This window comes from Cricetulus griseus, chromosome 2 (genome assembly GCF_003668045.3).
Source record: "Cricetulus griseus strain 17A/GY chromosome 2, alternate assembly CriGri-PICRH-1.0, whole genome shotgun sequence".
Lineage (NCBI taxonomy): Eukaryota > Metazoa > Chordata > Mammalia > Rodentia > Cricetidae > Cricetulus > Cricetulus griseus.
This window is the reverse complement of record NC_048595.1, coordinates 236,790,897-236,911,007: the sequence shown is the minus strand read 5'-3', so window position 1 is coordinate 236,911,007 and position 120,111 is coordinate 236,790,897. Positions and strand designations below refer to the sequence as shown.

At 38.5% G+C, this 120,111-nt stretch overlaps 1 long non-coding RNA gene across 1 annotated transcript; it reads right to left on the bottom strand.

Moving 5' to 3' along the window:
* Positions 1 to 26,878: 26,878 nt before the first annotated feature.
* LOC113834358 lies at positions 26,879 to 117,378 on the bottom strand. Its single transcript, XR_003482837.2, has 4 exons — positions 117,301 to 117,378; positions 32,746 to 32,831; positions 27,233 to 27,297; positions 26,879 to 26,962 (listed from the first exon to the last, which is right to left on the bottom strand). It is a non-coding gene; the product is annotated as an uncharacterized LOC113834358 (long non-coding RNA).
* Between the last annotated feature and the right edge of the window lie 2,733 nt (positions 117,379 to 120,111).

The following is a 120,111-nucleotide window of genomic DNA, read 5'->3' as shown; positions in this document are numbered from 1 at the left end:
ATATATGCCACTTGGAAGGGCTGATGAATGAAAATATTATGTCCCGACAATCTAATAGAATTCATACACATAGACATTACACTATTCACAAACTGCTATGTACACTTCACATGCATAATACACAAAATGGGTACTTTTCCTTACCTACCACATAAAGCTTCTTAAAGAAATACCAGTTCCCAAAACAACTAAAGAAGAGAGGGATATGTCTTGTAAACCTATTTCTTCTTCTTCTTCATGGTTTTGAACTAGTCCACTCATTTGGTTCAGGCATAAATTAGAGAAATGGTGCCGACCATGGTACATGAATGCATTTTCACCTGATATCCATTACAAGCAATCAGGAAGGAGTGATTTTCCACCTTACTTTTGAGTTAGACATGGACCAGGATTGCACTGACACAACAGTAAAGATTTTTCTAAGTCACAGCCTTGAAATGTTGGGAGACACATAAAAACCCGTAGTCTACTCAATTTTAAGTGGTTTAGTGAAGCAAAGGGTAAAACAGCATAGAATGATGCTAAATCTCAAAACAACTTTTAAGACTGAGAACATGTAAACAACATTTTGGGGGTTAGTGTTCAAAATATACAAATAAGAGTTTTAAACCAGTTCACCCAGACAAAATGCTGGTAAGTGCAAAGTAACTAAGGAAGATCTGTAAGCTACTGCAGGACAACAGGATACATATTTAAAAGTGTTTCAAAGTGCAGATATGATAGTGTGTTACCATGTGAAAAGCCTCATGAGAGAGTCTAAGATAAAACCTTAGGCAGATAGGCAAGTGGTTCAAGGGGAGCATGTGGAATTCACAGGGAAAATGTTGATTTTCTCTGCTGTCTGTGAACACAGAAAACAACTTGCTCATATGTCCATGTGGTACAGTGAAAAGTCCAGTGGACTAGTTGCTAAGATCTCTGGGTTTCTATTCTGTTCTTGCCTGTCACTTAATTTTGGGATCATAGATGTATCACTCATAGTCTCTGTGTCTTGGTTTTCTGGTCTTAAATGCAGCTCTTGTTCATGGTTCTGTGACTCATTGATGCAATGTAGATAAATTTGTAAACAGTTAAATCTCTGCTATGAGTTTTCAAGACTTAGTGGTTCTGGATTTTCCATACATTCAGAGGTCTAGATACTTTGTTACTTACACGATGGGTGGGCAGGAAGATTTACAGTCAACTCTGTCTTAGATGCAACCTAATGTAGATGGTAGAAATTTATGAGGGAGAAGAAAAATATAGTAAAATTTACTTAATGCACTATTCTCTAGTATTCAAAGAAAAATGACATGCTTGGTTAGAAAAGTTTCATAGATACTATTTTTTAGGATTCCCATGACTGTTACTTTTTGCCATATTTAAGGAGGAGAATGTACTGGAAGCACTTGACGATTATGAAAACATTACACGGCATTGGACACTCAGGGATTAGTGATGTAATTTCATCACTCAGTACAATCATTTGGTGACAGTCTGCATGACAACAAATTTAGAGTTGTTTGTAGAAGAGGCTACATAAAATTAACTTTGAGTAAAACAGAACAATATTATCAATGAAAGTGAACACAAGTGCAAGTCACTGAGAAAATAGCTTACGTACTTAAATGTACTTTCACAAATGTTCAAAGAACAATGAAAACTAAAATTTGAACTCCATAAGAAAAAATTCAGGAATTTTGAGAAAATAATTTCTGAGAAACACACAGGATAGATGATTTGGATAAAATTTCAACATGAGAAATGCTTTCAGAATGGTGATGGTTTTGCAGAATTCTGTAGATCAGATGCAAGTATTTGAGGAATATGTATTTTGGGCAGAAAAATCTATAGAAGTAGGTTCTATTGTTGGGGAGATATACATTAGTGTATTAGAGGTACCTTCTGTAAGAAATAGGAAAAAGAACCTAGGAATATGAACTGATGTTAAAGAGAGGATTGTTACTAAAGGAATGTCAGCAGAGTTCTTAATGTGGAGGATATAACTCATGCAAAAATAAATTGTGAACTCCACAGACAAAGCCTCATAAGGAGAAACAATGCTTCCCAGAATGCCAGAACTAAAAATGTTTAAAAGAAGTCATAATCTTCTAAATTATAGTTTGATTAACAATCTTGGTAGATTGACCCACTTAAAATACATTAGTCATTTATTTAATTAAACAAATGCCAATTTTGGAGTGGTAATTTTATAATATTGCATATAATGGCTCACAGACTCACAATATATATTGCTTACATTGTTTTGCAGCATGGCATGATTATTATAAATGACCCAAAATGAATTGACCTTTTACAACTAGGTGACTGCTTACTGTTTATATAGATGTATAAAATGTATTTGTAATCTACATTATTTTGTTCTGTACAGGAACATATTTTCTTATAAAGAATTATCATCTATATCTTAAAAGTATGGGATGTAAAACAAATACATTCCCAATAACTTAATCAATTAAAATTATACTAAAATTTGCTTTATTTTTAATTCTTGATTTTCCTATCTTTGCTAAAAATTTGAAAGCCCGAGAAGCATGTTTCCTTCTATCACTTTGGGAATTCATAAAATTGTTACATCCTAATTATATCACTGCAGCACGCACAGTTCATTAGTATCTACAAAGCCCCATTCTATCTGGAAATAGTAAGAATATCTCTGATGCCCATTTACTTCCTTTACTAAGATATAAGTTAAAACTGTAGATGACCAGTGAAATATATATTTCCCCAATCTTCCCTTATAAAAATTCTGTTAAAATTATTGTTGACAACATACAATTGATATATTCTTTTTGGATGTATTTTTTAAGGTCAGAGACAATGTAGATCAGACATTTATGTATGCTCTGGCCCCACAAATCTTTTGACATCACATGCAAAATCTAATGTGACAGCTTTTAAAACTGTACTTGCCTGTATAAGACACTATGTCAAAACTGATAGGATAATCAAAACCAGACAAGATGTGATAAACAATTTCTTCATTGGTTATACAGAAAGCAACTTATTATTTCCTGATTATAGTTTATAGGGCTAGAAAATTTCCAGCGAGGGCTATTCTTACTGTCTGCACCCTGCTTCCACATGCTGCATTTGAGCAGGGAATTTCACTTAAAATAAGCTTGAATGCGACCTCTTTAAAGGGATGATATGTTCTATTTCCATTTCTTTTTTAATGTGAACTTTAATTCTAATACAAGATTATTTGGAAAGTATGAATAGACATTTTAAAATAAGACGAAAGCGCCACCCCCCCAAGATCTAGATTGTGTAAGCGATAGTATAGCTGGAAACACTCTGAATACAGACTTGCTGTTTTATAATTCTCTCTCTTGTTTTGTATCTGTCTGTCTGTTTCTATCTATCAGAACCAGCTAATTATTAAGCTATTTGTATGATTTATTAGTGCTAGCAGTAATTGAGAGTGGTAGAGTGAAAACAGAGAAATGGACTGGGAATCACTTATCTTGCTTGGAATAGTGTAGCACAGACCTTGTTAAAAAATGAATGTCTGGATTTGGCTTCTTAGTTCACTCAAATGGTAGTTGTATACACATATCCAATTTTCTGAATGACTTGACAAAGAATGTAAGTCCTCCAATAAATAATTGAGCATTCATGTAAATGTCAGATTTTTGCGAGTAAGGATTTCACTGTAGGTAAAAGTCTGTTGGCTAGCTCTTACTGTGAAAAATATATGGTGGATAAGACATTCTAAATTTTAAGTGAGTGACAGAACATCTGTGGATACATGCAAATGTATCATAAATAGGAAATGTCCTTGGGGGAAAGTTTTGTGTGGTGCTTATTTGTTGTGCACAAAGGTTGTACGGGTAGTGCTTAAATTCAAAAGGTAAGATGACACTCAATTCTGTATACACACTTATTTGGCATTCCTTCTCTGAGATAGTGCAGGAAACACACACACACACACACACACACACACACACACACACACACACACTATATATATATATATACACTATGGCTTTTATAGTACTTTGAGAATTTATAAATGTGCTGTATCCAATGTGAATGTATGATGATTCATACAAGATATTCTAATTCATAATTTTAAACTAATCATTGTAGTTTTATTTACTGGGATTTGCGGTGCAAACTTTGCCTTCATAAACTACATAACAGGACTTTGTCTTAATCTGATAATCTTAGACACAGCTAATCACATTAAATTTCTACCTGATAATTATGATGCATTTACATTTTAAAAGAAATGAAATTGGCATGGATGAAGTTTTCCAATAACTGTAACTTCTTTTCAGAGGAATAGACTTCAAAAAAGAGAAAGAAACAAGAGGCACTTCAAGAAAGATAAAATATTTTATTCTTGGCTTTTGACTGACATGCTATAAAAAGGATTATATTTGTGAGAGAAGATACTGGTTCAAAATACCCTCTTGCAATGTATAGTTTTTAGTGATATTGTAGTATAAACTTGTAATTTGAACTTTTACTTTGGAATGTAAGGTAGAAAATAATAGCTATGTCAATGATATCTTTCAAAGTGTTCACATTTATAATTATTTATATTGTAAATAGCTTTCTGAAGTAAAATTGAGGTTAATGTCCATAAAATGTATTTATTATGTGAGAAATTTTTGGTTTTAAATATAGTTACCAACATGCAGTTTGAGTCTGAATTATTCATTGAAAGAATCTTTACAGGACAAAACAGATTTGCCAGCCAGATTGATACTCTACAGACAGCCATTTTAGCTCTTGATTTGGTTAGGTTGCTGAACTCTCTACAAACATACTCTGCACAGAGACTCAAAAGCAGAAGCTTGTGCACACACTGTAACTACTCCACAAGGTGTCTATTTTATTAGACACCATATTAGACCTCATGTGCTTTGAAAAAATATAAGTTCTTTAAATAATCATAAAATAGAATATTCCCTGCCCCTTCCTAGGGCCCAGATTGAAACCACCACCTGGCTTTGGTCATTATTTCCAGGGGAGAATTTCACCGAGGCAAGCTCTTGTGTATTCTAAGGGAGCATCTCCATACCCTTCCCAGCCCTCTGCATTCTCCCCAGAGGAAATGTTAGAGATGACTCTGTTTTCATTCCAAATAAAATTATCTTTAAAAAGAGCCATCAGGTGTCAGTCATAAACAAAACTCAGATCACTATAGAAGTCAGTGAGAAGATCACTTCCTACCAGAGAGGTAGATTGCAGCACTCTTCATTTCAGTGTTAAAGGACTGAGATTCAGAGTCACAGAGCTAGTATGTGATGGAGAATCTACCACATTTTACCAATCAACATTACCTTGATTTGTTCTTATTTCTTTGTGTAGTAATCATAATACTACATATAGGGAAGGGAAATCTTGTCTAAATGGCAGTTGCATAAAATGAATCAGTCAGTCCAGTGAAAGATGACTCTGGAAGCCCCTGTTCACTGTCTATGTGCTGGGGTTGCTGTTCTCCAGTTTCACTGATGCAAGAATCCCAGCCTTAAGAGAGCCAGGCCAACACTGTGGTACCCTTCAACACAATTCTGTGTTTCTGCTCTGATGTCTGGGGTTCAATATGCTTGTAGTCAAGTTGTTTTCACAGGCTTCCTATGATATTTGATTAAAAAAGTTATGATACTAGGTAGAGCTTTGTGTGTGCTCAAAAAGCACTATACCACTGTGGTCCCTGACATTTGCTTGTTTTCATAGAGTCATTTTCAATTAACAAAATTTAATTAATATTAATTAAAAATTATGCATTTCAGATTACGAACTCAAGCATAAATATTACCTTTTGTGATAACTACTAAAGAGTCTGTTTTGTTTACTGGAAAACATTTATTTTGGGAAAAAATCCAACTAGAGAGAGATGGCTTAGTGGTTAAATTGTCTCTCTTGCAGAAGATCTGAATTCAGGTCCTAGCACCTATATAGTACAGCTAACACCCGCTTGCAACTCCATCTCCAGGGTATCTAATGTCCCAGCAGGTCCAATGTCCTTAAGGTGCTTCTGCAGGCACCTGCACTCATGTATACAAACCTAAAACCAACACACATGCATAGGCATAATTGAAAATAATTTTTAAGAATATTTAAAAATCCAACCAAAGCTTACTTATTCAAGAACTAGGATAGGTCAATAATAAATGCATTGTTCATTGTTCTCCCTCTCCCTCTCTCTCTGTCTCTGTCTCTGTCTCTCTCTCTCTGTCTCTCTGTCTCTCTCTCTCTCTCTCTCTCTCTCTCTCTCTCTCTCTCTCTCTCCTGTCTGTCTGTCTGTCTCTCTCTGTGTATACATACACACTCATATGTGTCTGTGAGCACTTTTTTAGTCCAGAGAACAATGTTGGGTGTCATTCTTCAGGAGCCACCCACATCATCCTTGTCAAGGTCTCTTGGCCTTTAGCTTGCTCATTAGGCTGATTAGAGAGCTTCAGGGTTCCTCCTATCTCCAGCTTCCCAAATAAAGAACATACAAATGAACACCAGAATTCCTGGCTTTTTATGTGGCTGCTGAGGATTAAACTCAACTCCTGAAGCTTATATGACAAGTATTTTCCCAACTGCCTCATTCCCCCAGCATCCAAGCACTTGGCTTTAATGGTATTCTGTAGACAGATCTTAGGTGGCTGTTGCAGCTACAACATTGCTTGTGTTCATGGTAGGGACAGAAACTGCCTGCATGTTGCCCAGAGGAAGGCTGACCTACAAGCACAGATAGCTCCTATAGGGTGTTTTGAGCAGTGGTGAACATCTGTTGAGGCTGTGGTAATAATGCAACCAGCAGTACTAAGAACATAGACATTTTTCCAAGTCCATCTATCCTGCTATGGTCAACTTCTTTTTTGGCCTTTTTCATAATTATGCTTTATAAATTACATACTGTATTTCCAATATAATGTGTGTCAGGGTACAAGGGATGTAAAGCAATCCTGATCTGAGTGTTTGTAAATGATCTCTGCTTTCTTAGCTTTTCTCAGGTCAGATTCCTGAATAGGGAGTAATTACTGGAAATCTGACTTGAGTGCCATCTAAGTAAACCTTAAAGGGAATATTGGTACTATCTACAGAGCAATAATGATCTCATCTCAGTTTCTGGTGAGGACTATTCTGATAGTTTTGTTTGGTCTATATCCTTAAAAAATAATCCAAACTCTGTGAGTTCGAGGCCAGCCTGGTCTACAGAGTGATTTCCAGGGCAGGCTCCAAAACAATACAGAGAAACCCTGTCTTGAAAAACAAAAAACAAAACAAAACCAAAAACAAACAAACAAACAAACAAAAATCCAAAGAGTCTTATGGGTAAGGTCTCCAGAGTTCACATGGAAATGAGTAGTTAGGATCTGATGTGGGGAGAAATAACACAGACAGTAACCAGGCTCATTATTCTGTGCATTTCCATATCTCTAATTTCCAGTTTTTTGGACCTGTGTTAATCATATGCTCCATTAGTTAAGCTAGGCAGGGCTTGTTTTTGATGCTGTGCTAAAACTAGCTCTTTTAATTTAAAAGGTCAGAAGCACCATTTTTTCACACACATTTACAATTTTCTTATATAGTTATAGGTTGTCCATTACTAAGATATTATTTAGTGTGGGCAGGAAAAGAGATTTATTCCAGTAGGCTTATTTATATATTGCTTGCAGACATCTGCTAGTCATACCTGTTCCTTGTTTAAATGCTCACATTTGCTATGAAATTAACATTGATGGTTTTCCTACAAAAAAGTAAAATATATCAAAATTGTCTTCTTAAGATATTTTGTATTGTTTGTGTTTGTATGCTCCTACATGTGTGTGTGTGTGGGTTCATGTGTATATTTATGTGGAGTTCAAAAGTCGACACTAAATGTCTTGCTATCCTCTTTATTTAATTTATTTATTTTACATCTGGACAACAGTTTTCTCTCCCTCCACTCCTCCCAGTCTCTACCCCACTTCCTCTCTGCTGTACCCCCATCAACTCCTCTTCCATTTCTACTCATAAAAGGGCAAGTCTCCCAGGGATATCCATAAAACATAGCATAATCAAGGTATAGTAAGACTAAGCACCTAGCCATATATTAAGGCTGTACAAGGCTATAGTATAAGGATAGGGTCTCAAAAGCCAGTAAAGGAGTCAGAGACAGTCTGTGATCCCACTGTTAGGAGTCCCATAAGAAGACCAAGTTACACAACTGTCACAAATATGCAGAGGGCCTATGTCAGTCCCATGCAGGCTCCCTGGCTGTCAGTTCAGTCTCTATAAGCCCATATGAGCCCAGATTTGTTGATTCTGTTAGTTTTCTTGTGATGTCCTTGGCCCTTCTGTCTCCTACAATCCTTCCTTCCTCTCTTCAGCAGGATTCCCTGAGCTCAACTTAATGTTTATCTGTGGGTCTCTGCATCTGTTTCTGCCTATTTCTGGATGAAGCCTCTTGGATGACTACTGGGGTAGGCACTAATATATGACTATAACAGAATATCATTAGGCATCATTACATTGACGTTTTTTTCTCCAGTATTGTTTCTATCCTAGGTCTATGAGCCATCCAGCCTCTAGGTCCTGGCACTCCAGGCAGTGTTAGGAGTGGGCTCACTCTCTGGCATGGGTCTCTGGCTGAACCAATTATTGGTTGGTAGCTACCACAATCTCTGCACCACCCTTACCCTGGCAAATTTCATAGGCAGGAGAGACTGTAGGTCAAATGTTATGTGGCTGGGTTGGTGTCCCAATCCCTCCCCTGGAAGTCTTGCCTGGTTATAAGAGATGGCAAATTAAGACTACATATCCCCTGTTGTTAGGAGTTATAGCTGGGGTAGATACCTGGGAGTTTTCCTTGAACCAGGTTTCTCCCTGACCCCCAATGCTCCTACACCTTTCCAGTTGTGTCTTTCAATGGTCCCCCCACCCCACCCACCTGAACATTCATTTCCCATGCCTACCCACTCCCAGGCCACAGATGAAATCCATTCTATTTCCCCTTACCATTCAGAGCAGAGGATCCTCCTTGGGACCTCCCTGTTCCCCAGCCTCTCTGGGGCTGTGGATTGAAGCATAGTTATCCTTTACAGCTAAAATTCACTTATACATGAGTACATACTATGTTTGTCTTTCAGGGCCTGGGTTACCTCACTCAGGATGATATTTTTCTAGTTCCATTCATTTGCCTTCAGAATTCGTGATGTCATTGTTTTAAATAAGACTGAAAATATTCCATTATGTAAATGTACCACATTTTCTTTATCCTATCTTTGGTTAAGGGCATTTAGATAGTTTCCATGTTCTGGCTATGATGAATAAAGCTGAAATGAACATAGTTGGGCAAGTGTGCTTGTGGTATGATCAAGCATCTTTTGGGTATATATCCAACATTGCTATCCAACTATTTTAATTTTGTTTTTTGAGACTGCGTTTCTCACTAAACCTCAAGCTCACTAACTAGATAGACTGCATGGCCAGGGAACCCAGAGATTTTTCGGGCTCTGCCTTGCCAACTACTGGGGCCACAGGTGCTCTGTGCCACATCTAGCTTACAAAGTTTCTAGGGATCCATGAACTCCAGTCTTCTTGCTTTTTTAGCAACCACTTTATACTGACTTAGTTATGGCATCATCCCCAAAGATGTCTTTTAGTGTAAAACATAGACTTTACTTCTGGAATTTGTTTCCCTTGCATGGATAGTGCTAGTATACTGATAAATATTATCAAAATATAAGATGGCCTCAGAAAAAAGAAGAAAAATGTCATAAGAATTCTGTTATTCAATCAATAAACCCGCCCCCCAAAATAAACCCAACCCCACTTTAAATCAATCAATCTATCTATCTATCTATCTATCTATCTATCTATCTATCTATCATCGTGTGTGTGTGTGTGTGTGTGTGTGTGTGTGTGTGTGTGTGTCTGCCTGTCTGTCTGTCTGTCTGTCTGTTCATGTTTATGCACCATAGCACACATGTGGAGGTCAGAGGACAACTTTCAGAAGTCAGTTGTCTCCTTTCATTATGATTTCTGGACATTGAAATTAGGTCATCAGTCTTGGCAGCAACTATCTTTACATACTGGATAATTTTGCCACCCCTGTCATATTTCTTTAGCTAGCTTTCTGTCTATGTTTCCTTCTTTAGAGTCTTTTGTGTCCTGATTCATTGTTGCAATTTGTTATTTTTTCTATGTATGTACATACATATACATCACAATATCCTCACAGTGACCAAATTAAAAATAACTTGTGATCTAATTCATGACACTTCTTTGGTGTTTTCCCACAATATGAATTCTGCCTAATCTGATTTTCTGTTTGATTTATTTTTACTAGAGTGTATTTTAATTAAACAAAGTAATGGGTTTCAACATGACTTTTTCACACATGCATATATGTACTTTGATAATCCAGAGCCAGAGAAAAACACACTTGACTCTAAAACCACAGCCAAAAGAATACACATTGCCCTTAGAATCAGAACCTGTTAAAGAAATTTGCCCTGGCCCTAAAATTGGAGCCTAAATGATAAAAAGGACCAGAGAAAGAAACACAGTTTGGCTCTGAAATCAGAGCCATCTCCATTACTGACACAAAACCAACCAATCTCTGAACAGGCAAAACAAACCAATCCCTGAGCAGGGCAGTAGTAACCCCTAGTCTAGAGGCATGAACTTTTCCCGACCTCAGCGCAGGGAAGTAGTAACCACTAGCCTGGAGAAGTACCCTGACTTTTCTGGACTTTAGCCCAGAGGAGGTAGCCAATCCCAAACCTGTAGACTTGGAATTCCTCTCACCTCATGGCGGGTGTGGGCAGCCAATCACAAGCCAGAATGCTTGGAATCCCCCATGCCTTCCCCACTATAACTTTTCCTCCCTGAGCCACTCAGAGTCTCTCCTGCTCTGCTCTTCCTCCTGTTGCTGCTGCTGCTTTGGATGGATGGAGGGTCCTGAGTTAACTCCAAATAAAGTCTCCTTGGCTTTGTGTTGGATTCAGTCTCACGGTGGTATTTTGGGGATCCAGACTTTGGGCATGACAATCATGTGGGAGAAAACAAGATCTTGTAAATAATTTATTTCTCTTTATTGCTGAATAAAGCTCCACTGTGTGTCAATACCTGTGTAATACTATTCCTGAAGAGACCCAAACAAGCATTTACAGGCACAGAACTGGAAACGGTCCAAAATACCATTGGAGTCCAACTTGGTGAACCAATGAGTCTTACTGGGGTTACTTATAGGAGTAGAAATAACTCAGTGACAGATGTATCATCAATGCCCTCCCAAAACATGGGTGATAGTTTATAAAAGCTGGAAACCTGTGGCATACTGCACAGCCTTCAGGCAGTTCAGAAGGCTGTAGTCTCCTTTCCTGGTGGCTCAGTGGGCCTTAGCCTCTTCTAGTCAGCTTAACTAGTTTCTGAGTCTTTCATGCAGCTGGGATTATGTGGGTGTAACTTTTTGCAATCTTTATTGCTCATATACTCTTGGGGAAGAAGGAACCTAGTGAATCTGGTCAGTTTCAGGAACTTCCTGAAGCTATTTTGTTTCACCTCCCCTTAGAACACCATTTGTTTCACCTTCAGGTAAACATTGTGTCCTAAAATATCCTGTTGTGTCACTTCCCTTTTCCTATCATATGTCTTAAAGAGTTCTCTCCAAGATGGAAGTTTTTAACCTTGGAGGAAACTGCCATACAGCATCACATTTTATTCATTATTTATTCTTATGTTGGTGGATAAATTGTAAAGAGGGCATTCAGATCAAGCATGAAACATTCTCCTTATGGTATAAAATCCTCTCTTTGGACTCTTACTCAGTTTGTATGAGTGTGTGTGTGTTTGTGTGTGTGTGTGTGTGTGTGTGTGTGTGTGTGTGTGTGTGAGAGAGAGAGAGAGAGAGAGAGAGAGAGAGAGAGAGAGAGAGACAGACAGACAGACAGACAGACAGAGACAGACACACAGAGAGAAAGAGAGACAGAGACACAGAGAGAGACAGAGACAGAGACAGACAGACACAGAGAGAGAGACAGAGAGAGAAGTTAACCATGGATACTGTGCCTCCTTAGGAGCTCTCCACTTTGTTTTTTGAGGCAGGGTTTCAGAAAACATGAATCTGGAGTTCACTGATTTGGCTAGACTAGCCTGGCCAGGAATCCCCAGGGATTGATTGTCTTGTTTGTTCTTCCCAGAACTGGGATTATAGGCAAGTATATAGTGGCTCTAATGCAATTGACTCAGGTGTGTATTTTTATATGACAAGAACTTTTCTCATGTGAGTAATATCCTAGGCCCTCCTTGATGCTTTTCCTCTTTGTTGGCCATCTTAGTTCCTCTTCAGATTTCAAATATGCTAGTGTCCTTTTTAATACACATTTATACTTAATGGCCATATACACAGGATACACCTGGAACCTAGTCTCCAGTCACTGAAGCTAGTTGGTGAGCTTCTAAACTCAACTTTAGACCAGCCCCTTTAAATTCCAAGAGCTACATGAACTTTGGTCTTAGGATTCCCATGCTTTATAGATCTTATCTTCCTGAAATAATTTGACGTCTCAATATTTATTGAATTAAAAAATATCCAAATAGACTGGGTGTCATCTTTTATCTGTCTTCCTATTATCAAAAAATGTTTGTTTTAGTATGACACATTATATTGTCTACTTATGTTTTTATACATTCTCTTTATTTTATAAGCTACAATTTTTTAAAACATTCTTTTATTGGATATCTGCTTATATAAGTCAACAACTTTGCTGATAATAAGGCAAGTACAGAACAGCACTCAAACTACTTGTATTTAAATTTGTTTTTAAAATATTGTAATTCCAAATCATTTCAGGAAGACAAGAACTGTAAAACAACATTATGTCTTTATTTTATTTGTTTATTCTCTGTGTATGCATGCATACGTGCATGATTGAGAGAGCGAGACAGAGAGACAGACAGAAAGACAGAGAGAGAGAGAGAGAGAGAGAGAGAGAGAGAGAGAGCATGTGGGAGTTGTTTTCAACCTTGCAATTTAAGACTCAAATAGTACGTATTCTGTGACTAACCCTTGGTAATGATTTTCACCTACTGTTTCTATAATAAGGGGCATGATGCATGTGATGTCTTTGTAGTTCCTGACTTTTGGTGAAATGGAACATCTGTGTCCTATCTCTTCTCCCTCCTCAAATCCCTTTTCTGTAATTTTCCCCACAAACTTCAGAATTTCTGATATATAGTCTATATTTCTCTAAGTTGTATTATATGATAGAGCTTTAAAAATAATTTAAAAACAAATTTTCCCAAATCTTCTTCTAATTTCATGTGTTAAAACTACAAATTCAAATTCAACACCCTTTTCTTCTCCCTCTAATTTTTTTCATCAAATTTTTCTTCTCCAATTACCTTCTATACAGGCATCTCCAACACAATTAACAGGGTACTCTTTCTAAAGAATTTCTGCCTTTATTTTTCTTAGAATGCTATAAAGAAGATTTTTGTGACTTATGCTGATAGTCTCAGCACATAGAGAAGGAAGCACTGCTACTCTGAAATTGCCTCTACTTGTCTGTGTGGACACACTAGCCCTGTACTATGTGGAGGTTTCTGCTAGTTCTGTAATGTGCCAAACCTATGCCTGCACAGTCTATTCCCTGTTTGCAATGATTCATGGCCATTCTTTCAATGGAAAACTCTGATGTCTGCAAGGCATACAGTTCCCATAAAAATGTCTAAAGTTAAATCTGAGAAAATTTTCTATTTCCTTTTGGGCTGTCACACTATATGTTTCATATGAATATATGTATTATATATGTACACACATATGTATACTATGTGTGTGTATATATATATATTTCATACTTCTATGAAGATATTTGGCAAGCACGCTATGAATTTTGAAATTCGTAAAGCATTAGGTTACAGATACAGGGTGCACAGGGTGTTTGCCCAGTACGTGTAAGCCCTGGGTTTAGTCTTCAACAATGCAAAAACAAACAAGTTGTAAGAAAAATTTAAGAACTGGTATAATACACAAGTATTTGGTGAAATAAAAAGAAATGTATATAAAATTTGGGGCCCTTCTTATTTTTATTTAACATTATATCATGGGTTCCTTGTTTCCACATCTCTCCTTAATTTTCTTAAAGCTACTTGGTAAGGTAGAAGTGCAACAATTTACTTATTTATTAAGCACTTTTGTTTGAATAGCTGCTTTTTCCACTTTTATTATTTTTTATTTATTACAGGTGTGCAATAAATATCTCAGCAAATATATTGTTTTTCTTTTATGACAAATTCTTTTCTGATAGGTTGTCTTAATGTTATTATCTTTTTACTTTCTATGTTTTAAAAATATTTTTTGTTACCCTGCCTGGGGAGTGGAGGGGGGATGGCTAGGGGCAGGTGGGATGCTGGGGGGAGGGGAGGGAGAGGGAGAAGGGATTGACATGTGAAACAAGCTTGTTCCTAATTTGAACTAATAAAAGAATAAAAAATATTTTTTCTTTTTAAATTTATTAATAATTTGAGAATGTCAATGTATGATCATGTTTCCTTACTCCTCCGTCTAACAGCTTTCAGGTCTTCCTGAACTTTCATACCTCCTGTCACTTAATGTTTTCTTTAAAAAAAATCAAGACCAATTTGTGCCGTTCACATACTCTTGGATGTGGGACTTTTCCATTGTATAGTGATTGCGTATAGTATAAGGAACTACCTTTTCAAAGAAAACTCTCTCTCTCCCTCTCCCTCTCTCTCTCTCTCTCTCTCTCTCTCTGTCTGTCTCTCTCTCTCTCCAGGTGCCATCAATTGATTATAGCTCCCCAGCTAGAGTGGGAATTTGTGTCTACCTCCTCACTTCATGCTAAGATTGTGTCTGGCTTGAGCTTGCTCAGATCTTGTATGCAACTTCCCTGTTGCATCCAGAAAACATCATTTTGTCAGCCACAACATCTGACTTTTACTATCTTTCTGCCTGGTATTCCCTGACAATACCCCAAGATTTTGGAGTGAGAATCATACAGATATACTATTTAGGGGTGAGCACTCTGCAGTCTCTTGCTATCTGCATGTTGAACAAGTCTGGGTCTCTGTGTTAATTGGCATCTACTGCAAAGGAAGCTTCTCTGATGAGGACTGAAACGTGCCTATGGTTAAGGATAAGACATTAGGAGTTGGTTTAATACAATAACTATTTAGTTGAGTAGGTTCCCTTTTAGGCCTCTGATACAACTAACAATAGATTGTTGGATTGATAGCAATGCCAACTATGGCCTCCATCTTATGGAGAAAGAGTTAAATCCAATCAGAAAGTAGTTGGTACTCTTATAACATTAAGGCCACTGTTGTACCAGTTGGCATGTTTTGCCAGACTGGTCACTGAAGGAACTCACAGGGCTCACAACTGGGCAAGACAGATGATTATTTTCCTCTTCTAGTAGCATCTTCCAACACAACAAAATCTAGCAAACAGGGTTGAAGCTTTGAGGTCAGCTTCAACAAAATGTCTCCGTGCTTTATGATAAACATATATGGTGTTTTCAGCAACAGAGTTTTTTTTTCTTTTTTCTTTCTTTTTTTAATAAAACATATCAGAATTTTATTGCTTGGAGAATACAGCATATGAAATCACAAGAACATCAAAATGAAAAGTCACTAGGCTTCAAACACAGAATACATTACCAGATGCAGTATAATATTAATTAGCCTGAAGTCTACATCAGAAAGAAAAAGGTATGGAAAAATACCTAAATTGTTTACTTGAGAAACATACACTTAAAACAAAGCAAAAGGATGTTCCAGTACAAATTAAAAAAGCCAACAATGACTAACTTATTTTTTAAAGTATATATATATATATATATATATATATATATATATATATCAGCTTTTCCAGGTTCTGCAGTCATTTAAACAAAATTGTAGAGACATCTAGCACTCTCCATTAAAAAAAGTAAAAAACAAAATCCCAGAAAACCAGCACAGTTCTGTTACTCTTGTGGTACCTGGCACCATTTTTTTAAAAATTAGCTTCTCAATCATCATTTGGAAGGAAACCATTCTGAGCAACATCATTAAAAACAGCTGTGAAAAAAAATGGTCACTACTATGTATCATAAAGCAGGTCCACATATGAGTGAGTACATATCATGCTTGTCTTTTTGTGATTGGGTTACCTCACTCAGAATGGTTTCTTCGAGTTCTATCCATTTTCCTGCAAATTTCAAGATTCCATTGTTTTTTTTCTGCTGAGCAGTACTCCATTGTGTAAATGTACCACAATTTCTCTATCCATTCTTCAGTTGAGGGGCATCTAGACTGCTTCCAGTTTCTGGCTATTACAAATAGTGCTGCTATGAACATGGTTGAACAGATGTCCTTGCTATATGAATGTGCTTCTTTTGGGTATACGCCTAGGAGTGGAACTGCTGGATCTTGTGGTAGACTCATTCTCATTTTCTTGAGGAGTAGCCATACTGATTTCCAAAGTGGCTGTACAAGTTGGCACCACCACCAGCAGTGGAGGAGTGTTCCTCTTTCTCCGCATCCTCTCCAGCATAAACTGTCATTGGTATTTTTTATTTAGCCATTCTAACAGGAGTAAGATGGTATCTCAGAGTTGCTGTGATTTGCATTTCCCTGATGGCTAAGGATGTTGAACACTTTCTTATGTGTCTTTCAGCCATTTTAGATTCCTCTGTTGAGAATTGTCTATTTAGTTATGTACCCCACTTTTTAATTGGGTTGTTTGGTGTTTGGGGGACTAGCTTCCTGAGTTCTTTGTATATTTTGGAGATCAGCCCTCTGTCAGATATGGGGTTGGTGAATATCTTTTCCCAGTCTGTGGGCTGTCATTTTGTCTTGCTGACTGTGTCCTTTGCCTTACAGAAGCTTCTGAGTTTCAGGAGGTCCCATTTATTAATTGTTGATCTCAGTGTCTGTGCTACTGCTGTTATGTTCAGGAAGCAGTCTCCTGTACCAATTAATTCAAGGGTATTTCCCACTTTATCTTCTACTAGGTTCAGAGTGGCTGGGTTAATGTTGAGGTCTTTGATCCATTTTGACTTAAGTTTTGTGCAGGGCGAAAGGCTTGGGTCTATCTGTAGTCTTCTACATGTTTGCATCCAGTTATGCCAGCACCATTTGTTGAAGATGTTCTCTTTGTTCCAGCGTATATATTTGGATTGTTTGTCAAAAATCAGGTGTTCGTAGGTGTGTGGGTTATTTTCAGGGTTTTCAACTCTATTCCATTGGTCTACCTGTTTATTTTTGTGCCAATACCAAGCTATTTTCAGGACTATAGCTCTGTAATAGAGCTTAAAGTTAGGGATGGTGATGCCTCCAGAAGTTCCTCTATTGTACAGGTTTGTTTTGGCTATCCTGGGATTTGAAACCCATTTTAGCCAGTTGTGGTGGCACATGCAGGTAGGATTTACTGAAGGTGGTGGAGGCAGGAGGATCAGGAGTTAGAGGCCCGACTGGGCTACACATTCAAGCTGGCAGTGTTGGCACACACCTTTAATACCAGCACTAGGGAGGCAGAAGTAAGTGAATTTCTGGGTTCAAGGCCAGCCTGGTTTACAGAGTAAGTTCCTGAACAGTAAGGCTACATAAACAAACCTTGTCTTGAAAACAATAAAACAACAAACAAACAAAAACTAAAAAACAATAAAAAAAATCAGTTCCTTACTAACAAGCCATTTATTGTACCTGTTGTGTGTAAATTGTTACCTTTCCAAAGGCTACATAGCAGGATCAAAAGAAAAATATATACAGTATCTATTATGGGATTCATAGGACATAGAAAGCATTTATATTGGCTCCTTTCCTATAAATAGAAAAACAGTTTGAATTTTCTATTAACAGGAAATTATTGTTAGAAAAGCAATCCAAGAATTTTCATAAGTAAGACACTAGGTGACTTTTAACCTCTACAATCCCATAGTAAAATACGTGAGTGTACTTTGCATCACTGCCATCAAATGAAGTTTTGTTGGGTAGCTTACAACTTCAGATAAAAGTGTCGATATAATAATGACCAATAAGAAAAAAGTTACATTGCAATTATTATGTTTCTTACTTAACCCACATGGGCAGGAACAGAAAGACAGACAGACAGACAGACAGACAGACAGACAGACAGACAGACAGACAGACACACACACACACACACACACACACACACACACACACACACACACACATCTCTTTTTGCCTTTGTTCTTAAACATCATTTATCTGTCACAAAAAGATAAAACTGATATAGATTTGTCACCAGGTCAGCAGCAAGCTGAAAATTTTATTACTGTGGTCTAATTTTGACATTGTATTTTTGTAAAAGAAAAAAATGTTTCATATGTTAAATCTCAAACCTTCCCCCACTACAGTTAAATGTGAACATTTTCTCATATACAGGAGAATAAGTTCTATTATTCATGTATGATTCACACTCAATCAATGCCTTAGTAAAAGGCTCTGCTGTCATCTCACAAAATGGTTTCAAACAGGAATACAAAGCCCAGATGAATCGAAGATGAGATAGTAGAATTGTGACAGAGCTATTTTTGAAATGATGCTCTTAGGAAAAGCTGCTGATTGAAATCAATACCTCAAGACCTAGAATTTGAAAAGACCATTTCTGAGACCTGAGAGGGTCACTGACTAGAAGTATCAGTTGATGGTATTCAGACCATGCAATTGCTTTCACCAAGGTGCCCATGTGTTTACTTAAGTGACTTGCAGTAGCTGGTGGCTGAGCATACATTGAGAGAGTCTCTCTGGATTCAGGCTCCAGGGAGGAGGAGACTAGAGGGGACTTTATCTGCGGTTTAAATCAGCCAGTCCAAGTGAGCTATATTGGAGGAAATGAATTGAACTGGATTTTCTCTTTCATGTCTCTCTGATAAAATGTGATGAATATAAATCTTTTCAATATTAAAGAATTAGAGTATCCCAAACATTGTAATATTAATCTCAAACCAAATCCCATTTAGTAAATTATAATTGATCAGAAAAGCATCCATTTACACAGATCTGTGCTAATGTTTCCAGTTTCCTCCAAGGCACATGGAGTAATTTTCTTTTTGTTATATGTGAGATTTTGTTTGTGGTGATGTCCTGGTATGTGGGATAACACAAATGCTACTCATGTAATTTCAGGTTGCTTTATATAAAAGTTGCTAGATCACTTAATTATGTCAAGTAAGATTTAAGACTATTTTTGTGGGAATAAATGTAGTTTTTAGTGATGCTATTAGCATTTCATTTTTTTACAGCACCAGATTTAAAAATTTAGTTTATAGAGAAATGTGATTTGTCCCTTTTTGGTATATGATAAACAATGGTCACACCCTAACATATACAGTGTATCATAATTTCTACTGTGTTTAGGTTTACTTGAGTAAAATTGAATCTCTTATTGTGAGTGATGTGATACCAGTACTGACGTTCCTGTCAACTCACAGGACTATTCAGGTCTCATACAGGTGATTGTCCTGATTCCATGTGCTCCATAGACTACATATGTTCTTTAGAATTGTATACTCCACCAAACTGTATGTCAATTAAGTTTTGAAAGCTGCATTAAGGTTTTAAAATGCTAGAAGAACACTTTGGGCAGCAAAATGGCCCTTTGGTTGCTCTCATCAAGAAAGAAAGTCAGGGGGAGAATAGAGGAGAACAAGATATGAGATACCATAATAAAGGGAGCCATTATAGATTTAAAGAGAGATCTGGCACTAAGGAGATTTCCAGAGATCTACAAGGATGACACCAACTGGCAATCTAAGCAATCGTGGAAAGGCTACTACGTTAAATGACCCCCTTCCCCAATAATAAGATTGATGACTAACTTATATGTCATCCTAGAGCCTTCATCCAGTAGTTGATGGAAGCAGAGGCAGAAACCTACAGCTAAACACTGAACTGCACTCCTGGAACCGAGTGGCAGAGCCGGAGGAGTGATGAGCAGTGGGGTCAAGACTGGGCTGGTGAAACCCACAGAAACAGCTGACCTGAAAAAGGGGGAGCTTAAGGACCCAGACTCATGGCTGAGAGGCCAGCATGGGACTGATCCAGACCCCCTGAACTGTGTCAGTGAGGAGGCCTCAGCAATCTATGGGGCTTCAGATAGTAGATTAGTATTTATCCCTGGTGATCAGATGGACTTTGGGAGCCCATTCCACATGAAGGGATGCTCTCTCAGTCTGGAAACATGGGGGAGGGCCTAGGCCCTGCCTGGGATAATATGACAGACTTTGGAGATCTCCCATGGAGGGCCTCACTCTCCCTGGGGAGCAGAGGGGGGATGAGGTGGGGGTCTGGGGGGATTGGTAGGTGGCAGGGGAGGAGGGAAGGGAGAGGGAGCTGGGATTGATATGTGAAGCAAGCTTGTTACTAATTAAAGAAAAGACAAGTCAGTGGGTAGACAGGTTAGGAGCCTAACTGTGGAAACTCATCTATTTCAATTTTTGGAGCTTTTACTATCTGAGAAATTAGATGGTACACTTTAAATACATAGGATCTCAAGATCTTCTCATTTTACTTCGTAACACCAGTCCAGCAAAGTACTTAGAACTCTCAAAGCCAATATCTCCATTGTTTATATAAGGAATAGTATACCTACTTTGAAGAGCTGGTGAAGGATTACCTGAGAGATTATAAGTTCATCACTCAGTAAATAGCATCTATTTCAATTACTATTTTAATCATTAGAAATATCATTTGACATTTTTCTTTGGTCTAAATTCTGTAATGTAACACATTAGATAATTCTAGTGTTGCCCTGAAAGAACAGAAATTTGTGTGTTTGAAGTTTAAGAGGGTTTAGAGGACACTGCATTTTATTAAAACATTTTTTTAAAAAAGAAAAATGACATTGAAATGTATGTGATAGCTTTATATTTATTGCAGTTCTTTAGTAGGATTCCAGTATTATTCAGCATGTTTTATGCTTACAGAATTATTTAGGGTATAATCAAGAATGCCATAATACTGTCTTCATAAATGGGGACTGTTTTAAAAACTAGGTATAATTAGCAGGAAGATATTCATAGTGTAGGTCTGACATTATTATGGCTACAATATAAATTCCACGAGATGGAGAGGACACAGAGACAGAAGCCTACAGATTTATCATAGCATGATGGATTTGCAATATGATTGTACTTATCTTTTTATGTGCCACAGACAATGTAAATTAGCAACATCTGAAGAAGGATTCAAATAATTTAGCATCTGTGGCTCACTATAAAATATGCTTCTCTGGTGCCCAGAGAGGAGACAGAAATATATTGTTTTCCCAGAGGAAACCTCATACCCACACCCTCTGAAGGGAAATGGGGAAATGGCAGTGGATACAAGATTATTTCCTCCAGGCTTCAGTTCAAGAGTCCTCTGAAGGACACACTGTTGTTCTAGCTAAGATGGCACCAGAGAGTAAATCTTTTAGAGGGAGTGAAGTTTGAAGGGATGATTCTATTAAACTATTTTCCAACTTCAAGTGACTCCATCTCTCTTGCTGAAACCATGAACTTAAGAAAGATTAATTATCAGTTAAGTCCAAATAGGTAGCCAAGATTTGGTCAGTGTCTTTAACGGTACTGGACATTCTGGATAAATAAATTTACCAGCATATATGAACTCCACAGTGTTCAGAGTGTGGAGTTAGTGACCCTGGCAATGGACTAAGGCACAGGGGCCTGGGAGGCTTTTAGTGTTTATTTTCCCCCTACCTGTTATTATCCTCTTTGGACTGATGGGGGCACTGAAGCTTGAATACGTTTGAACTACTAACCTTTGCTATCTGCGTCATGAGTCAGACTTTTCATTGGGTAATAAAGATGTCAGGTAATTTGGGGTAAGGCTCTGGGCATAGTGGCAGGCTTCTGCCTAAATGCAGCAGTATTCTGTCTGTCACAGCAGATGTGGGCCAAGGAGCATATGTAAGGCATGAAACTACCATAAGGATAGTATCAGAACGGGAGCTGTTAGGGGGATAGCCAGAGAGTTTTCAGGGAGAGAATGGGGTAGGTGAGGTAACTTGAAAGCGAACATTTTGTTAAACTGGAGCCTGCTCAGTTTTAGCACCCAGTTTTTAGAGACGATGACCAACCAGGAAGCCCCATGGAAGCTGTGTGTGCATGTTTGAAGCCACCTTCCTTATCTTCTCATTACCCAGCACCCAGGAAAGTTTAAGTAAAGGCTGTAGACTCTCTAAGGCCTTTAGAGCATGCCACTATTTGTCTAATTGACAGTCTGACTGAAGCTTCCCCCCAACTCTCTGATAGTTCCACTGGGGCAGAAGGGCCTTTCCTTGCTGTACCCAATTAGCAACAAACACAGCTGGATAGTGTTGATGCAATTATAGCCACTAATTTGCAAGTGGCTCTAAGCAGACTCGAGGAAGCCCACAACTTTCTCCTAGCTCTGTCTCTCTCCCTCTCGCTCCTTTTCCCTCTCCTCCTCCTCCTCCTCCTCCTCCCTCCCTCCCTCCCTCCCTCCCTCCCTCCTCCCTCCCTCCCTCCCTCCCCCCTCTCTCTCTCTGTTAAGTTCAGAAAGTGGAAACATGACATCCCTCTGGCCTCCCAGGGTACCACGAGAGCCTCAGCTTAATGCGGAACTGATTTCTTTCTTTGAGCAATAATAACAAAGCAAGCACTTCAAAAAGACCAATCCATCTTCTCTCCATAAAACGTTAATACTCTTCAGTGGACTAAAAAAAGAACAAGTTTCTCACCCTTTGCCTGGCAAACACCAACCGAGAAAAGTAAAAAGAACCAATAACATTTGAATACCCTCTTTGCCATCCATCCGTTATTCATTTATCCTATACGGCAAGAAAGCACATCCTCTCAGCCGCTTGCTTGTGAGCCGGGAGTTTTGCTGACACAAAGGGCTCAGAGGGCAGAGCCCTCTGGAGCAGCCATGCAGCCTTCCCTGCTCCTGGTTGTTCATTACGTTCTCCACACCCCTGTGGCAAGTGGAGCCAGACCAGGCATTTGGGACTGGGATACTGTAATCAAGGTGTATGTGAGCATGAATTCTGAAGTGATGGCTACACTGCTATCCTGTCAGCTTAAGGTTACTTGCGTTCCTTTCTCTGTGGTCTTCCTAACCTGCTCTACAGTTCAGGGTTTGTCAGTGAGCGGGAGTGTCAAAAGAGAACTCATGAACACCTTTTTCACTCTTTTTTTTCCTTTCATGGTCTGACAGGATCAAGGACAATGCTGCTTGTTTTGCATAGCAGCTCAGCAAGGACAACAGTTGTAGCATCCAGAAGGTATTTGTCTGTCCTTTGGAGAGTAGCAGAAGGGTATTCTCATTGCATACTCTGGACAAAAATGTTTAAAATAATTTAGAGATTTTTAAATGTTTGAAATAGACATTAAGAAACAGAAATAATGGTGACATGCTAATTTGATCATAGACTACTAGTGGAGGGAGGCACTTGGGTATTTTGTTCTAACCCTCTGTGTAATAAAAATGATGAATAATTATCAGAGTGTGGAAAACCCTGTGGTGAGAACTTCATGTGCAGTGTTCTCAGATACTCACTATGGACCTGTGAATTAAGTTCCACTATTACTGGCATTGTGCAGACCAAATATACCAAGTATGTGAGGCTAGATTCTTGCTTTCCTTATCACAGTAGTCATGGATGTGGTTGAGATTCCAGAACCAACAATCTGAATGACTATTTTGAAGAAACCAAGGCCAGAAACTTCCTATATGCACATACCAATCTGTATAAAACTACTATTCTAAATTGCCTCCAATATGGCAATACTTCAGTATAGGAGAATTGCTAGAATTCAATGACATAAAATAATGTTAATGGTACATTCTACCAAAGAAAAACTAATTTGAATGGTTTGCTTTATTATGAGACTAAGCATTCTGTTTTGCCTGGCTTCCTGTTTTTAAATTTGTCTTGCTCTGAATGCTGGTGCATTCAGAGAGAGGCAAATACTGTGAGACCCTAAAGGTCTAAGGGCTGGGATATAGTTCACTGACAGAATAATTGCTTAGTATACAAAAACAAGAACAAAACAAAAACTGCAAGGTTTTATCCTTGGTGCTGGGAAGAAAAAGCCCAATTACATTTGTTTGGGAATTTATAATTAAAATTATTCATAGAGTGTATATGTGAACATAGCTGAGGGTTGGGCGGGAAAAGCCATGGCCTCCTTTTGGAGTGTATTGAGGAGGTCTGTGGAGTAAGAAAGCATGAGGCCGCTGCAAGGCTTCTGAAGGTCTAGGCAGACATTCTACCCTTCTTACTTTTACTGGGGCCTTAGTAACCATTGCAGCAGGAAATCACAGCCTCTCCAAGCATTAGTCCCTGAGGGAAAGCAAGTTCACACTTTGCTTTCCTTTCCATGGAATAGTTTGGTGTCCCTAGGAACTAAGAACATGTCCTAGAAATACCAAATGAAGAAAAAATGGTTGAGGGAAGTACTCATGTAGATCTGTTTGTGCTGGGGAATTTCTGAGTCCTGTTTTGATTTGAAAGGTCTGGAGTTGTGAAACTGAACCTCTTTCCAGAATCTGAACTAGTCGTTGGATTAGTTTTGCAACAATAGAAAAACTGTTTTCTCTTAATCTCACCTAATATATTGATATTTTAGGCTATATCCTTCCTTTTAACAACTGTGTGACCAGTTACTTTAAGATTACTAATAAAAGCCCTGAATGTCTCAACTTTGACAAGGTAGCAACATTTTCAAACTCTGAGTAGTGATCTGAGGCCTGATTGAATGTTATTACAAAATGGTGGTTTTTAAACTTCATTTAGTAGGCAGAATTAAATATGTGGATCTAACATCAAAATTCCCATCTACAAGTTCTCAAACAAATCACATTCTTCTGTGAAAGGGATTTTGTAGATGTAATTACAAGTCAATTGATGTTCACATGATGGACAGTTTATTGGTCTGGACACACTCAGACAACCCATTTAAAGTCAGGAGTTCTCTCTAACTGGTGCCAGAAAAGGAAGGCAGACATTCAAAGCACAAGTGAAGTTTTGTGTTCCATAGCTAGTTTGAAGGTGGACAGAACTGCATGACAAGGAATGAGAGCAGATTTTAGGAGTGAACAGAAAATGCACCGGAAATCAAAACAGGAACTTTAATCTTACAACCTCGAAGAACTGAGTTGGACCAATAATGACACTGGGTTCCAGAAGTAAATCATGGAATGCAGTAAACTTCTGTCACATCTTGGCTCAGCCATTTAAACAGTCTTGAGAGAGGTAGCTATAAGACAGTATAAATTTTATAACTGAAAATGTTTTAGATAATTTGGTAATTATTACATCACTGACAACAATGTAAATACACATCAGATGAAGCTATGGGGCCTGGGACACCTCAGCTGAGAAACAGCAGCTCAGGGTTACCTACTTGCTTTTTGATTTGTCTGGATTACCTTTTTTGTTATGCTGGTTCACCTTTCTTTCTGAATTCCAATTCTCAGAGGATATGGCCTTTCATATACAAGGATGTCAGTCATTATATTAGACATAGACTGTGTGAATCTGGATGAGCAGCAGAAATGCCAGATGAGGTATAACCATTCATAGACAAAACATACCCCTCTACATTGTTATTCAATAGGGATTTGTTCTTCACATTAATGTTTGCTAATTCTCCTGACAATCATTATTTATTTCCTAAGTAAAACTGTGCTTAACTGCACTGCCATTGATCTTAAGGAATTTTAAATATGACTGTTATATGGCCCATATGGAAAAAGGAGAAGGGGTTTTTATTTTATTTTATTTTTTTATTTAAGAAAAGCTAAGTTAGAAACAAAAACTATTTAAAAACCCTGGAACCTATTCTTGTAGAAATAGTTGGTCAGTACATATGTTTTTCTTTGTAACACAAATGTGTCAAAAGACCAAATATCTGCAAAAATCATCTACAAAGAAAACCATGTGAGTTAATGTATATCAAACAGTTCAGTCATGAGAAAAATTTGGAGAAACCAGTTGAGGGTCTGTCCAGAAACATTCTCAGCTGTGGTGATTAAATCCCAGATGCTGTGCCAGCATCCTGTGTAGGGTCCCCTGGATGCAGGCACTCCTGGGATGTGTGTGCATGGAGACTGGGGCAGGTCCAGTTAAGACTCATCATTTGAAAGTTTCACGCAGCCTGCTTGGAATGCTAATGGGTTATTAGATCCCCCCTTATTCCACAATGCTTAATACTCTATCAAATTCTGTTAGTTTCCTTTCTTGAGTAACTTTCACATTCTAACTTAGCAAATATATCCCCCAATCCATAGGAATATAAGAGACACATAATAAGGAGTGCTGGCCAAGTTTAACTTTTTAAAAACAACAAGATGACAAAGTGCTGAAGGGGAACTTAACCTGTTAGAACAAAGGGAGGGAGAAAGAGGAAGTGGAGCATTACCTGTGTCATCTATGTAGGTCTGCCACATGGAGCTCCTAACACACAATGGGCCTTTGCCTAATAATATGATAACAGCAATATTAGCTGTGGTTTAGACTTCTTTCCTAATATGTTAATTTATATAGAGAGCACATATTGCAAACAATAGAAGTTGGTTTTGCACATGACAGACTGTCAGAGGGAATTCTGTTAAGTAGCAATTTCACACATCTTCAACCAGTGATAAATGGTGCTAAATGATGTTGTGCCTGTCACAGAATGAGATCCTCAGGGGCCTCCCACACAAGTAACGGGAAGAAAAATGTACTTTGTTTAATGCACATAATGCATGCATGTGAAGAAGGTTTGAAACAGTTTCTGCCAACTCATGTTTAAGAAAGATATTCATTGATATATCTGAAAGCTTGTAACATAAAGCATATATAATATCCAGAGTGTTTTCTTTGCCAGGACTAATTTATCAGTTTTATTTCTAATAAGGCTATGAATAATTTTTATTCAATGAACCCTAGGTTTATGACTTACTCTCCTTCTCATCTCTAGGTAGAACTTTCTGGCAAAATTAGTTGTGATGTCTGAGGAGTATGTCAAGTCTCCTTTGCTTCCTTAAGAGAGAAAAAGCATAGTTTAGGGTTTCCCACTGTGCATTCTTCTCCCTCAAATTCCAGGCATCCTCTACCCTTAGGAAGCCCTATGACAGTCACATTCAGATTTTTCTTCTACCAAATGCTTCTGTTTAGCCCTACAGAGTTTCTCTTGAGTTTGTTTTCAGTTTCAGTTTATCCTAATTTATGATCTTTTCCCCCATCTGTTGACACTTTTGTGACCTTTGCAGTTTCATACAGAGTAGGCTCTACAGCTAAGAGAAGACTCACCTCTGGAAATTGCATGTGTTTTGAGATCATCTTGAGGTCCAACCCAAGTCATGGGGCAGTGTATCCTGAAATGACAGCAGTGACTTTGAGAGGCACAGGGTGACTCACCAATACCATCTTAGAACTATGCAAATCCCCAACAGCTAGCAGAAGTGCCAAAAGGCTGATGCCTATCAGAGCTGACCAGAATACATAACACTTCTCTAGCCATATAAACTTACTTTGGGAAATCTCTGGGTACTACACTTACATCAGACCTGGAACCAAGCCACTATCGCACAAGTGAAGCATTTTATTTTTCAAGACAATTTTATATCACTTCCAGACTTTAAAACTTTTTCCATTTTACTGAATTCTTGGTTTACTTGTTGGCAGATCAAACGCTGTTCTTAAGTGCACTTATTTTAAAATTAACTGTTCCCTAACTTCAGTGAACAAAACCTGGGTGGAAAGCTTTTCCTCTAACAAAAACTCCTTTAATTCTTACTCAGCTTACACAAGCCAAAGAAGAATTTAATTCCTAGGGCCTGTGTGTCCAGCTTGTCTCTCAGATGGTGTAAAGCACACGTGCTTGGCTGCCTTAAGGGGGCATAAGTTTTTGCATTGAATTGTTGAATTTTGTGTTTTGTAGCTTATGTTGACATATTGATTTAAGTTACAGTTTCTGTGTCTCTCTGTCTTTCCCTCTCTCCCACCCTCCCTCCCATCCTCAGTTTCTCCCTCCCTTCCTCCCTCTCTCCCTCCCTCCCTCCTTCTCTCCCTCTCTTCCTTCCCTCCCTCCTTCCCTCCCTCTCTCCCTCCCTCCCTCCTTCCCTCCCTCCCTCCATCCCTCTCTCCTCCTTCCCCTCTCTGCCTGTGTCTGTGTCTGTGTCTGTGTCCCCCCCTCTCTGTGTGTGTGTGTGTGTGTGTGTGTGTGTGTGTGTAGGCCAGAGAAAGATGTTGGATGTCTTCCTTAATTATTTTCTGCTATTTTGCCCAGATACAGGGTCTCTCACTGGAGCAAAGCTCAGTATTTCAGCTAGGTTTAGCTGGTCACTCAGCCTTAGGAATCTGCCTGTCTCCATCCCCCTAATGCTGTGGGCATAGGCACAGGGTGCTGGGGACTCAAATGTAGGTCTTCACTGTTAAAGAGAAAGAAGGCACTCTTGCTCACTGGATCATCTTTCCAGCCCCTTACTTTTCATTTTGAAAGTTTAACATACTTCCTGTATCTCACAAGGGAGGTAGAAATACAGGCCCCATTTGAATTTTTCAGCTAAATGTGAGTATCTGGCACCAGGCAGCACCAGCCTCTCTCTTTCCTGATTGCTAGTTTAGACAAACTGCGTACACTGTGCTTGCCAGTATGTTTCCTTTGATTGAAACCTGGTTTTGCCATTTTTATCTGTGTCATACTTGAAAACACTTTACTTCTCTAAGCCTCATTTGACATCATTTGTAACTTGAAAATGGGTACTGCATTCAGGTTTGCTGGATCCACCTACAAGTAAAAGCTTAAATTGTGTTACAAAGTATCTGGAAGATTCCTGAAAGTGAAAGGCTGTAACTGCCACCTCTGGGCAACACCTGAACATCCCCAAGACCACTGCAAATTGGCTACCAGTAAATTTGTGCTTAGGGTCTGGAGAGTTGGCCCAGAGATTAAAAGCACTGACTGCTCTTCCAGAGGACCCAGGTTCAATTCCCAGCACCCACATAGCAGCTCACAGTTGTCTGTAACTCCTGTTTCTTATATAGACATGTATGCAGGCAAAACACCAATGTACATAAAATAAAAATAAATAAATTATTAACAAAAATTTTGCTTAGAACGTTCCAATATTAGTGTTAGCAATAACATAGTTCAATCTCCCTATGTCATGGGATTTAACGCCTGCCATGTTTCCTAAAGAATAAAAATTTATGAATCACAGCCATTACACCTGCAGTGGACACCTCTGAAGAACCCCACCTTTCCATGTCTCTCTCTCACCAAAGCTTTTTGAACAACTGACTTAAAATGAAACAGTCATTTTTATTTTCCCAAACAATTTTGCATTGAGTCTGAGGTCTTGAGCTACTGCCTGAGGCTGTAACTGTATTTTGTAACCAGGGAAACCTGGGAGCCGTTAGGACACCATATTATACTACAGAGGGGGAAAAGTAGAGAAATCTTGTCTGCAAAGGAAGAAATGAATAGAGCAAGTGGCAGACAGAAACAAAATTACAATTTTGAGAGCTTTAAAGTGAGTAGACCTCCATGCTTCTTGACATGGCATTCCAGCAAATTCTTGCCCTTCAGTTTTACCAAGTATTCTCCAACTGTATAATTAACTTTCTTTGTATTTGATATTTCTAATAGCAACAAAAAACCCTATACTTCTGATTCTCATTAGTCAACATCAGAAATCAGGACACAAGTTCATCCACCCCTGAAGTGCATCTGTCTTTGTGTTGTTTGGTTTCTATACAGTCAAACTTGGTCTCCCTGTAATTTAAATAGTTAATTGTTTTAGCATCCAAAAGACAGAATATTTCTACTTTAGTTATACAAACCTAGAATTTGTCTAATTTTATAATTTTGTTTAAAGATTAAGAAATGGTAACTAATTAAATTCATCTATTCTTGATGTAGTTTTTTTTTTTTTTTGTGAGGATTGTTGCAGATTTCTTTGTTCTCAGAGACTTTGCCTTGTGGGCAAAGGCTGAGCCACAGGAACAGGAATTGATCAAGTAGTGAGGATGTTAATATGTGAAAGACCACAGAGAGAAAGCTCCCAGCTGATATAGAAAGGTCCCAAGAGAACTGCCTAGTTTCAAAATGGAGTTTCAAGGGTTGTATATATTTATAGGTAGAGAAACAGGCTGACTGTACCCTGGGAGACTATGGATAGGGTAAGAGTCTGGGTGATGTCCTTGCTATTTAGAAGCCACTGTGTAATACCTATTGTACATAGGAATGAAGAAGTTCAGTGTAAGGAAATAGTTATAAATAAACTTAAAATGGTCCAGATGGTAGAGAACATCTTCTAGGCGAGTGTCCCAAAGAAGACTGTGGTAAGGGTTGGTGTTTTCTGGTGCCCAACGTTTGTTCTGTTCTCATGTTATTTTTGTACAGCTCTTTCACTGGTATATGTTGTTGACATGACTTAGGAATATGTAGGTTTTTAAATGTTTTTATAGTTGTTTACGGCAGTGGAGTAATTGTACTGTTGTTGAAAAAAATCTTTTTTTGTTCACATCATTTCTGAAATAAAAATCTGTGTGGTTTTCTCACACTGAGCCATTCTCCAGTTCTCTGTGACAAAAACAGGATATTGTCCAGTTCAATTCAATGTTGATATGGTCTACCTAGAATTAGTATGAGATCACATAACTCAAAGTGTTCAATCTTAGAAGACTGCTACCACTTCTGCCACCAATCATAAGTGTTACACTGATAAAATTCTGACCACTTGTTTATTCTGAGTTTATTCTGATTGAAATTCTGTCAACTACGAGTGGCTCACAGAACTCAGCAAGATACTTTATTTACACTTACAGTTTACAACAGAGAGTACAAGTTAAGAAAAGCCAAATGGACAAAATGCATAGGGCAAAGAATAGGAGAAATCTTTTTTCCTTTCCCAGTGCTTGGAGTGTTTGCTCAGCAAATCTTACTCATGAACCAAGAGATTTTAGAGTTTGATCTCCAGTCCCCCTTCTGTCTGGAGTATGTTGAGGGAGTTTGAAATTTCCCATCCTCTATTGACTTGTTCTTCCTGGTGACCAGACAAATCTCTATCATAGCCCATCTAGGATTCATAGGAGTAATCTTATTAGCATAAACTCAGGCATGATCAAAAGGGCCTCAGAATGAATAACAAAAGCATTTCCATCATTCTGGAAATTCCAAGGCTTTTAGAAGCTTGTCTTAGGGTTTCTATTGCTATGAATAGACACTATGACTATGGCATCTTTTATAAAGGGAAATGTTTAATTGGGGTGGCTTACATTTTTAGAGGTTTAATTCATATTATTATCATGGTGCAATGTGGTGGTGTGCAGTCAGACAATGGTGCTGGAGAAGCAGCAGAGAGTCTTACATCCTGCACAGGCAACAGGATGTGCTCTGAGACACTGGACAGTATCTTGAGAATACATGAGACCTTAAAGCCTGCTTCCACATTGACACAGGTCCTCCAGCAAGGCCACACCTCTCCTAAGAGTGCCACTCTCTTTGGGGACTATTTTCTTTCAAACCACCACAAAGCAACATGCTAGACCTGGGAAGGAACTAGCCATATTCTTCTTTCACAACAAAAACACACATTGAGCCACATGGACAGCCCCTAATACAATTATAGGCTCCTTATAGTGTTTTATTTCTCTTTGGCCTTTGCTATGAGACAAGTTGCTATTAATTATATCAGTTAAACTGAATTACTGAAAAGTTAGAGTTACACATTTTTCATTCTTTAATAATTTTACATAGGAAGCTATATATTTCTTCTACCAACAATATACTCTTTTAAAACATTTATCTGAATATAATAAAGGTATTACTGAATTGTTGCCAAGTTAACATGAAAGTCACGATAAAGTGTACTCTGCTGCTAAACAGCTTTCTTTTACATTTAGTGAAACATTGCTCATACTTTTGCTCATGAGAAGGTACCAGATCATCATTGCCACAATTTAACATAATAATAGATGAATGTGATCCAGGAGAGGTCATTTTAAGAGCTTGCTATTCTTTCATCATTAATAGGATTGAGGCTGTCGGTATGAAAACAATCTGGGCAAAGTTAAGATGCTTTAGATTATGTGAGTTCTCGTACTTATAATGCATATAACATATGCATTGCATTTTAATTTATGGGCTTAAGGGAACAGTGATTAAGTAGGATGGAGAAGAGCTTTTTAAACACCTTCTGGGGAGTGATTTCTATTCTTTGCTGTCACATCTCAAATTATTCTTTCTCTTCAAATCCTTATTCTCTTTCTTTGAGTTTTCCTGGTGCAGGTGGCTGCCATTTGTAGAGCTATCAATCTTTCTGCTCCCTTTTAAGGCAGCTATTATTTATGCTAGTTCCTGCTTATTCTTCTTTTGATTCATTTAGAAAAGACCAGCTATGAAACATTTTAGACAGCTTGAGAAAAAGGTTATCTTTAGGAATCATGTGTTACCATGCATAGCCTCCAAGTTCATGCCTATTTGTCCAGCTCAGTTCTCAAGGATTGACTTTAAAACACTTTTAATTTGAACCACTTCTTCAGATGCCAGAAATGTGGGGATCTGTACCCTCGCAAGTACAGGCCAGCAAGGCTACCCTGTATGGTGGCCAGAAACACAAGCCCTGTCACCTTCAAATAACAATGTAAAACTCATGTTATTTAGGATTGTTGTTTTGCTTCTGCTCATCACTGTTAGTTATTTTACTCTTCCCAATCACTTGGTTTAAAGTCTGTATGTTAGAATTAATGGTAGGGTTTGCAGTCTGTTAAGTCATAAATTACCACTCCTTGTCTTGGTTCTGAAAGAGATTACTTACCCATTCACAAGTTTTCCACGGGATGTTCTCCAGATGTGTGCCCTCTGAGCCTCCTAACTTCCTTTTCCAGTAGATGAAGCTGACCCCTTGTTGAAGAAACAAAGAATGGAGAATATGTACATCAATGTTCAAGCATGCAGGTCCTTAGGAGATGTTAAGATGCCGTCACACTTTCTTAGAGTCCATTTGTGTTCACTAACAATGCCCCCACTGTGGTGAGTGAGTGTATGACTGGGCTAACCCTCCTTCATGTATAATTTTATGCTAATCCTTGAATTGTTCAAGAAGCTTTTAACAATTCGCTGTCTTTTTCTGTCTTTTGAGGCATCAAATAATGTTACAATTTGGAAATTCCATAGATTTGGGCAATTGTGTCTTTACACATTCTTGGGTTATTGGGTTTCTAATATGTTATATGTTAAGAATATGGTCCTTTCCAGTCCATTCTGGAATGCTGTAGGGATTCTAAGTTTCAAAGTGGTCCAAAGTAGATGACCATTAAGACAATGTTACCTCTAATCCAATTTCCCATAATCTCAAACTATGGAAAGGCAAATGTTTGAACCTGTGGCTGAACTCACTCCTTTGAATACCAAATGAAGACCCTTAATGTATTATCGTAACTATTTTAGCAGGAGACTGATTGTTTGCAAAATATCTTTGGGTTGCCATTAGTTTGGGTTTAATCCTTTAGAAATATTCAGCAACCAGATCTATTCAAGAGCTCAGAAAACTGGCTCATCATAGCAGCTCAGCTCAGCCTGAGAGATTGCTTGTGTACTTAGACTCCGTTTATTTTGTTCAGGTTCACGATCAGGCGAGACAGCACTGTCAATTCAAAAAGACATTCTTTTCAAACTATTGATCTCAATTGCTCTTGCAAATCCTTTAGTATTGGCTCTCAGGATTACTATAATGCTATAATCATTCTGTTAAGGATTCAGATTTGTGGTGAGCTAAAAGATGGGAACATCAAAGGATTGAAATGCCCTTGAAGCAATCAATTTTTGTTCATCAAATACAAATGCTGAGAAGCTGCTTTTGGCTAATAATTTATAACTGAATTAATGACACATGGTTTATTTTTTCTTGGATCATTTTCCTCCTCTTAAATGATCTGATTTTATATTCTGGGAAGTGAATTTAAATTGCATATTGTTTTAAACAAGAATGCTTTGGAGAGTGAAAAGCTTGTTTCACTTGCTTTCAAGTTATAAAGGCAATGGAAACATCTTTCTTTGGGCTCTAAAGGAAGTTAAATCCTAACATCATATCGCTCTGCTTTCCCTGGCAACTAAACGTTATTGCAGTCAGTATGTGCATTAACATACATGCAGAATTTTCTTCCAGCAAAAATTTCTGTTAAAATAATGAATGCCCTGGTGTGACTCAATTGCTTTCATGTAAAACGGTCCAACAAATAATAGTTTTCTAATAATACAGTAATAAAAGAATATTAAAGCCAGGCATATATTTTTCTGCTGCTAAAAATATGACTTAAGATTTTGTTAACATATCTATTAAAAGCACTGACCATATTAAAGACATAAAATCTTTTGAATTATTTTCATTTGCATTTTTTTCTCGAGCTCTTCCATTTTTTTGAGAATGTCAATATTTATACTCTGATCTATGAAGAAAATCTTCTATTTGTACTCCTAGGTATCTATATATTTCCATGTGCCCAGGCCACTTTATAGCTAATCATAAAGACTGCATATAAAAGCATTCTAGGGGGCTGGAGAGATGGCTTAGAGGTTAAGGGCACTGACTCTTCTTCCAGAGGTCCTGAGTTCAATTCCCAGCAACTATCCATTATGAGATCTGGTGCCCTCTTCTGGTGTGCAGATATACATGGAAGCAGAACATTGTATACATAATAAATAAATATTTTTTTAAAAAAAAACCTTTCTAGGTAAGATATAAGTATCTTTCAACAGCAGAGTGCAAAAATGTATTAGTTTGACCTACATTTATGTGAAGCATTTTTAAATAGAAAAACTGAATTAAACATTGGATCTTATTAAATTTTAAGATAACAAACATTGCTAGCATGACCATAATTATGTAAGAATAAGTTAGTTGAAAGGCAAGATTTTTAAAAGCATTTTAGCAGTCTTTATTTACAGGTAAAAATCAACTTCCTCAATAATATGTCAATATCTATTGAAATTTGCTTAAGTTTGCCAACAGTTTTGTTGAAAGATCAAAATTTGGTTTTGTTAGCATGGTCTGAACTACTATTTGATGATAATATAACTCTATTAAAAACACTCTTAGTGAAGGCTTTCTGCATCACAGCATCTCTTTGTGTTTGTGTTTCTATTGCCAAGGGCTAGTTTTGACATAGCAAGTTCTCAGAAAAATAATTGTTGGGATATTAAAAGTAGATCTTCTTTGGATATGCATCAAAACATGACAAGATAATGGTCAAAGTAGTATCTGAGATTTTCTGATCACATGGATTCAAGAAGAGAATTTTCCTTAGTTGGACTGAGTTGGTGTCAATTTCCTTTCAGGAGTGAAGATCATGGAGACACAGTTCCACCTTTTCTGTGACAGGAAGGGAAGTGCAGGCTATGGATTGTTCAGAAACCGTGAGTAGGGAATTCCAAATTGTGGTTTTGGATCATAAACTGATTTTACTTGAAAAGACTTCTTTTAGGTTTTGAAAGTCTATGGTTAGCATTCCCAAGTCTTATTCTTCCTACCCGAGTACCTGCAACAATCAGTTTTATGTCATTTTAAAGACTGGTCAGGTTTTAAATTTACATTTTCTGAAACAAAATCCATGTCTAGATAGGGTTGATTTAACACTGTTATGGATTCTTTAAGTATTTATTTAAGTATTTAAGTTATTTTAAAGTTTCATTTTGTTTTAAGAGTATTTTATTTCTTATGTGCCTGCTTTTTTATTTAATTTTTCACTACTGACTTTTGGGAAAGTGTTAGGGCCCAAGGTTTTCTTTTTTTTTTTTTTCTTGTTGAGTTTCTCAGTGTTATCTGCCTTAATCTTAGTAAACTCAGATTTATCTAAGACCCTGGCAGAATGTTGATTATCCTTTGTGTCATGTGGTGTTTATCTAGCTTCAACAGTTAATACTGTTAGTGTTAGTAAATAAGTACAAGGCCACTTACTTTGCAAATACTGCTGCCACTTTTATGCAGGTGTTGAGGGTAACAGAAGGCACTCTGTCTCAGGGTAACTCAGTTATCTTTCAAACAGAAACTGTCAGCATCTAATATACTCACAAACTTACAACATGCAGGTCTCTCTCTCTCTCTCTCTCTCTCTCTGTGTGTGTGTGTGTGTGTGTGTGTGTGTGTGTGTGTGTGTGAGAGAGAGAGAGAGAGAGAGAGAGAGAGAGAGAGAGAGAGAGAGAGAGAGTGTTACCTTACCTTTGCTTGTTTTATTGGACAAAACCTAAGTACCAGCATGTATAGATCATACATCAGAAATTGACTCCAGTATAAAGAGTGGTGTTTTCCTTCTTGTAAAGTAAGACCCATTGCTTGTTGATTAGTTTTTCATGTACTTCAAACATACATGCTACCCACTGGAACAGATGAAATCATACACATGAGTCACATACATTGTAGCTACAAGAAGCAGCTTAGTCTATTTGTCTTTTAACTTATATTGATTTTCCAACATCTAAGAGGAGAAACTTAATGAGAGGGATCTTAAACATGGTTTCACAGAAAGAGCTGACTTGCCTCCAGAAACAATTTCAGAGGTTAACATCACTGTAAAAGCAATGCTTGATGTGTAACTATTGGCCATCAAGCCTAATCTTCTCTGGTATCTGTTCCTAGGTCCCTGCATGTCACACACACACACCCTCTAATTCAGTGTTCTTGGTCGTGTGGTTGGTATGGTTTAAAGTAAAATCTAAAGTGACCTAAATAGAATTGAGAAATCTGTTATAAACATCTATGTATGTAATTTAGTGCAACAATCTTGTTGTAAGTCGTCCCTTTATGGCAAACATTGTGTCAGTCTTTTCTGAGAACATATTTAAGCAAAGTGAAGAAGAGAAAGAAAATGGGAAGTAACTTCTTTTCTTTCTGCTTTGAGATTGCTCTCCTTTTCCAGTATTTACTATTAGAGTCCTGTGTCTGAAATACATGGTATCTTCAGCAGTGGGGACTTACTTTCTATCTCTGTGGAGCAATCAAAAGCAATTATAGTATTCTATAATACTTTGGGAGTCTCTTGGATATCCCTGACCAAAAACTCAAAGGAGTGCCTCTCATGCCTGATATTGGTGTTTTTGTTGGATAGTCTTGCACTGTTGGAGGGAGCATTATCAGTCCAGATGGAAAATTTTCATTTTACCATACATGTATGTCTATATATCAACTAATGAGTATTATAGGTATTTTTAGGTAAAGAGTTAAGAGCATGATTTCTTATTTCTTTTTGAGATATACTTATTATCATTTTACCTTCCTATCTTCTGTGTTTATCTCTCTCCCAAACCCTAGAGTTTCCTCTTTTCCCATTTCCCTGCCAGATAACTTGTGCCCTGCTATTCCTCCTTTCCCCCCCCCCTATAATGTTAATTTTTTTTCATTTTGATTCCTAAAGGCATTCTAAATGTTTTCCCTTGTACCCAAAGATAAGTGTAGTCTCTACCAAGGAACTCCTACAGCTGATAAACACCTTCAGCAAAGTGGCAGGATACAAGAGTAACTCACAAAAAATCAGTAGCCCTGCTATATACAAACAATAAATGGGCTGAGAAAGAAATCAGAGAAACATCACCCTTTACAATTGCCACAAACAACATAAAATACCTTGGGGGTAATGCTGGTCAAACAAGTGAAAGACCTGTATTGTAAGCACTTTTAAAGAAAGAAAATAAAGAATCTGGAAAGAGCTCCCATGCTCTTGGATAGGTAGGATCAACATAGTAAAAATGGCAATCTTACCAAAAGCAATCTAGAGATTCAATGCAATCCCCATCCAAAATCCCAGCACTATTCTTCACAGACCTTGAAAGGAAAATTCTCAACTTTATATGGAAAAACAAAAGACCCAGGATAGCCAAAACAACCCTGTACAATAAAGGAACTTCTAGAGGCATCACAATCCCTGACTTCAACTCTATTATAGAGCTATAGTCCTGAAAACAGCTTGGTGTTAGTGCAAAAACAGACAAGTAGACCAATGGAATCAAATTGAAAACTCTGATATTAACCCACACATGTATGAACTTCTGATTTTTGACAAAGAAGCTAAAATTATACAATGGGAAAAAAGAAAGCATCTTCAGCAAATGGTGCTGGCATAACTGGATGCTGTCATGTAGAAGACTGCAGATAGATCCGTAACTATTGCCATGCGCAAAACTTAAGTCCAAATGGATCAAAGACCTCAACACAAATCCAGCTACACTAAACCTCTTAGAAGAGAAAATGGGTGGTACCTTTGAATGAATTGGTACAGGAGACTGCTTCCTGAACATAACACCAGTAGCACAAGACACTGAGATTGAAAATTAATAAATGTGACCTCCTGAAACTGAGAAGCTTTTATAAGGCAAAGGATGCAATCAACAACACAAAATGTCAGCCTAAGAATGGGAAAAGATATTCACCAACCCCACATCTGACAGAGGCCTGATTTCCAAAATACACAAAGAATTCAAGAATCCAGTCACTATAACACTAAATAATCCAATTAAAAGTGGGTTACAGATCTAAATAAATAATTCTCAATGGAGAAATCTAAAATGTCTGAAAGACACATAAGCAAGTGTTCAACATCCTTAGCCATCAGGGAAATGAAAATCAAAACAACTCTGAGATACCATCTTACTCCTGTCAAAATGGCTAAAATAAAAAACACCAATGATAGCTTAATCTGGAGAGGATGTGGAGAAAGGGGTACACTCATCCACTGCTAGTGGGAGTGCCAACTCATACAGCCACTTTGGAAATCAGTATGGGGTTTCCTCAAGAAAAGGGAATCAGTCTACCACAAGATCCAGCAGTTCCACTCTTAGGCATATACCTAAAAGATGCACATTCATACAAGGACATCTGTTCAACAGTGTTCATAGCAGCACTATTTGTAATAGCCAGAACCTGCAAGCAACCTAGATGCCGCTCAACTAAAAAATGGATGGACAAAATGTGGTACATTTACACAATATAGTAGTACCCAACTGGGGCGGGGGCAATGGAACCTTGAAATTTGTTGGTAAGTGGATGGAACTAGAAGAAACCATCCTGTGTGAGGTAACCCAGTCACAAAAAGACAAAAATGGTATGTACTCACTCATATATGGATTTTAGACATGGAGCAAAGGAGTACCAGCCTACAATCCACACCACCAGAGATACTAGGAAACAAGGAGGACCCTAAATAGTGACATACATGGTCCCCCAGAGAAGGGGAAAGGGACAAGATCTCCTGAACTAATTGGTAGCATGGGGTGAGGATAGAGGGAGCTAGAAGAATGAGAGGGGGAGAAGAGGAGGGGTGAGGAGGACTTGAGGGAGTAGGAATGTTGAGTCGGGGGAAGAATAGAGGACAGCAAGATATGAGATACTATAATCGAGGGAGCTATTATAGGTTTAAAGAGAAATCAGGCATTACAGAAATGTCCAGAGATTTACAAGGATGACCCCAACTAACAATCTAAGCAACAGAGAGGCTGCCTTAAATGCCCTCCCCTGATAATGAGATTGATGGCTGACTTATATGACATCCTATAGCCTTCATCCAGCAGCTGGTGGAAGTAGAAGCAGACACCCACAACTAATCACTGAACTGAACTGGAATCCAGTTGCAGAGAAAGAGGAGTGATGAGCAAAGGGGTCCATACCACAGAAACAGCTGACCTGAACAAGGGGGAGCTCTTGGTCCCCAGACTGATAGCTGGGAAACCAGCATGGGACTGATTCAGACCCCAGGAATCTGGGTGTCAGTGAGGAGGCCTTGGAAATTATGGGGCCTTCTGTAGTAGATCAGTACTTATCCCTAACATAGGTGTGGACTTTGGGAGCCCATTCCACATAGAGGGATACTCCCTGAGCCAAGACACATGGGGGTGGGCCTAGGCCCTATCCCAAAGGACATGACAGACTCTGAAGACCCCATTATGGAAGGCCTCACCAGGGGAGCAGAAAGGGTATGTGATAGGTAAGGTTCTAGTTGGGGGTGTGGTAGGGGAGGCGGGGAGGGAGAGGGAACTGGGATTGACATGTAAAACAATCTTGTTTCTAATTCCAATAAAAAATAGAATATATATATATATATATATATATTGAGGAACATTCAAATAAAATGCAGAGAACTGGAGAAAGTATTTGCAAGGGAACAACACTCCAATTGTTTAATACCAAATGATTAGCCCTCAACATATCTACAAATCACATTATAGAGACTGAACAGATTGTATTTTTGTTTTGAGGAATATATGCATATAACAACAATTAATGAAAAAAGGGCATGAATTTGAAAGAGAGCAAGAAGTGGTATATGGAAGTGTTTGAATGAAGGAAAGGGAAATGGTATAATTATAATCTCAAAAATAAAATAATTAATAAAAATTCTTTGGGGCATATTCACTGTACCAGTGGGTTATATCAGAGCATTTTAATAGGAGTATATAATTATTTTGTGATATTTCTCTTCACAGCTTTTTACTCTCCCCTTTCTTATTCCTCCCACTTCCACAGTCAATTTGTTTCTACTTTCATGTTAAATATACAAACATAAGGTTATTAGTCTACTTAAAATATAGGAAGTAAAATGAAGAGAAATCATGTATTTGACTTTCTGAGACTGCCTCAATTCACTTAATGTAATGAGCTCAAGTTGTGTCTATTTTTCTGCAAATGTCATAATATTATTCTTCTTTATGTTTGAAAAAATTTCAGTGGTTCTGTGATAAAACACTCTTGCCACAAACAACTTAGAGGGAAGAAAGGGTTTATTTTGGTTCACCACATGCATCATTGAGGACCATCAGAGCAGAAACTCAAGACAGCCACATGAGGCAGGAACCATGGAGGAATGCTGCTTCCTGGCTTGCTCTCTGGCTAGCTTTCCTTTCAAGCCAGTCACACCCATCTGGCTAGGGATGGTATTGTCCATACTAGGTTTGGCCCTTTCACAAGATAATTCGACTATGTATGAATATGATGGAGATAATTCTTCAATTGAGGTTTCTGCTTCCCAGGTTGTTTCAGATTATGTCCAGTTGGCAATAAAAATGAACCAGTACAATATTTTTTTAATATTTAAATTTTAATTATTAAGTTCTAAAATTTTATCATTATTTTTAAGTGTATGTGGTTTTTTGCCCATATATACATCTATGTACCATGTACATGTTTGGTACCTAGGAGGCCAGAAGATGATCCTCTAGTACTGGAGTTATAGACAGTTGTGTGCCTCCATGTAGGTGTTGGAAATTGAACACAAATCCTCTGTAAAAGCAACAAGTTCCTTTAATCACTGAGTTATCTCTCTAGCTCCTGTACAACTTTTCTTACCCATCCCTTGATATACACATAGGGTGGATTTTACCTTGGCTATTGTGGATAATGCTTCACTGAACACTGATATACAAATATCTCCATGGTGTGTTGGCCGCCCTTTGGGTGTTCTCAGTAGGTAATTGGCACATCAGTAGAATTTTTGACTTTGAAGAACCTTCATACTGATTTCTGCAGTGGCTAGAGTAGTTTACGTTCCTATCAGCAGTAGGTAAGTGTTTTCTTTTGTCAGTATTTTGCCCAGCATTTGTGTTTTAATTACTGCCATTCAATTGTCCATGTAGTTTGAATTTGCATTTTTCTGAATAGTTGTGACTGTGAACATTTTGGCAATTTGTTCTTCATACTTTGAAAGCTGTGAATTCTTTTCAGTTTTTTTCTTTGTTTCTTATTATTTTTTCAGTTCTTTGTATGTTATAGATATTAATTTCCTTTCAGAGAGCTAGGGAGGATCTTATCCTAGTCTGCAGGCTGTACCCTTGCTGGACTGTCTCCTCTGCCGTTCAACTGTTTCATTTCACTTGGTCCCATTAGTCAACTGTTGTCATGACTTTCGGTGCAGCTGTTGTCTTATTGAGAAAGTACTCTCCCATACCCACATCTTGAAGTGTTTTTTTCTTCTTTCTCCTCTAACAGTTTCAGGTTATTTATCTGCATACAGTAACCAAAGGCTCTGAAATCAGAGTAGCTGAGGCTGAATCTCCTTTGGGTTGTGTTGTAGCTGAAACCTAAGTCAAACCAGTTTATTAATGCCCATATGTTGTTTATATAAGGTGAATAAAATCTAAGCATTGCAGGTTCTATTCCACACAGTGTTCTTCCACAGACAGATTGGTTTGGTCAACTGTTATCAATTTGTTTCCAAAAGTGTGAAAATTAAGCACTAGCATTAGAGATATGAAATGTTTACTTATGCTTTCCAATGGGATTAAATAAAGGAGGATTGTCTTCTGAGGAATTTCTTCTTTTCATTTTTTCAGGTTCTTCTCATTGTATTAAAAGGAAATTTCCATCCTTATAAGTCAGATCAACTTTTACACTAAAACTGTTGACAGGTCCCTGCATCTAGTTAGAATTACCATCTTAAAAATGTGTTTATTTTAATGTCTACTCTCTGTTTGTGATGCTATTGTTTCCTTTTTGTAATGTTAAAGTATTTTCCTTGAGTACATGAATGTTTTCTTGGAAAGTGTATAATGTTTTCTGGAAAACTAGTTCATTCATGTGACTTTAAAAAATGAGTTTCGTTCTATAATGTACATTTATTATATACATTTTGTATTTGGGATTTTTGGGATTTTGGGAAAAGCTGAAGCTGAGCTTTGAGCCACAGGGCACAATGCAATGGGCTTATTTCCATAGAGTGTACACTTGTGGAAAGCAAGGAGCCCAGAGCATTGGTGGTGAGTTTCCTAGGTATGCCTCTGTTTCCACTCTGCACTACTACTTTCTGGCATTCCCAGCACTCCTTTGTTGGGGTTAGTGATGACATAGCTTTCTAACTTCTCCTTTCTATTATTTCTGTATCTATTTCCTTTTCCCTTTCTTATTGTCCACTGAGAATGAGACAAGGATCTTAGGTTCATAATATAAGGTGTAGCTGCACCCATCTGTAGGGCACTTATTTTATAATTCAGCCCGTGTTTGGCCTCAAATGAAGATGTAAACTGGAAGAAGTAAGGATAGCATTCCTCTTGAATGCAAAAGGGATTTGTTTTTCGAGAATGCTTTATGTTAAGCACAGGGATGCTATGGTTCTGGTTAGTTCTATGATGGATTGGATAACACTCTCCTTCTTTCAAAGATGTCTGTGTTTCATTTCCTAGGACTTAATGGAAAAAAGAACCTTATAATGAGAGCGAAGATGATCTGTAGTCTGTAAGGTTAAGATATCTTTATTCAGATAAACACCGGCTAAGCATAAGCCAGAGAGTGCCCAGAGGCAGCAGGCTAGGGAGGCCAGAGAGAGGGGCACCCACGTGTCTGCTGACCCTTCAGAACTCCCCACATGTCATCCTGAACCTCCCCTGACCACACCCTGACAGGAGTAGTCAAGCACACCTGTAGCTAGCTCCTAGGAAGCGGGGCTACAGTGTCTCCCTAGAGAACCCCACCCCAAATGTGAGATGGGAAGATTATCTTGGGTTATCTAAGTGGGTTCAATATATTCAAAATTTTTTGTAAGAAGGAGGTAGGGAAAAATTAGAAACACTATTATTTTATATTTTCTCTCATACATAGAACTTAGATTAAAATTCTACATATGCATATGTATTTTTGTATGTCCTAGAGTAGATCATAAAACCAGAAAGGGAATTTGGAAATCAGTATGGCAGTTTCTCAGGAAAATGGACATGAGTCTACCTCAACTCAGCAATTCCACTCTTGGGCATATACCCAAAGGAAGCACATTCATACTACAAGGACATCTGTTCAACTATATTCATAGCAGCATTATTTGTAATAACCAAAAACTGGAAGCAACCTAGATGCCCCTCAACTGAAGAATGGATAGAGAAAATGTGGTACATTTACGCAATTGAGCACTACTCAGCTGAAAGAAAAATGAAATCTTGAAATTCATGGGCAAATGGATGGAACTAGAAGAAACCATCCTGAGTGGGGTAACCCAGACACAGAAAGAAAGAACATGGTATGTACGCACTTATAAGTGGATATCAGACAAAGAGCAAAGGATAAACAGCCTACAATCTACAACCCCAGAGAAGTTAGGAAACAAGGAGGATGGTAAGACGATATAGAAAACGGTTACCAACCATCCATGCTGTACAGAAACTAGGTACAAATGATGGACCTTCAGAGGAGCCATAGGCCCTGCCATTGAAGTGGTTTACAGATGAACCAGTTTGGGAAGGACAATGGCCTATGACCTCTGAGAATCTAGAGGCTTTAGAAAAGTTAGTACAGGAACAGCTAGATGCTGGACATATAGAGGAATCTACCAGTCCTTGGAATTTTCCTGTATTTGTTATCAAAAAGAAGTCAGGAAAATGGAAAATGCTGACAGACCTGTCAGCCCAGACAGACCAGACAACCAATGGGCTCTCTGAAGCCTGGAATGCCATTCCTTTCCTTAATACCTAAAGGATGGCCTATCATAGTCATTGATCTAAAGACTGTTTTTTCACAATACCGTTATAGAAAAATGTTTGCATTTACTGTACCTACTCCCAGTTAGGAGATATCAATGAAGGGTTTTGCCACAAGGAATGCTAAATAGTCCTACTTTGTGTCACCACTTTGTACAGTAACCTTTGGAAATAATTTGTAAGAAATTTTCACGATCTCTTGTTTATCATTACATGGATGACATTCTTTTATCAGATTCCAATAAAGAAACTTTGGAACTTATGTTTGAAATGGTGAAGGAAGTTCTGCCTCATTGGGGATTGCAGATTGCCCCAGAAAAGATACAAAGAGGAGATTTTATTTACTATTTATGTTACAAGATAGACTTACAAAGAATCAGACCTCAAAAGGTACAAATTAGGAGAGATCGTTATCAAACTCTTAATTCTCTTCAGAAATTATTAGGGGAAATTTCTCAACTACAGATGATTATTGGTGTAGAAGGACATGACTTAAAGCATTTAAACATGGCCCTTAAAGGTGACAAGGACCTAAACAGTCCACGAATATTATCCACTGAGGTAGAAAAAGAGTTACAATGGGCAGAAAACAGAATACTGGATGTGCATGTAGATCGGATAAACCTTAATTTAGACTGTATTCTGGTTATCTTGCCATCCAGAGAATACACTTCTGGAATGCTGATGCAAAGGGAAGACACCATATTGGAGTGGATGTTTCTGCCACATAAACAGAATAAAAAGTTAAAGACATGTATAGAAAAGATTTCTGATTTAATTTTAAAGGGAAAATTAAGACTTCGTCAAATGACTGGAAAAGATCCAGCAGAAATTATGGTACCTTTAACTAATGAAGAAATTTTCTCCTTGTAGAAGGATAATGAATGTTGGCAAATAGCTCTTACTAACTTTTTTTGGAATAATTAGCAACAACTATCCCAAAACTGACAGAATTAAATTCTGGATTCTTTCACTTCCCATTTCTGGAGTTCTTACCTTCTACACTGATGGGAACGAATCAGGTAAGGCAGGTTATAAAGCAGGTGAGGTAAGAAAAGTAGTTCAAAGTCCATATACATCTGTACAGAAGGCAGAATTATATGTAATTCTCATGGTACTTATGGATTTTACAGAACCTCTTAATATAGTTACTGATTCTCAATATGCAGAGAGAGTCGTGTTACACATTGAGACTGCAGAATTTGTTCCTGATAATACAGAATTAACTTCTCTGTTTTACAATTACAGGAAACAATCAGAAACAGAAGTAATCCTATATACATTACACATATCAGATCCTATATGGGTCTGCCAGGCCCACTAGCACAAGGCAATGGTGAGATTGATCATTTATTAATTAGAAGTGTGCTAGAAGCCTCAGAATTTCATAAGAAACATCATGTAAATAGCAAAGGTTTGAAAAAGGACTTCTCCATCACTTGGCAACAAGCCAAGGAGATAGTGAGAAACTGTCCTATTTGTTCCTTTTATAATCAAACTCCATTGCCAGCAGGTTGTAATCCTAAGGGCATTCGGAGAAATGAGGTTTGGCAGATGGATGTCTTTCACTTTGCAGAATTTGGAAATTTGAAATATGTGCATCATACTATAGACACATTCTCAGGGTTCCAATGGGCTACTGCTCTTAACTCTGAAAAAGCTGATTCTGTTATTACACACCTTCTAGAGGTGATGGCAGTTATGGGTATACCTGCACAAATAAAAACTGACAATGCTCCAGCATATGTCTCCACAAAATTGGAACAGTTTTTCAAATATTATAACATAAAGCATGTTACCGGTATACCACACAATCCTACAGGACAAGCAGTGGTTGAGAGATCTAATAGAACACTTAAGGAGATGCTCAACAAACAATCTTGGAAGACTAAACCCCCCAAACACAGGTTGCATAATGCTTTATTGACACTAAAGTTTCTTAATGCCAATGAGAAAGGACAAACAACTGCAGAAAGACACTGGACTACAGAGAAAACTGCTGAACTGAATCAGCCGGTATACTTCAAAGATGTACTAACCTCTGTATGGAAACCAGGACATGTGTTACATTGGGGTAGGGGTTTTGCATTGGTTTCCACAGGAGGAAAAAAAACTTTGGATACCATCAAAGTTGATCAAGATTCGAGTTGAAAAAGACAAACCTCTCGACAAGGATGAGTGACAGGTATTCTACTAAGGTATATTTCATAAACTAAATAGTTATCTCCTAAAGGAAAGGGAAGTGTTTTGCTTTTATCTTCACAGGAAAACTCATTTCCAGAAGGCAAATGACACTGCATGAGTAGATACTTAAGAAGAGAAGGTAGCTATAATCATCAAACAAAAGGAACGTGCCATACGGTAAACTTTACAGCTGTCTCTCAGAGGACTCTATTTCTCTTTATTTCCTAGTCCCTATTCAAATAAACCAATGCTGGGTTTAGAGGTGGATTTGGCTTTCCTCCTCTAAAATCCAAGCACGTTGTTTAACTAAACTTTAGAGTTTATGTATTGTATTAAGAAGCCAATTGATGTAATACAGAGTAAGAGAAGAATTTGGGGACTGTCTTTGTCTTTTCTTGGCTCTTTCTTTCAAGGTGTACACCCTCTTGTAATCGTTATTCTCCCATGGTTGCCTTTCCCAGTAAGTGTATATCACAAGCAAACATTTCTCTGCTAACTGTTTATGTTTGGTCCCACACAGCCAATGAAGACCTGCCTGACAGCAATCCCTGGACACCCTGGAAAGAAAATGGGCCACACCTCCTCGACTGCAGTGGATTCAACTTGCCTCATTTCAACTGTCACTCTGACCAGAGCTTCAGGTACTGACTTAATCAAGTTGAGGATTTCAAGCGAATCCCATCTAACATGGACTGGATACAATCCATTCAAGACTTTTACTATACTAACATTTCCTTCCTACAGGACCCCACATGACTATCATCATCCCATTTCATCAGGAAGTAACTTGGAGAATGCTATGTCCCCTTTCCCCATTGTTGTCACTTAGGATAGTGTATATACCTAGTTAGGGATAGCTTCCTATTGTTTATGGTGGGATTGGAAGGAGGTGTTCAGGCTTGGACACCTCTTTCAGATGACTTTAGGGTTTAGTTAAAATAGACTAAATATGTTAAAATAGACATATTTAGTTAAAATATGTCACATAGTTAGGATGTGACATAATCAGATTGTTGTATCTTCTTATATTTCACCTTTATGATTATTAATTTTGGATACTTTACACTGTTAAGTTTTAATCCTCTTTTAGACTAAAAGGGGAATAGTAGCGGAACCTGTAGCCATGCCTTCAAGGGCATGGTCAGGGTGACGTAGAGTGAGAGGTTCAGGTGGCTGGGTTTCACTTTTTGTTTCACCTTTTCAGCTTGCTGTACAGACTGCTGCCACACCGGCTGGCTAGGTGGTTCTGTAAGTAAGGTTTTTTCCTTATCAAATACCCTTGTATCTCTATCTGGCTCCCTATTGGTAATTTCCCACTTTACACCCCTCACCCTTGTGATCTACCTTTACAACAAAAAGAAGAAAAAGAAAAACAAAGCAAAAAAAAAAAAACCAACCACAAGACCAATTTGTGTTGACCATATACACTCACTGGAGGATGGCTAAACCCCCAGTATCAGCCCCTTAAAGAAAACTGAGTCTTTCCCCATCCACACTTCCTTAAGAAGCCCTTAGCTGTGGAGAGATATACTTTACCATCCTTATTATAAATTTTCAGAGTTATTTCCTTTGGTTTCCTGTTTAGGCTGTTACTTTTTGGAGGTGGGAGATGGGGGCAAAAGGGCAGGAATTGTCACAGAAGCCTTCTGCATCCCTCTTTCTCAAAAGTGAGACTGCATTAATCAATTCCACTGCAAAAAAAAGCTTCCTTGCCATATATTTGTAGTTGGATGTTTCTCTCTGTCTCACTGATCCCCCTGCCAGGTCCCCACAGATGCTTATGAAATAATCACTCAGAGGCTAATATATTAAATTTAATTGTTCAACCAATGACTCAGTCTTCTTACTGGCTAGCTCTACTTATAAATTAACCCATTTCTGATATTCTATATTTTAACGATAAGATTTGTAGCTTGTTACCTCACATCTTGCTTTCCCAGCAGCTATATGGTATCTTCTTGACTCCACCTTTTTTCTTTCAGCATCTTTGTTTGGATTTCCTGCCTAGCTATAGTTTGCCTCTCCATTGGTCAAAACAGCTTTATTCATTAATCCATAAATAACACATATTCACAGCATACAGAAGGACATCCCATATATATATATATATATATATATATATATATATATATATTGAATAAACCTGAGGACTTGTGTTCAATATGCTGCTGTTGCCCAGAGTCACAGTCATCTTGCAGCTAAGCAGAACCTTTCAGAGCAGTTTCCATGTTTCAGGTACCTCCCTGCCCTTGGTGTAGGTCTCACTGTATCTTTCTGGCTCTTACTTTGTGCTTGTAGTCTTAAGGCAGCACCACTCCTCCTGCCACTGATCTCGCTGGTGGCTGTCTGGCAGACTTAGGACTGGCACGATTCAGTTCTACAGGATTGGCTCCACCACATGGTCCAGCAACTCATAGATGGACTGACTCTAAGCACTGTATCTGGGCCAGGATGGCAGCAGAGTTGGCCAGCCTGTACAGGGCTTCTGTGGCAATACAGGACATCTGCTGGCCACTGAGAGGAAGAAATCTTAAGAGAGGTGGGAAATTTTGATGATTATCAAACATAAGTAATAAGAAAGTAGATGTTTGGAGTTACCAGAGGAAGAAAGAAAAACAGAGGCCCCATGAAAGAGGGCAGTGGGACAGTGAGGGAAGACATCAAATGAGAAAAATGTATAATGACACATGTATGAGAATTGCATGATGAAACATATTACTATATATACAAATCTAAAAAGTTAATAATACACATACATGGGGTAGTAGATTAATGACAAAGGTGGCAAAATGAATGAAAAACTATAAGGCAAGGACTACAGGAAGTCTCCAGAAAAGCTAAGGTGTTAGATTCTCCATGGACTTGCTTTCTCATTTAGACTTATGATTTCCAGAGTTGTGGTGGTTTGAAAGAAAATGGCCCCAAAGGGAATGGCACTATTAGAAGGTGTGGCCTCTTGGAGTAGGTGTGGACTTGTTGGAGGAAGTGTGCCACTTTGGGAGTGGGTTTTGAGTTCTCCTATGCTCAAGCTACACCTAGGGAGGCAGTTCACTTCCTATTTCCTCTGGATCAAGATACAGAACTCTGAAACTCTTTCTCCAGAGCCATATCTGTCTACCTGCCACCATGTTCTACCATGATGTAATGGATTAAATCTCTGAAACTGTGAGCCATCCAATTAAGTGCCCAACTTGACTGGTTAGCTCAGTTGGTTAGAAACACCATGACCAAAGCTTTTTGTTTTTTGAAAGAAAGCATTTAAATAGGAACTTGTTTATAGTCTTAGCATGTTAGTTAAGATTACCAGGACTGCCTAGACACATAGGAGAAGGCCTAAGCCCTGTCCCAAAAGATATGACAGACTTTGCTGATGATCCCCCATGGAAAGCCTCACCCTCTGTGGGAGTGGTTGGGGGGGGTTGGTGGGGAACATGGGAGGATGGGAAGGTGAGGGAACTGGGATTGATATGTAAAACAGGATTGTTTCTAATTTAAATAAAAAAAGATTACCAGGGCTGGGGCAAACAGGCATGGTGTTAGAGCAGTAGCTGAGAGCTTTATGTACTGATCCACAGGCAATAGGCAGAAAGCAGGAGAGACACTTGGCCTGGAATGTGATTTTCAAACTTCAAAGCCAACCCCTAGTTGACTCACCTTCTACAGCAAGGTCACACTACCTAATCCTTCCCTGAAAATTCCACTAGCTACGGCCTAAGTATTCAGTCATGTGAAACTATCAGGTGGGGTTGAGGGGGTATTCTCATTTGAACCACAACAGGAAGTTTATCCCAGATACAGATAAGTACAGCCTGATTGCTAAGCAATTCATATGACATTTCCTGATGACTGTTTTTACTGGTAATCCTAGAAATCGAACAGGACTAAAGAAAAAAATCTATTATGTATATGGAAAAGGTATTTTCTGTCTCATGAAAAAGAAAGAACAATGTTATTATTGAAGCTGCCCTTTCATCATGAAACAGACTAATTTTAGAAGGAAACTGACAGCTGAGCAGATGGACAGAAAGAACCTCAGACTTGGATAATATAATTGACACACAACTGCTTGTTATACATGATAGTTGATTATTCTAAACCAGTTTGAAATCTGTTTACAGCCGGAATAATTCTGCTAAAATACCTTCTCATGTCTGACTATGGCAGACAACAGTATATGTGGCTTTAACTACAAGGAATTGCATCTGATTTTAAGCAGAGAATAATATCTTGTCAAGAAGCATGGCACTTACTGTTTGACATTGAGCTTCCCAACTTAAAGAGAAGATTCTAAGAATGCCCATATTGCATCATTACTGTGAGGACTGAGTTCATACCTAGAAAGTAACTTTGGAAATTCAGAGGTCCCTATAGTATAAAAGAGAAGAAAAGTGTATTCCTAGTACTACATCTTAAATTCTCTCTTAGTAACAAGAGACAGTATTATTTTCCTCATCTATTTTTGTCTGTCAAAGTCAGTTTGTGTACTAAATAATAGTAGTAAGTGTTCATTGGGATGAAAAATCATATGAGTCATAAATATTATTTTCTAGAATAAGTATATAAACCACTTGAAGTCATTTTCCACAGCTGATCTGATTGGTTTTGAGTGGTATTTTCTGAAAACATTAATTTGAGGTGATAAATAAGTTTCATTTTATATGGTGACTCTTACTGATTATTAAGGATTTCCAGAGTTGTATTTTACACAAAATGTTGTATGAACAAAATGAGAAGAATGCTGTATAATCTATTGGCAATGTCTCTGTCTGAGATGGAATAGGAGCTGGAGAAACTTCTGCAATTATCTCTTTTAAAAAAATTTTTTTTTATTAGTTTTTTTTATTAGTTCAAGTTAGGGAACAAGATTGTTTCACATGTAAGTCCCTTCTCCCTCTCCCTCCCTTCACTCCCATCTCTCCTCCCCCACCCCAAACCAACCTCCTATCCCATCCACCTCCCAAGGCAGGGTAGGGCCCTCAACGGGGGCTCTGCAAAGTCCACCAAATCTTCCTGTGCTGGGCCTGGGCCCTTCCCCATGTGTCCAGGGCCAGAGTGTAACCCTTCACTTGGGATGGGCTCTCAAAGTCCCTTCTTGCACCAGGGAAAAATACTAATCGACTACCAGAGGCTCCCTGGAGTGCAGAGGCCTCCTTATTGACATCCATGTTCAGGGGTGTGGATCAGTCTTGTACTGGCCTCCCCGACAGCATCTGGGGTCAATTTGCTTTCCCTTGTTCAGGCCAACTGTTTCTGTGGGTTTCTCCAACCTGGTACAGACCCCTTTGATCTTCATTACTCTCTCTCTCTAACTAAATTCCAGATTTCAGCTCAGTATATAACTGTGGAATCAGTCTCTGCTTCCATCAGCCACTGGATGAGAGCTCTAGGATGGCATAAAGAGTAGTCATCAATCTCATTTTAGGGGAAGGGCTTTTAGGTTATCCTCTCCACCATTGCCTGGATTGTCAGATTGTGTCATCCTTGTAGGTCTCTGGATTTCTCCCTAGTTCCAGATCTCTTCTCGGACCTATAGTGGCTCCCTCTGATATGGTATATCTCATCCTGCTCTCTCTCCTCTATTCTTCCCCCAACTCAATTTTCTGCACCTCCATTTCCTCTCCTCTACTCCTCTTCTCCTGCTCTTATTGTGGCAGCTCACTCTCCCCTACCCTCATGCTCCCAAATAGCTCAGGAGTTCATACCACTTCCTATTCCTGGGGATCATTGGTGAAGAGGATTATAGGCTGGTAAACATTTGCTCTATGTCTAAAATTCATATATGAGTGAGTACATACCATGATTGTCTTTTTGTTACTGGGTTACCTCACTCAGGATGGTTTCTTTTAGTTCCATCCATTTGCCTGCGAATTTCAAGATTCCATTGCTTTTTTCTGCTGAGTAGTACTCCATTGTATAAATGTACCACATTTTCTCAATCCATTCTTCAGTTGAGGGGCATCTAGGTTGCTTCCAGGTTCTGGCTATTACAAACAAGGCTGCTATGAACATGGTTGAACATATGTCCTTGTTGTATAAACATGCACTATTTGGGTATATACCCAAGAGAGGAATGGCTGGATCCTGAGGTAGACTGATTCCCATTTTTCTGAGCAACCATCATACTGATTTCCAGAGTGGTCTTACAAGTTTGCAGTCCCACCAGCAATGGAGGAGTGTTCCATTTTCTCCACATCCTCTCCAACATAGATTGTCATTGGTATTTTTGATTTTAGCCATTCTGACAGGTGTGAGGTGGTATCTCAGAGTTGTTTTGAGTTGCATTTCTCTGATGGCCAATGATTTTGAGCACTTTCTCAAGTTTCTTTCAGCCATTTCAGATTCCTCTGTTGAGAATTCTTTATTTAGTTCTGCATCACACTTTTTAATTTCATTGTTTGTTGTTTTGGTGGCTAGCTTCTGGAGCTCCTTAAATATTTTGGAAATCAGTCTTCTGTCAGATGTGGGATCGGTGAAGATCTTTTCCCATTCTGTGGGTGGTTGTTTTGTCCTACTGACTATGTCCTTTGCCTTTGAGAAGCTTCTCAGTTTCAGGAGATCTCATTTATTAATTACAGACCTCAATGTCTGTGCTACTGTAGTAATGTTCAGGAAGTGTTCTCCTGTGCCAATTTGTTCAAGGGTAATTCCCACTTTCTCTTCTAGAAGATTCAGTATGGCTGGATTTATGGTGAGATCTTTGATCCATTTGCACTTAAGTTTTGTGCATGGTGACAGGTATGGATCTATCTGCTATTATCTGCATGTCTGAATCCTATTGTACCAGCATATTTTGTTGAAGATGCTATCTTTTTTTCATTGCATAGATTTAGCACCTTTGCCAAAAATAAGGTATTCATAGGTGTGTGGGTCAATATCAGGGTTTTCAATTTGATTTCATTGGTCTATCTGTCTATTTTTGTGCCAATACCAAGCTGTTTTTGGCTCTATAGTAGAGCTTGAAGTCGGGGATGGTGATGATTCCAGAAGATCCTTTATTGTAAAGAGTTGTTTTGGCTATCCTGGGTTTTTTTTTAATTTTTCCCTATAAAGTTGAGTATTGTTCTTTCAATGTCTGTGAAAAACTTTGTTGGAATTTTGATGGGGATTGCATTGAATCTGTAGATTGCTTTTGGCAGGATTGCCATTTTTACTATGTTAATTCTACCTATCCATGAGCATGGGAGATCTTTCCATTTTCTTGTATCTTCTTTAATTTCTTTCTTTAATGTCTCAAAGTTCTTATTGTACAGGTTTTTCACTTTTTTGGTTAGTGTTACCCCAAGATATTTTATGTTGCTTGTGGAAATTGTGAAAGGTGATGTTTCCCTGATTTCTTTCTCATTGGATTTATCATCTGTATATAGTAGGGCTACTGATTTTTTTGAGTTAATTTTGTATCCTGCTACCTTGCTGAACGTGTTTATCAGCTGTAGGAGTTCCCTGGTAGAGTTTTTTGGGTCACTAATGTAGAGTATCATGCCATCTGCAAATAGTGATAGTTTGACTTCTTCCTTTCCAATTTGTATCCCTTTGATCCCCTTTTCTAGACTTATTGCTCTAGCCAGACCTTCAATTACAATATTGAAGAGATATGGAGAGAGTGGACAGCCTTGTCTTGTTCCTGATTTTATAGAAAATGCTTTGAGTTTCTCTCCATTTAGTTTGTTGTTGGCTATTGGCTTGGTTTATATTGCGTTTACCATGTTTAGATATGTTCCTGTTATTCCAGTTCTCTCCAAGATCTTTATCATGAAGTGATGTTGGATTTTGTCAAAGGCTTTTTTAGCATCTAGTGAGATGATCATGTGGTTTTTCTTTTTCAGTTTGTTCATATGGTGGATTACATTGATGGATTTTTGTATGTTGAACCATCCTTGCATCCCTGGGATGAAGCCTACTTGATCATGGTGGATAATTTTTCTGATATGTTCTTGGATTCGGTTGGCCAATATTTTATTGAGTATTTTAGCATTGATATTCATGAGGGATATTGGTCTGTAGTTCTCTTTCTTAGTCAGATCTTTGTGTGGCTTGGGTATCAAAGTGATTGTAGCCTCGTAGAAAGAGTTTGGCAATATCCCATCTGCTTCTATTGTGAAGAACAGTTTGAGGAGTACTGGAATTAGCTCTTGTTTGAATTTCTTGTAGAGTTCTGCAGTGAAGCCATCTGGCCCTGGGCTTTTTTGGTTGGGAGGCTTTTGATGACTGCTTCTATTTCATTAGAGGTTATAGGTCGATTTAAACTGCTTATCTGATCTTGGTTTAATTTTGGTAAGTGATATCTATTCAGAAAGCTGTCCATTTCCTTTAGATTTTCAAATTTTGTGGAGTACAGGTTTTCAAAGTATGACCTGAAGATTCTCTGGATTTCCTCAGTGTCCGTTGTTATATCCCCCTTTTCATTTCTGATTTTGTTAATTAGCATGCTCTCTCTCTCTGCCTTTTGGTTAGTTTGGCTAGAGGTTTGTCTATCTTATTGATCTTCTCAAAGAACCACCTCTTTTTTCATTGATTCTTTGTACTGTATTCCTAGTTTCTACTTTGTTGATTTCGGTTCTCCGGTTGATTATTTCTTGGTGTCTACGCCTCCTTGGTGTGTTTGATTCTTTTTGCTCTAAAGCTTTCAGTTGTTCTGTCAATTCTGCTTTTAGAGTGTCCCATATGTTTGGGTGTGTTGTGTCTACCTTCTCATTATATTCTAGGAAGTCTTTAATTTCTTTTTTTTTTATTTCTTCCTCTACACAGGAATGGTGCAATAGGGTGTTATTCATTTTCCACATGAATGTAGGTTTTCTGCAATTCGTATTGCTGTTGAATTCTAGCTTTAATGCATGGTGATCTGATAAGATGCAGGTGGTTATTTCAATTCTTTTGTAACTGTGGAGGTTTGCTTTCCTGCCAACTATGTGGTCAATTTTAGAGTAGCTTCCACGTGGCGCTGAGAAGGAGGTATATTTTTATGTGTTTGGATGGAATGTTCTATAGATATCTGTTAAATCCAGTTGGGTCATAACTTCTGTCAGATCCTTTGTTTTTTGTTAAGATTCTGTCTGCCGGTCCTGTCTAGTGGTGTAAGGGGGGTGTTGATGTTCCTACTATGTGTGTGTGGTTTTATGTGTGGTTTGAGCTTTAGTAATGTTTCTTTTACAAATGTGGGTGCCTTCCTATTTGGGGCATAGATGTTTGGACTGAGACTTCATCTTGATGGACTTTTCCTGTGATGAGTATGAAATCCCCTTCTTCATCTCTTTTGATTGATGTTAGTTTGAAGTCTAATTTGTTAGATATTAGGATTGCTACACCAACTGGTTTTTTAGGGTCATTTGATTTGAAAATCTTTTCCCAGCCTTTTACTCTGAGTTAATGCCTGTCTTTGAAGTTGAGGTGTGGTTCTTGTAAACAACAGAAGGATGGATTCTGTCTTTGTATCCATTCTGTTAGCCTATATCTTTTTATGGGTAAGTTACGACCATTGACATTTAGGGATATTATTGTCCATTGTTTGTTGGTTCTTGTTTTTTTTTTTTTTTTGATTTATTGTTGGTGGTGTCATTGTGTGTGAATTTTGCCCCCCTGTTTTTTTTTGTGTTTGGTAAAATTAGATTATCTATTGCCTAGGTTTTTGTGAGTGTAGTCATGTTTGTTGGGTTGGAGTTTTCCTTCCAGAACCTTCTGTAGTGCTGGATTTGTGGATATGTATTGTTTAAATCTCTTTTTGTCATGGAATATCTGGTTTTCTCCATCTATAGTGATTGAAAGTTTTTCTGGGTACAGAAGTCTGGGTTGACATCCATGCTCCCTTAGTGCTTGTATGGTATCTATCCAAGACCTTCTGGCTCTCAGAGTTTCCATTGAGAAGTCGGGTGTGATTCTGATTGTTTGCCTTTATATGTTACTTGTCCTTTTTCCTTTGCTGCTCTTAATATTTTCTCTTTATTCTGTAGATTTGGTGTTTTGATTATTATGTGTTGGGGGGACTTCTTTTTGTGGTCCAGTCTGTTTGGTGTTCTGTAAGCTTCTTGTAGTTTCATAGGCATATCCTTCCGTAGGTTGGGCAAATTTTCTTCTATGATTTTGTTGAATATGTTTTCTGTACCTTTGAGCAATGATTCTTCACCTTTTTCTATACCTTTTATTCTTAGGTTTGGTCTTTTCACAGTGTCCCATATTCCTGGATATTTTGTGTTATGGATTTGTTGGACTTGAGGTTTTCTTTGGTTGATGAATGTATATCCTCTAGCGAGTCTTCAATAGCCAAGATTCTCTCTTCCTTGTCTTGAATTCTATTAGTAATACTCACATCTTTAGTTCCTGATCGTTTATCCAGCCTTTCTATTTCCAGAATCACCTCATTCTGTGTTTTCTTTATTGTGTCTATTTCAGCTTTCATGCTTTGTACTGTTTCAAGAGCTTCCTTCACTTATTTTGGTTGTTTTTTCTTGGGTTTCTTTAGATTCTTTAAGAGATTTGTTTATTTCTTGAATTTTTTGGTTTGTCGTTTCCTCCATTTTGTGTAATTTTTTGCTTGTTTTTTCTTCTATTTCTTTAAGGGATTTTCTTGTTTCCTTTTAAAATGTCTCTATCACCTTTCTGAGATAATTTTTGAGGTCCATCTCTTCTGCATGCTCTGTGTTGGGGTTTTCAGATCTTGCTGGAGTGGAGTCCCTAGATTCTGGTGGTGTCATATTGGTCTTTCTGTTGTTGAGTGAGTTCTTATTCTGTCTTCTTCCCATATCTTCTTCCAGTGGGTTCAGGTGGGGTCTCTCGTCTTGTGACCCAGTGGTGTGGGGGGGCCAGGAATTCAATGTCCGAAGCTCTGGATGGTCTTGCTTCACTCTGAAGGAGTTTGGCCCCCATAGAGGTTAGGTCAGGGGAACGGAAAGGAAGACTGGGGTGTTTCCAGACTCAGGGAGTTACTTTCTGCCTGGGCAGGTCTACCCCAAGCATGAACAGGACCAAAGTGTTTGGGGTGAATGGGGCTTTCGTTATGATTCAGGTCGGCAGAAAAGGAAGGAAGAGTCCTGCTAATATCTCTTAATGAGCCTCATATTAATTGAAATTCATGACACTTGAATGAAGGGAATTCTAAGTTTTTGTGTGCTGGCTCTTGCATCTGTGAGTAGGAGTGGCTTTACTGGTAATATGTGATAGTCACACAAGGGCGATTTTTCCTGTCATTTATTATTTCTTTTTTATTGTGTTCCAGTTTTTTTTTTCAAGCAAAAGTTCCAGACTTTGTAGTTGACACATGTGGGATTACATTTAACCTCTGTTGGGACTGTCCTCTGCAGGGTCTTTGCCCAACCATGGAAGGCTGAGCTGCATCCCAGGTAGGATAAGTGCTCTGCTTGCCCATTCCCCAGCCTCTGGTCCTTCAGACAATCAGATGCAGCAGGGAGTCTAGTCAGCAGGAACTCATTTATTTCCCCACAGCAATGATCTTTTAAACAAAAAAATGCAGTGGGATAACAGCCAGCCAATGGTTTTAAAGGTCAGCCTATTATGTGCCTAGATGCCCTGTGCTTTACCTAGTGAACATGAGTTGTTCATGCAGTGACCTTATATGGTTTGATCTTGACAACAAATAACCTTTTTTTTTTTTTTTTTTGTAAAAATCTCAGGACTTACCCTCCTGATTTCCCCTCAGCACCATCTTTAACGTCTCATGTGCCCTTCAGTCCTCTTCTCTTTGTACCAAATATAATGTGTAAATAAAATCATATTTATTTATTTACAACAATAAAGTTGTTGAGGAAATATTACCTCTAGTAACTCTACTGATGGAGTTGTTACAAAGCAGGTGATCTTGTGTCAGCCTACTTTATTTAACTGTGTAAATGGCTTAGCAAGCAGATTTCTGAGAACCCAAGATTCCTGCCACTTGGCACATATATCTTATATAATTTCCTTTCTGTGGGTTCAGAAAGGACCTGTGGATATGATGTGATATTGTGATTCAAATTTGAAATATCCCCTATATGCTCATGTGTCTGAACATCTGGACCCCACCTGGCAGTGCTGTTTTGGAAGCTTATTCCGCTTTATGAGGTAGGACCTACCTATAAGAAGTAGGTCACCCAGCGAAGGTTGTTGAGGAAATATTACCTCTAGTAACTCTAGTGATGGAGTTGTTACAAAGCAGGTGATCTTGTGTGAGCCTACTTTATTTAACTGTGTAAATGGGTTGGATGTGAGACCCCTACCCTTCCTCTCTGTTCATGTGATTGAACATTTGTTCATATCTGCTGGTACTATTTTGGGAAACTATAGAACTTTGGGGACTGTAGCTTTATCAACATAAGATAATAGCCACTTCTGCCTCTAGTTCCAACTCTCTGTTTCCCAACTTAGCAAGATGCAACAAACTTTGTTGCATGAGTCCCATCCATTGATGGAACCATTCTCAGCAGGATGGACCAACTCTGCTTAAACCAAACTATTAGCTAAAATGATTCCTCCCTCCCTTAAGTTGTTGCTGACAGAAATTTTGTCACAGTGATGTAAAAGAAACTAATACAAAGTGAAAGTCCATATAAGAGACACTAGAAACTGGATCTTTCCTGAAGAAGCAGATAGGCTGCTAACATCAAGGAAGTCAGAACCATGTTTCAAGAGGGCTTGCAAGAGAGAGCTGTACTCCACTCATAGGCAGCTTTTAGGAGTTGAGAGCAACCCTAGGGATAGGCTGTGGGAAACCAGGCACCTCAATATGGATTTCAGACGTATGAAGGGGAAAGTGTGGCTTGCTTTCTCACTCAAGGCATGAAAGTGAACTCTACCAATAGATTCATAAACTTGCAACAGAGACCAAGTTCTAGAAAATGCCATAGTGCATTGCTCCTCTGTACCACTCACTAGGGCCTCAGCAATGCCATGTTTAGACTTCTAACTCATGGGGATGGGAAGATTTTTCTCTCAGCTTTTCACTTGTTCCCTCAGAGAAAACACACATAATTTCTAAGTAAATGACACAAGGGAGAATGGAAGAAACAGAAATACTACTTAGACTTTAGATTGATGAAGAAAAAACCATGGCTTATGTTCTTACTCACTGAGTGTGTACTAACCATATCCTAAATCCACCAACACATCCATCTGTTTTCTTGTGGTTGTGTGAGCATTATAGAGCCCATACAGTTCCTTATGATTTTTTGCTACAGCAAAGACCATGTAATATACTTTTGTTATTTCTTCTAAGAAAAACATGATAGGATATAACAGAAATAAACTTCCTACATTATTACTGCCTCTACAAATATAACAACTTTTAAAGTGTTCCTTTAACTATAGGAATATATGAACAAAATCTTTCAGATGTGTGTTACATAAAAATAAATCTATAAAATAACATTTTTACTAGTCTTCATAGTTGTTTCTAATCATTAAATAATTTTGTTAGTGAAATGACACATTGAGATTTCCATAGTAATTTTATATTATTGGGAATCACAGAGACAATTTATTTTAGGGATTTTCTTCTGCTACTCTAAATAACACTTATTTTGACATTGAAGTTCATACTTTTCTATAATGATTTTAAGATGTGTTTCTGATAATGGTACAACTAATGAAAAGGGCCTAACCCAACACCCCCGTTTTTTTTCTAATATTCAACTCTCCTGTAGTATGCACTGCTATTTATTTCTTAACTTTAATACCAACTTACCAGTCTTAGAAGTTTATTTGTAAATATATATCTATATTATTTTTTAAAAACTAGCTTTATTAAAGCATAATTCTTCAAATAAGATATACTGTGGGTCCCAGCTAGTTCACTCCTTACAGTTAGTTATGAGCAAGAGTCAGGGCCAGGTCTCCTGTTTCATACCCTCAGGGTTGGCTCTCCCACACTTGGACTGCCAGGGCCAGCTCTGCTGTGTTGCCCAGGCAAGGTGTAGGGGTCATACTCCTGAGTGCTGCAGCTGGTGAGGGATAGGTCTCCTGTTCTTATGACCTCAAGGTCATCTCTCTCATCCACCATAAGTGGTGAGGGGTGGTAGAAGGAGGTCATTTCTCCCCTGCCTATACCACAGTATGGCAAGTAAGGGGTGGGGACAGATCTCCCATGCTCATGTTCTAAGGGCAGTTCTCCCATACCCCTGTCAATAGGGTCAGCTCTGCTGTGTTGCCCAGGAAAGGTATAGGTGCCATTCTCCTGAGTGCTGCAGCTGGTAAGGGTAAGCATTAGCTCTCTTTCCCATAACAGGTGGCAGGGACAAGGAGAGCATCTTTTCCTCACCCTTACCACCATGTAGCTTGGGCAATACTGGAGAGCTCACCCTGTTGGTAAGGACAGGGAAGAACTGGCAGGCTTACCAACCCTGCAACTCCCGAGGCTCGAACCAAGGTTATGAGTTGACTCACTCAAACATCTATATCATCTATGATTTTCAGGAGCACATGAAGGGGCTGGTCCTGCAGACCCAAAGCTGCAGGATCTCCATGACACATGGCAACAACAGAATATCTATAAGGAGTCCCACTGAGCCACAGCAGAAGCCAGAGGCCTCCAACCAGGTCAATGATACATTGCACTAAACACTTTCAAGATATATGGACAAAAGTGTTTACTACATGACTCCCTGTGTTACACTACAGCTCTCATAATGAGAGTTTTTTCTTCTTAAATTTTATTTAATTTGGGAGAAGGTTGAAAAGACAGAGGGTAGACATGAAGGGATGAGGAAATGAATGGCATCAAGATGCATGTTGTGAAAGACACAAAGAATAAATAAAAAGAAAACTGAGAAAGAAAATATACAGAAAAACTACCTTGTACTGAAATAAGAAATATGTCCTATACATTTTAAAATAAAACTTTGCATGGAAATACCATAAAAAGATACACTGTGAGCAATTCAAGAAAGTTTGATAATTTTGTAAGCAGCCACTCAGGTATCACAATCAAATTATAAAGTCTTTTAATTGTTCCTCTTATTTTTTTATGTCCTTGCCCCATGAAAACACTAATCTGCTTTGTGTTCTACCAGAATGTCCTATAACTGAAACTATAGTCTATACCTGTTTATCTGTCTTATTAGTAAGTTTGCTCTTTATGAGCAAGAATAGGTAACCACAACTTATTCATTGTTTCTTCTGATATTGAACATGTGTGGTGATTCTGGGTCTTGGATACTATTAATAAAGCTTAGCTGAACATTTTTTGTGTGGTTGCATGTTTTCAGTTTTTGGGGGGTATTTACTTGAGAAGTGGATGGCTGAATAATATGAAAAGCATGTATTCAACTTTGTAGAAAAGAGCCAAACTATCAACCAAAGTAACTCAATTCATTCATAACATATAAGGCATGGATCAAAGTTCATTCTAGCCAATCCACAACTTTACCAACACTTGGTATTATCCACACTTTAACTATTCTAGTGGGTAAAAGTAATATCTCATGATTGTTGGTCATTTAATGTTGATATGAATTTTACAATGTTTTATGATATATTAGCTATACATTGTAATTTTTCCGTGCATGTTGTACACAATATATTTTGATCATACTCCTCTAGCTCTCTTTTGTCCTCCTTCCACTCCTGTTGCTACTCTTCCTTTCTCTTCTCTCCCCATGTCTTTGTGGCTCAATAAGTTTCATTAGGGCTTCATATAAAAGTGGTGTTTGCAGAGTCCATGTATTGTTCCAATTTTAGTATATGTGCTGCCAAAGTGAGCAGCATTATTTGAAATAGCCAAAACTTGGAAGCAACCAAGATGCCTCCCACTGAAGAATGGATGAAGAAAATATGGTACATTTATTTACACAATGGAGTACTACTCAGCGGAATAAAACAAAGTAATCTTGAAATTTTCAGACAAATGGATGCAACTAGAAGAAACCATCCTGAGTGAGGCAACCCAGTCACAAAAAGACAAGCATGGTATGTACTCACTCATAAATGGATTTTAGACAAAGAGCAAAAGATTGCATATAAGTTAGTCATCAATATCATTATCAGGGGAGGGCATTTAAGGTTGCTTAGATTGTTAGCTGGTGTCATTGTTGTAGATCTACAGACATTTCCCTAGTGCCTGATTTCTCTGTAAACCAATGTGTCGCTCTATTATGATATCTCCATTCTTGTTATCATCTACTCTTCCCCTGACTCAAACTTTCTGCTCCCTCATGTCCTCTGTATCCCTCCTCTCTCCCCTTCTCATTCTCCTAGCTCCCTCCCCCCTCTTCCCACTCTCCCAATTTGCTCAGCAGATCTTGACTCTTTCCCCTTCTCCAGGGGACCATGTATGTCTCTCTTAGGGTCCTCCTTGTTTACTAGCTTCTCTGGCAGTGTGGATTGTAGGCTGGTAATCCTCTACTCTATGTCTAAATTCCACATATGAGTCAGTACATACCATGTTTGTCTTTTTGCAATTGAGTTACCTTGCTCAGAATGGTTTTTTCTAGTTCCTTCCATTTTCCTGCAAATTTCAAGATTCCATTGTATTTTTTTTTTCCGCTTAGTACTCCATTGTATAAATGTACCACATTTAATCTATCCATTCTTCAGTTGAGGGGCATCTAGGCTCCTTCCAGTTTCTGACTATTATACATAGGTTTTTGTGAGGAAACCATGGAAATCTACAGGACCTCCTGTAGAAGTTCAGTACTTATCCCACGCATAGGTATGGATTTTGGAAGCCCATTCCATATAGAGGAATACTCCCTGAGCCAAGACACATGGGGGTGGGCCTAGGCCCTATCCCAAAGGATACAATAGACTCTGATGACACCCTATAGTAGGTCTCACCATCCAGAGGGAGCAGAAAGGATATGTGATAGATAGGGTTTTAGTTGGGGTAGTGGTGGTAGGGGAGGATGGGTGGGAGAAGGGAACTGGGACTGTCATTTAAATCAATCCTGCTTCTAATTCAAATAAAAAAAGTTGAAAAAAAAAACAGGTTTTGGGATGGACTTCTTCATGAGCACAAAATATGTCATGGAGATCCCAACTGAGCAATGAGTCCCTGCTGATCCTAAAGCATCAAATTATAAGGCAAAATGTGACATGAATTGTTATTTGTGGTTCCTTCCTCCTTACCATCTGCTCCAACTCAGCTCTGATCAGTCCTCAAACTGAACATATGTGATATCCACCACATCTTTAACACCTTTGTCTTAATTTCAAGCATTCCTTATTCCAAAGCCTACTTTCTGCCAAAACAAAGACTCTGCCAAAATAAAGATGACTCTCAACATCGTTACACAAAGATAATAAATATGCTGATGTACTGTGCTTTGAGGGTCTGCATGCCATCTGCTACCTGACAGAAAAGGACATTTAAAATGTATGTCATAGTCTGGGGTGAAGTCCCACTATTGTCCTGAACAAATTTAATATTTATTTTCTATCATGTATTTACTACTTATCCTCCCTGTTCTTTTTTTTTCAACTTTTTTATTTGAATTAGAAACAGGATTGTTTTACATGACAATCCCAGTTCCCTTCTCACACCCATCTTCCCCTACCCCCCCAAAACTAAATCCTTACCTGTCACATATCTTTTCTGCTCCCCCTGGATGGTGAGACCTTCCATAGGGTGTCATCAGAATTTTTCATATCCTTTGGGATAAGGCCTAGGCCCACCCTCATGTGTTTTGTCTCAGGGAGTATTCCTCCTCAGAGAGTATGGAATGGGCTCCCAAAGTCCTCACCTATGCTAGGGTTAAATACTGGGCTTCTACAGGAGGTCCCATAGAATTCTGAGGTTTCCTCACAGAAACCCGTGTTCCTGGGTTCTGTATCAGCCCCATGCTGGTATTCCATCTATCAGACTGTGGAGCATGAGTTCCCGGATATTCAGGTCAGCTGTTTCTGTGGGTTTCACTACCCTTGTCTGGCCCTTCTCTGCATCTGGGTTCCAGTTCACTTCGGTGATTAGTTATGTGTGTCTGCTTCTACTTCCACCAGATGCTGGATGTCATCAATCTGATAATCAGGGGAGGGCATTTAAGGTAGCCTCTCCTCTGTTGCTGAGATAGTTAGCTGGTGTCATCTTTGTAGATCTCCAGACATTTCCCTAGTGCCTGATTTCTCTGTAAACCTAAAATATCTCCCTCTATTATGATATCTCCATTCTTGTCATCGTGTATTCTTCACCTGACTCATATTTTCTGCTCCCTCATGTCCTCAGCATCCCTCTTCTTCTCTCCTCATTTTCATAGCTCCCTCCCCCCTCTTCCCACTCTCCCAATTTGCTCAGCAGATCTTGAGCCTCTCCCCTTCTCCAGGGGACCATGTATGTCTCTCTTAGGGACCTCCATGTTTATTAACTTCATTGGCAGTGTGGATTGTAGGCTGGTAATCTTACTCTATGTCTAAAATCCGCATATGAGTGAGTACATACCATGTTTGTCTTTTTGCGATTTACCTCACTCAGAATGGTTTCTTCTAGATCCATGCATTTTCCTGCAAATTTCAAGATTCCATTTTTTTTTCCGATGAGTAGTACTCCATTGTGTAAATGTACAACATTTTCTGTATCCATCATTCAGTTGAGGGGCATCTAGGCTGCTTCCAGTTTCTGGTTATTACAAATAGTGCTGCTATGAACATCATTGAACATATGTCTTTGTTTTATGAATGTGCATCTTTTAGGTATATGCCTAAGAGTGGAATTGCTGCATCTTGTGGTAGACTGATTCCCATTTTTTTCAGGAGTCTTCATACTGATTTCCAAAGTGGCTGTACAAGTTGGCACTCCAACCAGCAGTGGAAAAGTGTTCCCCTTTCTCCACAATTTCTCCAAAGAACTGTCACTGGTGTTTTTGATTTTGGCCATTCTGACAGGAGTAAGATGGTATCTCAGAGTTGTTTTGATTTGCATTTCCCTGATGGCTAAGGATGTTGAACACTTTCTGATGTATCTTTCAGCCATTTTAGATTCCTCTATTGAGAATTGTCTATTTAGTTCTGTACCCCACTTTTTAATTGGGTTGTTTGGTGTTTTGGAGATTAGCTTCTTGAGTTCTTTGTATATTTTGGAGATCAGCCCTCTGTCAGATGTGGGGTTGGTGAATATCTTTTCCCAGTCTGTCCGATGCCGTTTTGTCTTGCTGACTGTCTCCTTTGCTTTACAGAAGCTTCTGAGTTTCAGGAGGTCCCATTAATTAATTGTTGACCTCAGTGTCTGAGCTACTGGTGTTATGTTCAGGAATCAGTCTTCTGTACCAATTAATTCAAGGGTATTTCCCACTTTTTCTTCTAATATGTTCAGTGTAGCTGGATTTATGTTGAGATCTTTGATCTATTTTGACTTGTTTTGTGCAAGGCAAAAGGCTTGGGTCTAACTGCAGTCTTCTACATGTCTGCAACCAGATATGCCAGCACCATTTGTTGAAGATCTTTTTGTCCCATCTTATAAATTTGGATTTTTTGTCAAAAATCAGTTGTTCATAGGTGTGTGGGTTAATATCAGAGTTTTCAATTCTATTCTATTGGTCTATCTGTCTATTTTTGTGCCAATACCAAGCTGTTGTCAGGACTATAGCTCTGTAATAGACCTTGAAGTCAGGGATGGTAATGCCTCCAGAAGTTCCTTTATTATACAGGGATGTTTTGGCTATCCTGGGTCTTTTGTTTCTCCATATAAAGTTGAGAATTGTTCTTTCAAGGTCTGTGGAGAATTGTGTTGGGATTTTGATGGGGATTTCATTGAATCTCTAGATTGCTTTTGGAAACATTGCCATTTTTACTATGTTAATCCTGCCTATCCAAGAGCATGGGAGATCTTTCCATTTTCTGGTATCTTCTTTAATTTCTCTCTTTAGAGACTCAAAATTCTTATGGTACACATCTTTCCCTTTTTTGGTTAGTGTTACCCAAAGGTATTTTATGTTGTTTGTGGCAAAGGTAAAGGGTGATGTTTCTCTGATTTCTTTCTCCAGCAATGTATCATCAGTGTATAGTAGGGCTATGGATATTTTTGAGTTAATCTTGTATCCTGCCACTTTGCTGAAGGTGTTTATCAGCTGCAGGAGTTCCCTGGTAGAGTTTTTCTGGGTCACTTATGTAGACTATCATATTAGCTGCAAATATGAGAGTTTGACTTCTTCCTTTCCGATTTGTATTCCCTTAATGTCCTTTTGTTGTTTTGTTGCTCTAGCTGGGACTTCAAGGACAATATTGAAGAGGTATGGAGAGAGTGGACAGCCTTGTCTTGGCCCGGACTTTAGAAGAATTTGATTGAGTTTCTCTCCATTTAATTTGATGTTGGCTGTTGGCTTGCTGTATATACCTTTTATTATGTTGAGGTATACTCCTGTTATCCCTGATTTCTCCAAGACCTTTATCATGAAGGGGTGTTGGAATTTGCCAAAGGCTTTTTTGGCATCTAGTGAGATGATCATATGTTGTTTTTCCTCATTCTGTTTAAATGGTGGATTACATTGATGGATTTTCGTATGTTGAACCATCCTTGCATCCCTGGGATGAATCCTACTTGATCATGTAGATGATTTCTCTGATATGATCTTGTATTCGATTTGCCAGTATTTTATTGAGAATTTTTGCATCAATGTTCATGAGGGATATTGGTCTGTAGTTCTCTTCCTTAGTTGTGTCTTTGTGTGGCTTGGGTATCAAGGTTATTGTAGCCCCGTAAAAAGAGTTTGGCAATGTCCCTTCTGCTTCTATTGTGTGGAACAATTTGAGGAGAATTCCTATTAGCACTTCTTTGAATTTCTGTTAGAATACTGCAGTGAATCCATCTGGCCCTGGGCTTTTTATGGTTCAGAGACATTTGATGACTGCTTCTGTTTCCTTAGATATGATAGGTCTGTTTAAGTTGCTTATCTGTTGTTGATTCAATTTTGGTAAGTGAAAACTGTCCAGAAAATTGTCCATTTCCTTTAAATTTTCAAATTTTGTGGAGTACAGGTTTTCAAAGTATGACCTGAAGATTCTCTGGATTTCCTCAATGTCCGTTGTTACATCCCCCTTTTCATTTCTGATTTTGTTTATTTGCATGATCTTTCTGTGTCTCTTGATTAGTTTGAATAACATTTTGTCTATCTTGTTAATTTTCTCAAAGAACCAACTCTTTGTTTCATTGATTCTTTGAATTGTTTTCTTTGTTTCAACTTTATTGATTTCTGCCCTCAGTTTGATTATTTCCTGGCGTCTGCTCCTCCAGGGTGAATTTGCTTCCATTTTTTTCTAGAGATTTCAGCTGTGATGTCAGATCTCTGGTGTGGCTATTCTCTAGTTTCTTCATGTGAGCACTTAGAGCTATGAAATTTCCTCTTAGTACAGCTTTCAAAGTGTTTGGGTATGTTGTGTCAACATTTTCATTGAATTCTAGGAAGTCTTTAATTTCTTTCTTTATTTCTTCCTTGACCCAGGAATGTTACAAATGCATGTTGTTCAATTTCCATGAGTTGGTAGCTTTTTGCACTTTGATTTGTTTTTGATTTCTATCTTTAAAGCATGGTGGTCTGATAAGACACAGGGGATTATTCCAATTTTTTTGTACCTGTTGAGGTTTGCTATGTTGCTGAGAATGTGATCGATTTTTGAGAAGGTTCCATGTGATGCTGAAAAGAACATATATTCTTTTGTGTTTGGATAGAAAGTTCTATAAATTTCTCTTAATCGCAATTGGGTCATAACTTCTGTTAGTTCCTTTGTCTCTTTGTTAAGTTTCTGTCTCGTGGTCCTGTCCAGGGGTGAGAGTGGGGTGTTGAAGTCTCCCACTATAATTCTGTGAGGCCTTATTTGGATTTGAGTTTTAATAATGTTTCTTTTACGAATGTTGGTGCATTTGTATTTGGGACATAGATGTTTAGAATTGAGACTTCTTTCTGATGGATTTTTCCTGTGATGAAAATGAAATGACCTTCTTCATCTCTTTTGATTGATTTTAGTTTGAAGTCTATCTTGTTAGATGCAAGGATAGCTACCCTAGCTCATTTCTTGGGTCCATTTTATTGGAGTATCTTATCCCAACCCTTTACTCTGCGGTAATGTCTGTCTTTGAATCGAAGTGTGTTTCCTGTATGCAGCAGAAGGATGGATTCTGTCTTCATATCCAATCTCTTAGCCTGTGTCTTTTTATAGGCGAGTTAAGACCACTAATATTGAGGGAAATTAAGGTACACTGAGTGTTTATTCTTGTTTGTGTTTGGTTTGTTGTTGGCACTGGTATTGTATGTGATTTACCCTGCCTTTTACTTTGTGATTTTCTAGAGTGGGATTATCTATTGCCTATGTTTATACGAGTGTAGTTCATTTCCTTCAGTTTGAGTTTTCCTTCCAGTACTTTCTGTAGGGCTGGATTAGTGATTACATATTGTTTAAATCTGGTTTTGTCATGGAATATCTTGTTTTCTCCATTTATACTGATAAAAAGCTTTGCCGGGTATAGTAGTCTGGGCCGGCATCCATGTTCTCTCAGAGTTGGTAGAATCCAGATCCTTCCAGCTTTCAGAGTTTCCTTGGAGAAGTCTGGTGTAATTCTTATAGGTTTGCCTTTGTATGTTACTAGGCCTGTTTCCCTTGCTGCTCTTAATATTTTTTCTTTATTTTGTATGTTTCGTGTTTTAATTATTATGTGACAAGCGGACTTTCTTTTGTGGTCCACTCTATTTGGCATTCTGTAGGCCTTTTGTACTTTCATTGGCATGTCTTTCTTTAGGTTGGGAAAGTTTTCTTCTATGATTTTGTTGAATATGTTTTCTGCACCTTTGAGTTGGGTTTCTTCACCTACTTCTAGACCTGTTATCCTTAGGTTTAGTCTTTCCTTGTTGTCCCATATTTCCTCGATATTTTGTGTTATGAATTTATTTGACTTCATATTTTCTCTGCTTGACAAGTTTATTTCCTCTAGTTTGTCTTCAGCGTCTGAGATTCTGTCTTCCATCTCTTTTTTCTATTGGTTATGCTTGCATCTGTGGTTCCTGATTGTTTACTCAGTTTTTCCACTTCCAGCATTCCCTCAGTTTGTGTTTTCTTTATTGTCTCTAATTCAGTTTTCAGGTCCTGAACTTTTACCTTCAGCTCTTTAATTGTATTTTCTTGGCTTTTTTGGCTTTCCTTGATTTCTTGCATCTTTTGGTTTGTCTTTTCTTCCATTTCTCTGATGGATTTTTTGATTTCCTCTCTTAGGTTCTCTATCATCTGCATGAAGTTGTTTTTAAGGTTGCTCTCTTCTGCTTCTCCTGTGTTTGTATGTTCATGTCTTGCTGGTGTAGAGTCCCTAGACTCAGGTGGTGTCATATTGGTTTTACTGTTGTTGGATGTGTTCTTATATTGTCATCTTCCCATCTCTTGTTCCAGTGGGTACAGTTGGTGTTACTTCCTTTCTTGGTATGTATGTGTCTGGTGTTCTCTTCAGGTGTGTGCAATTGACTTTGATACTCTGATGAGTTTCAAGTTGGGTGCAGGCAGGTCTGAGGCACTCGCTCTCCAGATGGGTGAGAGCAGCACTGGTGCAGAGATGTCAACAGACTCTGGGTTGCTTGGTCCTCAGGGGTCGATTCGTCCTGTCAAAGATCCCAGGGCAGGGTTTTCCCGGGTGGGCAGATGGAAATTGGGCCCAAAGTAGGGACCAAATCAGCTCACCTCTGCACTCTCTTCATTCTGTGGGGGCCGGAATTGCCCAGCAATCGAAGCAGAGTTAGGATCCCAGAGTCCTCAGGGACCGATTCAGTCTGCCTGGAGATCCTGGGGTGGGATTTGCCAGGGTGGGCAGATGGAAGTTGGGCCCAAGCAGGGGCTGAAGCAGCTCACATCTGCACTCTCTGAACTCTCTCCTCCCTGTTCTTTTAGTGTTCTGGTCTATTCAATTCCTCTCTAGTTTATTTCTGATTTACAGATTTCTTCTTAATGCTTACTACAATTGATGTACCCTCAAATACTGATCATCATTCCACATTCTTTCTTACTTTCTTCTATTTCATTTTGACTACATTGAAATATCAAATACCCCAATCCTCGATTTACATTCAATCACCCTTATTCCTTTCATTTACTCCATTTTTAAACTTGCCACTCTATTGTTAGAGTTCTCAGTCATTCTAACAATAAAAACTTAACTATAGATTACTCCAGAATCTAATTTGCTTTTCCAGACACTATAATGATGAGTAAAACTCTCTGTCACTATCTCTATCTCTATCTCTATCTCTATCTCTATCTCTATCTCTATCTCTATCTCTATCTCTATCTCTCTCTCTCTCTCTCTCTCTCTCTCTCTCTCTCTCTCTCTCTCTCACACACACACACACACACACACACACAAAGTATGTTGTGGATCTATTATAAATTCTAATTTCCAGGCAAGGAACATAGCATTTTTTTTAAAAAAAATGCTGACAGCATATACATTCAAAATGGCAGAAATTGTATCATACAATAGAAGAACACTTGTGGACAGATACCTGTACAGAGGAAATAAGTGAAGCTCTGTTTTTTTCCCATTCATTTATTTAGCTCATAAATAAAGTCATACACAATTATGATACAGAATACAGTATGTTCAAAATGGCATGGCTAAATTAAACTAATTAACATGTTATATCACACATATTCATCATTTTTGTTTTGAGAACACTTAAAGTATACTCACAACTTTTAAAATATAACATATTGTTATCAACCATATTTATCGTGCTCTCAGTAGACCTCAAGACTTCACAGAGTCCATGCCTCTTGTCCAACTGCAGTTTTATATCCTTGAACCAATCATTTCCCCATTGTTAAAAGACCCACATTGAAGCCTAATAGCCACAATTCTACTCTCTGTACTCATAATTTCATCATTTCTAGGTTACACATAAAATTGAAATCGTATGACATTTGTCTCCCACTGTGTCACTTATTTTATTTTTTGGCAAGCATATAACTTTACTACTTACTAAAGATGAAATCAAATTTGCATGCAAAGGTGAGCACTAACTGAAACTCCTTGGATTCATCACATATTTGAGTTTCAGTTAGCATATATATATATATATATAATATATATATATATATATGAGAAAGAGAGAGAGAGAGAGAGAGAGAGAGAGAGAGAGAGAGAGAGAGAGAGAAAACAATGATGGCAATATGTTATGCATCAATAGCAACAGTTTTCCAGGTTCTGCAGTCATTTGTACAAAATTGTAGAGACATCCCGCACACTCCATTTAAAAAAACAAAAAACAAACAAACAACAAAGTAAAAAAGAATATCCTAGAAAGCAGCACAGTTCTACTTCTCTTGTGGTACTTTGGCACCATTTTTTTAAAATACCCTCTCAATCATCATCTGGGAGGAAACAATTCTGAGCAACATCATTTAAAACAGCTCTGATAAAGCATGGTCACTACTATGTATCATAAAGCAGGTCCACATATGAGTGAGTACATATCATGTTTGTCTTTTTGTGATTGGGTTACTTCGCTCAGAATGGTTTCTTCAAGTTCTATCCATTTTCCTGTAAATTTCAAGATTACATTGTTTTTTTCTGCTGAAAAGTGTGTAAATGTACCACAATTTCTCTAGCCATTCTTTGGATGAGGGGCATCTAGTTTGCTTCCAGTTTCTGGCTATTACAAATAATGCTGCTATGAACATGGTTGAACAGATGTCCTTGTTATATGAATGTGCTTCTTTTGGGCCTAGGAGTGGAATTGCTGGATCTTGTGGTACACTGGCTCCCATTTGCTTGAGGAGTCATCATACTGATTTCCAAAGTGGCTGTACAAGTTGGCACTACCACCAGCAATGAAGTGTTCCCCTATATCCACATCGTCTCCAGCATAAAGTGTCATTGGTATTTTTGATTTTGGCCATTCTGACAGGAGTAAGATGGTATCTCAGAGTTGTTTTGATTTGCATTTTCCTGATGGCTAAGGATGTTGTAAACTTTCTCATGTGTCTTTCAGCCATTTTAGATTCCTCTATTGAGAATTGTCTATTTAGTTCTGTACCCCATTTTTTAAAATTTATTTATTAGTTCTAGTTAGGGAAAAAGCTTGTTTCACATGTAAGTCTCTTCTCCCTCTCTCTCCCCTCACCCCATCCCTCCTCCCCCACACCCAGCCTACCCCCCACCCCATCCACCCACCACTCCCAGGGCAGGGTAGGGCCCTCAACAGGGGCTCTGCAAAGTCCACCAAATCTTCCTGTGATGGTCCTGGACCCTTCCACATGTGTCCAGGGCCAGAATGTAACCCTTCGTGTGGGATGGGCTCTCAAAGTCCCTTCTCCCACCAGAGAAAAATACTAATCCACCAACAGAGGCTCCCTGGAGTGCAGAGGCCTCCTTATTGACATCCATGTTCAGGGGTCTGGATCAGTCTTGTACTGGCCTCCCCGACAGCATCCGGGGTCGATGTGCTCTCCCTTGTTCAGGCCAACTGTTCCTGTCAGTTTCTCCAACCTGGTACAAACCCCCTCGTTCTTCATTCCTCCCTCACTTCAACTAAATTCCAGATTTCAGCTCAGTGTATATCTGTGGATGTCTGTCTCTGCTTCCATCAGCCACTGGATGAGGGCTCTAGGATGTCATAAAGAGAAGTCATCAATCTCATTTTAGGGGAAGGGCTTTTAGGTTATCCTCTCCATCATTGCCTGGATTGTCAGATCATGTCATCCTTGTAGGTCTCTGGAGAACTCCCTGGTTCCAGATCTCTTCTTGGACCTATAGTCACTCCCTCTGATATGGTATCTCTCATCCTGCTCTCTCTCCTCTATTCTTCCCCCAACTCAATATTTCAGCCCCTCCATTTCCTCTCCTCTAGTCCTCTTCTCTTACTCTTATTCTAGTAGCTCCCTCTCCCCTACCCTCATGGTCACAATTAGTTCAGGAGTTCATGCCACTTCCATTCCTGGGGACTATTTATCCCTTAGAGTCCTTCATGTTTCCTAGTTTCTTTGGCAAAGAGGATTATAGGCTGGTAATATTTTGCTCCATGTCTAAAATTCGTATATGAGTGAATACATACCATGTTTGTATTTTTGTGACTGGGTTACCTCACTCAGGATGATTTCTTCGAGTTCCATCTATTTGCCTGTGAATTTCAAGATTCCATTTATTTTTTCTGCTGAGTAGTACTCCATTGTATAAATGTACCACATTTTCTCAATCCATTCTTCAGTTTAGGGGCATCAAGGTTGCTTCCAGGTTCTGTCTATTAAATACAATGCTACTATGAACATGGTTGAATATATGTCCTTGTTGTATGAACATGCACTATTTGGGTATATACCCAAGAGAGGAATGGGAGGATCTTGAGGTAGACTGATTCCCATTTTTCTGAGCAACCACCATACTGATTTCCAAAGTGGTCTTACAACTTCCCACTCCCACCAGCAATGGAGGAGTGTTCCTTTATCCCCAATCCTCTCCAGCATAGATTGTCATTGGTATTTTTGATTTTAGCCATTCTGACAGGTGTGAGGTGGTATCTCAGAGTTGTTTTGAGTTGCATTTCTCTGATGGCCAATGATTTTGAGCACTTCTTAAGTGTCTTTCAGCCATTTCAGATTCCTCTGTTGAGAATTCTCTATTTAGTTCTGCACCACACTTTTTAATTTCATTGTTTGGTGTTTTGGTGGCTAGCTTCTTGAGCTCCTTATATATTTTGGAAATAAGTCCTCTGTCAGATGTGGGATCGGTGAAGATCTTTTCCCATTCTGTGGGTGGTCGTTTTGTCCTACTGACTGTTTCCTTTGCCATGCAGAAACTTCTCAGTTTCAGGAGGTCCCATTTATTAATTGCAGACCTCAATGTCTGTGCTACCGGAGTAATGTTCAGGAAGCGGTCTCCTGTGCCAATTTGTTCAAGGGTAATTCCCACTTTCTCTTCTAGAAGATTAAGTGTGGCTGAATTTATGGTGAGATCTTTGATCCATTTGCACTTAAGTTTTGTGCGTGTTGACAGGTATGGATCTATCTGCAATTTTCTGCATATCTGAACCCAATTGTACCAGCACCATTTGTTGAAGAGGCTATCTTTTTTCTATTGTATAGATTTAGCACCTTTGTCAAAAATAAGGTATTCTTAGGTGCATGGGTCAATATCAGGGTTTTCAATTTGATTCCATTGGTCTATCTGTCTATTTTTGTGCCAATACCAAGCTGTTTTCAGAACAATGGTTCTATAGTAGAGCTTGAAGTCGGGGATGGTGATGATTCCAGAAGATCCTTTATTGTAAAGAGTTGTTTTGGCTATCCTGGGTTTTTTATTTTTCCCTATAAAGTTGAGTATAGTTCTTTCAATGTTTGTGAAAAACTGTGTTGGGATTTTGATGGGGATTGCATTGAATCTGTAGATTGCTTTTGTCAGGATTGCCATTTGTACTATGTTAATTCTACCTACCAAAGAGCATGGGAGATCTTTCCATTTTCTTGTATCTTCTTTAATTTCTTTCTTTAAAGTCTCAAAGTTCTTACTGTACAGGTCTTTCACTTTTTTGGTTAGTGTTACCCCAAGATATTTTATGTTGCTTGTGGATATTGTGAAAGGTGATGTTTCCCTGATTTCTTTCTCATTGGATTTCTCATCTGTATATAGTAGGGCTACTGATTTTTTTTAGTTATTTTTGTATCCTGTTACCTTGCTGAAGGTGTTTATCAGCTGTAGGAGTTCCCTGGTAGAGTTTTTTGGGTGACTAATGTAGACTATCATGTCATCTGCAAATAGTGAAAGTTTGACTTCATCTTTTCCAATATGTATCCCTTTGATCCCCTTTTCTAGACTTATTGCTCTAGCCAGAGCTTCAAGTACAATATTGAAGAGACATGGAGAGAGTGGACAGCCTTGTCTTGTTCATGATTTTGAGAAAATACTTTGAGTTTCTCTCCATTTAGTTTGATGTTGGCTATTGGTTTGGTGTATATTGCATTTATCAAGTTTAGATATGTTCTTGTTATTCTTGTTCTCTCCAAGATCTTTATCATGAAGTGATGTTGGATTTTGTCAAAGGCTTTTTCAGCATCTAGTGAGATTATAATGTGCATTTTCTTTTTCAGTTTGTTTATATGGTGGATTACATTGATGGATTTTCATATGTTGAACCATCCTTGCATCCCTGGGATGAAGCCTACTTGATCATGGTGGATGATTTTTCTGATATGTCTTTGGATTCGGTTCACCGATATTTTATTGAGTATTTTAGCATCGATTTTCATGAGGGATATTGTTCTGTAGTTCTCTTTCTTAGTCATATCTTTGTGTGGCTTGGGTATCAAAGTGATTGTAGCCTCATAGAAAGAGTTTGGCAATATCCCATCTGCTTCTATTGTGCGGAACAGTTTGAGGAGTACTCGAATTAGCTCTAGTTTGAATTTCTGGTTGAATTCTGCAGTGAAGCCATCTGGCCCTGAGCTTTTTTTGGTTGGGAGGCTTTTGATGAGTGCTTCTATTTCATTAGGGGTTATAGGTCGATTTAAACTGTTTATCTGATCTTGATTTAATTTTGGTAAGTGATATTTATCCAGAAAGCTGTCCATTTCCTTCAAATTTTCAAATTTTGTGGAGTACAGGTTTTCAAAGTATGACCTGAAGATTTTCTGGATTTCCTCAGTGTCCGTTGTTATATCCCCCTTTTCATTTCTGATTTTGTTAATTAGCCTGCTCTCTCTCTCTGCCTTTTGGTTAGTTTGGCTAGAGGTTTGTCTATCTTATTCATCTTCTCAAAGAACCAACTCTTTTTTCATCGATTCTTTGTACCTTATTCCTAGTTTCTACTTCGTTGATTTCAGCTCTCAGGTTGATTATTTCTTGGTGTCTACGCCTCCTTGGTGTGTTTGATTCTTTTTGCTCTAAAGCTTTCAGTTGTTCTGTCAATTCTCTAATGTGACTTTCCTCCAGTTTCTTCATGTGGGCACTTAGTGCTATGAACTTCCCTCTTAGCATTGCTTTTAGAGTGTCCCATAAGTTTGGGTATGTTGTGTCTACATTCTCATTTAATTCTAGGAAGTGTTTAATTTCTGTTTTTGTTTCTTCCTCAACCCAGGAATGGTGCAGTTGGGTGTCATTCATTTTCCACTTAAAGGCAGGTTTTCTGTAATTCGCATTGCTGTTGAATTCTAGCTTTAATGCATGGTTATCTGATAAGATACAGGGGGTTATTTCAATTCTCTTGTAACTGTGAGGTTTGCTTTGCTGCCAACTATGTGCTCTGTTTTTGAGAAGGTTCCATGTGGTGCTGAGAAGAAGGTATATTCTTTTTTGTTTGGATGGAATATTCTATAGATATCTGTTAAATCCAGTTGTGTCATAACTTCTGTCATATCCTTTGTTTCTTTGTTAAGTTTCAGTCTGGTGGTCCTGTCTAGTGTTGTAAGGGGGGTGTTGAAGTCTCCTACTATGAGTGTGTGTGGTTTTATGTGTGCTTTGAACTTTAGTAATGTTTCTTTTACAAATGTGGGTGCTTTAGTATTTGGGGCATAGATGTTCAGGATTGAGACTTCATCTTGATGGACTTTTCCTGTGATGAGTATGAAATGCCCTTCTTCATCTCTTTTGATTAGTTTTAGTTTAAAGTCTAATTTGTTAGATATTAGGATTGCTACACCAGCTTGTTTCTTGAGCCCATTTGATTGGAAAATTTTTTCCCATCATTTACTCTGAGGTATCACCAGTCTTTGAAATTGAGGTGTGTTTCTTGTAAACAGCAGAAGTATGGATTCTGTCTTCATATCCATTCTGTTAGCCTATATCTTTTTTTTAATTTATTTATTAGTTCTAGTTAGGGAACAAGCTTGTTTCAAGTCCCTTCTCCCTCTCCCTCCCCTCACTCCCAACCCTCCTCCCCAACCCTCAGCCCACCCCCTACCCCATCCACCCACCAGTCCCCAGGCAGGGTAGGGCCCTCAACGGGGGCTCTGCGAAGTACACCAAATCTTCCTGTGATGGTCCTGGGCCCTTCCCCATGTGTCCAGGGCCACAGTGTAACCCTTCACGTGGGATGGACTCTCCAAGTCCCTTCTTGCACCAGGGAAAAATACTAATCCAACGCCAGAGTCTCCCTGGAGTGCAGAGGCCTCCTTATTGACATCCATTGTCAGGGGTCTGGATCAGTCTTGTGCTGGCCTCCCCGACAGCATCTGGGATCCATGTGCTCTCCCTTGTTCAGGCCAATTGTTCCTGTGGGTTTCTCCAGCCTGGTACAGACCCCTTCAATCTTCATTCCTCCCCCTGTAGAACTAAATTCCTGATTTCAGCTCAGTGTATATCTGTGGATGTCTATCTCTGCTTCCATCAGCCACTAGGTGAGGGCTCTCACTAGGATAGTTTCCTCTAGTTCCATCCATTTGCCTGCCAATTTCAAGATTCCATTGCTTTTTTCTGCTGAGTAGTATTCCATTGTATAAATGTACCACATTTTCTCTATCCATTCTTCAGTTGTGGGGCATCTAGTTTGCTTCCAGGTTCTGGCTATTACAAACAATGCTGCTAATAACATGGCTGAACATATGTCCTTGTTGTATAAACATGCACTATTTGGGTATATACCCAAGAGAAGAATGGCTGGATCTTGAGGTAGACTAATTTCCACAGTGGTCTTACAAGTTCACACTCCTATCAGCAATGGAGGAGTATTAAGTGCAAATGGATCAAAGATCTCAGCATAAATCCAGCCACACAGAATCTTCTAGAAGAGAAAGTGGGAATTACCCTTGAACAAATTGGCACCGGAGAAGACTTCCTGAACATTACGTCATTAGCACAGACATTGAGGTCTGCAATTAATAAATTGGACCTCCTAAAACTGAGAAGCTTCTACAAGGCAAAGGAAACAGTCAGTAGGACAAAATGACCACCCACAGAATGGGAAAAGATCTCCACTGATCCCACATCTGACAGAGGACTTATTTCCGTAATATATAAGGAGCTCAAGAAGCTAGCCACCAAAACACCAAACAATGAAATTAAAAAGTGTGGTGCAGAACTAAATAGAGTATTCTCAACAGAGGAATCTGAAATGCCTGAAAGACACTTAAGAAAGTGCTCAAAATTATTGGCCATCAGAGAAATGCAACTCAAAACAACTCTGAGATACCACCTCACACCTGTCAGAATGGCTAAAATAAAAAATACTAATGACAATCTATGCTGGAGAGGTTGTGGAGAAAAAGGAACACTCCTCCATTGCTGGTGGGAGTGGGAAGTTGTAAGACCACTCTGGAAATCAGTATGGCAAAATGGGAATCAGTCTACCTCAAGATCCACCAGTTCCTCTCTTGGGTATATACTCAAGTAGTGCATGTTCATACATCTAGGACATATGTTCAAACATGTTCATAGCAGCATTGTTTGTAATAGCCAGCCTATATCTTTTTATGGGTAAGTTAAGACCATTGACATTTAGGGATATTAATGTCCATTGTTCATTGGTTCTTCTTTGTTTTGGTTTTATTGTTGGTGGTGTCATTGCACGTGGATTTCACTCTCCTGTTTCTTTTTGTGTTTGGTAAAATTAGATTATCTATTGCCAGTGTTTTTGTGCATGTAGTCATGTTTGTTGGGTTGGAGTTTTCCTTCCAGAACCTTTTGTAGTGCTGGATTTGTGGATATGTATTGTTTAAATCTGTTTTGTCATGGAATATCTTGTTTTCTCCATCTATAGTGATTGAAAGTTTTGCTGGGTACAGTAGTCTGGGTTGACATCCATGCTCCCTTAGTGCTTGTAGGTTATCTATCCAAGACCTGGCTTTCAGAGTTTCCATTGAAAAGTTGGGTGTGATTCTGATTGTTTGCCTTTATATGTTACTTGGCCTTTTTCCTTTGCTGCTCTTAATATTTTCTCTTTATTCTGTAGATTTGGTGTTTTGATTATTATGTGTCGGGGGGGGGGGGACTTCTTTTTGTGGTCCAGTCTGTTTGGTGTCCTGTAAGCTTCTTGTACTTTCATAGGCATATCCTTCTGTAGGTTGTGGAAGTTTTCTTCTATGATTTTGTTGAATATGATTTCTGTACCTTTGAGCAGTGTTTCTTCACCTTTTCTACATCTATTATTCTTAGGTTTGGCCTTTTACGGTGTCCCAAATTTCCTGGATATTTTGTGTTAGGGATTTGTTGGACTTGAGGTTTTCTTTGGTTGATGAATGTATTTCCTCTAGCGAGTCTTCAATAGCTAAGATGCTCTCTTCCATCTCTTGAATTCTTTGGTTATACTCACATCTTTAGTTCCTGATCATTTATCCAGCCTTTCCATTTCCAGCATCACCTCATTCTGTGTTTTCTTTATTGTGTCTATTTCAGCTTTCATGCTTTGAACTGTTTCATGAACTTCCTTCACTTTTTGGATGTTTTTTCTGGATTTCTTTAGATTCTTTAACAGATTTGTTTATTTCTTGAATTTTTTGGTTTTCTTTTCCTCCATTTTGCATAATTTTTTGTTTGCCTTTTCTTCTATTTCTTTTAGGGATTTTCTTGTTTTCTCTTTAAATGTCTCTATCATCTTGTTGAGATAATTTTTGAGGTCCATCTCATCTTCATGCTCTCTGTTGAGCTTTTCAGATCTTGCTGGAGTGGAGTCCCTAGATTCTGGTGGTGTCCTATTGGTCTTTCTGTTGTTGAGTGAAATCTTATTCTGTCTTCTTCCCATATCTTCTTTTAGTGGGTGCAGGTGGGTCTCTCTATCTCCTCTTGTAACCCAGTGGTGTGTGGGGCCCAGAAATTCAATGTCCACAACTCTGGATGGTCTTGCCTCTCATGGTAGTCTCCTCACTCCTTGTGGATTGGTTGGCAGAAAGAGATGGAAGAGTGGGGTGTTTCCAGGTTCAGGGTCCTCCTCCTTGTCTGTGTGTGTCTACCCCAAACAGGTGGGCACAGGCCCAGGGTGGTCAGGGAGAGTGATGGTTTAGGTGGGGTTTGGGTAAGGGCAGAGGCTCACTCACCTCGTTCCTGGGTCGGTCGGCGGGAAGGGATGGAAGAGTGGGGTGCTACCAGGTTCAGGAAGCAGGGAGCTCCTTACTGCCTGGGTGTGTCTACCCCAAGCTGGCAGGTGCAGGCGGGAGGAGAATGGGTGGTAGGGGTGAGGGATGTTTGGGCAGGAGTTGGGTAAGTGCAGAGACTCACTACCTAGTTCCTGGGTCGGTTGGCGGAAAGGACTATACCCCATTTTTTAATTGGATTGTTTGGTGTTTTGAGAATAGCTTCTTGAGTTCTTCGTATATTTTGGAGATCAGCCCTCTGTCATATGTGGGGTTGGTGAACATCTTTTCCCAATCTGTGGGCTATCGTTTTGTCTTGCTAAATATGTCCTTTTCCTTACAGAAGCTTCTCAGTGTCAGGAGGTTCCATTTATGAATTGTTGATCTCAATGTCTGTGCTACTGGTGTTATGTTCATGAAGCTGTCTCCTGTACTGATTAATTCAAGGGTATTTCCCACTTTATCTTCTAGTAGGTTCAGTGTGGCTGGGTTTATGTTGAGGTCTTTGATCCATTTTGACTAAATTTTTGTGCAGGGCGAATGGCTTAGGTCTATCTGTAGTCTTCTTCAAGTTTGCATCCAGTTAGGCTAGCACCATTTGTTGAAGATGTTCTCTATGTTCCAGCATATAGTTTTGGATTGTTTGTCAAAAAATCAGGTGTTCATGGGTGTGTGGGTTAATATCATCATTTTCAATTCTATTCCATTGGTCTACCTGTCTATTTTTGTGCCAATACCAAGCTGTTTGCAGGACTATAGCTCTGTAATAGATCTTGAAGTCAGGGATGGTGATGCCTCCACAAGTTCCCTTATTGTACAGGGTTGTTTTGGCTATCCTGGGTCTTTTGTTTCTCCATATAAAGTTGAGAATTGTTTTTTCAAGGTCTGTGAAGAATTGTGTTGGGATTTTGATGGGGATTGCATTGAATCTGTAGATTGCTTTTGGCAAGATTGCCATTTTTACTATGTTGATCCTGCCTATCCAAGAGCATGGGAGATCTTTCCATTTTTGGGTATCTTCTTTAATTTCTTTCTTTAGAGACTCAAAATTCTTATAGTACAGGTCTTTCACTTTTTTGGTTAGTGTTACCCCAAGGTATTTTATGTTGTTTGTGGCAATTGTAAACGTTAATGCTTCTCTGATTTCTTTCTCCACCAATGTATCATCTGCATATATCAGGGCTACAGACTTTTTTGAGTTAATCTTGTATCCTGCCAATTTGCTGAAGGTGTTTATCAGCTGTAGGAGTTCCCTTGTTGAGTTTTTCTGGGTCACTTATGTAGACTATTATATCATCTGCAAATAGTGAGAGTTTGACTTCTTCCTTTCTGATTTGTAGTCCCTTAATCTCCTTTTGTTTTGTATTGCTCTAGCTAGAACTTCAAAGACAATATTGAAGAGGTATGGAGAGAGTGGACAGCCTTGCCTTGTAACTGATTTTAGAGGAATTGCGTTGAGTTTCTCACCATTTAATTTGATGTTGGCTGTTTGCTTGCTGTATATTGCTTTTATTATGTTGAGGTATGGTCCTTTTATCCCTGATTTCTCCAGGAACTTTATCATGAAGGGGTGTTGATTTTGTCAAAGGTGCATGGCATCTAGTAAGATGATCATGTGAGTTTTTTTTCCTCAATCTATATATATGGTGCATTACATTCGTGGATTTTTGTATGTTGAACCATCCGTGCATCCCTGGGATGAAGCCTACTTAATCGGGATGGATGATTTCTCTGATGTGGTCTTGGATTCGATTTGCCAATATTTTATTGAGAATTTTTGCACCAATGTTCATGAGGGACATTGGTGTGTTGTTCTCTTTCTTAGTTGTGTCTTTGTGTGGCTTGGGTATCAAAGTTATTGTGGCCTCATAAAAAGAGTTTGGTAATGAACCCTTCTGTTTCTATTGTGTGGAATACTTTGAGGAGAATTGGTATTAGCTGTACTTGGAATTTCTGGTAGAATTCTGTAATGAAGCCATCTGGCCCTGGGCTTTGTATGGTTGGGAGACTTCTAATGACTGCTTCAATTTCATTACAGGTTATAGGTATATTTAAATTGCTTATCTGTTCTTGATTTAATTTTGGAAAGTAAAATCTCCAGAAAATTGTCCATTTCCTTTAGATTTTCAAATTTTGAGGAATATATGTTTTCAGAGTATGACCTGATGATTCTCTGGATTTCCTCTGTGTCTGTTGTTATGTCCCCCTTTTCATTCCTGATTTTATTAATTTGCATGTTCACTCTCTACTGTATGGTAAGTTTGGATAAAGGTTTGTGTATCTTGTTGATGTTCTTGAAGAACCAACTCTTTGTTATATTGATTCTTTGCAATGTTCTCCTAGTTTCCATTATATTGATTTCAGCCCTCAATTTGATTATTTCCTAGCATCTGCTCCTCCAGGGTGTATTGGCTTCTTTGTTTTCTAAAGCTTTCAGTTGTGCTGTTAATTCTCTATTGTGATTATTCTCCTGTTTCTTCATGTGGGCATTTAGCGCTATGAACTTTCCTCCTAGCACTGCTTTCAAAGTATCCCATAGGTTTGGGTATATTGTGACCACATTCTCATTGAATTCTAGGAAATTTTTAATTTGTTTTTTTATTTCTTCCTGGACCCATGAATTGTGCAATTGGGTGTAACTTAATTTCCATGAGTATGTAGGTTTTCTGTAGTTCGTGTTTTTGGTGAATTCTAATTATAAAGCATGGTGGTCTGATAAGACACAGGGGGTTATTTAAAGTTTTTTGTACTTGTTGAGGTTTGCTATGTTGCCAAGTATGTGGTTGATTTTAGAGAAGGTTCCATGTGGTGCTGAGAAGAAAGTAAATTGTTTTGTATTTGGGTAGAATATTCTATAGATATCTGTTAAGTCTAATTGCGCCATAACTTCTATTAGATCTTTTGGTTCTTTGTTAAGTTTCTGTCTGGTGTTTCTGTCCAGGGGTGAGAGTGGGGTGTTGATATCTCCCACTATAAGCGTGTGCGGCTTTATGTGTGATATGAATTTTAGTAATGTTTCTTTTACAAATGTGGATGCCTTTGTATTTGGGCCATAAATGTTCAGAATTGAGACTTCATCCTGATGGATTTCTCCTGTGATGAGTAGGAAGTGACCTTCTTCATCTCTTTTGACTGATTTTAGTTTAATGTTCAATTTATTGGATATTAGGATTGCTACTCCTGCTTGTTTCTTGGGTCCATTTGATTGGAAGATCTTTCCCCAATCTTTATTTCTTAGGTACCATCTGTCTTTGAGGTTGAGGTGAGTTTCTTGTATGCAGCAGAAGGAAGGATTCTGTCTTCTTATCCATTCTGCTAATCTGTGTCTTTTTATAGGGGAGTTGAGACGATTAATGTTGATGGATATTAATGACCATTGATCATTGTTCATTCTTGTTTGTTTTTGATTTGGTGATGGTGGTGAGATTATGTGTGGGATTCTGTCCCTTTTTCCCTTTGGTTGTTGGTAAATTGGGATTATCTATTGCCTGTGTTTTTCTGCTTGTAGTTAACTTCCCTACGTTGGAGTTTTCCTTCCAATACTTTCTGTAGGGCTGGATGGGTGGATATGTATTGTTTGAATCTGCTTTTGTCATGGAATATCTTCTCCATCTATAATGATTGATAGATTTGCTGGGTATAGTAGTCTGGGCTGGCATCCATGGTCTCTTATTGTAGGTAGAATATCCAGGATCTTCTGGCTTTCAGAGTTTCCAAGGAAAAGTCAAGGTGATTCTGATAGGTTTTCCTATATATGTTACTTGACCTTTTTCCTTTGCTGTTCTTAATATTTTCTCTTTGTTGTGTATGTTTGGTGTTTTGATTATTATGTGGTGAGGTGACCTTTTTTTTTTTTGGTTCTGTCTATTTGGTGTTCTGTAGGCTTCTTGAATTTCCATTGGTATGTCTTTCTTTAGGTTGGGAAAGTTTTCTTCTCTGATTTTGTTGGATATGTTTTCTGTGCCTTTGAGTTGGATCTCTTCACCTTCTTCTATACCTATTATTCTTAGGTTTGGGCTTTTCACAGTATCCCATAGTTCCTGGATATTTTGTGATAGGGATTTGTTGGACTTGAGACTTTCTTTGGTTGATGAGTCTATCTCTGCTAGTGTGTCTTCAACCCCTGAGATTCTCTCTTCCATCTCTTGTATTCTGTTGGTTATGCTTACATCTGTAGTTCCTGATCGTTTTCCCAGCTTTTCTATTTCCAGAATTCCCTCAGATTGTGCTTTCTTAATTGTCTCTATTTCAGTTTTTAGTTCTTGAACTGTTTCCTTGAGAGATTGATATTGAGTGACTTGAAGATTGATATCTTGTATTTTTGGTTAGTTTTTTCTTCCATTTCTTTAAGGGATTTTCTCATGTCCTCTTTGAGATACTCTATCATTTTCCTGAGGATGTTTTTAAGGTCATTGTCTTCTGGTTCATCTGCTTTGTGATGTTGAGGTCTTACTGTTGTATGGTTCCTAGTCTCTGGTGGTGTCATACTGAGTTTTTTGTTGTTGATGTGTTTTTACCTTGTCCTCTTCTCATCCTTTCTTCTGGTGGGTGTAGCAAGAGTTTCTTGTTCTCCTGGTTTGTGTGGGACCAAGGTTCTCTTCTGGTAGATGCAAACAGATCCAATACTCTGGTGTCGGTCCTATTCTTGTGAATGGAGGTGTCATTGTTCCCTGGGTGTTGACAGTGTTCGGAACCCACCGCCGAACTGGTCCGGCATGCAGGTCACTTGCGTCAGCTGACTCTGAGTAGTGATGACACACTCAAAGCTCTGCTTTTAACAGCAAAAGTGTAGAACACAATTGCAATTTGATTCCATTGGTCAACCTATTTTTGTGCAAATACCAAAATGTTTTCAGGACTATAGCTCTATAATAGAGATTAAAGTCAGGGATGGTGATGCCTCCAGAAGTTCCTTTTTAGTACAGTAAAGCTGAATGCAATGTGGAGTCATAACTAGATAATAACAGGTAGTTTATTAAGTAATAGTACTCACACAAGGTATCTAGTGACCAGGTTAGAACAAGATGTCTCTTAGTCTGCTCAGCCAGGCGGGAGAGAGAAAAGAGACCCACATGCACACGTCCCTCTTACTTAAACCCTTGCTAAATCACTCTGATGATGCCCAAGCAGGTGTGGACAATGGTACCTGTGGCCAGCCTCAAGGGGGCATGGTCAGCAGTACCTATAGACTGGATTTCTTCCTACAGTATAAGGTTGTTTTGGCTATCCTGGGTGTTTTGTTTCTCCATATAAAGTTGAGTATTGTTCTTTCAATATCTGTGAAGAATTGTGCAGGTATTTTGATGGGGAATGCATTGAATCTGTAGATCGCTTTTGGCAAGATTGCCATTTTTACTATGTTGATCCTACCAATCCAAGAGTATGGGACATCTTTCCATTTTCTGGTATCTTCTTTAATTTCTTTTTTAATGGCTCAAAGTTCATGTTATACAGGTCTTTCACCTGTTTGGTTAGTGTTACCCCAACATATTTTATGTTGTTTGTGGCTGTTGTAAAGGGTGATGTTTCTCTGATTTCTTTCACAGCCAATTTATTCCTGTATATAGTAGGGCTACTGATATTTTTTTTTTAGTTAATTTTGTAGCCTGCCACTTTGCTGAAGGTGTTTATCACCTGTAGGAGCTCCCTGGTAGAGTTTTTCAGGTCACTTATATAAACTATCATATCATCTATCATTTCATTTAATTTCAACAGTGAAAGTTTGATTTCTTCCATTCCAAATTGTATCCCCTTGATCTCCTTTTGTTGTCTTATTACTCTAGCTAGAACTTTACAATATTAAAGAGATATGGAGATAGTGGACAGCCTTGTCTTGTTCCTGACTTTAGAGAAATCACATTGAGTTTCTCTCCATTTAGTTTTATGTTGGCTGTTGGTTTACTTTATATTATTTTTATTATGTTCATGTATGTTCACGGTATCCCTGATCACTCTATGACTTTATCATGAAGGGGTGTTGGATTATGTCAAAGGCTTTTTCAGCATATAGTGACATGATCAGATAGTTTTTCTTTTGCAGTTTGTTTATCTGTCGGATTACACTGATAGATTTTTGAATGTTGAACCAACCCTGCATCCAGGGAATGAAGCCTAACTGATCAGGGTAGATGGTTTTTCTGCTGTGTGCTTGGATTCAGTTTGCCAGTACATTATAGAGTATTTTTCATCAATGTTCATGAAGGATATTGTTCTGTAGTTCTCTTTCTTAGTTGTGTCTATGTGTGGCTTGGGTACCAAGGTAATTGTAGCCTCATAAAAAGAGTTTGACAATGAACCTTCTGCTTCTATTGTGTGGAACAATTTGAGGAGTATTGGTATTAGCTCTTCTTTGAATTTCTGGTAGAATTCTGCACTGAAGTCATCTGGCACTGGGCTCTTTTTGATTGGGAGAATGTTCTTGATTGCTACTATTTCATTAAGGGTTATAGGACTGTTTAACTTGCTAATCTGTTCTTGATTCAATTTTGGTAAGTAATATCTGCCCAGAAAACTGTTCGTTTTCATTAAATTTTTGAATTTTGTGGAGTGCAGGTTTTCAAAGTATGACCTGAAGATTCTCTGGATTTCTTCAGTGTTCGTTATGTCCCCCTCTTCATTTCTGATTTTGTTAATTTGAATGTTCTCTCTCTGCCATTTGGTGAATTTGTATAAAGATTTGTCTATCTTGTTGATTTTCTCAAAGAACCAACTCTTTGTTACATTTTTCTTTGAATTGTTTCTTTGTTTTGACTTTATTGATTTCTGCCCTGTTTATTTCCTGGCATCTACTCTTCCAGGGTCAATGTGCTTCTATTTGTTCTAGAGCTTTCAGTTGTGCTATCAATTCTCTGGTGTGATTATTCTCTAGTTTCTTCTTGTGAGTGCTCAGAGCTATGAACTTTCCTCTTACTACTGCTTTCAAAGTTTCCCATACGTTTGGGTATGTTTTGTCTTCATTTTCATTGAATTCTAAGGAGCCTTTAATTTCTTTCTTTATTGCTTCCTTGACTCAATTTACCCGAATTCCTCCAAAATTGGATTTTTGACAAAGAAGCTAAAGACATACAATGGAAAAAAGAAAGCATCTTTAACAAATGGTGCTGACATTCAGAAGACTGCAGACAGGTCCATGTGTATCACCATGCACAAAACTTAACTCCACATAGATAGAAGACCTCAACATAAATCTTGCCACACTGAACCTATTAGAAGAGAAAGTGGGAAGTGCCCTTGAATAAACTGGTACAGGAGACTACTTCCTGAACATAACACCAGTAGCACAGACACTAAGATGACAATTAATAAGTGGAACCTCCTGAAACTGAAAGGCTTCTGTAAGGCAAAGGACACAGTCAACAAAACAAAACAGCAGTCCACAGAATGGGAAAAGCTATTCACCAACCCCACATCTGACAGAGGGCTGATTTCCAAAGTATACAAGGAACTCAAGAAGCTAGGTTCCAAAACACCAAATAATCCAGTTAAAAAGTGGGGTACAGAACTAAATAGAGAATTCTCAAAACAGGGATCTAAAATGGCTGAAAGACACATAAGAAAGTGTTTAACCTCCTTAGCTATTAGGGAAATGCAAATCAAAACAACTCTGAGATACCATCTTACTCCTGTCAGAATAGCTAAAATAAAAAACACCCATGACAATTTATGCTGGAGAGGATGCAGAGAAAGAGGTACACTTCTCCACTCCTGGTGGGAGTGAAAACTCATACAGACACTTTGGAAATCTGTATGGCGATTCCTCAGGAAAATGGGAATCAGTCTACAAGATGCAGCAATCCCACTCCTAGGCATATACCCAAAAGATGCACATTCATGCAACAAGGACATCTGTTCAACTATGCTCACAGCAGGATTATTTGTAATAGCAAGAACCTGCAATTAACCTAGATGCCCCTCAACTGATGAATGGATAGAGAAAATGTGCTACATTTACACAATTTCTACTAAGCAGAAACAATGGAATCTTGGCATTTGCAAGCAAATGGATGGAACTAGAAGAAACCATTCTGAGTGAGGTAACCAGTAACAAAAAGACAAACATGGTATTTACTCACTCATATATGGATTTTAGAACAAAGGATTACTAGCCTACAATCTACACCACCAAAGAAGCTAGGAAACAAGGTCCCTAAGAGAGACACACATGGTCCTTCGAGTAGGGGAAAAGGATAAGATCAGCTGAGAAAATTGGGAGCATGCCAGAGGGGAGAGAGAACTAGGAGAATGAGAAGGGGGGAGAAGAGGGGTGAGGAGGAGGACATGAGGGAGTAGGAATGTTGAGTCGGAGAAAGGATAGAGGACAGCAAGATAAGAGATACCATAACTGAGGGAGCTATTATAGATTTAAAAAAGAAATCAGGCACTGGGGAAATATCCAGAGTTCTACAAGGATGACACTAATGAACAATCTAAGCAACAGAGAGGCTACCTTAAATGCCCTCCCCTAATAATGAGATTGATGGCTGACTTATATGTCATCCTAGAGCCTTCATCCAGCAGCTGGTGGAAGTAGAAGCAGACACCCATAGCTAAACACTGAACTGAACTGGAATCCAGTTACAGAGAAAGAGAAGTGATGAACAAAGTGGTCAAGACCAGACTGGTGAAACCCACAGAAACAGCTGACCTGAACAAGGGGGAGCTCATGGTCCCCAGACTGATAGCTGGGAAACCAGCACAGGACTGATCCAGACCCCATGAACATGGGTGTCAGTCAGAAGGCCTAGGAAATCTATGGGGCCTCTTGTAGTAGATCAGTACTTATCCCTAGTATAGGAATGGTCTTTGGGAGCCCATTCCACATAGGGGCATACTCCCTCAGCCTAGATACATCCAAAAGTGTTGTGACTAATTCACTTTCTATTCTAACTTGCATTACCAACTCAAAATTATCTTTTAATGTCTCCTGGCCTTTTACACTTCTCATCTCTTTAATGAGTTACTTTTTTTTGAGTCTGATAAACAAGGAAAATTCTAACTCTAACTCATCTTCAAGTCCCTCAGAGACAAGAGAAAGAAATAATAAGAACAGAGTAAACAGGAAGTGGAAGCAAGTGACTTCCAAAAACTGAGAAATGACAGAAACAGCTGGCTTCCTGGACAGTCACCAAAGGTTCCTCTGAAATATTGTGGCATCCATCTTCAGCCTACAGGCCTAGAATATTTGACAGACTTTTCTATAAAGCAGGATTTTTAAAGGACTGTCCCACATTGTCTTGAGAAGATTTGGCAGCCACTCTCTTTTTGTGTCCTTCTTGTACAATTTGTTCAGAAGGCTGTCAGCATCAAGACAAGGGCACTTTCTTGCCCAGTGGCTTACCTTTGCCACAAAGAAAGTCAACTCCATATGGAGATTATTTGATGCCCATTACATTCTCTGAAGTATATTGGTGCTGCCAGGAGCAGACATGTCTTATTGTCATAAAAAAAGAACCTATGTTATTAAAACATCTTAAATCCATATACTATAGATCTCTGAAGTGTTTGAAAATGACCTGTTTGAATCTATGCAGCCACTGGTAGTGGAACAGTATTTACCCCTAGACACACTGGGGAGTGTCTAGGCTCTGCTCCAAATCATATGACAGACTTTGAAGATCCCCCATGGAAGGCCTCACCCTCCCTAGGGAGCAGAAAGGGCTTGGGATAGGGGGTCAATGGGGAGGCAGTGGTGGAGGAGAAGAAGAGGGAACTGAGATTGACATATAAAAGAAACTTGTTTCTAATTTAAATTTAAGAAAGAAAATTACCTGTTTTAATATAAGAAAAGTACCACGAGAAAGAAGGACATCATGTGACAGGGTCCAAGCTGATTTTTTTTAATTAGGTAAAAAGATCATAAAAAGGAAAAAGAGAGGGGGAAAAGGGCCTCTGGAGAGAGGAAAGAGGGATAAGAAAGAAGAAAAGACAGAGGGAGAGAAGGAAAAAGGAGAGTAATGGGATGTTGTCATGGCTCATTTAAAAGAAAACATATTGAATAGGCACAGGTGGTACTTTAAGTGGCAGCACCTGAGGGCATATCTTGTCAAAACTCCCAAGGAAGGCTAGTACAAATGCCTAAATACTAACACTGTATATCTGAACTATTATCTATTTTGACCTTGAAAATATACCTCGTATGACTACAAATTTAATTGCAATAAGTGACCAATTGCTAACTTGCATTTCCTTAAGATCCTATATAGTTGGTAATAATAACTTTCAAGGACTAGACAATTGTATTATATTGTTAATTGAGCTAGCTGTATAGGTACTATACCTTGAACAAGTTTAGAAACATATGTACAGTATATTTGAACAACATTAATCTTAAAATTTTATCAATATACAAAATTCATAAAATCAAATCCAATGTAAAATATTTAAAACTAGTAGTTGCTATTTAACAGTAGATTTAAGAATTTACCTTTTATCATATCTATACCCTCCCTTTTTTCTTTTCAGAGTAGATTCAATAGTCTACCTTTTTATCCTATCAATCTATTTCCTCCTTCTTTCTTTTCAAAAACAAGAACCCTAATTCTGTTCTCTTTTGTTTAGTTTTCTTTCTGACCATTACCAATAACAATTTGAAACTAATCCCCCAAAACAATGACAAATATTCATAACCCCAAAGAGTGACCAAAAACCACCCACCCAACCTCTTGGCAATGTGGGCACTATGTTCTTAAATTTACTTCCTGCTCTCTGAGGATGATGGTATGTTTAGGGGATCCTTAAATGAAAAAATTGGGTAAATTGTCAAGTCCTGTAAGAGGTAGCTATACCATTTGTTGTCCAGTCTCTGCATAATGGGAAAGTTCATGACTTGCTTCAAGTCCCAACAAGAGTAGTTGTTACGATAAATCTTTCTGCCAAAAACTGCTGAGCCCCACCGCCAAGTGTGTGCTTTACACCAATGGCCCTCCTGATAGGACCCAAATGAATACACAGAAAGACTTGTATTAGGTACAATGCTGCTTGGCCAATGACTGGGATTCTCATCTGTTAGCTGAGACTTAATTATCATAAATCTATATATTTTATAAGACTTATCTTATCAGACGCCTTATTGGCATCCCTTCCTGCTAGTGGCTCACATCCTGCCTCTGGAGGAGGCGAAGGGGAAAGAGGTACACTTCCTGTTTCTCCTCCCTCAAATATGAGTTGCCTTGCTATGTCACTTCTGGCCTGGATCACCACTTCTCTACTACATTTCCCAGAATCCTCTTTGTCTCCTGGTCCTGTGTAACTTTCTGTTTCATTGGCCAAACAGAACTTTATTTAACAATCAATAAGATAAGCATGCACAGTACATTCCCCATCAAGTAGTCTGTGAGGATGGATCATCTCAGCTAGCCACCTGAAATTATTCTGAACATTTTGTTGTCTGAAGCCAATCTTTAGGTGGTATTTTTCAGTGTAGTGGTATTATCATAGCCCTGGTGGAATTGTCATCATGAGGCTCCATCTTCTTTTTGTAGACTTCACAGGTCACTGTTAGGCATGGTCATGGTTGACTGCAGAAACTGACAGAGACTCAAACCCAAAATCATATCAGGAAGGTAGTGAGCCCTTTTCTAAAATTACTTAGCATTCTATATGATCATTAATGTCATGACAAAAGTTTAAAAAATATATATTACTCATAAATTTTGGGATATTTATACCTTAAGAAAGCTGTCAAAGATTCAAAATAAAATCAAAATTTTATGAAATTAGTGGAAAATAACAGTCCCTTAATTTTGGTTTTCTTCTGTGCTACATCAGATGGCTTGTCTGATATGAGACAGAGATTTGGATTTTATTTTAACAAGCAGGCTTGGGATTAGAGAAGGAGAGAGCCACATTCCAACTCCAAAGCCAGCATTATTTTCTTAATTAGACTGGGACTGAAAGAAATTGTATTATATGTCTGTAGAGAACAGCAGAAAAACATTTGGGGAGATTTATGAAATTTTACCCTGTTGGAAATGTGATATATCAATAGGCCAATTTATTCTTTTTCTTGGGACAATTTTTCTGGATGATTTGTTCTTTATTTTTCAAATGTCTCATTTGTTCACTGGTCTTTGGATGTTTGATGCCTTTATTCTCCTGAAAAGACAAAAACAAAACCCTTCCCCAACTGTAATTTTTGAAAGGTTCTCTTTGGAAAGTTATATCAAATGAAAAGCCTCTGTTAGTTTTATAGGTTAGTTTATATTAAGCATCCATGTTGTTTGATTAGCTATCACCTCTTCTAACCAAGAGGTATCTTTTGTTTAAGTCTATCTTACTCAGTTTTGATGGTATCCACAGCATTTTTTCTCTTGTGAAAACAAAATCAAAATCCCTTCCCCAAGGTAACACATATCTGTAGACAGAAGTTTCTGTTCCACCTGGTCCGTTAGTCATTTAGTCCCAAATAAACACACAGTGACTTATGTTAAGTATAATCTGTTGGCTGATGGCTAGGGTTTCTTATTGGATAGCTCTGTCTTAATTATTAACCCATTTCTCTTAAACTATGTATTGTCAAGAGACTGTGGCTTACCAATAATCTGGCATGTTACTCCTTTGGCACCATGGTGTGTCTACACAGACTAACTTATTTTTCATTCATTGAATACCTTTTGGGTTATGTCCTCCAGGTAGTAGTGATTAGTTGTATAAAGAACAAGTAGGACATTTCTTTATAATTTCCTTGGCTTGTTGCCACATGATTGAAAAGGTTTTTTTAACTTTTCTGTTAACATGTTGTCTTTTATGAAATTCTGAGGCATAAAACATTTCTGATCAATAGTTGATCAATTTTTTCTATCTTGTGCTAGAGGGCCTGGCAGACACATATGGGATCAGATGTGATATATATATATATATATATATATATATATATATATATATCCAATTTCTGATTATTTCTTGTAATCAAATATATAGTAACATCAATTCTGTGTCATCTGGTATAAATTCAGCAGTTTAAATGAATAAAACAACTCTTTCTGCATAATGTGAATCAGTAACTATGTTGAAAAGATCCATAAATTCCAGTAATACCATAAGAATGACATATAATTATGATTTTTGGACAGAATCATACTGGTATAAACCCATTTCACTTAAATTTCCTGACTTGTAACCAGGATTTTCTGATTTATTTGCATCACATGGAATGTAGGGGCTCCATATATTGGTGTTTCCCATACAATGAGAGAAATGATACAGTTAGTTTGCTTTATAAGATGAATTTTCTTGACTTTTGGATATTTGTTGTTAATCTCTCAAAAAATGCTACAAGCCCTTTGCAAAGGATCAATTTCTGCACATAATTTGTCAATGTAATCCTTATTAAAAGGCACCATAATTTCTAATGGGTCTATCTACTCCTGCTAATTGATGAAGTCTCAGTTTTCCTTTTAGAATAAAGTCAGAGACATTTTCCATATAAGCTTTCAATTTTACTCAGTTTATATAGCAAAAAAGTTCCATTCAAAGGTAATTATCTTCCCACTGCATTATAATTCCTGTAGAGGGAGAAAGAGAGATCATGTCAGCAGCCAAGTGGGCATCCCAGAAACTAGGTGAGAGAGAGAGAGAGAGAGAGAGAGAGAGAGAGAGAGAGAGAGAGAGACAGAGAGAGAGAGAGACAGAGACAGAGAGAGAGACAGAGTCAGAGAAAGACCAAGTCAGCAACCAAGTAAGTGGCCTGGAACATGGAATAGAGAGATCATATCAGTGGCTAAACAGGCAGCCCAGATGTCAGGTGAGAGAGAAAGAGACCACATGATGACTAGTCAAGCAGGTGGTCCAGAAGTGGGGAGAGAGAGAGAGAGAGAGAGAGAGAGAGAGAGAGAGAGAGAGAGAGAGAGAGAGAGACAGAGAATCAAGTCAGTGGTTGAGCAGATGGCCCAGAAGCTGAGAAAGCATCCCAGAAGCATCAACAGCAGCAGTGGATTCCAGAAATAATCTTTTTGTGTGTGTGTTAGCAATTTCTTTTTTAATTAGAAAAATGCTTGTTTTACATGTCAATCCCACTTCCTTCTCCCTCCCCTGCATCCCACTGATCCCGTATCCCAAGCCCTTTCTGCTCTACAGGGAGGGTAGGGCTTCCATGGGGATCTTCAAAGTCTGTCATATCATTTGGAGCAGGGCCTAGACCCTCGCCCATGTGTCTAGACTGAGAGAGTACCCCTCTATGCGGAGTGGGCTCCCAAAGTGCACTAGGGATAAATATTGAACAGAAGCAAAATACATGGTTGAGACCTCCAAAATGACATCCAAATTCAGGGGGTCTGAAACAGTCCTATGCTAGTTTCCCAGATTTCAGTCTGGGGTCCATAAGCTCCCAGTTTTTCTGTGTATTTCTCTACCATGGTCTTGACCCCTTTGCTCATCACTCTTCCCTCTCTGCAAATGGATTCCAGAAGTTCAGTTCAGTTTTTAGCTATGAGTGTCTGGTTCTCTTTCTATAACCTACTGGAGGAAGGCTCTGGGATGGCATACAATTTACAAATCAAACCCATTATCAGGGAAGAACATTTAAGGTAGTCTCTCCGCTATTGCTGAGATTGTTAGTTGCGGTCAACCTTGTAGATCTCTGGACATTTCCCTAGTGCCTGATTTCACAGCAAACCTATAATGGCTCCCTCCATTATAGTATCTCTTTTCTTGCTCTCCTCTATTCTTCCCCTGATTCAATTCTCCTGCACCCTTATGTACCCCTCTCCATCTCTTCTTCGCCCCTTCTCTTTTACCTAAATCCCTGTCCCCTCTCCACCTGTCCCCAATAAGCTCAGGAGATCTCCTCCCTTTGACCTTCTCAGGGATCATGATGTCTCTCTTAGGGTCCTCCTGGTTGCCCAGCCACTCTGGCAGTATGAATTGTAGCCTGGATCCCCTGGTCCATGTCTAAAATCCATGAATGAGTACATACCATTTTTGTCTTTTTGTGACTGGGTTACTTTGCTCAGAATGGTTTCTTCTAGTTCCATCCATTTGCCTGCAACTGTCTAGATTCCATTGTTTTTGTTTTTGTTTTTGTTTTTGTTTTTGTTTTTCTGCTGAGTAGTACTTCGTTGTGTAAATGTACCACATTTTCTCTATCCATTCTTCAGTTGAGGGGCATCTAGGTTGCTTCCAGATTCTGGCTATTAAAAAATGCTGCTATGAACACAGTTGAACAGATGTCCTTGTTGTATGAATGTGCATCTTTTTGGTATATGCCTAGGAGTGGGATTGCAGGATCTTGTGGTAGATTGAATCCCATTTTCCTGAGGAGTCGCCATACTGATTTCCAAAGTGTCTGTATGAGTTTTCCTCTTTTTCCACATCTTCTCCAGCATAAACTGTCATGGATGTTTTTTATGTTAGCCATTCTGACAGGAGTAAGATGGTATCTCAGAGTTGTTTTGATTTGCATTTCCCTGATGGAAAAGAATGTTGATCATTTTCTTATGTGTCTTTCAGCAATTTTAGACTCCTCTATTGAGAATTCTCTATTTAGTCTGTACCCCACTTTCTAACTGGATTATTTTGTATTTTGGTGACTAGCTTTTATATTTTGTATATTTTGGAAACCAGCCCTCTGTCAGATGTGGGGTTGGTGAATATCTTTCCCCAGTCTGTGGGCTGCCGTTTTGTCTTGTAGACTGTGTCCTTTGCCTTACAGAAGCCTCTCAATTTCAGGAGGTCCCATTTATTAGTTGTTAATCTCAGTGTCTATGCTACTGGTGTTATGTTCAGGACGTGGTCTCCTGTAACAATTCCTCCGAGAGTACCTTCTACTGTCTATTCTGACATGTTCAATGTGGATGGATTTAAGTTGAGGTCTTTGATATGTTTGGACTTAAGTTTTGTGTGTGGAGATAGATATGAATCTATCAGCAATCTTCTACCTATCCTCATCCAGTTATATCAGCACCATTGGCTGAAGATGCTTTCTTTTTCCATTGCATAATTTTAGCTTCTTTATCAAAAATCAGGTGTTTGTAGGTGTGTGGGTCCATGTCAGGGTTTTTAATTCACTTCCATTGGTCTGCCTATCTGTTTTTGTACCAATATCAAGCTGTTATCAGGACTATAGCTCTATAATAGAGCTTGAAGTCAGGGATGGTGATGCCTCAGAAAGTTCCTTTATCATACAGGGTTGTTTTGGCTATCCTGGGTCTATTGTTTTTCCATATAAAGTGAAAATTGTTCTTTAAAGGTTTGTGAAGAACTGTGCTGGGGTTTTTTATGGGGATTGCATTGAATCTATAGATTGATTTTTGTCAAGATTGCCATTTTTACCACTTTGATCCTATCTATCCAAGAGTATGGGAGCTCTTTCCATATTCTGGTATCTTCTTTAATTTCTTTCTTAACGCCTCAAAGATCTTGCTATAGATCTTTGCTCTAGTCTTTCACTTGTTTGGTTAGTGTTACCCCAAGATATTTTATGTTGTTTGTGGCTATTATAAAGAGTGATGTTTCTCTGATTTCTTTCTTGGCCCTTTTATAGTCTTTATGTAGTAGGGCTACTGGTTTTATTCAGCTAATCTAGTATCCTGTCACTTTTCTGAAGGTGTTTATCAGCTGTAGGAGTTCCCTGGTAGTTTTTTGAGTCACTTATGTAAACTATCATATCATCTGCAAATAGTGAAAGTGTGATTTCTTCCTTTCCAATTTGTATCCCTTTGATCTCTAGGGAGAATATAAATTAAAATACTGAAGACATATGGAGAGAGTGGACAGCCTTGTTTTGTTCCTGATTCTAGAGGGTTCACATTGAGTTTCACTACACTTAGTTTGATGTTAGCTGTTAGTTCACTGTATATTACTTTTATTATGTTTAGGTTTGTTGCAGTTATGTCTGATCTCTATAAAACCTTTATCATGAATGGGTGTTGGATTTTGTCAAAGGCTTTTCCAGCATCTAGAGTGATATTCATGTGGTTTTTCTTTTGTAGTTTGTTTATATGGTGGATTACATTGATGCATTTTGTTATGTTGAACCATACCTGTATTCCTGGGATGAAGCCTACTTGATCATGGTGGATGATTTTTCTGATATGTTCTTGGATTTGATTTGCCAGTATTCCATATAGTATTTTTGCATCAAAGTTCATGAGGGATATTCGTCTGTAGTTACCTGTCTTAATGTGTCTTTGTGTGGCTTGGGTACCAAGGTAATTGTACCTCGTGAAAAAAATTAGCAATGAACATTCTACTTCTATTGTGTTGAACAATTTGAGGAGTATCGGTATTAGCTCTTGTTTGAATTTCTCGTAGAATTCTGCACTGAAACCATCTGGCCCTGGGCTTTTTTGTTGTTGTTGGGAGACTATTGATGACTGCTTCCTTTCCATGAGGGATTATAGATCTATTTAAATTGCTTAACTGTTCTTGATTTAATTTTGTAAGTGATACCTATTCAGAAAATTTTCCATTTCCTTTAGATTTTCAAAGTATGGAGTACAGAGTTTCAAACTATGACCTGAAGATTCTCTGGATTTCCTCGCTGTCTGTTGTTATGTCCCCCTTTTCATTTCTGATTTTACTAGTTTGCATGTTCACTCTCTGGCCCTTTGCTAAGTTTGAATAAAGGTTTGTCTATCTTGTTGATTTGCTGCAAGAACCAACTCTTCATTACATTAATACTTTGTATTGTTTTCCTAGACTCTACTTTATTAATTTCACCCCTCAATTTGATTATTTCCTGGCACCTACTCCTCCAGGGTGAGTTTACTTCTTGTTCTAGAGCTTTGAGGTGTGCTGTTAATTATCTGGATTCTTCATGTGGACACTTAGTGCTATGAACTTTCCTCTTAGCAATGCTTTCAAAGTGTCCCATAAATTTGGGTATGTTGTGTCTTCATTCTCATTGAATTCCAGAAAATCTTTTATTTCTTTTTATATTGCTTCTTTGACCCAGGAATCCTGCAATTGCACATTGTTCAATTTCCATGAATGTGTATGTTTTCTGGAATTTGTGTTGTTGTTGAATTCTAAATTTAAATAATGGTGGTCTAATAAGATACAGGGGATTATTCCATTTTTTTGTACCTGTTGTGGCTTGCTATGTTGCCCAGTATGTGGTTTATTTAGAGAAGGTTCCATGTGGTGCTGAGAAGAAGGTATATCTTTTGTGTTGGATGGAATGTTCTATAGATGTCTGTTAAACCAAACCGGGTCTTAACTTCTGTTAGTTTCTTTGTGTCTTTGTGAAGTTTCTCTCTGGTGGTGAGAATGGGCTATTTAAGTCTCCCACTTTAAGTGTGTGGGGTTTAATATGTGATTTGATTTTTTTTTTGTAATGTTTCTTTTACCAATGTGGATGTCTTTGTATTTGGGGCATAAATGTTCAGAAATGAGACTTCATCTTGATGGGTTTCTCCTGAGATGAATATTAAATAACCTCCTTCATCTCTTTTGATTGATTTTAAAGTCTAATTTGTTAGCTATTATGATTGCTATACCAGCTCGTTTCTTGGGTACATTTGATTGGAAAATCTTTTCACAACCCTTATCTCTGAGATACCATCTATCTTTGAACTTGAGTTGTTTTTCTTGTATGCAAAAGAAGGATGGATTCAGTCTTTTCATCCATTCTGTTAGCCTGTGTCTTTTTATGAGCAAGTTAAGACCATTAACATTGAGGAATATTAATGACCATTGGCTGTTCATTCTACTTTGTTTTGGATTTGTTGGTTGTGATGTTATTGTATGTGGATTTTCACACTTTTTTTTTCTTTTTGGCTTTTGGTAAAGTGGGATTATCTATTGCCTATATTTTGGTGAGTGTAGTCAACTTTCTTGATTTGGAGTTTCCCTTCCAATATTTTCTGTAGGACTGGATTAGTGGATATGTATTGTTTAAATCTGTTTTTGTCATGGAATATCTTGTTTACTCCATCTATAGTGATTGAAAGCTTTGCTGGGTATAGTAGTCTGGGCTGGTATCCATGTTGTCTTAGTGTTGGTAGAATATCTATCCTTGACCTTTTGGCTTTCATATATTCCATGGGGAAGTCAGGTATAATTCTGATAAGTTTGCCTTTATATGCTACTTGGTCTTTTTCCTTAGCTGCTCTTACTAATCTTTTTGTATTTTGTATGTTTCCTGTTTTGATTATTTTGGGTCAAGGGGATATTTTGTGTGTGGGTGTCTACTCAATGTGGTGTTCTGTAAGCTTCTTGTACTTTCATTGGCATGTCTTTTTTAGGTTGTGAATGTTTTCTTTTACGATTTTGTTGAAAATGTTTTCTGCAACATTAAGGTTGGTTTCTTCACCTACTTTTATACCTATTATTTTTAGGTTAGGCCTTTGCAAGTTGTCCCATATTTACTGGATATTTTGTGTTAAGGATTTGTTGGACTTGAGATTTTCTTTGGTCAATGAATTTGTTTCTCCTAGTGTATCTTCAATGCCTGAGACTTTCTTCCACCTCTTTTATTCTGTTGGTTATACTGTCATCTGTAGTCCCAGATCATTTACCTAGCTTTTCATTTTTTTCATTTTTTAATTTAAATTCTTTAATCACTACTCATATATACATATCATCCCCCCATTCCCTCAGACTCCCATCCTCCCATGTTCCCCACCAACCACCCAACCCATTCCCCCAACTCCTCCCCTGGGATAGTGGGGCCCTCCACCAGGGACATTGAAAATCTGTCATATCATTTGGGGGAGGGCCTAGGCCCTCCTTGCTGTATCTTGGCTGCAATAGTATCCCTCCATAGGGAATGCGCTCCCAAAGTCCACTTGTGCTCTAGGGTTAAAGATTAAAGGGCTTGGATTGGCCCAATGCTGTTTCCCCAGCTTTATGACTATTAGGGTCTCTATGCTCTCACTAGGTCAGATCAACTTTTTCTGTTGGTTTCTGCAGCACCGTCTTGGCTCCTCTGCTCATCCCTCGTCCCTCTCCACAACTGGATTCTAGGAGTTTGGATCAGTGCTTAGCTGTGGGTGCCTGTTTCTACTTTGAACAGCTACTAGATGAAGGCTCTAGGAATGGTAACCAAGGTAGACATCAATCTCTCCATAGGGGAAGGGCATCAATGGCATGCAACTTTCCCTCAGTTTGTGTTTTCTTTATTGACTCTATTTTTTGGTTTGTATTTTCTTCCATTTCATTGGTGTTGGGATGTTCATGGGATGTTCAGGTCTTTCTGGTGCAGAGTCCCTAGACTCTAGTGGAGACATTGTTTTTTCTGTTGTTGAATGTGTTTTTATATTTTCTTTTTCCCATACTTTCTTCCAGTGGGTAGAGTTACTTCCTCTCTTCATGGGTATAAGTACAAGGTTCCCTTCTAGTGGGTGCAAACAGGTCCAATACCCCAATGGCTCTCCTCTTCTCATGGGTGGAGGTGGGACTAGTACTGGGATTCCTTCCAGAAAATATGGTTTGGTCAAGAAAGACCCCCTGAAACAGTAGCCCAGATGTTCCAACATTGAAAACAGCCAAGACCATGCAGCCTCACATACTATGACAGACAGGATTTGTACAAGGTTCTGTGTTTTCTTGGGATATCCTTGGTATTAATAGCACATGCAAACAGCAGGAAGCAGTTTGAAGACAGCTACAACAACATTCCCAAATATTGTTTATAAATGTTTGTTTTAACTTACATGAGGTTTATTATAAATGGTTGATGAGTACAGACAATATCTTTCTAAGGAAAAATGTGAATATGATATAAAAATGAATACTTTGCATTGGTATGGATTTTGGTTTATATACTTCTATTCTTTTTTATTTGAATTAGAAACAAGATTGTTTCACACATCAATCCCAGGTCCCTCTCCCTCCCCTACTCCCCTACCACCCCCAAACTAAAACCACACCTATCACATACCTTTTCTGCTCTCCAGGGAGAATGAGGCCTTCCATAGGGGGTCATAAGAGTCTGTCTATCCTTTGGGATAGGGCCTAGGCCCACCCCCTTGTGTTTAGTCTCAGGTAGTATCCCTCCATGTGGGACAGGCTCCAAAAGTCCATTCTAGGGGTATGTACTGATCTATTACAAGAGGCCCCATAGATTTCCAAGGTCTCCTCACCCGGCACCCACATTCAGGGGGTCTGGATAAGTCCCATGCTAGTTTCCCAGCTATCAGTCTGGGGACCAAGAGATCCCCATTGTTCAGGTCAGCTGTTTCTGTGGGTTTAACCAGCCTGTTATGGACCCCTTTGCTCATCACTCCTCCTTCTCTGCAACTGAATTTCAGTTCAGTTCAGTGATTAGTTGTGGGTGTCTGCTTCTACTTCCACCAATTGCTGGATGAAGGCTATAGGATGGCATATAAGTCAGTCATCAATCTCATTATCAGGGGAGGGCATTTAAGGTAGCCACTCCTCTGTTGCTTATATTGTTATTTGGTGTCATCTTTGTAGATCCCAGACATTTCTCTAGTGCTTGATATCTCTTTAAAACTAAAATGTCTCCCTCTATTATGGTATCCCCTTTCTTGTTTTCTTCTATTCTTCTCCTGACTCAAACTTTCTGCTCCCTCATGTCCCCCTCACCCCTCCTCTTTGCCCCTTCTCTCTCCTAGCTCCCTCCTGCCTCCCCACCCCCATGTTCCCAATTTGTTCAGGAGATCTTGTCCCTTTCCCCTTCTCCAGGGGACCATGTATGTCTCTCTTAGGGTCCTTCTTTTTTACTGGCTTCTCTGACAGTGTGGATTGTAGGCTGGTAATCCTTTACTCTATGTCTAAAATCCACATATGAGTGAGTACATACCATGTGTGTCTTTTTGTGACTGGGTTACCTCATTCAGTGGTTTCTTCTAGTTCCATCCATTTGCCTGTGAATTTCAAGATTCCCTTGTTTTTTTCCGCTGAGTAGTACTCCGTTGTGTACATGTATGACATTTTCTCTATCCATTTTTCAGTTGAGGGTCATCTAGGATGTTTTCAGCTTCTGGCTATTACAAATAATGCTGCTATGAACATCATTGAACAGATGTCCTTGTTGTGTGAATGTGCTTCTTTTGGGTATAGGCCTAAGAGTGGAATTGCTGGATCTTGTGATAGACTCATTCCCATTTTTTCTGAGTCACCATACTGATTTCCAAAGTGGCTGTACAAGTTGGCACTCCCACCAACAGTGGAGGAGTGTTCCCTTTTCTCTGCATCCTCTCCAGCATAAATGGTCATTGGTGTTTTTTATTTTAGCCATTCTGACAGGAGTAAGATGGTATCTCAGAGTTGTTTTGATTTGCATTTCCTTGATGGCTAAGGTTGTTGAACACTTTCTCATGTGTCTTTCAGCCATTTTGATTCCTCTATTGAGAATTGTCTATTTAGTTCTATACCCCACTTTTTAATTAGATTGTTTGGTGTTTTGGAGACCAGCTTCTTGAGTTCTTTGTATATTTTGGAAATCAGCCATCTGTCAGATGTGGGGTTGGTGAATATCTTTCCCCAGTCTGTGGGATGCCATTTTGTCTTGCTGACAATGTCCTTTGCCTTACAGAAGCTTCTCAGTTTCAGGAGTTCCCATTTATCAATTGTTGATCTCAATGTCTGTTCTACTGGTTTAATGTTCAGGAAGCAGTTTATTGATACATTTAAGGTCAATTTTGTTATATGTATACTTCTACTTTTGCTTAGACATTGTATTTATACAGTTTATTTAAAGCGTATATGAATAAAAATACAGATTATAGATAGTTAAAACTTATATTAGCTTTTCTAGATATGCAGAGATATATTTCAAATGAATAGGTATTCTTCACAACCTTTCAGATGCCTTCAGAATATGGCATTTAAAATGTCTAATTAGTCCCTGGCCCATGGCCCCAATCCCATTGCACCACTGAATTCCCCAGAGAGAGCTGGAGGCAGACCAAATCATTCAGCATCTGCAGCCATTGGAGTCTTGGATCTGCACTCACAAGAAGAGGTGAGTGCCAGGCCTTATCCTGCCCACCTCCACCTTAGAATCCCCTGACCTTATAGGGGTCAACCTCACTAGGTTGATGTCTACCTTGGTTACCATTCCTAGAGCCTTCATCTAGTAGCTGTTTGAAGCAGAAACAGGCACCCACAGCTAAGCACTGAACCTAACTCCTAGAATCCTGTTGTGCAGAGGGAGGAGGGATGAGCAAAGGAGCTAAGATGGTGCTGCAGAAACCAACAGAAAAAGTTGACCTGACCTAGTGAGAGCATAGAGACCCTAATAGTCATAAAGCTGGGGAAACAGCATTGGGCCAATCCAAGCCCTCTGAATGTGAGTGCCAGCTAGGAGGCCAAGACAGTCTATGGGACCTCTAACAGTAGAGCCAATCTTTAACCCTAGAGAGACCTAGGGGCAGACCAAATGATCCAGAGTCTGCCATCATTGGAATTTCAGACCTGCACCCACCAGGAAAGGTAAGGAGAGAGTCTTTGAGTGGCATCCACCAGGAGAGGGAGAGATCTCACCTGCACCCACTGGAGGAATTGATTGGAAGATGGCAGTATGAGACCAAATTGAACAACAGTAAGACAAATATTATACCACCAAAGTCTAGGGATTCAACACCAGCAAGACCAGAACATCCTAACACCAATGAAGCAGAAGACAATGACCATAACTTTATGAAGATGATAGAGGCCCTCAAAAAGGGTATGAGAAAACCACTTAAAGAAATGGAAGAAAGGTCTGCCCTCTGCCCTCCGTCCTTTGACTGATGCCAGAGCCTGTGGTTACTCTGGGATTCTCTGCCCCCAAATTCCTCCATCAACCCCTGCTGGCTTCTCCCTGAGTCCCCCACCAACCCTGGAAAAGAGTGGACCTGCCCAGACCGGAAGGCACACACTGAGTCTGGACACACCTCACCCTTGTTTGCCCACCACCCTCTGCAATCCTGATGCTGCCTGAGTGAGTCTGGGAGCTGCTCTGCCCTAAACCTCCCCCATCACACCCTGCTAGCTTCTGCCTGAGCCCCCCCCCACCACAATAGTGGGCCTGCCCTGACTGGAAGGCCCACTCTATGTCTGGACACACCTCACCCTTGTCTGCCCACCACCCTCTGCAATCCTGCTGCTGCCTGAGCCTAAGCCTGCTGCCTTAGCCTTCAGCCTGCCACCTGAGAGGAGAGACCCCACCTGCATCCACTGGAAGAAGGGATGGGAAGAAGACAGAATAAGAACTCACTCAACAACAGAAAGACCAATATGACACCACCAAAATCTAGAGACACCACACCAGCAAGAACTGAAAAGCCTAACGCAGAGGATGAAGAAGAGATGGACCTTAAAAATTGTATGTTGAAGATAATAGAGACCATTAAAGAGGAAACAAGAAAGTCCCTTAAGGAAAATAGAAGAAAAAACAAGCAAAAAATTACATGAAATGGAGGAAAAGACAAACCAAAAAACTCAAGAAATAAACAAATCTCTTAAAAAATCTAAAGAAAACCAAAAAAAAAAAAAAAAAATCAACCAAACAAGTGAAGGTAACAATTCAAACAGTTCACAGTTTGAAAGCACAATTAGAAACAATAAAGAAAACTCAGAGTGAGGGGATGCTGGCTATAGAAAAGCTGGCTAAATGATCAGGAACCACTGATCATTTGCATAACCAGTAGAATATAAGAGTTGTAAGAAAGAATCTCAGGTGTTGAACACTCTCTAGTGGACATACAGTCATAGACCAAAGAAAATCTCAAGTCCAAAAAAACTCTAACACAAAATATCCAGGAAATATGGGACACCGTGAAAAGACCAAACCTAAGAATAATAGGTATAGAAGGCAAAGAAATTCAGCTAAAAGGTACAGAAAACTTATTCAACAAAATCATAGAAGAAAACTTCCCCAACCTACAGAAGGATATGCCTATGAAAGTACAAGAAGCTTACAGAACACCAAATAGATTGTACCAGAAAAAGAAGTCCCCTCACCACACAATAATCAAAGCACCAAACTTATAGAATAAATAAAAAATATTAAGAGCAGAAAAAGAAAAAGGCCAAGTAGCATACAAAGGCAAACCTATCCGAATTACACCTGACTTCACAATGGAAACTTTGAAAGCCAGAAGATCCTGGATAGATGTTCTACAAATGCTAAGAGAACATGGATGTCATCCCAGACTACTGTATTCAGCAAAGATTTTAATCACTTTAGATGGAGAAAACAAGATATTCCAGGACAAAACCAGATCTAAGCAATACATATTCACAAAAGGAAAACCCCAATGTAATGAGGATAACTACTCTCAAAAAAACCATAGGCAATATGGATTAAATCTCACTTTACCAAACACCAAAATAATAATAATAATAATAATAAATAAGTGGGGAAATCCACACACAATAATGCCACCAACAACAAATCCAAAACAAACAAGAATAAACAGTCAATGGTCATTAATATCCCTCAATATCAATGGTCTTAACTTGCCTAGAAAAAGATACAGGCTAAGAGAATGTATATGAAGACAGAATCCATCCTTCTGCTGCATACAAGAAACACATCTCAACTTCAAAGACAGGCGTTACCTCAGAGTAAAAGGATGGGAAAAGATTTTCCAATCAAATGGGCCCAAGAAACAAGCTGGTGTAACAATCCTAATATCTAACAAATTAGACTTCAAACTAACATCAATTAAAAGAGATGAAGAAGGGCATTTCATACTTATCACAGGAAAAGTCCATCAAGATGAAGTCTCAATCCTGAACATCTGTGCCCCAAATACTAAAGCACCCACATTTGTAAAAGAAACATTACTAAAGTTCAAAGCACACATAAAACCACACACACTCATAGTGGGAGACTTCAACACCCCCCTTACAACACTAGACAGGACCACCAGACTGAAACTTAACAAAGAAACAAAGGATCTGACAGAAGTTATGACACAACTGGGTATAACAGGTATCTATAGAACATTCCATCCAAACACAAAAGAATATACCTCTTCTCAGCGCCACATGGAATCTTCTCTAAAATTGACTACATACTAGCAACATAGTAAACCTACACAGACACACAAAAAAATGGAATAACCCCCTGTACCTTATCAGACCACCATACTTTAAAGTTAGAATTCAACAACAACACAAATTGCAGAAACCCTACAAACTCATGGAAATTAAATAATGTGAAATTGAACCATTCCTGGGTCAAGGAAGATATAAAAACAGAAATTAAAGACTTACTAGAATGAAGACACAACATACCCAAACCTTTTGAAAGCAGTGCTAAGAGGAAAGCTCATAGCTCTAAGTGTACACATGAAGAAACTAGAGAATAGTCACACCAGAGAGTTGACACCACAAATGAAAGCTCTGGAACAAGTGGAAACAAAATCACCCCAGAGGAGTAGATGCCAGGAAATAATCTAACTGAGGGCAGAAATCAACAAAACAGAAACTAGGAAAACACTACAAAGACTCAATGAAACAAAGAGTTGGTTGTCTGAGGAAAGTCAACAAGATAGACAGGCCTTTATCCAAACTAACCAAAAGGCAGAGAGAGAGAGCATACTAACAATATTAGAAATGAAAAGGGGGACATAACAATGCACACTGAAAAAATCCAGAGAACCATCATACTTTGAAAACCTGTACTCCACAAAATTCGAAAATCTAAAGGAAATGGACAAGTTTCTGGATAGACATCACTTACAAAATTAAATCAAGAACACATAAGTAAGTTAAATAGACCTATAATCCCTAATGAAATAGAAGCAGTCATCAAACATCTACCAACAAAAAATGCCCAGGGCCAGATGGTTTCAATGAAGAATTCTACCAGAAATTCAAAGGAAAGCTAATACCAGTACTCCTCAAATTGTTCCATACAATAGCAGCAGAAGCACTTTTAATGATGCTACAATTCCCTTGGTACCCAAGCCACACAAAGAAACAATGAAAAAAGAGAATTACAGATCAATATCCCTCATGAACATTAACGAAAAATATTCAACAAAATACTGGCAAATTGAATCCAAAAACACATCAGAGAAATCATCCACCATCATCAAGTTGGCTTTATCCTAGGAACGCAGGGATGGCTCAACATTTGAAAATCCATCAATGTAATCCACCATATTAACAAACTGAAAAAGAAAAAACCACATGATCATCTCGCTAGATGCTGAAAAAGCCTTTGTCAAAGTCCAACACCCCTTCATGATAAAGATCTTGGAGAGATCAGGAATAACAGGAACATACCTAAACATGATAAAAAGCAATATACAGTAAACCAACAGCCAACATCAAACTAAATGGAGAGAAACTAAAGGAGATTCCTCTAAAATCATGAACAAGACAAGGCTGTCTGCTCTCTCCATATCTCTTCAATATTGTACTTGAAATCCTAGATACAGCAATAAGACAACAAAAGGAGATCAAGGAGATACAAATTGGAAAGGAAGAAGTGAAACTTTCACTATTTGCAGATGATATGATAGTTTACATTAGTGACCCAAAAACCTCCATCAGGGAACTACTACAGCTGATAAACACCTTCAGCAAAGTGGAAAGATACAAGATTAATTCAAAAAAAAAAAATCAGTAGCCCTACTATACCCAGAAGATAAATGCACTGAGAAAGAAATCAGAGAAACATCATCCTTCACAATAGCAAATAACAACATAAAATATCTTGGGGTAACACTAACTAAAAGTGAGAAGACCTGTACAATAAGAACTTTGAGTCTTTAAAGAAAGAAATTAAAGAAGATACCAAAAAATGGAAAGATCTCCCATGCTCTTGGATAGGCAGGAGCAACACAGTAAAAATGGCAATCTTGCCAAAGTCAATCTACAGATTCAATGCAATCCCCATCAAAATCCCAACACAATTCTTCACAGACCTTGAAAGACCAATACCAAACTTCATATGGGAAAAAAAAAACCAGGGTAGCCAAAACAACCCTATACAATAGAGAAAGTTCCAGAGGCATCACCATCCATAACTTCAAGCTCTATAACAGAGCTATAGTCCTGAAAACAGCTTGGTATTGGCACAAAAATAGACAGGTTGACCAATGGAATCAAATTGAAAACCCTGATATTAACCCACACACCAATGAACTCCTAATTTTTGACAAAGAAGCTAAATTTATACAATGGAAAAAAGAAAGCATGTTCAACAAATGGTGCTCGCATAACTGGATTCTGACATGTAGAAGATTGCAAATTGATCCATATCTATCACCATGCACTAAAATTAAGTCCAAATGGATCAAAGACCTCAACATAAATTCAGCCACACTGAACATCCTAGAAGAGAAGGTAGGTGGCACCATTGAACATAACACCAGTAGCTCAAACATTGAGATCGACAATTAATCAATGGGACCTCCTGAAACTGAGATGCTTCTGTAAAGCAAAGGACACAGTCAGCAAGACAAAACGCCAGCCTGCAGAATGGGAAAAGATATTCATTAACTCCACATCTGACAGAGGGCTGATCACCAAAATATGCAACAAACTCAAGAAGCTAGCCACCAAAATACCAAACAATGCAATTAAAAGATGGAGTGCAGAACTAAACACAGAATTCTCAACAGAGGAATTCAAAATGGCTGAAAGACACTTGAGAAAGTGCTCAACATCCTTAGCCATCAGGGAAATGCAACTCAAAACCACACTGAGATACCATCTTACTCCTGTCAGAATGGCTAAAATCAATAACACCAATGACAATCCATGCTGGAGAGGATGTAAAGAAAGAGGAACTCTCCTCCATTGCTGGTGGGAGTGGACACTTTTACAACCACTTTGGAAAGCAGTATGATGGTTTCTCAGGAAAAAGGGAAACAGTCTACCTCAAATTACAGCAATTTCTCTCGTGGGCATATACTCAAAAAATGCACACTCATACAATAAGAACATCTGTCCAACGATGTTCATAGCAGCATTATTTGTGATAGCCAGAACTTGGAAACAACCTAGATGCCCCTCAATTAAAGAATGGATAGAGAAATTGTGGTATAAGTTTACACAATGGAGTACTACTCAGTGGAAAAAACAATGGAATCTTGAAATTGGCAGGCAAATGGATGGAACTAGAAGAAACCATCCTGAGTGAGGTAACCCAATCACAAAAAGATAAACATGGTATGTACTCACACATTTTTGAGTTTTAGACATAGATCCTTTAGACAAAGGATCAGTAGCCTACAATCCACACTGCCAGATGAGCTAGGAAACAAGGAGGACCCCAAGAGATGATTGCATAGTCCCTCGAAGAAGAGGATGGGGACAAGAACCCCTTACCAAATTGGAGTCCAGGGGCAGGGAGAGGAAGGAGAATCTTCATCCATTTGCTGTTCGAATCAGAAAATGACAGCATACTACTGGAATTCAGTTGTGGAGAAGGAGCAGGGTTGAGCAAAGGAGCCAAGACAGGGATGGAGAGACCTGCAGAAACAGTGGACCTGAACTACTGATAGAATGGAGACCCTATACATGAAGCTGGGGAAATAACATTGGACCAAACCAACCCCTCTGATTGTGGGTATCAACTAGGAGTCCAAGACAGTCTATGGGTCCTCTAACAGTGGAGCCAGTTTTTATCCCTAGAGCACAAATGGACTTTGGGAGACCACTCCCTATGGAGGGATACTATTACAGCCCAGAGACAGCAAGGTGGGTCTAGGCCCTCCTCCAAACAATATGACAGATTCTGAAGGTCCTTGGCAGAGGGCCTCACTATCTCTGAGGAGGAGTGAGGGGTGAGTTGGGTAGGGAACATGGGAGGATAGGAAGGTGAGGGAATGTGGGGAATGGATATGTAAATATGAGTAATTAGAAATAAAAAATACTAAAAAGAAGAAATGTAAGAAAAAAAAAGAAATGGAGTAAAAGACAACCCAAAAACTTCAAGAAATAAACAAACCTAATAAAGACAGCAAGGAAAGACAAGAAAAAGCAATCAAACAGGTGAAGGAAGCAATTCATACAGTTCATAACTTGAAAACTGAAATAGAGGAAATAAAGAAAACACAAACTTAGGGAAGGCTGGAAACAGATACTCTGGGAAAACGATCAGGAACTGCAGATGTAAGTATGACCAACACAACAAAACAGAAAGAAGAGAGAATCTCAGATGTTGAAGATACACTCGAAGAAATAGATTTGTCAACCAAAGAAAATCTTAAGTCACACAAACCCTTAACACAAGCTATCCAGGAAATATAGGAAATATCCATCCTTCTGCTGAATACAGGAAACACACCTCAACTTCAAAGACAGATGTTACCTCAGAGTACAGAGTTGGGAAAAGATTTCCAATCAAATGGACCCAAGAAACAAACCAGTGTACCTATCCTAATATCTAACAAATTAGACTTAAAACTAAAATTAATCAAAAGAAGGAAGAAGGTCATTTCATATTTAGCACAGGAAAAATCCATCATGATTCAGTGTCATTTCTGAACATCTATGCCCCCAATACAAAGATACCCACATTCACAAAAGAAACATTATTAAAACTCAAATTACACATAAAACCCCATACATACAGGGAGACTTCAACACCTCACTCTCACTACTAGACAGGACCGCCAGACAGAAACTTAGCAAAGAAACAAAGGAACTAACAGAATTTATAAACCAATTGGGCTTAACAGACATCTTTAGAACATTCCATCCAAACATGAAAGAATACACCTTCTTCTTAACACCACATGGCACCTTCTCTAAAATCAAGCACATACTGGGCAACAAAACAAGCTTCAACAGACACAAAAAAATTGGAATAACCCCTGTATCTTATCAGACCACTATGGTTTAAAGTTACAATTCAACAATAACACAAATAACAGAAACAGTACAAACTCTTGGAAATTGAACAATGCTCAATTATATCATTCCTGGGTCAAGGAAAGAAAGAAATTAAAGACTTTTAAGAATTCAATGATAATGGAGGCACAACATACACAAACTTATGGAACACTTTGAAAGCAATACTATGAACTTTGAAAGTTCATAGCACTAAGTGCCCACATGTGCCAGCATGAAAAAACTGGAGAATAGTCACACTAGAGAATTAACAGCACACCTTGAAGCTCTGGAACAAAAAGAAGCAAACTCACCCAGGAGGAGTAGATGCCAAGAAATAATCAAATTGGTTGCATAAGTCAATAACGTAGAAACTAAGAAAATAATACAAAAAAATATAAAACCAAGAGTTGGTCCTTTGAGAAAATCAGTAATATAGACAAACCTTTGTCCAAACTAACCAAAAGGCAGAGAGAGAAAATGCAAATTAACAAATCAGAAATGAAAAGGGAAACATAACAAGAGACACTGAGGAAATCCAAAGAATCTTCAGGTCATACTTTGAAAACCTGTACTCCACAAAATTGAAAAATTTAAAGGAAATGGACAATTTTCTAAACAGATAATACCAAAATTAAATCAAGAACAGGTAAGCAATGTAATAGACCTATAACCCCTAATGAAATAGAAGCAGTCATCAAAAGTCCCCCAATCCACAGGACAGAAGGCAGAGTGTGGACAAGGGTGAGGTGTGTCCAGTCTCAGGGTGGGCCTTCCTGTCTGGCCTAGTCCACTCTTGTGGGGGGAGGTTCAGGCAGAAAAAATCGGAGGTTGATGGGGGAGGTTGCAGAGCAAAACAGCGCCCAGACTCACCCATAGCTAGGCACTGAACCGTACTACTGGAATTCAATTGTGGAGAGGGAGGAGGGTTTAGCAAAGGAGCCAAGATGGGGATGGAGAGACCTGCAGAAACAGTGGACCAAAAAATCCAGCATAGCCAAAACAATCCTGTACAATAAAGGAACTTCTGGAGGCATTGCCATGCTTCACTTCAAACTCTACTAGAAAGCTACAGTAATGAAAACAGCTTGTCATTGGCATAAAACCAGACATGTAGACCAATGGAATTGAATCAAAGACCCTGATACCAATCCACACACCTATGAAATCTGGCTTTTGTCAAAGAAACAAAAACTATGAAATGGAAAAAAAATATCTTCAACTGGATGTTGACATGTAGAAGAATACAAACAGATACATATCTATTGCCATGCACAAAACTCAAGTCCAAATGGATCAAAGACCTCAACATAAAACCAACCACAATGAACCTCATAGAAGAGAAAGTGGGAAGAAGCTTTGAGCACATTGGCACAGGAGACCACTTCCTAAATATAACAGCAGTAGCACAGACACTGAGAGCAACAACAAACGAATAGGAACTCCTAGGCCCTATCCCAAAGGATATGACAGACTCTTAAGACCACCCCCCCATGGAAGGCCTCACCCTCCCTGGGGAGCAGAAAGTGTATGGGATAGGTAGGGTGTTAGTTCGGGGGCCAGGGGAGGAGGGAAGGGAGAGGGAACTGGGATTAACATGTCAAACCATCTTGTTTCTAATTCAAATAAAAAATGGAGAAAAAAATAATAAAACAGAGTTTCTTACACCCCTGCCAAAAGCATCCCCCAGCTGAGGTGGGATTGGAGTCAGTAAAAAATCACTTTGAATATTTGTACATGTAGTAGAATGTCAGTAATAAATTCTCTCCTATGGCCTGTGACATTTACCCTTACAGGTTTTGGGCCAGGTTGTCTGTGCTGTGCATATATTACCATCTGTGGAGCCTGGTTTAGATCAAACTAGAAGGCCTTCTGTTACCCACAAATACTCTTGCTACCATGACACCAATGAGCATTTCTTGCCAGGCAGGTTGGAATTATAGCACAAAGGATCCAAATCTGCCTATGGCCATTGATAACTCTGACCCCTTCCTCAGCCTGCATAGCAGTTTTTGACATTATGAATGCTACTACCAAGGAGTCCAAAGTACTTTTAACACTGTGAGTGGTCTACAGACAACTCAGCATCTTCTTGTTGATTTGTGAAAAAAAAAATGTTGATTATCATGGATATCTACCTTTTAATTGCAGAATTCTATTTCATATGTAAGGGATTCCCTTTCTTTAACATTTTCTGATCCCGTGAAATGTGTACCCACTGGTGTAATGTGGTAACTGTGAAGGACACCCTTCTTTGTCCTCATTAGAGCAAAATGATTCTAGCTGCTCCTTTGTATTGTCAGGTTTAGGATTGTGTCTCATTGTCTTTATTATGTCATTGTATATTCCTTTTTTTCTCACATCCTTCAAAGCTTTTATAATGAATAAATGTGATACTTAGCCATAAAGAAAACAAAATATTAGTGCAGGGTAGGACTATTTAACATTCCCTGTTGGAGAACCTTCCATTGGTATCTCTTAGCAAGCTGAGAATTATTATAAAGAGGTACTATGAAGATACTATTTTCCTCTATTTTTCTTGTAAAGGTAGAATGAAGAAATACTTAAATTAATAACTATAAGATACCATCCCTTAGGCAATAATCAAAGCAAAGGAATTTCAGACCATAGAGTGCCCATTGACTGAGTCACATTATTAACACCTCTTAGATCAGTTACCATTCTTCATTCCAGGTTTGTTTTTAACAACAAATACAGGAGAATTCCAAGGGCTGGCTGATTCTTCAATATGTTGAGCATTTAGTTGCTCTTATACCAGCTGTTCTAAAGCCTGTGGTTTCTCTATTGTTAAAAACCACTTTGCAACCCATACAGGTTTTTCTGTCAACCATTTTAAAGATAGGGCTGTTGGTTCCTTAGAAAGATCAGCAGTTGTTTTGCCCTGTTCTTGAACATTCTACATGGTCAATGACTTTTCTTTATAATACCTTATAATATGCTTCCCAGAAATATACATTAATTTATGGTTTGTTTCTAAGATTGGGGGAATGTTAATCTGAGCATTCCATTGTTGTAACAAATCCCTTCCCCACGAGTTCATTCTTATGTTAGCCACATATGGCTTTAATTTTCCTCCCTGTACTTCTGTCCTATTTAATTTTCCTCCCTGTCCTTCTGGTCCTATTCATTTGACCTACTTTGTGTTCTGTTTTTCCTGAGTAACATTCCAATCCCTAAAAGTTGAACATTTACCTGCTGAAGGGGTGAATTTGGATGCCAAAATTCTTGTGAAACTATCGTTACATTCACATCTGTATCTACCAGGCCTTCAATGATAACATTATTTATTTGTATTTTTAATTTTGGTCTGTGCTCATTTATAGAAATTTGCCAAAATACTCACTTTATGGATTTAACAAAAATTTTTGTTCTCTCTTGAATAGCTGCTCTGTCATCCAGAGCTTTATGGTTTCTTACAATCAGCATTAGTTTCTTTAATTTCTCTGGGAAGGAGTTTCCATGGTGACAATAAACAATTGAACTGAATTTGGCATAGGGACCTGAGAGAGGTCCCTCAAGGCCCCTTGAATATCCCTAGTTATTCGACATTTATTAGTCCAATGCCTGCCTTTGCCACACCTTCTTCATAATTCAGAAGGGAGGGGTGTTCTGTTTAGATAATGCTTATAAAAAACATTGTTTCATGGAATACCTTGTTTATAATTCCTTTTAAGGTAGCCATGTTTGTCACAATTGAAACACTTAACATTTTTATTTTTCTTCAAACCTCTGGACATTGCCTCTCCTCTCTGAGCATCATCCTGGTCATGAGACTCAATATTTACTAGATATCAGATCCATTCTTCCAAAGGTGCTGATCTTGCCTTCTAAGGCCTAATTATCCTTTTGCATTGAGAGTTAGTGTTTTTAAAAACCGGGGATTCAATTATTATTTGTCTAGCTTCTGAATTTGGTATCATGTTATTTACTGCTGATGTCAACCTTTGGACCCTGTATGACTTTAATAAATGACTTGCTCTTCTTTCCTACTTCCTCAAGTCTGTCCCAAGTATTCAAAGCTGCTGCATGGCATAAAGCTATAGTGTGGGGATTGCCTTTCTGCATTAGCATAAGATCCTTCTCCAAAAAGTTGATCATGGGAGAGTTCCATACCTCTAGCTCTACCCCATTTTTTGATGATCTTAGCCTCTTTTTTTTCACCAGGTCCTCCACTGTAATTGTGGACCAAGCTCTAAGACTGCTGAAACTATGTCTGTCCAGTCTTTAGGGATAATTCTATTACAAATTGACCATGAGTTTAATATATGCTTCACAAATGGTGAATGCATAACTTCCTTGAATCCCCTTAAACCTGTCATTGCCACATGAGTCCAATCAGTTCTTACAGAGTCTCCATCATTTGGCAATTCCAGTAAGATTACTGGATATATTAAGGTTGTTTGTTTGAAAACTTTAGGCTGTTTCACTCTAACCTTATAATGCAATGCTGACATTGGTTCTCCTTTAAATGCCTCTATATGGGTTTGAATATCTCTGTGATCTGTTTTATTAAGTTTTTCTAAGGCCTGTATCTTGGCAAACATATCAAACAACTTTTTAAAGAGATAAACCAAGAATTATCAAAATAACAGCAAGGATTATCAAAATAATCAGTATGCCATTCCTGGTTAAGTTGATTATCCCTTAATTTAATTGTTCTATTATTAAATGGTGCATTGTATAATCATACAGAAACCTAATATCTCCATTGTAATAGTGCTTCCTATTTTTAATGTTGGAAAAAACTCTCTTTTAAATAATTCCTCTTTTTAAGAATTCCCAATTTTCCTCTACCTACTCAATATTCCTGATCACACATGTTCTCCCTCCTCCTTTTCTCTCCCCCTCTTTCTCTTACCTCTTTCCCCCTTCCCCCATTCTCCCAATTTGTTCAGGGGCTCTTGTCTTTTCCGTTTCACTGTGGGACCATGTATTTGTCTTATGGTCCTCCTTGTTTCCTTGCTTCTCTGGAGGTGTGGATTGTAGTCTGGTAATCCTTTGCTCTACATCTAATATCCATATGTGAGTGAGTACATACCATGTTTGTCTTTCTGTGACTGGGGAGAAAAGATACACACACATAGAGGGAGCCACTATAGGCTTAAAGAGAAATCTGGCACTAGGGAATTGTACAGAGATCCACAGGATGACCCCAAGTAGGAACCTAAGCAATAGTGGAGAGGCTACCTTAAATGCCTTTCCCCTATAATGAGAATGATGACTACCTTAAATGCCATCCTAGAGTCTTCATTCAGTAGCTGATGGAAGCAGAAGCAGAGATCCACAGCTAAGCACTGAGCTGAACTCCTGGAATCCAGTTGCAGAGAAGGAGGAGTGATGAGCAAAGGGAAAACCCATAGAAACAGCTGACATGAGCAAGTGGGATCTCATGGACCCCAGTCTGACAGCTGGGGAACCAACATAGGACCAAACCAGGCCCCCTGAACAGGTGTCAGCTAGGAACACTGGGCAGTCTATGGGGCCTCTGACAGTGGAACCAGGATGTATCCCTAGTGCACAAATGGACTTCAGGGGCCCATTTCCCATGGAGGGATACTCTCTTAGCCTAGATACACAGGGGAGGGCATAGGTCCTGCCTCAAATGACTTGACAGATTTTGATGATCCCTCATGGAAGACCTCACCCACCCTGGGGAGTGGATGGAGGATGGGAAGGGGGTATCAGTGGGGGTATGGGAGGATGGGAGAGAGGGGGAACAGGGATTGATATGTAAAATAAGATTGTCTCTAATTTAAATAAAATTTATTTAAAAAAAAGAATTCCCAATTTTCTCACCAAATCTGTTGACTACAGTGATGAAGATGTGAGGCTAATGGCTGCAGCACACAACAGTAGGAGCCTGAGTAGATTTCAAAGCAGTTACCTAGGTTGGCATCAGCCTGAGAAGGGGGTCCATGAGAAGCCCACCAGGAGAGAAGAAATGAAAACCTAGCCAGTAGGATGGTGGCTCTGGTCACATGTACCTCCAGCCTATGCCAGTGGCTCCAAAACTACAGACAAATGGCTTTTACATGACTCTGTACCCCAAAAGTTGGGTGCCAGATGCAGCATGAATTCTAAATGCTATTAATAATAGAATCTCAGAGGCAGGTGCTGGGTATAATGCTGAAGATCAGTGAAGCAAAGTAGGTAGCAACTGTAGAGTTCTTACCTCTACCAATGCTCAGGCCAAAGGGGTGATTCTCACACTGCTTAGACTGCACTGTTCCTCAGACTGCACTGATGGGGGAAGTACTTCTGTGTATGTTTATCCTATTGATTGTTAAATAAAATACTGTTTGGCCAATGAGACAGCAAGTTAGACAGGACTAGGAGTCAAAGAGGATTCTGGGAAATGTAGTAGAGAAGTGGTGATCCAGGCAGGAAGTGACATAGCAAGGAGACTCATATTTAAGCAAAGGAAACAGGAAGTGTTCCCTTTTTCCCCTTCCTCCTCCGGCAGCACCATGTGAGCCACCGGCAAGATAGGGTGCCAGCTAAAGGCATCCTCTATAAGATAAGTCTTATAAAATATATAAATGTATAATAATTGAGACTAAGCTAACAGATGAGAAATCCTAGTCATTGGTCAAGCAGCACTGTACCTAATACAAGTCTCTCTGTGTATTAATTTGGGCCCTAACTCGGGTGGGTGGCTGGCGTAAAGCACACATGTGGCCGTGGGGCTTGGGCGGTTTTTGGTGGAAAGTTTATCATAACACTGCACTGCTGCTCAAACTACACTGAGATCCTGTCTCCTCCCACCTTACATTCATCTCTCTGCCCAGTCATATCACTCTTATCTCCACCTCTCAAGTCCTAGGATTAAAGACAGGGCATCCCAAGCACTAGAATCACCTTTGTGTGAGCTGTTTCTCTTTTAGACAGAATCAATTTTGTGTAGCCCAATGTGCCCTTGAACTAACAGAGATCCATTTGACTCTGTCTCCAAATAACTTGGATTAAAGGAATGGGCCACCACTGCCTGACCTCTGTGGTTAACTAGTGTGGCTAGCTTTGCACTATGATCTTCAGGTAAGCTTTATTTGTTAAATCATAAACAAAAATCACCACATCTTACCTGTATTCAAACAATGACATTAGTTAAAACGAGTGATTATAAGAATGAATATAACAAAATATTGTGATTAAAGTTATAATATTATGAAAAATAGTATTTACGAATAAATACATTAATAGTAAGTTTTAAATTTTATAGCATTAATGTACCCTATCTTTAGAAAATGGAAAGCAAAGCAAAAAGGGATGATGGCAAAAAGAGGAAAGTAATAATTTAATGATAATATTTTTTCTTCAGAAGCTTAATGTAAATATTGGAATTTCTCTCTTGACTTATATATTTAAGTTTCAGAAAATGTGTTTTACATTAATTCATGCTTCCTGTAAACTTGAAGTATAATAAAAATGAAAATTAGACTTGGCAATGCCATGATCTTTTAAAATTGTTTTATTAATTCTTTAAGAGTTTTATATAAGGTTTTTTGATTATATTCATTCCAAACACTTCATTTTCACTCTTCCAAGAGTCACCCTCACCTCGGTATCCATCTAATTCATGTCTTCTATTGTTACTATTATTATTATTATTATTATTATTATTATTATTATTATTATTATTATTATTAATCCACAAGGGGTCTGGAGAGATGACTCAGTGGTTAAGTGTACTTATTGCTCTTGCAGAGGACCCAGGTTGGTTCCCAGAACCCACATGATGGTTCACAAACATCTGTAACTACAGCTCCAGTGCATCAGGTCACCTTTCCTAACCCCTACTGGCACCAGGCACACATATAGAGTACATACATATTATTCAGGCAGAACACTCACACACATAGATTAACAAATTGAGGGATTAACAGCAGCAACAGAGTTCTTTACTTCCAAGTATCAATAGCTCTCAAGAAGCTTTCACTTAACCACTGAATAGTTTGTTTTCAATTTATACTTATACCCACTTTAGTTAATGGAAGGGTCTTCTTGGAATCTACAGAACCATGCAACTTTTTGTGAAAATTTAAAGACAATCTGTAAACAAGAAGAAAAATATTAAACAATTAAATTTTTCAGGATTTGATTGTTTTCTGCCCATAATTATGACAGTCTATAATTCTAACATAAAACAGAAAATATATATCAAATTTGAATCAGGTGTCTAGAAGGTTAACACATGCACTGTTAATTGAGACTGCAACTGCATAAATTCCATGGTGCATTTATCTCTGAAATACAGAAAATAACCTGCTTTTTATTTAAAATTCAGATAGTGCTGAAGACACCACACCAAAAGTTTGACTCTCTTTTTGAATAATAAAACCGTTAATTTACTTTAATATTTAGTTTGCATGGTACTTGATTTAAATGACACACAAGTTAAATATCTTACTAAACTCTGAATTTAAAAAATGTATCTTTGTGTTTCTAAAGCAGAGTATTATGCACTATAATGAAAACTGAAATGTTCAATTATTTTAGCTAAGATTTCTCCAATTTTCACCACAAGTAATGTCTTCTCAAAATTTTCAATAATCAAAGATTTGTACATCAAGATTAGGACTAAGTAATAATGAAAGTAAAAATCATGTTGATGCAAAGGTAAATGACCTCCAGTTTTCATATACAGGAAAAATAGGTATTTCATCTTTCATAATATTTTCTACCAATTGTAAAAGAACATGGATGAATGAAATAAAAAGACAGTAATTTTCACCCAAAACACAAAGCAAAATTAGTCTGATCTAAAACTTGGTTGGTCTGCTTATTACTTTCCAGAAAACATTTTATAACAACAATAAGCAACTGAACAAAGATACAAATGTGCTTATATATTTATCTTGAAAGTTACATGAATAAAACAAAACACATCTTCCACCTTAGCATCCAATATCAGCATTGACAAACTTACTACATGAGATAAAATTTTTCTACCATTTTTTTCTGTGTATTAAGGAAAAAATAAACT